Source organism: Bufo gargarizans, chromosome 7, assembly GCF_014858855.1.
Source record: "Bufo gargarizans isolate SCDJY-AF-19 chromosome 7, ASM1485885v1, whole genome shotgun sequence".
Lineage (NCBI taxonomy): Eukaryota > Metazoa > Chordata > Amphibia > Anura > Bufonidae > Bufo > Bufo gargarizans.
The window spans coordinates 2,409,826-2,544,843 of record NC_058086.1 but is presented as its reverse complement, the minus strand read 5'-3'; the positions used below and the strand labels follow the sequence as shown (position 1 = coordinate 2,544,843).

The 135,018-nt window shown below is 44.8% G+C and overlaps 2 protein-coding genes across 3 annotated transcripts; one reads left to right on the top strand and one right to left on the bottom strand.

Moving 5' to 3' along the window:
- Positions 1 to 15,235: 15,235 nt before the first annotated feature.
- DESI1 (desumoylating isopeptidase 1) lies at positions 15,236 to 35,490 on the bottom strand. Its single transcript, XM_044300684.1, has 6 exons — positions 35,251 to 35,490; positions 35,007 to 35,028; positions 31,189 to 31,258; positions 24,098 to 24,207; positions 19,401 to 19,523; positions 15,236 to 15,397 (listed from the first exon to the last, which is right to left on the bottom strand). The coding sequence occupies exons 1-6, from the start codon at positions 35,339 to 35,341 to the stop codon at positions 15,304 to 15,306; spliced, it is 510 nt and encodes a 169-aa protein (XP_044156619.1). The 5' UTR covers positions 35,342 to 35,490; the 3' UTR covers positions 15,236 to 15,303.
- An 87-nt stretch (positions 35,491 to 35,577) lies between these two features.
- Positions 35,578 to 129,975, top strand: XRCC6 (X-ray repair cross complementing 6). 2 transcript variants are annotated; one of them, XM_044300682.1, is made up of 13 exons: positions 35,578 to 35,713; positions 38,116 to 38,209; positions 39,698 to 39,807; positions 44,670 to 44,808; positions 53,952 to 54,206; positions 55,442 to 55,625; positions 71,780 to 71,966; positions 85,320 to 85,488; positions 87,054 to 87,215; positions 111,717 to 111,846; positions 117,765 to 117,865; positions 123,519 to 123,632; positions 129,510 to 129,975. In XM_044300682.1, exons 2-13 carry the CDS (start codon positions 38,128 to 38,130, stop codon positions 129,710 to 129,712), a joined length of 1,836 nt encoding a protein of 611 aa, XP_044156617.1. In that variant the 5' UTR covers positions 35,578 to 35,713; positions 38,116 to 38,127; the 3' UTR covers positions 129,713 to 129,975. The 2 variants fall into 2 exon arrangements, with proteins under 2 accessions (XP_044156617.1, XP_044156618.1); XM_044300683.1 differs by having other exon boundaries at positions 35,620 to 35,713; positions 38,099 to 38,209.
- The last annotated feature ends 5,043 nt before the right edge of the window (positions 129,976 to 135,018 follow it).

Here is a 135,018-nt window from a genome sequence, read left to right as displayed (position 1 = left end):
ATCTTGTATGAGCCTTTTCCTTAATAATAGCAACCTCCTCTGGTAATAACCATAAGTTCAAGTACAGAGTCTTTATTTTTAATTGGCTGGCCGGCTGATGTTAGAAAGTCTCTAGCCCACCATGTGGGTCCATAGTCATGTGCAATGTTTTTATTCATAGAGACAATACCAAAAGCATACCTTTAGTAAGTGTAGATGTTCACCTTCTTCACCTTGGCCAATTTACATGCCTCAGTGATTGCTTTCAGCTCCGCCTCTTGCGCTGACATGTGAGGTAGGAGTGGTTCAGCTATCCCTACCTCATGCTGTAAGACCACTGCATATCCAGTGTTAAACTGGCCATCCTCTCCCATGAACCTGTTTCCATCTACAAAGTACTCAAAATCAGGGTTATCAAGGGGGTTTTCATGTACATGATTAAGTCCTGACGTTTCTTGTTGCATTACTTGTACAGAGTCATGGGGGTTATGTTCCATCATGTCATTTAGGAGGCTGCCTATACCTTCTATGCCCCTCCCCCCATTTCTGAATCTGTGATTGGTAACAAAGTAGCTGGATTCAGAGTAGTACATCTTTTGAAAGAAATGAGGATTGCATATTGGAGTCTGAGTTGCCTGGCCATAGAAATATGCTTAGGTTGAACATGTGTTTTTTTTTATACTCCGCTACACAGTATGTCATGACTAAGCACTGGTATTGTGCGAAAGCCTTCTACAGTAATATATGATCATTTTTAATGCACTATTGTTCTATTTGCTAATGGATAAATAAAGATCATCGTTTGTAGCAGCAAGATCTGGATTTCTTCAAGTGCCATATTGTTCGCTGCAAACTGACCTAAGAGCTGTGCCTGCGATACACTCCTCTATGAGCTATTTTCAGGTGCAGCCCAATAAAAATTGTAGACCATGGTTGCTGCAGGTAAACACTCTGACTGTATGTTGGGAACCAGGAAAAGGAGTGTAGTGTCATGCCCCTCCTACCATCGGCATTATAACTCTTGCATGATCTGCCGCTATAAAAAAAAATAAAGGTACACCCATGCACTACAGAATAACACTTTAGGGAAACAACAGGGGGTGCACCACCAATGAGGCCAGGTGAGGCGATCAACTCAGGCAGCACCAGGTAGGGGCAAGAGGGGGGGCAGCAGAAGGGCAATGAGCGCTTTCATTGTGGAAACGCTCATCTCTACATAAATAGAATTGGGGCACACTCTTTTGAGTAAAGGGATCTTTAATAGTCTATACAATAATACACAGAAAGTTTATAATACAATATTAGATAAGAGAGAAAATAGTGACCCTATAAAAATAAAATAAAATTATATTAAATTACAATGAAACATATATCCCAATAAACGCACTAAAATAATTCATATAATATTCAATAAATGATCAGTGTAAGTTGTGTATTGGCATAAAAAATCTTACACTGATAATTATAAATACATCCGAGGAATAGATAAAAAATCTTGATTAAAACCAGTCTTTTGTGGCTCAATTGGTGACTGAGCAAAGTCTTTCCTGATGTAGATAGTTTGTGTGCAATAAGTTAAAGAAGCTGCAACATTATAACAATACACTTGTGTGTGCTTAATCGAATTCCAAGCAATGTAGCTTTCAACAGTTCAAATAGTAGCGTATAGCTATAAAGACATACAGCGGCGTCCCGCTGTGTTTGGAGAGAGCGATCGCTTGTGTAGAATCAATGCAACCTTACCCGGAGGTCTTTGGACCTGACGATAAGTCCTCGACTCGGTACGGTCAGCTTGTGATGTCCCGGTCTCAAGGGCTGTTACTGAATTGTAGCGTCGGTCAGGTTATGTTCCACGTGGTCTTTAGCGTCTCCGATGACGCAGTAAGTGAGCTCTTACAATTGCTTCTTCTTGTAACATTGTCCAGACCTTTACCGGGGTTGCAGTGTCCTTGCTGTCCTTAAGGGGGATTCACACCAGACGCGTTTCGGGGCTTTAGAGTATTGACCCCTTCCTCAGTGGTTAATATCCCCCTGCTAATGTTCCTCTTTTATAGTGGATAAGGAGTATACAAAAGACTGGTCTGGAGTTTCTATCTTCCAAGGATTGGGATCAATATACATTTTCAAGTATTTAAAATTATAACTTTGTTACAATAAATAAAAAGAAAACTTATATATAGTCAACTGTCATATAAAACGCACCGGTATTGCATGCGATTTTGATGCATTTCCGGTGCGTTTTCTCCAAGAACTTTGTTTTTCAAGGATTTTTTTCTGCAGAATTGATAACATTTTGTCTTAAAATGAATCCAAGTCTTAAAAACTCCAAAAAGTTTAAGATTAATAAAAGCCTTCATAAATGGACACCAATACCGACGGCAACATACAATAGTAGAGGGATCTTTTGTTAATTGGTCAATATATCCCTTAGAGAAATATCATGTAACAAACGCACTAGTATCGCATGCGGTTTTTAGCTGCGTTTCAATGTGTATCTACAAAAATTAGAATTAGAAATTGGCCGCAAACTCTTCAGGGGACCATATTGGCTTACTCAAAACGAATTCTAGGATGCAGAGAGGTACAGGATTAGTCAAACATTAAGAAAAATGGTTTTTCTCAGCTCTTGTAGAACAATAGGATGGAGGCCGAGTGTGGAGGAGAAACTGGACCAAATTAACATATAGTCCAGTTAGTCGTCGACAGACGGCACCCATCCTACAGAAATCCAAACAGTTCAAAGTCTGCATTCAACCCTAACGGTTGTAGAGTGTTTAATTCGTAAATGCGTTTTGTTTCTAGGCGAGACATTTTTTCTACATGGTTCCCGCCCCTCCAGTCCTTCTGTACCTTGTCTATCGCTGTGAATTTCAACCCCGAGGGATCTTGGTTATGTGCTATCTTAAAATGAAATGATAATGAGTGGGTTTCAAAACCTTTTTTTATGTTACTGATATGTTCCGCGATGCGTTTTTTCAGCGTTCTTTTTGTTCGCCCTACATATTGGAGCCCACAAGGGCATTCAATCACGTATATTACATTTTCAGTGCTGCAAGTAAGAAATTCCTTAATTTTGTGACAATACTTATTGGCAGTTGATCTAATCTCTATAGTTTTTTTGGGGAACGAAGTAAGTTTGCAGTTATTGCATTTCCCACAACGGAAAAAGCCCTGAATATTTGCCCAAGATTGAACCGTGGGAACACATATATTCTTTTTCAAAACAGTGGGGGCTATTTTTATATTTAGATTTGGGGCCTTCGTAAATATAATTTTTGGCTTGGATGGTATTATAGAGTTTAATATTTTATCTTTTTTCAACAGATGCCAATGTTTGTGAATGATGGACCGGACTCTCCCAAAGTCTCCATTAAAGGGTAAAATTAAACGTAAATTTGAATTTATGGTCTCAACCCTTGTGTTTTTTTTATCAATAAAAAATTCTTTCCTATCCATAGTTTTTACTTTATTGAGGGCAGCATCTAAAATTTCTCTAGGATATTGTTTGTCAAGAAATTGGTCAGTCATGATTTTGGCTTCTTTTTCAAATTCCTCGTCCTGTGTACAGTTACGTTTTGCTCTCCTCAGCTGTCCTTGTGGAATATTAATTAACCAATTGGGGAGATGACAGCTGTTAAATAAAATGTAACTATTACATGCTGTAGGTTTTACAAAAGTTGTGCATTGTAATTTACCCTCATGATTAAAAATCCTCAAATCCAAAAATTCCAATGTAATTTTACTAATGTTCCCCGTAAAGGTCAAATTCCACTTATTGTTATTGATTTCATTTAAAAATTGCTTCAACGAATCCTCTTCTCCCTGCCATATAAAAAATATATCGTCGATATATCTTTGCCAGAGCACCAGGTTCGTCCCCAGCCTGGGTTGGATGTTTTCACATTCCCATTGTGCCAAGAATAAATTCGCATAGCTGGGGGCGAACCTGGTGCCCATGGCTGTGCCCTGCGTTTGTATATAAAAATCCTCTAAAAAGTTAAAATAGTTGTGTGTTAAAATAAAATCAATAGCTTCCACCACGTATTCAATTTGTGTATGACTTAGAATACCCTCTAATAACAATTGAGATTTAACTGAATTTTTGCCCTGTTCGTGTTGAATTACAGTGTAGAGGGATTGAACGTCCAAGGTTCCCATAATCCAATTTTCCTTAAAATTCATTTATTCTATAATTTTTATCATTTGAGTGGTATCCTTGACATATGAGGGTACTTTTTTTACTCTGGATTGTAATGTCACATCCACGTACTGTGATAGATTTGAAGTCAAGGAACCAATTCCCGATATAATTGGACGGCCGGGTGGATTATTCTTATCCTTGTGGACCTTGGGCAAACAATAAAAAACAGGAATGCGTGGTGAACTATTGATTAAAAAATTATACTTATCTTCATTTAAAATGCCTATTTCTTTACCTCTACTGCAAAAGTCCTTTAATTCTGCTAAAAAAGTTTCTGTAGGGTCATTTAAAAGTTTTTTATATGTATCACTATCTGAAAGCTGGCGTAAACATTCAGAATTATATTTCTCTAGGTCTTGTACCACTATTGCACCACCCTTATCTGCTGGGCAAATTACAATTCTTTCTTCTTTTTGCAACTCTTTTAATGCTTTCACTTCCGCATTTGTTAGATTATTACGTTTATATCTGATTTTTTCTTTTAATTTACGTATATCATGCTCGACACATTCTTTGAAACTGGCCATCTCTTGGCTAGTTTCATTTCTGGGATACTTTTTCGATGGTCTCTTGAGGTCAGTATGTGTAAATTTATCATTTAGCGTTTCCCGATTAATAGGGTTCTTGATAAAATATTTTTTTAGACAAAGGCGTCTCATAAATTTCTCAACACCAATAAATGTTTCAAACTTATTTAGTCTGTTAGTGGGGGCAAATTTAAGCCCTTTATTTAATAAAGTGACTTGTGCATTTGTTAAAACTTTTGTGCTTAGATTTAGGATAGAATCATTAGTGATAACATTATTAATTATCTGTGTCTTTTCCCTCTTCTTTCCCCTTCCTCTACGTATCTTTCCCTTTCCCCTACTATTTGAACTGTTGAAAGCTACATCGCTTGGAATTCGATTAAGCACACACAAGTGTATTGTTATAATGTTGCAGCTTCTCTAACTTATTGCACACAAACTATCTACATCAGGAAAGACTTTGCTCAGTCACCAATTGAGCCACAAAAGACTGGTTTTAATCAAGATTTTTTATCTATTCCTCGGATGTATTTATAATTATCAGTGTAAGATTTTTTTATGCCAATACACAACTTACACTGATCATTTATTGAATATTATATGAATTATTTTAGTGCGTTTATTGGGATATATGTTTCATTGTAATTTAATATAATTTTATTTTTATAGGGTCACTATTTTCTCTCTTATCTAATATTGTATTATAAACTTTCTGTGTATTATTGTATAGACTATTAAAGATCCCTTTACTCAAAAGAGTGTGCCCCACTTCTATTCTATTTATCTACTTCACTTTTTTCAGACTGGGTGTCGTCTGATAGTGGGAGCACCTCTGTTTGGATCCCCACCTCATTCGAGTGCGACATTATCTTATATTTATTGAGCTCATCTCTACATATTCAACTGCATCGCTGTACTCAAGTTACTCCGTGTGCATTCCATTTCCGTTGGTCCACATGGCTGTTCCGCAAAAAAGTAGGGCATGTTCTATTATTGTCCGCAAATCACGATCCGAGGCCCCATTCAAGTCAATGGGTCCACAAAAAAACTGAACACATCCGTGTTTCATCCGTATGATCCATACTGTAGAAATGCTATGTGTTTGGTGATTCATAAGTTACTGTTTCTGTATACGAGCCACAAAAAATGGATTAAATATGGAAACCATATGGATATGTTTTGTGCTATAACGGAACAAAAAAGGACTTCAATCAGAGGGGAAAAAACCTCAGAAACTGAACAACGGACCGCAAAACAACGGTCGTGTGCATGAGCTTTAAGAGAAATAAAAAAAAGCTGTAGGCTGACAATTAATTCCTGTGCACTGCCATCTTCAGGAGGTAAGCCACCACACTGCCCTGCTGACAGATTATAGCTTTTCCAGAACCTGGAATGGCAAGTTGATCTGGCTATATGAAGGGATTTATCACAACATAAGGCCTCTTGCACATGAGCGTATGCCCTCCGAGATATACGGTCTGGGAGAGGGCCATATGTCCCAGAGCTGCATTGATCATGAGGATTCATATGATCTTACAAGTGCAGGACAAGAGCCCTGCGGACGGCCCGACGTGCATAGCATCATTGTAATCTATGATGCAGTGTGCTCCCGTGCGCATATGCTAGTGTGCAAGAGGCCTAACTAGGCAAAATCAGGAAATTCAGCACAAGAACTGGGAAAGCCAGTTCTACTTTACACCAGTTTGATAAATGAACCAATATATCTATAAATACAATATCATGGCGACCATGAGTATATACTATATATATATGTCATTTGATGTCCAGCATCCACATGTTGCCCATTGTTCCAAAGCTGCTGAAAGGCAAAAAACAGCACAATTATACAGCGAATAGAAATCTCTGATGAAACTAGAGTAAATAACAGACACATAGGATTATATTTTGTTGGTTGTTTTTTGTGCTTTTGGATTCTGGGTTTAGTAGCCCTTTAATTGTCTTTTTTTAGGGTATCTTGTAAAGAATCAGTAAGATATTATGATAGTGAAACATATTATATTTATTAAACATTTAAATTCCATCTTTCCAAGAGAAAAATACATAAGGAATGAGTTCATAACAGACAGATACTAAAATAAATCATATTACCAAGAATGTATAAAACGTAATACTACATCATAGAAGATGTAATACATCCACTGTTCTATTGAAGTATATGACACAGAGACATAAATGTATATAAGAAGAAGGGGATCTAATAACATGTACGCTGGTCTAGTACTGTTTAAAAAAAAAAAAAAAAAAAGTTTAATGGCTATGAATACATTTGGTGGTCATTTTTTTTATTTTTATTATAGCATTTTTACTCAGTTTCGGCTAAAATAATTTTGTCATTTGGTCTACACTAAAAGGTTCAGCTTTTCTTGTACTGTTTTTGTGTGCACTTACAGACTAGCAACATCTCCATTCACATGGAACTGCTCTGATCATTCTGAGTGCAGCCCTCATCTCTGAACTTCTGACAGCTCATAAACATTCATTACAGTTAAAGGGGTTTTATTATGTGGATGACCTATCCTCAGGATAGGTCATGGTTATCCGATAGGTGGGGGGGGTCAAATACCTGAGACCCCTGCTGATCAGCTGTTTGAGAAGGCAGTGGTGCTCCTGGGAGTGCTGCATCCTTCTCTCTCAGTTTTTTCTAGGCCAGTGATGTCACGTTTATCGTAGATGTGGCTCAGGAGCAAGTGAATGATGCTGAGCTGCAATACCAAGCACAGCCGCTATACAAAGTATGGCTCTGTTCTTGGTTAGCTGTGAGAAGGCTGCAGGTTCCTTCTCAAAACAGCTGATTATAATCGAGAATCCCAGGCAGAATAAGTCATCAGTAAGAAAATCTCAGAAAACCCCTATAAGTTTGATAAGAATATGGCTTAAATGAGCGTTTATGAGCTGTCAGGAGTTCAGAGATAAGGGCGCAACATGAGTCCTCAGAGCTGCTGGAAAACAGAAAGCAAGCCAGTCTGCAGATGTACTCAAAGTGAAGGCTACAGAACAAAAACTGTTGGAAATGTCTAATAAAGACCAATTACAATTTTTTAAATTATTTTATTATTTTTTTAGACCAAAAAGAGCAAAATGCAATGATACAAAAATCCTCCAAAAGTTGTTCATAGCGTTTGTATTCACAATGATATCAACTTGTCTAAACATTAAGTGGGTAAAAGTGTAGCAGCAATTTTCTAAGGCCTCATGCACACGACCGTCGTTGTGTTCCGTTCCGCAAAATGGGGTTCCGTTGTTCCGTGATCCGTTTTTGTTTCCGTGTGTCTTCCTTTATTTTTGGAGGATTACCAGACATGAAGGAATGTAAAAAAAAGTCTAAGTCAAGTTTGCCATGCAAATGATAGGAAAAAAAACGGACGTGGATGACAATCTTGTGTGCCTCCGCGTTTTTTCACGGACACATTGACTTGAATGGGTCCGCGAACCATTTTCCGTGAAAAAAAAAAATAGGACAGGTTATATTTTTTTAACGGACTGGAACCACGGATCACGGACGACAAACGGTGCATTAGCAGAGTTTTCAACTGAGAAATCACGAAAATCACGAAAACGGAACAACGGACACAGAATGAAACAACGGTCGTGTGCATGAGGCCTTAGGCTGCATTCACATTGGTGTTTCTTTGAGATGTGCAACGTTAGATATTGGGAACGAATGAAATTCCCGTTCACATAGTTTCAGCTGCTGCAGACGGATTTAGACAGTTGTTCCTATAGTTTTTTTACAGCCTAAGGCCTCATGCACACGGCCGTTCCGTGCATTGGGGACCGCAATTTTCACGGGCAACATCCATGCGGCGGCCGGGACGGATCGAGACTCATTCAACTTGAATGGGTCCGTGATCTGTCTGGACCGTTAAAAATATACACTCCATAGTGCTTCCGATCCACCCTTCCATTCCGCACAGAATCTCCCTGATTGCAATGGGTCCGCATCCGTGATGCGGGAAGCACATGGCCTGTGCCCGTGTATTGCGGACCTACTGAGGCCTAATGCACATGGCAAGAAGGCTGTACAATGGCACACACAGTCCCCGTATGGAACCATACAATACTCTTTTCCCTTTCAGATTCATTTAGGATTTAACAGAAAACCCGTCATATAAAATCATAGGCATACAGAATATAGTAAGGCCCCATACACCTTCATTATATACACTTATTATGGCTCAGTTTTGTACAAAGACGGAATACAATAACACCCACACTGCAGCATGCTCTAGATTGGACAGTTTTCCCCAGTGACTGCTATAAAACCGTTAGACGTTATGGACATATCATTGTACTGTAAATATAACTTTAGATTAGAATTATAAATTGCTTCCTTTCTTTGCAATCTAAAACACATTTCAAATGGTTATTTAAGTGCATCACTAAACCTATTCATTCTGCCAATGTAGCTGGGCACCATGGAATAAATATCTATATGAGACTGGGTGATAACCTTCTGCCAGACAGCTCCATCTGCTGATGTATACCAACCATGTCCCATAGACTTTAGTGGCAAAAATATGCTAAAAGGATGTTCTTTTGGCACACATTTGGCCAGTATATTTTGGGCCCAGAAAAAAAAAAAAAAGAATAAGTCACTGGTTTTCTATACAACTGTGTAAAAAATAAATTAAAATGGTATATACTGGTAATCACACAATTGCATATGTTCAGCAGGACTGTGCCAAATGGCTTCACTGAACCTAAATGTGAAAATATAATAAAGCATATAATTCATCAAGAGATGAATTTCGTTTTTAGTGCCACCATCACAGATCCTGTGACAGATAACGGTCTAATCCAAACTCTTACAGAGTACATGACAAGCGTAGCCATGTAACCAGCATACACTAGATGCTTTAATGTAAAGTGACTTGAAGCATACAATGTAACAGTGGTGGCACATGTCACATAAAAAGGTAATACCATAGGTGGCTTAATGCAATATTTGGCACACTCCTGCATCAAAATATCAATAAAACATTGTTGAACAGAAATGCTTACTAGACATCTTCTAATTCCACCTTCAACGTCATTCAGCATTTCTGGAGAAGCTGGGAGACAACAAATATGGAGGCCATTACAGCTTTAACTAGAGAGCGCTAGAGAGTCTAACGCTTGATTTACATGGCCTGATGTCCGGGAACAAACTTTTCTACAAACGCTCGTTCCCAATAATCTGTTTAAAGGTGCCGCAGATCACTCGATGAATGAGCAAAACACTCATGTGGACACCTAAATGATCGTTTCTGAGTAGCAGCCATCACTCGTCCTCGTACAGTGGAGGGGATCACTGCATATAAATGCACCGATTCCCCCCACTAACGAGCACACAATTGCAAGGAAGGAGCGCTTAGTCTGCTCGCTGCCCCTTGTAAATGCAGCTTAAGGCCTCTTTCACACCACCGTATGTATTTTGCAGTCCGCTTTTCATGGATCCGCTGTTCCTTTTTTTGTTTCCGTTACGTATTTCCGCAAAAATATCTCCGTATGGTTTTCGTATGCAATCCTTTTTTGCGGATCGCAAACGGAAACATACAATTTGTAATAATTACTGTAATGTACTGTAATATTTGTAAACATTAAACACATAGGCAAAGTGGGCGTGGATCCGCAAAATACAGATGACAAACGGATGTGTTCCATATGCATTAAGTATTTTTTGCGGACCCATTTACTTGAATTAAGCCACAGAATGTTATTTAGATAACAATTAATAGGACAAGGTCAATCCTCTAGCGAAATGGATATACGGAAACGGAATGTACATTATACTCTATGGGTCAGTGAAAAACACGAACGCAACATGTATGCCATTCATGTTTCACGGAACACAGATGACACATGGAGAATAAAAAAAACAGACACATGGACCAAATGTGGATTCTTAATAGAAATCCTCACGGATGAATCACTGACCATCTTATCACGGATTCCATCACGGACACAGATGTGTGAATAAGGCCTAACCGTTCATTCATCGTATAAAGAACAGATGGCCTGGCTGTAGCACATGACTGAAACCCTACAAAATAATACAGCCACTGGCTACCACATGTGGGCATTGTTTAGGCCACGTCCAGCATCCAGAACATCTGTTCCATACATTTGCGCTTATATATTTGAATAAAGCTGTTTAGAATTACACACTGCGTAAAAAAAAAATTCATCTAATTTGATATAGGAACTATACATCTGCGTTCTTGAACAGATAATGAGGTATCACAAGCAGTGATGGTCAGTTTGCAGTGTTCGCCAGCGGGCAGCCATCTTTAGTAAGGTAGACTCACCCGTCCGGCGATGCACAGGTAAGCCCTTACCTGTGCCTGTGCCGGGAGCCGGTCTGAAATCAAATGCAGTCACCGGGAGCAGGCAGTTCCGAGAACAGACCGATGAAGGCCCCCCCGACGGCTGTTCTCAGAACTGCCTGCTCCCAGTGACTGCATTTGATTTCAGACCGGCTCCAGACACAGGCACAGGTAAGGGCTTACCTGTGCATCGCCGGACGGGTGAGTCTACCTTACTAAAGATGGCCGCCCGCATGTGTTCGCTGGCGAACACTGCGAACTGACCATCACTGATCACAAGTATCTGACACAGTTCATACACTTAGAAACCCAGAAGTCTATTTATGCTAGTTTTCTGGCATAACATTGAACATGTCAGAGAAATGGCTGGGGCTTCACAGCAGCACCAGAACATCGGATTAAGGGCTCATTCACACGAACATATTTAGCGTTCCGTATACGGGCCTTTTCTGCATTCCGCATATGGAGCCATTCACTTCAATTGCTCCATTCCGTGGCCCTGCAAAAATTTGGAGTTCTGTCCCATTCTTGTCCGTTTTGCGCACAAGAATAGGCATTTCTAGAATAGGCCTTCTGTTCCGTTCCGCAAATTAGGCCTCATGCACACAAACTTTTTTTTTCTCCCGTTTACATTCCGTTTTTTGCGTTCCATATACGGAACCATTCATTTCAATGGGTCCGCAAAAAAACAAAAAACGGAATGTACTCTGTATGCATTCAGTTTCTGTTCCGTTCAAAAATAGAACATGTCCTATTATTGTCCGCATAACCGACAAGGCTAGTACTGTTCTATTAGGGGCCAGATGTTCTGTTCCTCAAAAAACGTAAAAAGCAATACGGTAGTGTGCAATAGGCCTAAGGGCTCGTTCACATGAACGTTTTTTTTTTGCGTTCCTTATACGCAAGCATTAATTTCAATGGTTCCGCAAAAAAATATAAAAAAAAATAAACAAAATGTACTCCGTATGCATTTCATTTCCGTATTTCTGTTCAAAGATAGAACATGTCCTATTATTTGCCGTCAAATAACGTTCCGTGGCTCCATTCAAGTCAACGAGTCCGCAAAAAAAAAAGGGAATATGGAATGTATGTCTTCTGTATCCGTTCCGTCTTTTGCTGAACCATCTATTGAAAATGTTATGCCCAGCCCAATTTTTTCTATTTAATTACTGTATATGCCAACGGAAAAACAGAATGGAACCGGAAACACTGCTGAAACAAAAAACAGAAAACCGGATCCGTTAAAAACGGCCCGCAAAACACAGAAAAAGCCATACGGTTGTGTAAACGAGCCCTAAGGGCCCGTTCACACGACTATGTGAAGCCCGTGCAGTGGACCGCAAATTGCGGTCTACACTGCACGGCACCGACCGTGGCCCAGCCGCATTTTCTTGAATGGGTTCGCGATCTGTCTGTTCTGCAAAAAGATATAGCATGTTCTATCTTTTTGCGGTACGGACGCATGGAATGGAACCCCAGGAAGCACTCCGTAGCGCTTCCGTTCCGCAGCTCTGGATTTGCGGACCCATTAAAGTGAATGGGTACACATCCATGATGCGGAATGCGCACGGAACGGTGCCCGTGTACTGCGGATCCGCAAATGTGGGCCGCAATACGGCTACGTGTAGCACACATTCGTATGAACGATCCCTACAATCAAAACTTTCTGACACTTATTCCTGAAAAGAACAAATTCAATGGCAAGTCTGACCCATGGCACTTTTATCAGTAGAGTGTACACTGCATGGAGATACTGGTGCAACATGTGGCAGTATTAATAGGAGGTATTATTAAGGAGATTGTGTAATAAAATGGTTCAAATCCGAAAAATCGGAAGAATGAAAAAAATAAAAATAAATACAACACACAACTTAAAAATTAACTTGGAGAAAAACAACCTCTGTGTAGATGGAGAAAAACACTGACTGGCAATTTTATTGCACTGTTTGCATTCTGTCTTCACTGAACAATAAAGGAGCAAAGTATGAATAGTCAATGTTCAAGAGGAGCTTGGAAAACTAGGGGCTGCTTCTGTCACAGGTCCAGATCTTCTGTTCACACAAGCCGAACCTGCACAGTCTATGACGTGAGGTTTGGGATTTTGCAAACACATTTCATACTGTCCCTCATAAATGCTTAATGGGTAACAGGATTAGAACGTATAATTTGTAATTGGATTTAAAACTGGCTGAAGGACAATGTCCAGAGAGTTGTGGTCAATGATTCCTATACAGAATGGTCCTGGATTATAAGTGGTGTACCCCAAGGTTAAGTGCTGCATCCCCTATTTTACTTATTTATTAAAAGGGATCATCCAACCCCTATAATGTCCCCAAAATGCCCATGCACCTCATACAGGTTATACTTGCCCTGCTCCCTGGCACCCGCATCGCTCCTGATGCCCGCACGGCCGCCGCATCTCTCCCGTGTGCGGATCAAAACATCTGACGACGGAAGGGGGGTGGGGCTTTGACGCTAGTGAGGCTCGTCCCCGACGCGGCCTGCCAATAATGCAGCGGCGCAGGGCATTATCATGATTTATAATGCTAGTGCCTGTTTGACCTTACTTCTACAGGATCATAGTGACAGCTTTATGTCACTACGATTCTGCAGCAGTAACGTCAAGCAGAGGCACATAGCAGTATCAATCATGATAATGCCCTGCGCTCCTGCACGATCACAACAGAGGATCACGATCACATACGGAGCGCGATTCCCACAATGGACTCGCTTGTGTAAAACAGCCCTTCGGTTCCATTAACTAAAGATCAGACCAATTATCAAGAACGAGCATTCATACTGTATGAATGGTCATGCCCAATATTGGTCTGTGTGCTGACACATGTTTAGGCTTTTTGATGCAGTTTTTAAAGCCAAAATAAGATGTGCATCATAACAGGAGAGAAAGCATTAGGGCAAATACTACTTCTCCACTTTTTTTTAAATCAATTTCTGGGTTCGGCTTCAAAAACTGCATTGGCAAAACCTGAACATGTGTCAGCTCCCTAAAGGTGCTGCAGGTCATCTGACAAACGAGCAAAACACTCATTTATTGGGTGATTGCATCTTTCATGCAGCACCTAAAATAATTGTATGTCCAAAGCACATTGCCCTGTGTAAACGGGATATAGTCGATTGGCGCTAGTTACCGGCATGGCACTGGGCCATTGAGGAGTCTTAGTTATGAGGAAAGATAATAAAATAAATAAATAAAACGGAAGGTACTCTGTTTGCATTCCGCTTCCGTATCGCAAAAAAAATAGAACCTGTCCGATAATTGTCCCCATTACGGACAAGGATAGTGCTGTTTTATTAGGGGCTAGCTGTTCCGTTCCGCAAAATACGGAATGCACACGGCAGTCATCCATATATTTTGCTGACCGCAAAATACATATGGTCGTGTGCAAGAGGCCTAAGGCTTCATTGTTTTTATCAGTGAGTTCCATCAGCAATTGTGAGCCAAAACCAGAAGTGCCTACACAGAGATAAAAGTATAAGGCCTCATGCACACGACCGTTGTTTTGGACCGCATCCTTCGATGCGGACCCATTCACTTCAATGGGGCCACAAAAGATGCGGACAGCACTCAGTGTGCTGTCCACATCCGTTGCTCTGTTCTGTGGTCCGCCAAAAAATAAAATAGAACCTGTCCTATTCTTGTCTGTTTTGGATGTCTGCCGTGTTTTGCGGATACGCAATTTGCGGACTCCAAAACAGACAATGGTTGTGTGCATGAGGCCTAATGGAAAGATTTGCCCCTGTTCTGTCTTTTTTTTACCCGCACCTGATTTTGGCTCACAATAACCGAGGGAAATCCCTGACCAAATAACTGAAATATGAAGTTCGCCCAATATGTTTCTCTTTTATTCAAGAGGAGAAAAAAAGAGGTTTCCTTTTGAGGGCAGACTGGTTCATGCCTTATGGTCATTTTTATACCTTACTCCAGATCACTGGGGTAACACATTTCTAATTTACCAACTCTACCTCCCTTCATCAGGTCCTCTCGCAGGACTTGGTTGAACATGGACAGAACAGCCAGGGGACTTTGAAGGAAGCATGCCTTCTGTTATCTCCGACGGTTCTACATCTACTTATTTTAGAGATTAGTTTGCTGATGATGCAACCTACAGACGAACATTCAGAATATATTGTAATGTCCTACTGCAGAAGTTGAATTTAAAAGGAACAATTTAGGTCAGAAAGTAGGTAGTAAAAGTATATTAAGTTAAAAAGCAGGGTACCGCCCGCACTGGAGAGCAGGGCGGCCTGGTTAGCTTGGTCCATTTTGCCTGTTAAAACTGTTTCCCCCAGAAGGCTGAATTTGAACAGAATCCAGAAGAGGACGGATGGCTTGTCCAAAGGGTCTGGTAAAAAAATAAAAATAAATGAAAAATCAATTATTTAGATTTTTATAACAGTCAATTCTTTGCTTGTAAGACAATAAAATGGAAAGTTAAAAAAGCTGTGAGGCCAATCTTAAATCCTCCTTTGAAGGTAAAACAAAGCCACCAGAGGTGCATTCATCCTCTTGACCCGAATAGACACTGGTGCAGAGGTGGCACACTAATGAGAAGATTGTAAGATCATAAGATAAAGGAGACATTAGGAAAAATTCATCAAACTTTGGCCTCTTTCACACAACAGTTTTTATTTAGTTTACACGCTGCTTTTTGCGTTCCGTATACGGAACCATTTTTTTTCAATGGTTCCGCAAAAAAAAAAAAAAATGTACATCCGTATGCATTCCGTATTTCCGTTCTGTTGAAAGATAGAACATGCTCCAATCAAGTCAATGGGTCTGCAAAAAAAAAAAAAAAAAAAAAAAAAAAAAAAAAAATCGGGATACATACGGAAATGCATCCGTATGTCTTCCGTATCCGTTCCGTCTTTGCAGAACCATCTATTGAAAATTTTATGCCAAGTCCAATTTTTTCTATGTAATTACTGTATATGCCATACGGAAAAACGGAACGGAAAAAAAGGAACAGATACACAATGGAAACCCCAAAAAAAAAACCGGAACAACGGATCCGTGAAAATACGGTCGTGTGAAAGAGGCCTTTGTGCAAGTGAAAATTAGAGCAGTAACCCATAAATACCCAGGGCAGCACGGTGGCTCAGTGGTTAGCACTGTTGCCTTGCAGCGCTGGGGTCCTAGGCTCTAATCTGACCAAGGACAACATCTGCATGGAGTTTGTATGTTCTCCCTGTGTTGGCGTGGGTTTCCTCCGGGTACTACAGTTTCCTCTCACACTCCAAAGATATACTGATGGGGAACTTGTGCTAATGTCTGTAAAGTGCTGCGGAATATAGTAGCGCTATATAAGTGCATAAAAAAAAAAATCCTCATAAGGTCTCAGATTTCATTGGTTTAAGTCCTTGGAAATATGTGAGCTGGAATATGATGAACTGCTTCTGGCAACTGCTCTACATTGCCTTTGTGTTAAGTTTTTAACCCCCCCCCCCCTTGCTTGTGTTCATTTAGGCTACAGTCCCACGCAGCGGTGTCGGTGAGGACAAGACCCTCAAACACAGCCCAGTCACTTAGACATAATACAAACTGGTATCTTGTGTGAGGGTGGCACCAGATCCCGTCAGAGTAAAGCATTGGCTATCTTGTGTACATTACAAAAGGAGTCCACGTATTGTATAAAAAGGGGCACGATGTGCCATATGTGGGGACATTTGCAAATGTAGTAAAAGGCGGCCTAGGATATCCTTATGTGTCCCACTCACATAAATTGATTTCTGCAACCGCATCGTAAAAAATAAGCCCAGACATTAGGAAGATTATTTTTCCACCACATAAATAAGTGTCATATCCCTTATTTCAGCCAGAAATGGGGAGGATTAAAGGGACGCTGTCACCTGCATTTCACATCAGTCTCCACAATTTACATAACATACTAGTATTACAGCCCTTTGTCTTTTCATTTGTCTAGAAAATAGCTTTTAATCATATGTTAATTACCTTGATAAGGAGACCAAGGGGCTGTCCCTCCGGCCGTTGGAGCCCCACTGCTAATTTATTCACTACTTATCGCTGATGTAATGTGTTTGTTGCGCCCGAAATCTTGCGCATTCCCAGGTAGAGTGAAGATGGCGCATGGGCACTTTGTTCTATGAGGCCGATGCCAGGACACTATCCACGGCACATGCGTGAGATTTCGGGTGCAACAAACACATTACGGCGGTGATGAGCAGTGAATAAATTAGCAGTGGGGCAGTGCTGGGCTCCAAGATAATGGGCTCGGCTGGGCTCCAATGGCCGGAGGGACAGCCCCTTGGGCTCCTTATCAAGGTAGTTAACATATGATTAAAAGCTATTTTATAGACAAAATGAAAAGAAAAAAGGGACTGTAATACTAGTATATGTTAATGTAAATCGTTGAGACTGATGTGATGTTAATCGCTTAGTAAGTGAAATCCAGGTGACAATTTCCCTTTAACTTTTGTGAATCTGTTACACACCTGCAGCAAATCAGCGATGGAAATTTGAGGATAGAGCTTTGTATTTCTGTCGGATGATACACATTAAAGGGGTTGTCCCATGAAAAATATTCTACAGTTTCAAACCAGCACTTGAGTATGAATACTTTGACTGAATGTAATTAAAAATTTTGTATACCCACTGAGCTATTCAATAAAATGTATCTGTATAGCGCCACCTGCTGTTTGTTCTTGTTTCTCCATCCACCTCACTAAGGTGTTTGCAAGTGGTCACCTGCTTCAACTTCAACCAGCCATATCTTCTGTCAGAAGCTGTGGCAGTTACAGGGGAAGACCCTGAGTTGCAAGCCTGAAATAAATCTAGCAGAACAATAAATGGGGAGATCTGTGGATCCATGTGAGGTACTGATTCTAACTTTGTTATAAAGAGATGTTTATGATCTACTGTATATGATGAACATCGCCTTACACACAATGGGGAGTTCTGTATGAAGCAACCGATGTGGTGGAAGATGTGAGGTCAGAAGGGACATAGGTAGGGCTTTACAAGATTTTCTGTTGCATTGGTCAGAACAAATAAGTCCTGAGACAAGCAGCTACCAGAAGATGAGAAGACCTCAAAAGATGAGGCGTCTGTTTTTGTGTATGTTGAAAGTATGACAAAAACCCACCCTTACGTGCCAGATCCAGCACTTCTGTTATTTTTGTTGCTCTGCATATCTAGCAGAGCAGAACAGAAATAAATAGTGGTGGTGTGAATGTGGCCTGAGAGGTGAGTATTTATGCAGGGAACCATTACTAAATACCATCAGGCAAGTATAGCCAAGTGATAAAGTCCAGTCCAATATAGCGGAATTAACCCTGTACTTCATCAGTTGGCTCTAATAGCCGGCCTGCATTCACTACAAGCATCAGTGTGTGATGTATACATGTGTGTGATGTATGTGGGGCAGTGTGTGATGATCACACACTGCTATTACCTTAATGTCCGGGGATGTTTGTCACCTCTGAGGAGTCCTCTTCATCTCCTCCGCCACCATGTTTCCCGGGGTCCTAGTGCAGCGCACCCTGTTCTCCTAACTGTAGAAACTCCCAGGAGCCGACCCCTCCTCCTTTCAGCTCCTGCCGGCTTCCCCTGCTGAAGGGCGCTGTATCGCTCTGGCGCCCGCCCAAACCATCCAATAGTAAAGCTCCTTACTGTATGAAGCTTTGCACAGGCAGCATCGTTGCGCTGCCTGTGCCGTTCCCTGTTTTGCTGAATGAAGGGAAAAAGTCTAAGGTGCATTGGTACGCCTTAGACTTTTTCCAGGGAGTAAAATGGCCAGAACACGGCCCCTGAAGTGAAGGACAGCACACTGTACATTTGCAGGTCCTCTGCCTTCAGTGCAATACGACTTACGAAAATAGCGAGCAAGCTTGTTCACCTGTCTTCACACGTCCTTAGCAGCGAAATGATGATGGCAGCCCATGCGCTGTGGGTCTATCGTCTACCTATCTGACATTTGTAGCATATCTTCGTGGTAAGCCACAAATGTGGAGAAGGTAAAACCCCATTTAAAAGAGGTTGTCAGCTATTTATTGGGCACGTAATCCCTGCAGGCAAAACATTGCATTATGGCTGCAGCAAGGTGGATAGGAGCAGTGGAGCTGGAATGGAGGGGGTTCAGGACAGTAAGTGTGTAAAGATAATTTTACTTTATTTTTTTATTTTATTCTAATATCATCCATGCCTTTTTTTTAAAGAAATAAAACTTACCGTACTTTAATTCTGAGAATTCCCTTATTGAAAAGGAATGGAAATGTTCTTTACCCAGAAAAGAAACTGAAATGGGTTTGTCTCTTAATCCATCAGGCTGTAAACTATCACTCTGTACATATCAAGTTCTAATAGTCATGGGAAAATAAATATATACTTACGTAGACAAGACCTCGGATGGCAGCTCTGTAATATATGAAGGAATCTTCTTTCCAGTTAGAAATTGAGCAACTTCATTGCTAAATGTATTGCAGTTGTGATCAAATAAATGGTAGGACTCCCCACTGTGGGGAAGAGAGCATATATCAGCAACTCTGAAATCACTGCTTTGTGAAAGAAGCATAACAACTTAACTTAAGAGCAGGAAAAGGCGCACATCTTTTGAAAGCAGATACACATTCAGATCATTACATAGCAGTTTTCTAGTTTTCAGTAGTCTGTGAGGGTCCTGGTTTCCAGTAGTTGGTGGGGCTCCAATATCCAGGACCCCTACTGATCAGCTGTTTAAGAAGGCACCCATGTTAGTCTCGCAGCTCACCAAGCACAGCGATGTACATTGGATAATGGCTGTGCTTGGTATCGCAGCTCCTCCTCGCCTTTCACTTGAACGGGACCGAGCTGCGCCTAGGCCATGTGACAGATAAATGTGTTGTCACTGGCCTGCGGTACTCTGTGAGAAGGCTGCAGCACTCACAGGAGCGATGGTGCCTTCTCAAACAGATGATCAGTGGGGGTCCTGGGTGTCAAAGCCGTACTGACCAGATATAGATGATCTATATAGAGACAGATTGTTAAAAAGTGTCGTAAAACGCCTTAAAGGCCTCAATACATGACCATCATGTCCAATCCACATTTTTTTCAGATCGCGCTCGAAAAAAAAAAAAAAAACACAACGGCACATGGACCACAATCATCTACAGGTGAAACTTGAAAAATGAGAATATCGTGCACAAGTTCATTTATTTCAGTAATGCAAATTAAAAGGAATCGCATTAATGCAGCTTAAAATTAGAATTTTGTGAAAAGGCTCAAAATTCTAGTTTCAAAGTGTCACACTCCAGTCAGCTAATTAATCCATACCCCCTGAGCAAAGGGTACCTGAGATTATGACTTTGGGGTTTCATAAGCTGTAAGCCATAATCATCCAAATTATAACAAATAAAGGCTTGAAATATCTCGCTTTGCATGTAATGAGTCTATCTCATATGTCTTATCTCATATGTTAGTTTCACCTTTTAAGTTGCATTACTGAAATAAATGAACTTTGCACAATATTATACTTTTTTTGAGTTTCCCCTGTACATAGCTGTATAAGGGCTGATTTTTTTTGCAGGGCCATGTTGTAGTTTTTATTGATATCATTCTGAAGTGTGTATGACTTTTTATTCAATATGTTTTAAGAGGTGAAGAGGGAGGGGGAAACAAAACACTGAATCAGCCATTTATTTTCCCCATTACACTATTAACCATATTGGATAAATACGTTTACCGTATTTTTAGTTTTATAAGACGCACTTTTATTCCCTCAAAAGTGGGAGAAAATGGCCGTGCGTCTTATAAAGCGAATACTAGTGAGCTCTTCCATTATGGAAGCGCTCATTAGTATGCTTTAGGTGCCAGGAGTAGGGAGTGAAGCGCTGCAAGTGCTTGTAATACTCACCGTCCCGGTTTTCATTCCTCCCCTGTCTTCTGGCAGGCGCTGCACTGTCCTGACCGCGTACAGCGTACGACTTCTGCCAGTGGTGGAGAGGAACCGCGGCGCAGAACAGGTAAGATATATTTTTTATTTTAATCTGATCTGAGGTCTAATGAGGGTCTCACTATGGGCTGATATAAGGTCTGATGGGGTCTCACTATATGGGCTGATATAAGGTCTGATGGGGTTCTGACATGAAGGGCTGATGTGATGTCCTGATATTTATGGGGGTCTGATCTGATGTCTAATGAAAAATATTTTTTTTTCTTATTTTCCTCCTCTTAAACCTGGGGCGAGAGTCTCATCATCGGGTGAGTCTTAGGCTACTTTCACACTTGCGTTTGGTGTGGATCCATCAGGGATGTGGACAGATGAATCCGTCCAGATAATACAAATGTCTGTATCCATTCAGAACGGATCAGTTTGTATTATCTTTAACATAGCCAAGACAGATCGCTCTTGAACACCATTGAAAGTCAATGTAGGACGGATCCATTTTCTATTATGTCATAGAAAACGGATCCGTCCCCATTGACTTACAGTGTGTGTCAGAATGGATCTGTTTGGCTCAGTTTCGTCAGACGGACACTAAAACACTGCAAGCAGCGTTTTGGTGTCCGCCTCCAAAGCGGAATGGAGTGGGAACGGAGGCAAACTGATGCATTCTGAGTGGATCCTTTTAAATTCAGAATGCATTAGGGCCAAACTGATGTGTTTTGGACCGCTTGTGAGAGCCCTGAATGGATCTCACAAACAGAAAGTCAAAATGCGAGTGTGAAAGTAGCCTTATAAAGCGAAAAAATATCTTTGTTTTTTATAGTTTTTATTTTTAATGGGGAATTTACATTTTTATTGTATATTTTTAACAACTTCTTTTTTCACTTTCATAAAGTACCCCTAGGAGACTTTAACATACGATCATCTGATCACTTTTCCCACAGACTACAATGATTTAACACTGCAGTCTATGGAAGATTTGCTATGTTCCTATGGAGCCCTATCACAGGCAGGGCTCCACAGGAGCATTGCTGTGGAAGGCATGGTAGCCTCTAGCAGGCTTGAGGCTACCACAGTGAACGAATGGCTCCCCTGATCTTTGCATGTGGAAGCCATCAGGTCTCCTGGTGAAAGCCGCTTAGATGCTGTGGTCACAATTGACCATGGCATCTTAGGGGTTAAATATCTGCGACTGGCATAATCGCAGACATTGTTTCTGGGTGTCTGCGGTTTAAAACTCGGGGCTATCTTTAAATAGGACCTGTCACCACTCCTAAAATGCCTGTTTTAATAGCTTCATGCATTCCCCATGTAATAACAATTCTGGAGAATCTATTCTTCTGTCTGTGTGCTGTGCCATTCCTTTATTCTTTCTGCTAGAAGCTATGAATGAATTGCTAGAGGTCTGCAGTAAGGGTACAGAGGGGAGTAACCAGTTGGAGGCGTGTCCTTGCAACGGCTGACAATAGCAGCACTTATTGGATACAGTTAGAATGTGCAGGGACACTCCCCCACTGGTCACCTCCCCTCTGTACCCTTACTGCAGACTGCTAATAATTCACACATAACTTCTAGTAGAAATAATAAAGGAATGGCACAACATAGAGCCATAACAAAAGATGCTCCAGAATTCTTATTACATAGGGAATGCATGTAGCCATTAAAACAGGCATGTCAGGAGTGGTGGAGGTCCTTTTTAAAGACTACCATCGATGTATATAGTCATGCAGCAGTAAAGAAGTGGTTAAGAGCATATAGTTTTTTTTTCTTTTTTATCCCGCATGGTTTAAAGATATTTTAATTATTCTGACTTGGTGATGTTAATTATGTTATATTAGTTTTCTGAACTTTTGATACTAATGTTCTTTTTTCAATCTCTTAAAAATGCATTAAATTTTTTCTTCTTCCGTTTTTACTCCCACTAGGCGGCTGGAACACGCAACTGTCTGAACAAACAGTGCAAGCTTTATTTAACATTATCCTAATGCACCCTGCCTCTAGCTGCCATGATAACCACTGAGCACCCCACAAATAATCTGTGGGTTAATTGGATGACAGGAAGAGTCCACGCCCTCTGTCTAACCGCTTAGATGTCACAGTCACAGAATTAGAGTTATCAGCCACATGGAGCACTCTCAGATACTTCCCTGGGACACACATGTATATCACATGTCTGGAAAGGGTTAAAAAGGAGTATTACTATTGCTAGGATATGCCATCACTTTACGACTGGCGGGGCTACAGGCTACACCCTCTGAAATCACTACAAATCTTGGAAAGAAGGGTCTGCAGAGCTGGTGAAGTTTTCACTGCAAAATGTTGCTCCCAGTCACCCGTCTACGTAGGGAACTGCAGTTAGTTCCATTCACTCGTATAGGGCCATGCTGCAATTCTAGCACAGAAGGTGCTCGGGGCCCCACTGTGCTGAGAGAAACAGTGAAGGGGATGCAGCACTAAACGATCGCTGTGCCTCCTTCATTCTTAGCATCAGTGAGGGTCATTTTTGCCTTCTTGCATTCCACCAGCCATAACTTTTCTTTCATCATGAATAATTGAAATAAATAATTGGAGACCTCATTGGTCTCCATCTCTGTACAGTGCATCATGCACCACATGCACTCCCACAAGTTTTCAGGGCCTTGTGTGAATATATTTTCACTGCCCAGCCTGTCAGTCAAAGCAGTGGGGCGCAACACAGGATACAGGGAGTGGGGCCTCTGGGTGCAATGGCACCTCCCTCATTGCACCAAGGGGCTAATTCACATATTACAAAACAGCTATTTTAAAAACATTATGGCCACCTATAGAGATGGGACCAACTGCATTTCAGCTGACAAGTGCACATCTCACATCAGCTGGATTAATGCTGATATTTGGTGACAGATTCCCTTTAAAGGAGTTGTCCTATCTGGACGTTTATCGCATATCCACAGGATATGCCATAACTGTCCGATAGGTGTGTGTCCCACCTCTGATGCCCACACCTATCTCAAGAACAAGACCATGTTGTGCCCTGCAGTGAATGGAGAGAAGGCTGTGCACGTGGCCATCTCCATTCACTGCTATGGGACTTCCAAAAATAGCCAAGTTGGAGTAGATATGTGTATATAGTAAGTGCATTATCTGCAAGCATATCTTTTTCCTTAATTCATATTTAATGCCCACCTGAAACCAGATTCTCCAAGGGATGACAGGTACTCTAGAAAGATCTCTTCGGTCACTTCAGTTGTACCAAGGTCTATAACATTGTCTGGTTCACCCAGCATTGTACCACCCTAGGGGGGGGGGGGAGAAAAAAATAATAATGTAACTGTGAATAAAAAAAAAAGTGCATATTTTGAACCAATGAGAACGATTCTTAGTTTGATAAGATGACTTAACACTGTATAAGTCTACTACCAAATTGGAAGCCATTTCAACTTTGTTTACCCCCTTCCCGACGCTCTTAACTACTCCCTGCCTTCCAGGAGCCATCATTTTTTTTTTTTTCTGTTCATATAACCAAGTTGTACTTTCTAATGGCAACAACTTAATATTCTATATGATGCAGTGAGAAGCTGGAAATAAATCCTCAATGGGGGTAGAATTTAGCCCCCTCCCCCGAATATAGCCATTGTTTTATGGGTTTCTTTTTATAGTGCCACCGATGCAGTATGGTTACAGCGATACCACATTTCTATTTTGTTTTCTTTTTAATACTTAAAAACAAACAAACAAACTGTGATTTAGACCTTTTTATCAATTACCAAATACTTTTTCAGACATAGCAATACTAAGGGTCTTTATTTATTTGTACTTGTAAAGCATAAATGGTACCATTAAAGTCTATGGAAAATCAGTGCATTCCTATTAAATGGGTTGTCTCCCTTCAGCAAATGGCATTTATCATGTAGTGGAAGTTAATACCAAGCACTTACTAATGTATTGTGATTATCTATATTCCCTGCTTTGCTGGCTTGATTCATTTTTCCATCATATTATACACTGCTCATTTCCAGCGCAGCGCAGATACAAGATGGCCGTGATGGGATCTACCGCGCACGCTCCCATGGTCTCGGCCATGAAAGAGGCTGGTGTTTTTTCCTATTGTGTATAAGCACGACCACCACTGCTAGATTGCAGGATGGTCATAACCATGGAAACGAGCAGTGTATAATGTGATGAATCAAGCCAGCAAAGGAAGCAATATGGATAATAACAGTACATTAGTAAGTGCCTTGTATTAAAGAGTAACTAAGCTTTTGGGTAAAATTTTAACAACATGTCCCTAATGCCCTAATACTTTTTCTAATATACTTTAAGTGATTTTGTATTTTTATTACAGTTTTACCCCTCTAAAGCGCACAATTAGCTGCGAGCTTAAAACTGACATTTCTGTACACCGCTGACTGCTCATCTGTGTACGGAGTAAGGGCTGTAGACACTGTATGAATGGGGCCGCAGCAGCAGCGAGTACGGGCAGGAGCTCATATTGGTGCTCCTGCCTGTGCCCCACAGAGGTTTACTAACCCTGAACCCATGTACTATGCCAGGATTAGCTGAGTAGAGAGGGCTCCTGCTTCACTAAGCTAAGAGCTGACATGCAGGACTCTTATCTTAGCAAAGCAGGAGCCCGCTCCACTCAGCTAATCCTGGCATAGTACATCGGTAAATGGTACCCACGTGCTATGCCAGAACTTAGTAAACCTCCGGGGAGCACTGGCAGGAGCAATACGCACTCCTGCCCGTACTCACTGCTGCTGCGGCCCATTCATGTCCGTACTCAGCGGTGTACAGATATGTCTGTTTTAAGCACACAGGAAATGGTGGTCTGTCAAAGGGGGGGGGGGGGGGGGCTCCTATAATAAAAATACAAAATCCATTAATAAAGTATATTACAAAAACTATTATTAGGGCAATAGGGACATGTTATAAAAATTTTACCCCAATTTTTTGTTGTTATTCTTTAACTTTCTCTACATGATAAATGTCATTTGTTGAAGTGAGACAACCCTTAAAACCTTGTCTGTGACAGGACTTGATAGGAACTTTACTATGGCAGGCCAAAGAGCCTTGAGAATCCCCCGGACTGCCATAGTAACAAAGCGGCTCCCATGATCTCTCTGCAGGGGGACTGTTATATCACTGGGAGTAAGTAACTGCTCAGATGCTGTAGTTGCATTTAACCTTGGCATCTGAAGGGTTAAAAGTTCATGATCGGAGTTGTGCTGTATACTTATGAGCCACTATTTCTCGGCTGATTGAACAAGGAGGATCACACAGCATTCTCTCTTCTTTTGTACAGGTGTTGCTTGTTAACCATGCAGTGTCTGTAACGGCCGCTTTACATAAGCCAATTTTTCAGGAGATTGTGAGGAATCTCAGCAATCACCTGCTCGTCAGCGGAGGAGACCGCTCGTTCCTCGGGTAATCGGAGGCACCTTTACACTGCCAGATAAATCGCTGATGAGCTTTCCCATTAACACTTGTTAGCGATTATCTGGCGGATTCCTAACCTGTGTAAAGGGCCCTTTAGACAACTGGCTGAGAGGAATAAGCTAAATAGTTATGCATTACGCATGAGAGTTTAGAAAATGTTTCGCTGACATGGCACAGTTACGCTCGGGTTTTATAAAACACCCTAATGTAAAGACAGGACTTGTTTCAGAACAGATCCGTTTTAAAGTGTACCCCCAGTTATAAATGAAAGAAACATATGCTACTACTTACTATACATTTCCAGTTCACCATTTAATGGGTTATCCAACGTGTAAAACATGCCCAGGCCCCACATATTATACTCACCCTGCTCCCCAGAACCCGGGGGTGTTCAAGGGGTGATGCTAGGAAGGCTTGTCCCCATCACGGCCTGCAATTAGATGCCCCCCCCCCCCCCCCTCGTATGTTTTGGTCGTTAGCGATTATCTTTAGGACTTTCTATCCAGGTCCTTTACACAACAAACACCCACTTACAAGGTCTGTGACTGGAAACAACTGCACTTAGACATTTAATCACTTGTGACAACGGCATCCGAGTGGTCATTTGGTGGGGGCTCCCTCCGATGACCGATCGTCCTTCCCGACAACGAGACTATGGGAGCCATTTGGTTGCTGTAACAACTGTGAACAACAGCTCCCAGGGCTATTATAGTAAAATTCCTATTAAGCCCTATAGAAGTGATGGCGAACCTTTTAGAGACCTAGTGCCCAAACTGCAACCCAAAATCCACTTATTTATCACAAAGTGCCAACATGGCAATTTAACCAAAATATTTCAGTCCAATATAGTATATCTTCCATGTACTTTATCATTTTGCTATAATAGCCTGCCTACATTCAGTGCGCTACCTGTGCCGTTCATAGTGCGCCCTGTGCTGATGAATGGCAGGAAAAGGCATATTGGTACACCATAGACTTTTTCTAGGATGTGGGTGCCCACAGAGAGGACTCCGAGTGCCGTCTCTGGCACCTGTGCCATAGGTTCGCCACCACAGCCCTATAGCAATTTAGCCATAGACTGGTACAAGCGATCTAATGGATTGCATGTTCACACCACCTAGGGAGACAAAAATTAAGTAAAAAATAAAAAATGATATTATATATATATATAACAAAGAAAATCTGCAGCACTCCTTGAAATATAGAAAATGTGTTCTTTATTCATACATGTCGAATTTTGACAACGTTTCGGTTCTCTCACAGAACCTTTTTCAAGACCTGACTTGAGAAAGGTTCTGTGAGAGAACCGAAACGTTGTCAAAATTCGACATGTGTGAATAAAGAACACATTTTCTATATTTCAAGGAGTGCTGCGGACTTTCTTTGTTGTCTTCCGTCTTGAATCAAGGGACCACCGCGGGCACCTTACAGCTGCATATGAAGGGAGTGCTGCCAGATTTTTTTCTATGGATATATATATATTATATATATATATATATATATAATTATATTTTTTTTTTTAACTCCCCCAAAGAACTTAAAATTCATTCACTCCATTTCTCCATGTAAAAATATCACCCCTACAATCTTTGGTATTATCACATCCTTAAGGGTCTGAACTATTAAAATATAAAAGTATTAATCCCATATGGTGAATACTGTAATGGAAAAAGTCAAAGTGCCCGAATAGTCATATTTTGGTTTCGTCACTTCTCCCCAAAACAAATAAATAAAGAGATCAAAAAGTTAAACACATCCCTATTAGGATCAATAAAAATTACAGATAGGGCCCTTATACAGCATAGATGGGGGGGAATGGGGTTTGGGAGTTCGACTATAGCAATGCAAAGAAAAATTTTCTAAGATTTTTTTCAAACATAAAAACATACATACAAATTATGTATACAAGTATACAAATTTGGTATTACTGTAATCATACTGACCCACAAAATAAAAAGGTAACATGTAATTTTTAGCACACAGGGAACATATTAAAAATAAAACCCGTAAAACAATGGCGCAATTTTGTTTTTCTTCATTTCCATCATTCATAATTTTTCCCCCAACTTCCTAATACATCATATGGAATATTAAATGGTGCCATTACAAAGTACAATTTATTCAGAAAAAAAAAAAAAAAAAAAAGTCCTCATACAGCTATGTTAAATGGTTTCTGTCATCAGAAATTCTGTTTTTTTTTTATTCTTTATTCAAATTTATACGCATAACATAAAGTGTATCGGGAAATTGGATGGAATACATTTCAAATTTCAAAAACATAATACTACAATGAAAGGGTCAACATGATACGCTGAACTTACAGAGTAGAAGGGTTAATGCAGAATACGGTTATATACACCCTTAAAATACAAACATATTTGTCTAACCACGTATACTGCAAGGAAACGCTGATAAGAACGGCAGACCTGCCGCCATTAACGAAAATGACCAGGAAGAACATATTTTCCTAATCCGTATCCATATGGAAAAGTGCAAACAACTGGTACATATGGAAACTAGAATGGAGTACCCGTGGGAGTTGAAGGCAAAAACTATCACATATAACGGATCTCAACTGTAACCTTAGACAAAAACACAACAGTGACGGACAAGGAGCACAGGAGGGAGGGGGGAAAATACGAAAGAGTACAAAGAGTGAGACATCTAGTTTCTCATGACAATAGGCTCTGAAAACCCTGGGAGTCCTGGAATGAAAACCAAGGGGCCCAAGAATCCAGAAAAGCTTTATATTTGGATCGTAGCTGCAAAGCGAGTTCCTCCATTCTCCGGATCTCCTTCACCTTTTGAATCCAGCAGCCAGTTGTTGTGGACGAAGAGGACTTCCACCTCGCAGGGATGCATGCCCTAGCCGCTATCACCAGGGAGCACAGACAAGACTTACGAAGCACGCTCATTGGTAAATCCAATAAAAATAAAAGAAAGAAACCAGGCGTATTCGGGATTGAGAACTGAAAAATTGAGGACTGTGCTTTGTGGATCGACTGCCAGAAGTACAGAGTTTGGGGCAATCCCAAAAAATAAGAAACATCGAACCCAGAGCTGAGTCACAGCGCCAGCAAACTGGGGACGCGGAGGGAAACATTTTCTGTAATCTGACCGGGACATAATACCATCTGGACATTATCTTATACCCCACTTCCTGGAACCTACTCGCAATGGATGACTTGTAGAGCATGCAGAATAGTTTGGGTCAGTGGTCAGGGGGAACGTCCACTCCCAGTTCTTGCGACCACTTCGTCACATATGGGGGCAGAGAGTCCTGTCGAGGAGCCACCAATGACTGATAACACTCAGATAGGGAATGTCTATATGCGCCTGACCCAACACATGCTTTCTAAAAGAAGGTAAGTGACCTGTCATACCCTGCGGAAGCCGGAATTGAGGAAAGGAAATGTGCCAGGGAACAGGGGTCCATCAACTTCAGTAACTCGTCATACGTAAGCCATCTGCCCGAGGTTCTAAAAAAGGGGGTGCGAGATCTACCACCAACACACCATTGCAAAAACGGTCCACCCTGACAACTCACCGGGAAACTGGGGTTTCCTAGTATTGGGAACAACGGGCAGTGAGAGGGTGAGATCAAGGGACTTTCCTTGACCTTATGAAATTGCGCAATGGTGGGGCATATTGTGGGATGATTAGAGAGAGCCGAAGGGAGTTTCAGATCTACCCAGGGCAAGGAGGCCAGAGGAGAGCTCAAGAAAAGTTGTTCGATAGATACCCACTGTTTGTATTTTGAGTGTCGACACCAGTCTACAATCCTTTGAAGCAAGGAGGCAGAGTAGTATTTACGCAAGTCCGGCACGCCCAACCCTCCTTTGTCCCTCGGGATATGTAAGAGGGATCTGGCTAACCTCGGACTGCCCCTCGCCCAGATACATCTGAATAAATCCCTGTGGATCCAGAAATTCTGTTATGTAGCTGACTGACATTAGTGATGTGTTAATGTCAGCAGTACATAACAATGGGCTTTATAACTCCCTGCCTGCCGCCGTTTTCTTAAAAGAAACACTTTTAAAATATGCTAATAAGCCTTTAGGTGTTATGAGGGCGTTGCTTCAGCACCTAGAGTCTCAGTCCACTCACCCTTTGGCACGCCCAGGTAATGTTGATTGACTGGGAAGTTCTCCTCTTCGTCCAGTAAATTCCGCGCCTGCGCCGTACCGTTTACTATTCGTGAAGACGCAGTGAGTGAAGGACGCGCTCATGCTGCCGGCCTCACTCAATGGCAGGCCTGCTTAGTATTCGGCGCAGGCGCAGTGAGTGAAGGACGTGCGTCCTTCACTCACTACGCCGAATACTAAACGGGCTGGCGCCTGCGCAGTGGGCGAAGTCTGCACAGGCACAATGAGTGAGTCTTTTTGACTGATGAGGACAGAGATAAAACCGCAGAATGCTACGGTTTTATCTCCGGCCCAAAAAACTGAACACTTGCCTGAATGCCGGATCCAGCATTTTTTTCCCCATAGGAATGTATTAGGGCCGGATCCGGCATTCAAAATACTGGATGGGTCCTTCTGGTCTGCGCATGGATCACACTGCCACAAGCGTGAAAGTAGCCTAAATCACATATTGTTCTCGCTTGTTGCGCGTTGTTATTGTAACGGAAGCGTTTTTGCAGATCCACGACGGATCTGCAAAAAACGGTAACGTGAAAGTAGCCTTAAAAATATTGATTAGACATAAGTAAGAATTGTATTTTATCTTCCGTTGTGATTTTTGTAATAACAGCAAAACCACATTTATTTTTTATTTTTATAAAAACATTATGCATTATGGTTATGTGCAATTCTAAAAAGATGTCAGTCAGTTCTTACCGGCACACAGCTAGTGATGCCTCCCCCACCGTAGAAAAATTCTTCTTTGAAAACAATAATGGAGGTATGCCTGGAAAACAAACCAAAAACTGATAAGCTTCAAAAGATGTGTCAATTCTGTGTTTTCTAAGTTTTAAACTCTTCAACTATTTGTAACACTTGTTTTTTCCTTGCCATATAAACTTTCTGCATAAGTGTAACAGTATGGCGTCAGGCTGCACAGTTATGATCTGCCTAGTCATCTTACACAGAGAATTGCTCCCCCTGCTGGACTCTGTGCTTACAGCAGACAGTATTGATCATGACAACCCTGCTTAGGCCATAAAATAGTTTTGAAGATAGGAGTTGTTCCTAATTATTTTTCTACCTTTGTATGAAAAATATCTTACGGAGAACCTGTCACCTCTCTATTTTTGGTACACGCTGAAAGAATTTTGTGATCAAAAGATATTGTAGAGAAGCAGGATGGTCATTTCGACTAATTTCCTGCCATCTAGGCTGTTCTGACCTAGCTGTTAGGAGGTGCTGGTAGCAGTGGTTACATGAGGGCACAGCCACACAGTGAACAGGCACCCGACGGCCCAGAAAGACCACCAGTAGAGAGGATCAATGGATCTGATGACAAGCACAAGCAGCTCCCATAGTTTGTTGTCCACCATCCACACATAGGTGGCTCCTTCAGTACACTGGAACTGGAAATGGTCCAGGGAGAAGGACATTTGGGGTCACAGCGCCCATTACAAGTCCTGCCATAGGCAGCCAGCCAGCGTCGTCTTTGTTTGCAGTGGTGTCTTGAATGAGAAACCTGGACTGCTACGGACTGGAACTGTATTGTCTTTACTAACAATCCCGGTTCTGTTAGGGATGCCATGACTGTCGGGTTTGAGTATGAAGGCCTTGTGGTGAGCATTTAAATCCTGCCTTCGCTGTGGAGCGACACACTGCCCCAACTGCTGGTGTGATGATCGTAGGAGCAATGGTATATGACAGTCGGTCGCCCCTAGTAGTGATATGAGGGACACTTAGGCCTCTTTCACACGGGCGTCGCATGTGAGGGCCGGCGGGTGCGTTGTGGGAAAATGCACAATTTTTCTGCGCGAGTGCGAAGCGGTTTAATGTGTTTTGCACGCATGGAAAAAAAAAAAAAATCAGCATGTTTGGTACCCAGACCCGAACTTCTTCACAGAAGTTCGGGTTTGGGATCGGTGTTGCTTGGATTTTATCATTTTCCCTTATAACATGGTTATAAGGGAAAAAAAATTGCATTCTTAATACAGATGGAGGGGTTACATTTTTTTTTATAATAATAATAAAAATAAATAAATAAATAAATTTAACTCACCTCATCCACTTGTTTGTGCAGCCCAGCTTCTATTCTTTGTTCTTCGAGGACCTGGGAGAACAGGACCTTTTTGTGACGTCACTGCGCTCATCACATGGTCCATCACCATAGTGATGGACCATGTGATGAGCGCAGTGACGTCACCAAAGATCTTTTTCCTCCCAGGTCCTCGAAGAAGAAGAAAGAAGACGAGCCGGATGTGGCGAGTTAAATTTTTATTTTTTTTAACCCCTCAATCCCCAATTTACTTAGCATTCTGTATTAAGAATGCTATTTTCCCTTATAACCATGTTATAAGGGAAAATAATAAAATTTACACAACACAGATCCCAAACCCGAACTTCTGTGAAAAAGCCTGGGTACAAAACGTGCCAATTTTTCTCACGTGCGTGCAAAACGCATTAAAACGCTTTGCACTCGCCGTTAAATATCGGGCATTTTCCCGCAACGCCCCCTGTGAAAGAGGCCTATAAGTGTGCCAGATCTACAGGCCCAGCTGCAACAACTGTGGGTAAATGTGCCACGGTATACCATACAAACCTGTATCTCATCTTGCTACAAGTGTCACAATGGGGTACTAGAGCCTCCTTTCAATTGTACAGGTTTCCTCATTAAACTTACCCTTTATTTACCCTTTATTACCCTGATTATAATCACTTCCATACACAGTTACATTCACAAATACAAAGTTTCATTGAATTCTAACAACTCCTTCTCGGCATGATATTTTTTTTTGTCTATGAGTATTTCATGTCCATGCACTGTCTGTTTTAACAACATGGACTCATACAATTCAATAAGGTTATACACACCTAAATCCATAAAAATAATAATAAATAAAATAATTATAATAAGGGGGTCATTTATTATCCAGAAATATGCCTAAATTAGGCGTATTTCTGGAGCAGACGGCGGAGCAAATAACCTTTATGCCGCAGTCTACGATTCTCCCAGCTGACGCAAGGTCTAAAAAAAATAAATAAATTGGGTGTGGTGTGGGGAACGCCAGCAGGCCCACCTTGTTCATAATTTTCTACGTCTGTTTTAGAGTAGAAAATGGTCTAAATGTAAGGCAGCAAGGAAGCTGGCTTACGTGTAGACTGGTGCTAGATGCGCACATGTTATATAGAGGCCGGCGCCTCTTCATGCTTCCATTCTGCATGTCTGCGGACCTATTGAAGTGAACAGCTCTGCATCTGTGTATTGTGGACCAGTCGTATGCGGGCCGCAATACGACCACGGGCACACAATGAGCCCTAAGTGTGTAAAATAGTCCTGTGATGATGGCCTAATTACGGTAAGTCAGTTTTCTGGTATGACTCTATTAAGAAGACTGCACTCAGCATGAAGCCCGCAGACACTTATTCTAGCACCTAAAACATTTTATATGTCAGTGAGTGGACATAACTTTCACTTCACGGGTTATCAGGTTTATCAGACCACTGCCACCATTAATGACCTGCGTCCAGGGCCATGTCAGTGAATAGCTACTGCTTGTTGCAGTGTGTTTATATATTCCTGCTTCTGACTGGGAGACATTGTATGACATATATACCATATAAATATTATACCAGGCAGCTTCCCCGGGATAAGTAGTCAACCATTTCTAACAGTCTTCAGCAGGGAGCTGAACCTCCATGAGGAGACCAGTTCTGCATGGAGACTTACTGGATGTACTCCAGGGTCTGGAGACCTATAGGCCACGTTCGCTGCGACATGATGAACCGGCACAAATGCCGGTTGTCGGCTGAACCAAGTCTGGCCAAAACCCTGCATTTATGCCAGATAGCAGCCGGATCACCACTGTGATCTGTAGAATCCGACAATGCCGGATCCTGCTGGAAACGCTCACTGGAGATGTGAACGTGGCCTTTTTGACAATGAAAGGAAGATAAAAGAGATATTTCCCAAGAAAGAGAACCATCTCGCCAGCGTCACCTATTGGAAGTGGCTCCAGATGAGTCAAGATCCAACTTTCCAACAAGCCTTGGGATCTGACGAAGGAACATAGCCATAGACAGCTGTTTCAGGGTGCTTGCGCCTCATCAGTACGGAGTAGGATTCTGGCTGGCCCAGTTCAATGTCTTGGAAGTCTGTTAGGCAGAAAGCCGAATCTCCTTAAAGAGACCAGTCGTGTATTGAGACTTATTTGAAGTACTTCATGTCTCCATACAGGACTGGTCTTTTTAAGGAGATTCAGCCTAAGCCGCTTCCAAGACATCGCACTGAGCCAGCCAGAATCCTACTCCGTACTGATGAGGGGCAAGCACCCTGAAACTGCTGTCATGATGGACATTCCCTTGTCAGATCCCTGGCTTATTGGAAAGTCGCATCTTGAGTCATAGGGGGCACATCCAGTAGGTGGCGCTGGTGAGAGGGTTCTTAGGAGATACCTCTTAGCCAACAAGAGTCACACAGGAGTCTACACCTAAAAATTCAGGCATGCCAAGGTGCTGAAAACAAGATGGCCACTTACCAGATACCTTCCAGCTGTTTACCTGTAAGAAGGAAAGAAAAAGACGAGGTCAGTAACAGGATGTAACTCCATTACTGAAGAGCTTTCTAGGATTCTCCCACAGCTGTCTGCCGGTGACACTAGGTGGCAGCAACGAGCAAGGATGACACAAGCAGTCAGCTCCCTTACTGCCATGTTCCTCAAGACACTCATTCAGGTGACATTTATACAGGAGCTAAGACATAAGACATAGGGCACAACATACCGAGCATGACGGGGCTGAGCCGGCGGGCGAGGCCCCGAGAGAGGTCATACACGTAGAGCTGCACAAGCTGGGGCCCCTGAGGAGATTCCATGGTGACACTACAATTCCTCACAGTCACCACGGCCTTGAAATACAGTCTGACAGCCCGGCAACGCAAGGCGGGACTACTTTCTAATGGACACGCCCACAGCGGTGAAACCAGCCAATCGACGTGACCGGCAAGAGAGCCACAACGCGCAAGTTAGAGGAAACAAAACAGTGTGGGTAGGACACGCCTATTTGCAATGTCACGACCAATGAGAACGACGATGTGTCAGGAATCAAACGTGCTGATGCATCCTGCCCCGCCCTCTAGCGCTGTCGCTGGGTAATGACGTGCGCCGCCTGAAGTCACTGAAAGTCGGGCCGGGAAAAGGGAGCGCGAGCCTTTGTGGTTGGCGGGAAGTGGGTCTTCCCTCCCGAGGTACATACTGCGCGGTGGTCCGCACCATGAGGCGGGTCTTCTGTCTCTAGCTCTGTGCGAGGACAGTCACACATGCAGGGGGCTCTCAGGATTTTGGAAAGCACCTGCATCCTAATGGAGGCTGTAATTGTGACCTTTCCTGTCATCTCCTGCACTGTATGCCCAGCTCTCTGAGGCGGCATGGGGTAGACACTGACTCGCTGGGGGAGAGTTATCAAAACTGGTGTAAAGTAGAACTGGCTTAGTTGCCCATAGCGACCAATCAGATTCCACCTTTCATTTTCCGAAGGAGCTATGAAAAATAAAAGGTGGAATCTGATTGGTTGCTATGAACAGCTAAGGCAGTTCTACTTTACACCAGTTTTGATAAATCTTCTGTTACAAACATTTTCCAGTTGTGATATTCCCTTCATTATTATGGCGCCCTCTAGTGTTTAATCTGTATAGTAATGTGGACGTCCACCTACTGGGATGTTCCATCCTTCATGGATCCATGTCACCAAAGGGTTATCCTATGACTAACGTAAAAATCTAGTGATGAGCAAAGTGAGGTTTGGATGCTACATCCAAAGTCGCTTTGTTTAAAACTTCGAAATAATATTGTATGGAGATCTGTCTCCTTACGGTATTAGAATGTATGGGCTCCGATGAGCCGACGTTAGCTGACTCAGCTTCGGTTCCGTGGTACTAGTGAACAGGTGGCGCTATACAAATGCATTACCTCAGTGTCTATACACGTTTACATGCACAAGTATTCAGATCCGGGTCTGGGAAAACCCATTAAAAATCTCTGGTGCAGATTAGAGATGAGCCAACTTCATATTTTGACATTCGTTTTCGGTTTGTGTTGTAGGATTCCGTTACCACGGACTATAACGCAGTTCTGTGACGGAATGCACAACAGAATGCCTTTAGAGGCATTCCGTTATTCATTCCGTCATAATAGAAGTCTATGGGCTGCAAAACGGATCTGTCCCATTTCTGTTATGTAGGGGAGTCACCTCCTGCATAACGGAAACAGGACGGATCCGTTTTGCAGCCCATAGAGTTCTATTATGACGGAATGCCTCTAAAGGCATTCCGTCATAGAATTGCGTTATGGTCTGTGGTAACGGAATCCATAACGCAATTCACCTTCTTCCAATAAACGAAGTGTGAACGAATTTCAAAATATAAAGTTGGCTCATCCCTAGTGCAGATATGAGATGTGACCACTGAGGACGGTGATTGGCTGCAGCAGTCAGTTCCGCTATATCAGAATGTACAGTTTGTACAGACAGCGCTGGAGGAGGAGTGATTTTTTATTATCTTACACAACCTCTTTAATAGGGCGGCCAGTGAGGAGTCCCCTGTGAAGGAAGGAGTCCTATGTATTCATCATATGCCTGCATCCTTCATTCACAGCAAACTCCTCTCAGCCTATGCTCAATAAAGTTTAACCCCTTCCTGACCACTGCTGTACATGTACTGTGGAAGTTGGGGCTTAAAAGTTGATGCCCACTCCATAGCGATAACGCCCATTGCAGACATTTAACCCCTCAGATGCTGTGGTCAGTTGAGACAGCCTGAACAGCTCCCTTGCATGGCGATGGGAGGAGCCATTCAATTGTTGTGGTAGCCTCAGTCCCTCTGAAGGATCCAAGGCTAGCCCAGCGATAGTTACTATGGAGCCCTGCCTGAGGAACAGAGAATCTCATAGACTGCAACGGCAATTCATTGAAGTCTATAGGACTAGTGATCTAATGGTCACATGATTAAAGGGGTCGTCTCACTTCAGCAAATGGTATTGATCATGTAGACAAAGTTAATACAAGGCCAGTGCCGGTGCTTCCATATAGGCAAAGGGGGCAATTGACCCCAGGGCCCACCACCCGGCCCCGGCCTGCAACTAACTATATTTTGATGGCGCTGTGGCGGGCGGCTTACAGTGCTAAGCGGATGGACTAATGGAAAGAGGCTGAGCCAGGCGAGCCACGCTGCTGCCGCACAGGCACGTCTTTGCGTCTGTGAAGTTGCCAGCACCGCCCCCCAGAGAAGAAGAAGGAGCGAGCGCCAGCCAGCCACTGCCAGGGGGTCCCAGTGGGAGCAGAGATGTGCTATTGGGAGGGTGGGGGTTAGAATGAGATATGTGCATGTGCTGGAGAAATGTGCCATGGGGGGGGCGGGGGGGGGGCCTTATTGTTTTTCGCCCCAGGGCCCCATTTCACCTAGAACTGGCCCTGTACAACGCACTTACTAATGTATTTTATTGTCCATTTTGCCTCCTTTGCTGACATTTGAATGAGGGATTGTGATCCCTTGTACATCTCACTTATAGACTGCATACTCCATTTTGCACTTAAGTATTTTCAAAGTTTACATTACTGTGTGCGTTTATATTGTTAGATACACATTTGTTGCAGATATCTGAAATAATGGCTGACTGGGGAGCATACTATGTTAAAGACGAGGATGATGAGGATGACGAACAGGAAGATGGAGAAGCAGAACCTGGTGGTAAGGGTCCTTAAAGAAGGACATTCTTGGGTCATCAGTTTCAGATTGGTGGGAACATCGGGCGTCAGATCCCCCCAATCAGCTGTTCCCTACAGCCTTCGGTGCCAAAATGAACGTTTTAAATGTTGAATTTGAAAGTGTAGTAACTTTGCTGGTGTACCCCAGCTCAGCTGCCACGGACTTGTATGGGAGCTGGGATGCAGTAACCACTCACAGCCACTACGCTTTGTATGGACCTGTGCTTCCATTCAAAGTGCTGGAGGCTGCAGGGTACAGCTCACACCTGCCATCCCACAAGGATGGGTCATCAGTATCATTAACCCGGAAAACCCTGCAAAGTTCTGGGCTTCTTTTATGTGGATAATACTTCCCTCCACTTCATCCTCCTGTCTGCTTCTCACCGTCATGAAGTTTAGATTTCACCTTGCTTTCTCTTCAATCATATGATGCCTCAACGCAACATAACATGGGCATCTAGAGCTAGTACCATCTCTACCTATAGAGAGGACAGTGGAATTCTGCTCCACGCTATATTCAATACTAATGGCTCAAATTTAATAATGTGAGTGCACCAAGACCTTGTCGTAAAATGTTAAATTTGGCAAATCTGATTTTACAGAACTCCTCTGCGCCTGGCTCCCCATGGGAACATGGCTTATTGGAAAAGAGGCAGAATCTTAGATCCAGGCCGTCTTTTTAAAAAACAACAAAATGCCACGAAGGCTGTTTAAGAGTGTGGCTATATAGCAGCCCCTGAGCTGGGAGCTAGAAAAGAGACACAATTCCTTCCATCCCATCTGGACCTATCCACAGAATAAATGTCCAATAAGTGTAATATAGTATAAACTTTAGGCCTATTGCCCACTACCGTATGGCTTTTTCAGTGTTTTGCGGTCCGTTTTTCATGGATCCGTTGTTCTGTTTTTTGTTTCCGTTGTGTTTCCGTTTCTGGTCCGTTTTTCCGTTCCGTTTTTCCATATGGCATATACAGTATACAGTAATTACATAGATAAAATTGCGCTGGGCATAACATTTTCAATAGATGGTTCAGGAAAAAACGGAACGGAAACGGAAGACATACGGATGCATTTCCGTATGTGTTCCTTTTTCTTTTTGTGGATCCATTGACTTGAATGGAGCCACGGACCGTGATTTGCGGGCAATAATAGGACATGTTCTATGTTAAAATGGAACGGAAAAACGGAAATGGAATGCATACGGAGTACATTGCGGGTTTTTTGTGGAACCATTGAAATAAATGGTTCCGTATACGGAACGCAAAAAACGGCCAGTAAACGGGGAAGAAAAACGTCCGTCTGCAATAGGCCTTATAGATATAAAATAATACTTCCCATAGTGACACACTCTTATATAAAAATTTTTTTCTCTCTTACATTTTTTGCTTTGAGATAGTAGGTGTTTATGTGTGTATTCAATCTGTCTCTGTGTAAAACCTTCATTTTTTTTGTTTCTTCTATGCTGGAGTAGAGTTTCGCCACGGAGGCAGGGACAGTCTAGTCTTCCTCGTTGATGCCTCTAAAGCAATGTTTAAGAGCATGACTGATGATGATTTAACGCCGTTTGACATCGCTTTACAGGTAATTTATTCTAATGGATTTATACCTTGAGATCTCTTAATTGAATTCTTCCTATTGCTATTACGTCCACATTTTTCAGTGCATCATATGGAGCAAATACCCGTGAGTGTATAAAATCAGCAAATTTTCAAAATTGGAGTATGCATTTCATCCGTTTCTTTAGATTTGTAGGAAAACACGGGAGGTCATAGCCTTAACAAGGACAGAATAGGGACAGATTCCGGCATGAGACTACCCTTGTCGGGGCATTTGTCCTATTCTTCAAAAAGGGCAGAATCAGTTGGTATGATTATTTCTTCTTTCGCTCCCAATTGAACCAAATTTTGTGGATTATAAAGAAAAAAGAACCCATGCTAGTGATGACTGAGTTTATTCAGTATTACTGGTGCTCCATACTTGTATATTCAGACTAAGCATATTGTAACCCCATTTCTCTCTGCAGAATAGTATTTTGGTAGTAGTATGTCACACTCAGCGTCAAAATAGTATGTAGTCGTGATAGCATGGGCCCAGTTGCTGTACCCATGCCGTCACTTGCCGGTGTTTGGCTATGCTATGTTGCAGCCTGCTCTGTCGACCAGAATCAGAGTTAGCGCCGATCCAGTCCTTTAACCCCATAGATGGTGTGGTCAATGCTGACTGCGGCATCTAAGTTGTAAGAGAGGGAGAAGGCTCCCTCACTCACCCCATCGGCCCGCACACTACGCGATAGTGTGGTACAGATGGTTGATCTAGCAGGCAGGGACCTAACAATGGCTCCTATGTCTTCCATTTACGGACGCCTTATGCCAGGCTGAATACGTTTTCTGTTAGTTTTAGGCTCCATTCACACTTCCGCAACGTGTTTTGCGGATCTGCAAAACACGGAAAGCGGCAATGTCTGCGGGATCCATGCTGCCGCTGGTGCACGTGTGCCGCTGGAGGTCCTCTCCAGCCCCATTGACTATAATGGGGGCAGGCCGGAGTTCCGGCGGCAGCACGGCAAACATGCCGAGAGGCAGCCGGAATAAAACTATGACATGTTGTGGTTTTATTCCGACCAGAACAGCCTGCTGGAGAAGCCTGCCGCTAGTGTGAAAGTAGCCGTATTCAATGACATGATTGCATATTTTTTTATTTATTTTTTATATCTTTATTAGAATAATAAAAAATATACAAACCACTCTGTTTTTCGTACAATATTACAATATAATAATATTATTTTACCTTATCCCTAATTGCCCATTTCCCACCCCTTCCTACCCTTGCGATGCGTCCCCAAAACCCTCCATCATTCAAGTACAAAAGACAAGCAAAAAAAGGAAAGCAAGATTGAACGGGAGGCGAGAGAGTTAGTCAATAATTGAGGTCAATTGTGGTCTGTCGGCCCCCTTGTGGTCTGATATTGATGACCTGTCCTGAGGATAGGTCATCAATATAAAAAATGCGCACAACCCCTTTTATTATTAAAGTAGAAGAGAAATGAATGTGTCTGTCAATTCTGTCCCCAGTTCTCCTATTTATACTACATTTGGCCTTATACTAGTCATTACCAATAATGATTAATTTCAGCCACCATTTCCTGTTAGTCTCCCTTTTTATGTGACACGAAAGACTGTGCTAGACACTGGTCACAAGACAGTTCTGTGAAAAATCTGATGTTTTAGTCCTTTTTCTGGTATGGCGTCAGATGCAGTCATAGGTACCGGTAATACACGCAAATTTGTTTATGCCGAACAACAGACTTGCCCGGTCAGTAGAAACCCAGATCACAAATCAAGGCAGAAGCCAGGGTTGTAAGTACATCTTTTATGGTGTTATCATCCTGAATTGCAGCTTTCAGGACCAAATTTGAAAGACAAGTCATTTAGAAAAACATAATCTCTAGTGTATGGCTAGCTTAAATGATTTATGCTACCTTATACAGTGATGGCTTACTGCTAGGTTATGCCATGATCACTTGGGGGATCCGAGGTAATGGAAAGGATGCAGTGCTGGTTTAGATCTGCATCCCTCTCATTGGAGCAGGGAACTGGAGCTGGTACCATGTACTTGGAGGTTTTCACACCTCAATTCCCTATGCAGCGGGTTATCAAAGCACTGCGGTACTAAACCAGTACTGTGTCGTCTTCATTCTCAGAATCTGTGCAGCATACAGGATACGAGCACATTACACAGAAAGGGTGTTCTTGCAGCCCAGTTTTTAACATGTAAATAGTAGTAATAAGATGTTTCATTTGGGCATTAAATATTGCTAATAATTTTTAGTCTTCATCCATTTTAGTGAAGATACAATAGGCACAATGGGCGTGTATGGACTCTTGTACCTTTTATATTTATTAGGTTCTGCTTGCCTCACAAATACATTTTGATGTGTGTGTGTGTGTGTGTGTATATACAGTACAGACCAAAAGTTTGGACACACCTTCTCATTCAAAGAGTTTTATTTTCATGACTATGAAAATTGTAGATTCACACTGAAGGCATCAAAACTATGAATTAACACATGTAGTTATATACATAACAAAAAAGTGTGAAACAACTGAAAATGTCATATTCTAGGTTCTTCAAAGTAGCAACCTTTTTCTTTGATTACTGCTTTGCACACTCTTGGCATTCTCTTGATGAGGTAGTCACCTGAAATGGTCTTCCAACAGTCTTGAAGGAGTTCCCAGAGATGCTTAGCACTTGGTGGCCCTTTTGCCTTCACTCTGCGGTCCAGCTCACCCCAAACCATCTCGATTGGGTTCAGGTCCGGTGACTGTGGAGGCCAGGTCATCTGGCGCAGCACCCCATCACTCTCCTTCATGGTCAAATAGCCCTTACACAGCCTGGAGGTGTGTTTGGGCTCATTGTCCTGTTGAGAAATAAATGATGGTCCAACTAAACGCAAACCGGATGGAATAGCATGCCGCTGCAAGATGCTGTGGTAGCCATGCTGGTTCAGTATGCCTTCAGTTTTGAATACATCCCCAACAGTGTCACCACAAAGCACCATCACACCTCCTCCTCCATGCTTCACGGTGGGAACCAGGCATGTAGAGTCCATCCGTTCACATTTTCTGCGTCACACAAAGACACGGTGGTTGGAACCAAAGATCTCAAATTTGGACTCATCAGACCAAAGCACAAATTTCCACTGGTCTAATGTCCATTCCTTGTGTTCTTTAGCCCAAACAAGTCTCTTCTGCTTGTTGCCTGTCCTTAGCAGTGGTTTCCTAGCAGATATTCTACCATGAAGGCCTGATTCACACAGTCTCCTTTTAACAGTTGTTCTAGAGATGTGTCTGCTGCTAGAACTCTGTGTGGCATTGACCTGGTCTCTAATCTGAGCTGCTGTTAACCTGCGATTTCTGAGGCTGGTGACTCGGATGAACTTATCCTCCGCAGCAGAGGTGACTCTTGGTCTTCCTTTCCTGGGGCGGTCCGCATGTGAGCCAGTTTCTTTTTAGCGCTTGATGGTTTTTGTGACTGCACTTGGGGACACTTTCAAAGTTTTCCCAATTTTTCGGACTGACTGACCTTCATTTCTTAAAGTAATGATGGCCACTCGTTTTTCTTTACTTAGCTGCTTTTTTCTTGCCATAATACAAATTCTAACAGTCTATTCAGTAGGACTATCAGCTGTGTATCCACGTGACTTCTCCACAACGCAACTGATGGTCCCAAACCCATTTATAAGGCAATAAATCCCACTTATTAAACCTGACAGGGCACACCTGTGATATGAAAACCATTTCAGGTGACTACCTCTTGAAGCTCATGAAGAGAATGCCAAGAGTGTGCAAAGCAGTAATCAAAGGAAAAGGTGGCTACTTTGAAGAACCTAGAATATGAAATATTTTCAGTTGTTTCACACTTTTTTGTTAAGTATATAATTCCACATGTGTTAATTCATAGTTTTGATGCCTTCAGTGTGAATCTACAATTTTCATAGTCATGAAAATAAAGAAAACTCTTTGAATGAGAAGGTGTGTCCAAACTTTTGGTCTGTACTATATATATATATATATATATATATATAATTTTTTTTTTAATGTTACACTTTGACTTAGTGTAGGCATCTTCATACTATTTTAGGTACTAGGCTTCTGCTTTGAGTAAATGGGTATAGGTGTATTGTATGGTTTTATTTTATTTATTTTATCATTCAGGTTTGTCAACAGTGTGAATATTGGGCTAGTAGAGAAAGTGTTAAAGGGGTATTTCAGCTGCAGCAAGTGATGGCATATCCGTAGGGTACGCGGTTACTTGCTGATCGACGGTGGTCCGAAGGGGCTGAGGCACCCGCAACTGTGAGTAGCAGGTCCTGCACTTCCATATCCTGAATGACCATGGTGTGTGTATAGATATAATAATTCAGAAGGACCCGCAGTTAGCCTCAACCTTCACTGTAGCAATCAGTTGGGGTACCAGTGATATGTTGTCACTTGCTATGACTCGAATACCCCTTTACCCCCTTAAAGGGGCTCTTTGCCTTTTTCTTACTGATGATCTATCCTATCAGCAGTTTGAGAAGGCAGCTGCACTAGGTGTAGCGCATGGCCTTTTCACAGCTTCCCTTATGCCAGTAACATTACGACAATGTGACGTGACCTAGGTGCAGCTCAGCCCCATTGACGTAAATGGGGTTAACGGTGACGTCACTGGCCTGCAGGGAGCGGGCCATGGCACTAATGTGAGTGCCTTCTCAAACAGCTGATCGGCAGGGGCCCCGGGTGTCGGACCTCCACCAATCAGATGTTGATGACCTATCCAAAGGATACATCATCAGTAAGAAAAAGGTAAAGAACCCCTTCAATTACAGCTACAATTAGATGGCATATTCTTCTATTTCATTGCTGTTATGTGTTATGATTTTTCTTTTTTTTTTTTTATCTTAGTGTATTCGCAGTGTCTACACCAGCAAGATCATCAGCAGTGACCGTGACCTCCTATCTGTGGTGTTCTTCGGTACTAGGGAAAGCAAAAACTCTGATAATTTCAAACACATTTATACTCTTCATGATTTGGATACACCAGGTAAAAGTTTTGTTTGAAGAAGTAATAGGTTTTAACAGAATGTCCTTCATTCTTTTTCATCACCATTGCATTCTTTCCATCATTCCCCTTTTATATTGTAAAATAATATGATTGCTAGTAGCTTGATTCTGGCCTGTTTGTCCTGTATTATTCATTTTATTGAGTTACTCTCTCGTGTAATACTTTACAATGTTAGTGGAGAACAGTATGGTATATTTGAAAGTGAAAACATTAACAATAAGCACTTAGTTAAAATAACTGGTGCCCTCCTGTCCCCTACCTTTTTAGAGTGGTTCTTTCAGTTCCTAGTCACTTTTCATTTCTGTAAAATGGCCACCAGTGTCCCAAACTACCCTATGCACACTGTGCTCTTGGTTGGACCAGCAGAGGGCAGGGGTTATGTCTCACCCGGCCTGCTAGTGCATGGAGTGGTCTGAGCAGGTGGGCAGTTTACAGAACTAAAGAAGGGACTGGGAATTGGAGGAACTGTTCTGGAAAGTGCCTTATAAATATAGTTGGAGCCTTAAGTGCCTTTTAACCACTTAATAGTGTAACTAATTTTAGCTTTTGGCGTGGCCTGACCGGGCATGTAAGCAGACCCATGGTGTGGAGCTCCTGGCTAAGTCTCCTGTATATTCTCAGTTTACCTGCTATTTTAGTGGACAACTTACAACTAGCCTGTGTTGAACTGACCCCCCAGTGTCCCAGTACCTGTCAGCAGCAACATGACGCGCCAAAATACCAGAGAAAAAGGAGAGGAATGTGGCCTTGCTACACCGGCCAAACAACATGGCGCCACACAAGCCGCGAAGATGTTGGAAGTGGCTGCACGGCTAGAAAAGTTTGTCCGCTTCTCGATACTATCAGCAAGCATCTCAGATCTGGAGGTGGATAAGGCACCTGAACTTACAGACGCCACTGGGATTGCCCTTGCCCCATACCACTCACAGAGACGGAGGTTGGTACAGTACTGGACATGGGAGCTGCTCCTGAGATAGAACCCACCATTAAGGATGTCTTTGCGGCGGTGGCACAGTGCAACATGGCGCTAACCTCATTGAATACACATATGGGGGTCTCAAAGGGGACATTCTACTTATCGGACAAGACATGAGGCAAGTGAAAGAGCGGATTGGTGAGATAGAGGGCAGACTACGTGCAGTGGAAGATCAGGTACCCCCTGTAAAAAGATACCTTCAGCGTGTTCTATATAAAGTCTCCCTGCTTATATCTAAATCTGATGATCTTGAGAATAGACTGAGACGTAATAATGTCCGAATAATTTGTGTGCCTGAACATGCTGTTACTTTTATGGAGAAATAGCTTGCTGATGAAATAGGAAGAGAGACGATCTGCCCTAGTTGCTATTGAGCGTGCTCACAGTGTACCATTTCGCCCTCCACCACCAGGGGCGCTGCTGAGACCTCTTCTGATTAAAGTTCTGCATTTTAGAGATCGGGGTGCGATCTTAAGAGACGTATGGGACTGTGCAGATCTTACTATAAATGGCAATCGTGTATCCTTGTTTCCTGACTTTTCTGCAGAGGTACAAGAAAGAAAACACTTCCTAGATGTCAAAAGAGCTCTACAGCTACTCTATTCCATGATCTACCCCGCCAGACTGCATGTGGTGGCAGGAGATACGAAGCATATGTTTGATAATCCAGCAGCAGCGTGCCAGTGGCTTAGAAGCATCTACGCGGCAACACTTGAGGACAGTGTGGACTCTATGTGGTATTTGCGTTGCGTCCAATACTTTGCGGGTTAGCTGGTTACATACCAGGTCCTGGCAGGACTATATGTTAGATAAATGTTGCACAGGGCAGGGTAAGTTTTACTATTACTATCTTTTTAGCCCTTAGTTTTTGCTAGCTTCTATTATTCTGTCCCGCAGCAGGTTACAGCATTGTGCTGTGCCAGGTCCCAATGCCGTAATTGCACTGTTAGAAAGGATACTATGTTATTTCTGTTAGTCTTTATCTACTTTCAGGGATCAGGAATCTCTTTTTTCCCAGCTTGGAGAAATATCTATTTTGTTAGTGTTTTTTTTTTTGGTGAGAAGGGTGGTTATTCGGGGCAGACAAGACCTTATACAGTTGTGTTCAAAATAATAGCAGTGTGTTTAAAAAATCCTTCTAATAGCTTTTATTTCCATACACACAAATGCATTGGGAACACTATACATTCTATTCCAAATTAAAACAAGAAAAATATATAAAATTTGTGCTGTTCCTCTAAGAACATTTAGAAAAAGTGAATATTAGACTGTTCAAAAATATAGCAGTGTTTGTATTCTTCTTTACAAACTCAAACATTCACTATATAAACTGAAAAATGTTTGAAGATTTTGCTTTCCTTTGAATCAGGATTGAGTCAACCAACTTCTGGCCCCTGTGAACAGGTATTCCAGCCCAGGATGATTGGACTACATTCCACAGTTCTTCTTTATTTCTTGGTTTTGCCTCAGAAACTGCATTTTTATGTCGCCCCACAAGTATTCTATTGGATTAAAATCCGGGGATTGGGCTGACCACTCCATAACGTCAATCTTGTTGGTCTGGAACCAAGATGTTGCACGTTTACTGGTGTGTTTGTTTTTTTTGTCTTGTTGGAACACCCATTTCAAGGGCATTTCCTCTTCAGCATAATGCAGTATTTGGATGTATTCAAACTGATCCATGATCCCTGGTATGCGATAAATAGGCCCAACACCATAGTATGAGAAACATCCCCATATTATGATGCTTGCGCCACCATGCTTCACGGTCTTCACAGTGTACTGTGGCTTGAATTCAGTGTTTTGGGGTCGTCTGACTAACTCTCTCCGGCCACTAGACCCAAAACAACAGTCTTACTTTCATCAGTCCACAAAATGTCTCTTTAGGCCAGTCAATGTGCTCTTTGGCAAATTGTAACCTTTTAAGCACATGTCTTTTTTTCAACAGTGGGACTTTGCGGGGGCTTCTTACAGATAGCTTGGCTTCACATAGGCGTCTTCTAATTGTAACAGTACTCACAGGTAACTTTAGACCTTCTTTGATCTTCCTGGAGCCGATTGTTGGCTGAGTCCTTGCCATTTTGGCTATTCTTCTATCCATTCGAATGGTAGTCTTTCGCTTTCTTACACTTCTTTCAGGTTTTGGTTGCCATTTTAAAGAATTTGAGATCATTTTATCTGAGCAGCCTATCATTTTCTGCACTTCTTTATATGTTTTCCCCTCTCCAATCAACTTTTTAATCAAGGTACGCTGTTCTTCTGAACAATCTCTGGAACGACCCAATTTCCTCAGAATTTCAGAGAGAAATTTGTTGCCTTCCTTCCTTAAATAAGGGCAATAATTGCCACCTGTTTTTCAAAGGATGAATGACCTCACTAATTGAACTCCACACTGCTATTATTTTGAACATGCCCCTTTCAATAAGTGATTAAATTACAGAGAATTAGCAGCATGCATGTCATGACTGTTGGGTCTGTTGGGTTTCTATTACTCTACTACACCTGCTAGTAAATTATTTGCCATGTAGAAATATCATTTCTACAAAAATCAGTGCTTGATCAGGTTAGTGATACCTGACTGCTATTATTTTGAACACAACTGTATATGTTTTACTCTGCGCTGTGCAATGGCTCTCGGGGTGAGCAGCATTAGGCTAGTTCTTTTCTGGAGATGGGTTCCCTTAAGATTATTGCTTGGAATGTGCGGGGATTAGGTCAGACCTCTAAACAACATGCTGTCTTTCACGCTTTGCAAATATACCAGGAGGTCACCTACCTTCTCCGCAGCATGTCTGACCATTTCCCGGTTCTGATACAACTACACCTAAGGAATTTGGGACAAGGTCCAAGGCCCATATGCCGTCTGAACCCGTTCGGGCTCCATTTAGTGGACACGGTTACTGCAATTTCTAGTGCCATTGTAGACTTTTTCAGTCATGATATAGGGTCTGCATCTGGTTCCATGGTATGGGATGCAATGAAGATGTATGTCAGAGGATTGTATATCAAAAGTATTAGTGTGCACAAGACCAAAAGCAAGGCTCTGACAGTGGAGCTCTCTAATAGGGTTTTGTCCACGGAATGTAAATGTATTGAATGTGCGTCACCGGAAAATGCCACTAGCTGGACGGAAGCCCAGGGCTTGTTGAAAGAACATTTGCAAGTTAAAGCCGGAGATAAGGAAATTTTCAAGACCCAGAGATTTTTCAATGAGGGGGAGAGTGCAGGTCACTTACTGGCTACTGTCATCAAAGCACAATCTGGCCCCTCCTGGGTGACCTCCATTAGGAATGTCAAAGGGCAATTGGTTACTGGAGATGCTGATATCTTTGGAGTGTTCCAGGCTCATGTCAAGGATGTATATAGGCTAGTTAACTCGGCAGACAGAGATGATTATTTATCAGCCATATCCATGCCTACTCTCTCTGTCGAGCATAGACAGCTGCTTGATGGGGAAATGTTGTTGGATGAACTTGATAGCATTGAGGTTCTTCCGTGATGAGAAGGCGCCTGTTGGGGACGGCTTGCTGGGACAATTTAATAAGAAACACCAAGAGGTTTTACTTCCACATCTCCTTGATGTATTCAATGACTCTCTTCAGACTGGTATCCTTCCCAGCTCGATGAGAGAGGCAATTGTGGTGATCCCAAAACCTGGTAAGGATCCTACACAGTGGACTCTTATCAGCCCATTTCCTTGTTAACAGAGGACATTAAAGTACTGGGCAATGTCCTAGCTAATAGGTTATTGAATGTCATTAATACTGTTATTCATTTATGCCTGGGAAATCCACCTCAAATCTCCGACGTCCGTTTCTTAAACTTCAGTTGGGGGGTGAAGGAGATGGGTGTAGTGCCGTACTCTCACTCGATGCGGCCAAGGCTTTTGATAGCGTCGAGTGCCCCAAAATAGGGTTTGGCCCAATTTTCCTTAAGTGGGTGAAATTGCTTTATAATGAGCAAAGAGCTAGAATCCGGGTCAATAGGGGCGTGTCCCCGGCGCTGGCCTTAGAGATGGGGACAAGGCAAGGCTGTCCTCTGTCCCCTGTTCTTTTTGCCATTGCCATAGAGCCCCTGGCGTGTCTACTCAGAATTACACCACTAATAGATGGCTTTAAAAGGGGAGGCATGGAGGAGCGTATCTCATACGCAGACGATATACTTATATATGTAGGAGATTTGGCCTCATCAATAGACCCGATCATATCTTTGATTTTATGAATTTGGCAAGAAAACGGGATTGCTTATTAATTGGAGTAAGTCAGTGATACTGCTGTTGTCCCCACCTCCACAGAGTCTCTGTCTTCGGCTACTTTCACACTGGTGTTTCGGGCAGATCCATCATGAATCTGCAAAAATGGATCCGTTACAATAATACAACCGCATGCATCCATCATGAACTGATCCGTTTGTATTATCTGTAACAAAGCCAAGACGGATCCGTCATGAACTCTATTGAAAGTCAATGGGAGACGGATCCGTTTTCTATTGTGCTAGATTGTGTCAGAGATCCGTCCCCATTGACTTACATTGTGTGCCAGGACAGATCCGTTTGGCTCAGTTTCGTGAAGCAGACAGCAAAACGCTGCAGGCAGCATATTGGTGTCCGCCTCCAGAGGGGAATAGAGACTGATCGGAGGCAAACTGATGCATTCTGAGCGGATCTTTTTCCATTCGGAATTCATTAGGGCAAAACTGATCAGTTTTGGACCACTTGTGAGAGCTCTGAACGGATCTCACAAACGGAAAGCCAAAATGAGAGTGTGAAAGTAGCCTTATTCATACCAATCTTTAAGTTGTGCCATCCTTTAAATATCTGAGTGTTGAAGTATCTACTAATCCACATAGATACATACAAGACAACGTAGTGCCGGTACTGGCTAAGTTTAAGCTTAAAGCCGCTTACTGGCGTAAGTTGTCAGTGTCTCTAATAGGCAGGGGAAATTTTATCAAAACTAATTTTAGCTTTAAAGAGGTTGTCCAAGTTTTATATACTGATGGCCTATTCTCAGGATAGTCAGTAAAGGGGTTGTGTCACAAAGGATAGTCTAAATTTTTCAAACCAGCACTGAATACTTTTGTAATTGCATGTACCGTATTTTCCGGCGTATAAGACGACCCCCAACTTTTCCAGTTAAAATATAGGGTTTGGGCTATACTCTCCATACAAGACTACCCCTCCTCCAATGCTATTTACTTTCAGCAGGTAATTGTTGTGCAATTTTCGTCTTTTGCCTCAGTACCACATTATGCCTTTCCAAGAATCTAGTACACCAGGATACAGTGGCCTTAAATCTGTTGCTGTGATCTGGGTTAGATTTGGCCCACTGAAGTGCAAATGTATTTTATTTTGTGTCACTACATTACCGGTTTGGCGATGCTCATTCACCATGTCCGCTACATGTTTTTCCAGTTCTGGCCAATGTGGGGTGTCTCTTCTTAATGCACATTCAGCATACTCTTTAATGCTTTTTCATTTGCTTTCCAGTCCCAAACCATCTTTTCTGTTACTCAATAACTGCGCTGCTGCAAGACAATATGATGTCCCATGGAACAGTTTACAACTTGAAGTTTTAAACTGGCTTCATATTTCTTTCTTCTTGCTGGTAGAGCCATGATGGGGTCTTGACTGTTAGCCATTTGTATACTGTACTGTATGTACTAGTGCTGTACTGTATAAACTGGTACAGATACTGGTGCTGTACTGTATGTACAGATACTGGTGCTTTACTGTATTCACCACCACATGTATCTGCTCCCCAGATAGACTCTGTTTTTTCACCTCAAATAAGATGCACACCAAACTTCATTAGAGATCCGCCGTTCCAATGGATGCTCCTGCTTCCCCCCGCCTTCCCTCAGAATCGCCAATCCAACCCAGTATACAACAACCAGCCAATCCCAGCAAGCGATGTACCGGTATTTTCTGTGCACACTGCATACAAAGCCTGCTTGGATTTGGTGGGTCAGCTCTCCCTGCCTGCCCAGCCCTCCCTGTCTTCAAGACAATCTGAGCGGTAGCACGCAATGTGATACTGTCGGCATGAGAAAACCAGGTAGAGGGGGCTGCTTCAGGAGCAGCTGGCCGGGATGCAGCGCATGGTGGCCTCAGCTAGAGGGCGCCTGTCCCTAAAGCTGGAGAAGGACAGCTTTACCAGTCCGGCTAAGAAGTAAGTTTCAGCACGCCGTATACCAGTATATAAGACGACCCCAGACTTTCGAAAAGATTTTCATGTGTCAAAAAGTAGTTTTATGCGCAGGAAAATACAGTAATTAAAATTTTGTATATCCATGCGCTATTCAATAAAATATCTGTATAATGGCACCTGCTGTTTTTTCTTTTCATTATTTCTTGTCCTCCTCACTGAGCTGGTCGAGCGTGCTCAGTTTAAATCTTCAAACAGAATTATATAGATACCATGGCACTCTAATAATTGTGTTGCTTATTATAAATTTATTTTATCCATCCAAGTAAATACATGGACAATGGCCAACGTTTCTGTCCAACCTGAACCTTGTTCACGGCTGTGACGTTCTGGTGCGGATTTAATGGAGGATGGAGTGCTACCCAGATTTTTTACCACTGAGCACCACCTTATCTTCTTGGAGCGCCAACCAGCTTCTTATCCAGTTTAAATCTTCACTGCCAACAGCCATATGTTCTGTAAAAAGCTGTGGCAGTTACAGGGAGAAGGGGCATATCCCGTGAGCTGCCATGCTAAAGATAATCCAGTAGAGCAATAAGAGCAGTGAATGGGGAGATCTCTGGATCCACGTGAGGTACAGGGCTGGTTCTAGCTTTGTTAGAAAGGTATTGTCATGTACTATATGATGTCTGATTTTCATTTTTGACATAAATTATGGCATAACCCTTTTAATATCTGATTGGTGGGGATCCTAAACCTGGTACCCCCACAAAACAGCTGTTTGAAGAGGCCGCTGCATTCACGGTCTCTTCCCACGTCAGTGATGTCACATGGCTTAGCCGTAGCTCAGTGCCACTTAAATGACTGTGCCTGAGCTGCAGTACCGAACTCAGTCACTATCCAATGGACAGCACTGTGCTTGGGGACATTTGTGTATATGGGGAGCAGACACCATGATTCAAATGCTTGTAAACTTTTGGGTCGTGGCGTCAATAAATGGCCTAATTGGGCACAGAGGGATGATGAGGAAATGCTCATCTTTGTGTTCCTTTTCAGAAAATAAAATAAAATTTGCATACTTGCAGCTAGAATGTGCCTCCAATGTCTGATAGGTGCAGGTCCCACCTCTGTGGGCTCTGTTCTGAGTATAGGTGTGGGTCCCAAAGTCCTGGAGAGTGCACTGCACATGTGTGGCAACCTGCAATTTATTCCTATGAGAGTGTGCACAGGTATTTCAGTTAGCCCCATAGAAGTGAATGGAGCTGTGGCCGCGCTTGCGCAATGTGCATCCAATTCATATCAATGGGACTTCCGGAAATAGCAGAGCATGTTGCTCGGCTAGTTTCGGCACTCCGATATCTGACATTGGGGGCATATCCGATATGCCCCCAATGTCAGAGATGGGAGTAAGCCTGTGAGGCAGCATGTTACAGGGCTGAAAAAGCTCAGCAGATTGATATATTATCTTGTGGAAATAAATTCTGTAAAACTTGTCAGTTTATTTTTTTGCTGAGTTAATTTGTACACAGAGGCTGTCTAATCAGTAACTGACAACTATCTCATCATACATACATACACAGAGAATGCTATCAATCACTGATGATATCCAAACAGGCTGTCCTGAGCTCAGAAAGAGCAGAGATTTACATGTATAAAAAACATGTTTTATTGAATCATTTATCACAAAACTGAATATCAATCTGTTAAGCCCCTTCTGCTGTATGACATGCTGCCTGCAGATTGTGCTGCATTTTGTGGCGACGTTCTCTTTTAACGTCATAATATCCGAGTAATATATTGTTTTGTTGTGGCTTAGCGACTACAGCGGAAATGTAGCATTTTGGGATGGTCATCTGAATGTATGGCCTCCCAGTAACATACAGATGAGTTGGGTCAACTGTGCCTCATAATTGGGAACCGCTGTCTTGATGTCCGTGTGTTAATATGAGATGTGTCTTTGCTTGTAAGATTACAAACCTTGTCTGCCATTGTGTGTATAGGTGCCAAGCGGGTTTTGGACTTGGATAAATACAGAGAAGAGAGAGGACGGTTGTACTTCTCTGAAACTATTGGGCATTCATTGGCCTTCTCTCTGGGCGATGCCCTCTGGCACTGTGGAAATCTCTTCAGCAACGTTAAGATGAAGCTGAGTCACAAGCGTATAATGTTGTTCACTAATGAAGATAACCCACATTCCAATGAGTCTGCCAAAACCACACAGGCAGTAACCAAGGCAAAGGACTTACGTGAAGTGGGTAAGGAAGAGCTAGAACTCTTATTTTTGCATGGTTTAAAGGGAACCTGTCACCGGGATTTGATGTATAGAGCTGAGGACATGGGTTGCTAGATGGCCGCTAGCACATCCGCAATACCCAGTCCCCATAGCTCTGTGCGCTTTTATTGTGTCAAAAAAACTATTTGATACATATGCAAATTAACCTGAGATGAGTCCTGTCCCTGACTCATCTCACATACAGGACTCATCTCAGGGTAATTTGCATATGTTTTTAAATCGTTTTTTTTTACACAATAAAAGCACACAGAGCTATGGGGACTGGGTATTGTGGATGTGCTAGCGGCCATCTAGCAACCCATGTCCTCAGCTCTATACATCAAATCCTGGTGACAGGTTCCCTTTAATAACTTTGGATAAGTGTTTCTTTTCTGCCAACAGCCTGTATATGAGGAGCAAAATAGCCGCTTTAAGATGCCATTATTTGACTGATAACATTTAGTTCTAGATACAGGTAGTTGTTTCCAGAACATCAGATCAGTTAGTTTATTCAAGATTGATTCTCAGATCAAACCCCTATAATGACCCCCCCCCCCCCCAAATGCCAGGGCACCTCATATGGATTATACTTGGCCCACTCTCCGACACCCGTGTCATACTCGATCCCCGCACGGCCACCTCCGCATCACCCGCGATGCTAGAGAGGCTTGTTCCCGTTGCGGCTTGCTATTGGCTGCTCCCCTCATCGCTGGACGGCCGTACGGGGATTAAGAGCGACTCGGGGAGTGTGGTAAGTATAATCTATATGAGGTCATTTATGGTTAACCCCTTTAAGGCTTTTTCATATTAAATAATATAGCTTCATACAAGAAATGTGTGTTTTCTTCCAAGTACACAGGATGGCGTTTTGTTCTGAAAGCATCAGATCCCGGGCTTTGTACACAACACATATTTCCTTATACCAGGCATCCTTAAACTGCGGCCCTCCAGTGGTTGCAAAACTACAACTCCCAGCATGCCCAAACAGCCTACAGGTAGCCTACAGCAGGGCATTGTGGGAGTTGTAGTTTTATAACTGGAGGGCCGCAGTTTGAGGATGCCTGCCTTAGACATTGAATGTAAGCTGCAGTCACTTTATTTGTGACTTAATAGATCAGAGAGAAAAAGCAGCCAAATGCACAGGTTTATGTGGTTGAAATCCATGGAGGTGGCCAGCTTGTTAAGTCAGCTTAACATATGTTTTGGGTGTATTTTCAGGGATTTTCTTGGATCTCATGCATCTTGAAAAAGAAGATGGTTTTGACATCTCTCTATTCTATCGTGATATTGTGAATACTGATGATGATGAAGACCTTGGTGTGCAATCTAAAGCTTCCAGAAAGCTAGATGATCTCATGAGAAAAGTTCGGGCCAAGGAGAACAAAAAGAGATCTTTGTGCAGGTAGAGGACCACATCCTTCATGAGTTAACCTGGCCTTACATGTTACAGTAATTTGTTTATTGGTCTTCTTTTCAATAATTTAATCCTTGAACTTTGAAGCAGGCAGCTCCAAGCCATAAAAAGGGTCTCCAGGTTAGAGGGATTCTGTCACCAGGATTAACGATATGTAGATATTTATATGTGCCCATTAGTCTTCATGTATTGTTTACAATGATCCCTCTGTTTATGCTCTGTGTGCCTTATATTCTTATAAAAAGCGATCTTATTCATATGTAAATCACCTCTGTCAGGAGCCCAAGGGGTTGTCCCACGATCTTCTGGAGCCCAGCGCGCCCATCGATCCAGAGCCCAGCACCGCCTACTACTTAGTTTATTCACTGCACTATCCTGACGTCAGGGCCGGCTCTATCATAAGGCAGCCCAAGCGGCTGCTTGAGGGCGCAGTGAAGGGGGACGGCGCCAGAGCGGAAAACAATTAACTTGCTATCTTACACTTGCCCCGCTGAGCCTGTCTCTTTTATATATATATATATATATATATATATATATATATATATAAAAATGAGTTTCTGTCTGTCTGTCTAGACGTTCTTTATGTGTGACCAAACGACTGGACCGATCGTTACCAAATTTCGCACAGGTACATCAAGTGTCCGGGAAGGCTATACCCCCTGACTCCACCAGGAGAAGCTCAGTCTTTGCTTAGTGTCTGGTGAAGGAGGTTGACACTCTCTGATTCTACTCCTTTTTGTTATTTTTTTTCTAGATGGGGACTCAGGTCGGCATGGCGCCTTCCTGGTCCCCCGTGGAGTGCCCGCCACCGTCTTTGGGACGTTGCCTGGGCTGCCTCCATTTCCCCCCAAGAAGATAAGTGGACCCGGGCTCGACCTGTTAGCTCCGGCATCCCACCAGCTCCTGGGTCACCTGCTGCTGCCCTCCATCCAGAGCACTGCACTCCTGGAGTCAGACGTCTGAAGAGGTGAACCCTGCTGGTCCTGAACAGAGGGAGAAGACTGCAGGAGCAGATCGCACTCTGCTCCCCCCCCCCCCCCCCCCCCCCCCCCCCTATGTCTATGGCCATCTGGGTGAACTGAGGGTGTTATCTCTGTCCGGGGGTTCTATGGCATTGAGGCACTATTCTGGCTAATCTCCCTGCTGGGACTTTCGGCTCTCTCTTTTTTATTTTTTATTCATGAGGCATGACTTTTCCCTGCTGGAGCTGCTTCTATAACTTGCAGCAGCACCCACCAACCACTCGCCCCGTCAGAGACCTCGGACAGAACGAGGATTTTGGGCTGCAACTGCAGGCGTGCGTGCGTGCCTTGTTAACCCCCGCTTCGCTGTGTTTGGCACTGGGGGACATGTTTTCAGGAAGCACAAGGAGTGGAGCACGCAATTTTTTCCCCCGCGCTTCTATCGGCCGGGGGCGGAGCCTGACGCTTTGCTCCGGCATCATCCTCCGTCTGCTACAAAGGTTCCCACGCTCCTGACTGCTCCCCTGCTGAACAGCAACACAGAGTAATGGCATCTTAACCCTATTCAATCTGCTTCTCTCTGGACAGCTGTCTAGTTGTGTATGTGTGTGTGTATAAATGCCTTGCTTCTGATGTGAACGATCTCTAGTTCGATTCCCAGAAGACACTGTTTCTTTTTTCTAACTACAACTGTAGATTTCTTGCATAGTTGTTATCATGCCTAAGCCTAGTTACCTTCTCAGGCTCCAATGGGTTCTGTTAGACCACTGGTTTTTGTGCCTCCTGCCCTGGCCCTGGACAGGATCTCCTTCCTGCCCAACCCAGCTCCTAAGGCAAGCTGGTAGCTCAGTGATAAGGCTGTTGCCCCAGTCCAGACTTTCTGAGTTCAAACCACTTTAAGCCTTTTCTTTTAAAAAAAAAAAGGGGGGGAAAAATGTTTATTTCTGTCCCGGCGGTACCCGCTTGGGCATCTGCCAGGTCCTGCGCGGCCGCTAATTTGTCCTGAGTCGCCAAGGCAGCCATGTCCTTTTTGGACCGTATGGCAGTTGCCAATCCAGTGGCCCCATAAGAGGCAGCGTGAGTGGTAGCATCCATCCTTGGATAACTCAGTTTTCCCCCCTCGTCTAGAGATGTGTTCAGACGACTCCCCCCCCACGTTTGGCGGACTTAGTAGCGGCTGTCCGTGACAATTGTAATCTCCAAGGGGATTCTCCTCTACGCGGGCGTTCCCCCCTTTTTTGTTTTCCGTCCAAGAAGCCATAGGTTGCCGCGTTTTTTCCTATCCATGAGGGATTTCCGCGGTCATACCCAGAACCTGGGACAGGATCATCCTTTTACGACTGAGCAGTGGGGAGGGCTGGTCTTCTCCCCTAGGGTGGATCCCCCAGTGTCCAGGATCACTGCCTTCCCTGTCCTTACTGGCTCCTCTCTGCAGGACGTTCTGGACAGGCGCCTAGATTCTCTCTCAAGAGCCATTTATTTCTGGCGGGCACGTTAGGCCAGTGTTCTCCCCAGGTGTGGTTGCAGCGCCACCACCTGAACCTGGCGGAACATGATGCGTCTACTGACACACCAGATTTGGTTCTCCAGGTGTCTGTCTTCCAAATTCCTTTGCGAGGCTTCCATGGACATTGATTCCCTAGTTACCCGCATTGTAGCCCTCTCGTCATTCTGCACAGAGAGGTCGGGTTGATAGTGTGGGACGCTGACGCTTCTCAAAGTGTCCCCTTACTAGCCTCCCCTTTGAGTGTTCCAGGTTTTTTAGGGCTCAGCTGGACGAGTTTTCTGGGGGCAAGAACTCTAACATTCCACACCTACGTCCTAACGTCCCTTTCGAACCGGGTCCTCCGGTTCCAGTACAAGTCCTTTCGCTGCCCCCCCCCCTTCAAGCCCCAGCCGTTATGGTTTCCAAGGGCGCAGTCAGCCTCCCTGCTACTTCCACAGGTTTGGAGGGCTCATGTTCAGGACGCCTGGGCTCTAAGAATTGTAACGTCGGGTTACAAGGTAGAGTTTACATCCAGCGTTCCGGGGGATCCGTTCCGTGCCTCGGATATCTGGATGGCAGTTTCTTCCCTTCTGGACCAGGGGGGTTATTACCCCGGTTTCTCCAGAGGAACAGGGCACGGGTTTCTTTTTAGACCTGTTAATCGTTCCAAGGAAGGAGGGGTCGGTGCGTCCGACCCTTGATCCAGAGCTGCTTAAAATTTTTTCCTCCGGATAAGGAGGTTTAGATTCGTATCCTTCCGCTCCGTTATTGTTTCTCTTCTCCAGGGTAATTCCTCGGGTCCGTAGACTTCCAGGACGCCTGTCCGCATGGCCCGATCGCAGAATCTCACAACGATTTCGGCGCTTGCTATGGGTGACCGACTCTATGTATTTTTGTCGCCCTCCCTTTCCAGTTAGCGTCTGCCCCTAGGGTCTTTACCATGATCCTAGCGCCTTTTATGGCTCTTCTTCGCACCAAGGACATTTCTTGGCGGCCTTACCTGGATCAGCGTCCGGATCACTGTTCAAATGAAACAGCTCGGATGGTTGATCGACTTCCACGATCCTTCTCCCGTCCCTGAAGCTCCTTCTGGGGATATTTTTGGATGCCTTGACCGAGAGATTTTTTTTTCTTTCAGACTACTAGGTCTTCTGGATCCAAACGGCGGTGTCGCACCTTCTGCGCTCCCCGTGTCTCTCCTTTCAGGAGTACCTGCAGGTCCTGGGTTTTGTGGTGTCCTCTTTCGAGGCTGTACCATATGCCCAGTTTTTTCTCACACTCTGTCGCTGCGACAGGAGATCTTTCCCTCTGGGACGAGACCTCTCGTGGTCTGTACGCTTACATCTGCAGGTGACGCGTTCTGTTTTATATTTTCTACAGGTTCAGGAAGCTTTTTTTGTGGTGTGGGCTCCCTATGAACCTGACGGCGGGAAGATCGTTACTCCCGTTCTTTTCCTGGAACACTGATGCCTGCCTCTGGCTGGGGCGGCGTTCTCCGGTCCCACTCGATCCTGGGGGTTTGGTCGGCAACGGAATAGTTTCCCTATCAACATCCTTGATCTGAGAGTGACTTACTTCAGCCATCAAGGTGGGACCGCAGCCGGACAGTGATGCGGGAAGTAAAAAAAAAAAAAAAAAAAAAAAAAACATTTATATATATATAAAATAATTATTCTGCTGTGGGCGGAGTCACACGTTCTGGTTAGCTGTATTCCTTCCGGGAATAGGCATCTGGGCTGCGGACTTTCTAAGTCGAAACAATGTGGATCTGATGTCGTCATAGGTTCAACAACAAGCTCCCAGGTCTCCGGCTCGCGCCCGAGGTCCGAAGGCATATGGGGTGGATGCGCTGGTGTCTCCATGGCTTCTTCCCGACAGGGAGGTTCTACTGTCTCGGGGTCCTCTCTTCCTCCGGAATCTACGGTCTCTTTGTTTAACGGCGTGGCTGTTGAAACCGCCATCCTGAAGATGAGGGGATTCTCGGATTCGGTGGTTAGAATCATGATCAGGGGAAGCCGGCTTCCTCACAGATTACTATCGTACCTAGTAGGCCTTCATGACTTTTTGTGAGAACTCTGGGTTCCCTCCCCTTCGCTTCTCCATCCCGATGGTGCTGTCTTTTCTTCAGTCTGAACTTGAGATGGGACTGTCGCTGAGTTCCCTGAATGGTCAGGTTTCGGCGCTGCCTTCCTTTTTCAAGGGTCCCTTGCTCTTATGGGTCCTGTGAAGGTTTTTCTTCAGAGGGTGGCACATTTGGTTCCCGTATGTTCCCCTTTTGCCTCCATGAGATCTCAATTTGGTCCTGCGCGCTCTGCAGACTGCCCCCTTCGAACCCCTGAGAGAGGTCTCCCTGACCTTTCTCACCTGGAGAGTGGTTTTCCTTGTAGCCGCATCTCCCATCAGATGGGTGTCGGAGCTCGCCGCTCTTTCCCGCCAGGAGCCCCTTTCTGTTTTTTTCTCCAGGATACGGTTGTGTTCTGTCCGGTTCCCTCCTTTTTACCCAAGGTGGTCTTTCCTTTCCACCTTTAGCAAGGATCTTGTCCTGCCCTCCTTTTACCCTTCTCTGTCAAACTCCAAGGAACGCGCTCTACACTCCCTGGCTGTCGTCCGGGCCTTGGAAGTGTATCTAACGGCTACCGCTTACGTTCGCAGTTCTGATTCCTCCTTGTGGTTCCCGAGGCACCTCGTAGGGGTCTGGCGGCCTCCAAGGTCACTGTGGCACGATGGATCCGCTCGGCTGTTATCGCGCTCGTGGTAGGGTTCCCCGGCTCGAATTGCCGCTCACGCCACTAGGGTGGTGTAGGCTTCCTGGGCAAGGCGCAATCGTGCCTCTGCGGCCACCTGGTCGTTCTTACGGTCCTTTACGAAGTTTTATCAGCTGCATCCCTGGCTTCGGCTGATGCTGTCTTTTGCCGCAGGGTTTTACAGGCTGTGGTTCCTGTTTGACCGTTGGACGTTCCTCCTGGCGGTGCTGATGTTTTTCCCACCCCATGGACTGCTTTAGGACGTCCCATGGTCTGTGTCTCCCAATGGAAAAAAGTACGAGAAAAGGAGATTTTTGAGAAACTCACCTGTAAATTCTTTTTCTCGACTTTTCCATTGGGGGACACAGCTCCCACCCATTCTGCCTGTTGCAGGAGGGGTTTTTCAGTTTATTTGTGGTTGGGCCTTTTAGGCTTGGTCCGATGGCTTCCGTTATTTTTTCTTGTCTCCTTCTCCTACTGCTTTGCAACGCCTGAGCTTCTCCTGGTGGAGTCAGGGGGTATAGCCCGAGGAGGAGGAGCTCTTTTGTATTTACATAATGTCCCTCCTACTAATACCTCTAAGCTATACCCATGGTCTGTGTCCCCCAATGGAAAAGTCGAGAAAAAGATTTTACAGGTGAGTTTCACAAAAATCTCCTTTTTACTCCAGGTTTCCATAACAACCCAGCCATTTTTCTTTACTGCTTAAAGGAGCGGACACTGTGGAGGTCGCTGTTATTAACACCTTAAGGACTTATGACGTACCGGTACGGCATGGTTCCCGAGTCCTTAAGGACCCATGATGTACCGGTACGTCATGTGCATTTCCGATCACCGGCGCCTGCTCAAATCATTGAGCAGGCACCTTGGCTAAATGCGCAGGAGGGTCCCGTGTGGCGGTGTCCGATGGCATGGAAGGCAGCGCGATGCCTTACGGAAGGCATTGCGCTGCCTTACGGTGACAAGCCTGTGAGATCCAGCCCCCTGGATCTCACAGGCCGGAAGCGGTATGAGTAATACACATAGTATTACTCATACAGCCAATGCATTCCAATATAGAAGTATTGAAAAATGCATTGTAAAGGATTAGACCCCCAAAAGTTCAATTACCAAAGTGGGACAAAAAAATAAAGTGAAAAAATAAAGTCTTCCCCCCAAAAAATTAAAAGTTTCAAGTAAAAATAAACAAAAACATCATTTTCCCCAAATAAAGTTAAAAAAAATTGGTAAAAAATAGGGGGGGGGGGGGAGTATACATATTAGGTATCGCTGCATCTGTATCGACTGGCTCTATAAACATATCACAGGACCTAACCCCTCAGATGAACACCGTAAAAAATAAAAACTGTGGTAAATAAACAATTTTTTGTCACCTTACATCACAAAAAGTACAGCAGCAAGCGATCAAAAAGGCGTTTGCCCACCAAAATAGTACCAATCTAACCGTCACCTCATCCCACAAAAAATGAGCCCCTACCTGAGACAATCGCCAAAAAAAAAAAAAAATATATGGTTTAGAATATGGAGACACTAAAACATAATTTTTTTTGTTTGGTTTTAAAAAAGCTGTTATTGTGTAAAACTTACATAAATAAAAACAATGTATACATATTTGGTATCGCCGCGTTCGTATCGACCGGCTCTATAAAAATATCACATGACCTAACCCCTCAGCTGAACACCGTAAAAAATAAACTGTGCTAAATAAACAATTTTTTGTCACCTTACATCAAAAAAAGTGTAATAGCAAGCGATCAAAAAGTCATATGCATCTTTCACAGAATCTTTAGGTCAGGTTCATATGTTTTAATATCTCTCGATGTTTTCTTCCCATCCACCCCCCTACTTCCTTATGTCTCTTGTTTCCCCCCCATGTCATTGTTGTTCTAAAGGGTGATAATTCCCAGCGAGTTGTCCGTTTAGCCGCAAGAATATTCTGAAAGTGCTATGTGGTTCCATAGGCCACAATGCTTTATGGAAAGTGTTAACATGGATGCAATGTTACAAAATGAGTCTATATCTGTAATCATTTTTTGATGATTATATACATTCTTTGTATTTGTTGTATTGATAACAATTTACTCATTGTTACTTTATACGCTGGACACTAACGGTTCTAATTTAATACTCTATGTATCAAATTTCACTAGCCATTTTTGATTTTGGTTTCTCCTAATAAAAAGAGAGTAAACACAAAAAGTCATATGCACCCCAAAATAGTGCCAATCAAACCGTCAGCTCATCCTGCAAAAAATTTGACCCTACCTAAGATAATCGCCCAAAAACTGAAAAAGCTATGGCTCTCAGAATATGGAGACACTAAAACATGATTTTCTTTCTTTCAAAAATGATATTATTGTGTAAAACTTACATAAATAAAAAAAGTATACATATTAGGTATCGCCGCATCCGTGACAACCTGGTCTATAGAAATATCACATGATCTAACCTGTCAGATGAATGTTGTAAATAACAAAAAAAATAAAAACGGGGCCAAAACAGCTATTTCTTGTTATCTTGCCTCACAAAAAGTGTAATATATGTACCCTAAACTAGTACCAACAATACTCCCACCCTATCTCGTACTTTCTAAAATGGGGCCACATTTTTGGAGTTTCTACTCTAGGGGTGCATCAGGGGGGCTTAAAATGGGACATGGTGTAAAAAAAAACTGTCCAGCAAAATCTTTCTTCCAAAAACCGTATGGCATTCCTTTTTATCTGCGCCCTGCCGTGTGCCCGTAACAGGAAAAAAAATTATTAAAATGGAAAATCTGCCCAAAAAAAAGGTGAATTTTTGAAATTGTATCTCTATTTTCCATTAATTCTTTTGGAACACCAAAAGGGTTAACAAAGTTTGTAAAATCAGTTTTGAATACCTTAAGGGGTGTAGTTTATAGAATGGGGTCATTTTTGTGTGGTTTCCATTATGTAAGCCTCGCAAAGTAACTTCAGACCTGAACTGGTCCCTAAAAATTTCAGAAAAATGTCAAGATTTGCTTCTAAACTTCTAACCCTTGTAACATCCCCAAAAAATAAAATATCATTCCCAAAATGATTCAAACATGACGTAGACATATGGCGAATGTAAAGGTACAATGAAGGTCCCTGTTAAATGGGCGGTCACTGTGAAAGTCACTGTTAAAGGGGCGGTCACTGTGAAGGTCACTGTGAAAGGGGTGGTCACTGTTAATGGGGCGGTCAATGTGAAAGTCACTGATAAAGGAGAGGTCACTGTTAAAGGGGTGGTCACTGTGAAAGTCACTGTTAGGGCTCTTTCACACCTGCATTCTTGTCTTCCGGCATAGAGTTCCGTCGTCGGGGCTCTATGCCGGAAGAATCCTGATCAGGATTATCCCCATGCATTCTGAATGGAGTGAAATCCGTTCAGGATGCATCAGGATGTCTTCAGTTCCGGAACGGAACGTTTTTTGGCCGGAGAAAATACCGCAGCATGCTGCGCTTTTTGCTCCGGCCAAAAACCCTGAAGACTTGCCGCAAGGCCGGATCCGGACTGAATGCCCATTGAAAGGCTTTGATCCGGATCTGGCCTTAAGCTAAACGTCGTTTCAGCGCATTACCGGATCCGACGTTTAGCTTTTTTAGAGTGGTTACCATGGCTGCTGGGACGCTAAAGTCCTGGCAGCCATGGTAAAGTGTAGCGGGGAGCAGCATACTTACCGTCCGTGCAGCTCCCGGGGCGCTCCAGAGTGACGTCAGGGCGCCCCACGCACATGGATGACGTGATCGCATGGCACGTCATCCATGCACATGGGGCGCTCTGACGTCACTCTGGAGCGCCCCGGGAGCCGCGCGGACTGTAAGTATACCGCTCCCCCGCTCCTACTATGGCAACCAGGACTTTAATAGCGTCCTGGGTGCCATAGTAACACTGAAAGCATTTTGAAGACGGATCCGTCTTCAAATGCTTTCAGTACACTTGCGTTTTTCCGGCATGTAATTCCGGCAAGTGGAGTACACGCCGGATCCGGACAACGCAAGTGTGAAAGAGGCCTTAAATGGATGGTCACTGTTAATGGGGCGGTCAATGTGAAAGTCAATGATAAAGGAGAGGTCACTGTTAAAGGGGCGGGAACTGTGGAGGTCAATATTAAAGGGGTGGGAACTGTGGAGGTCAATATTAAAGGGGCGGCCACTGTGGAGGTCAATGTTAAAGGGGCAGCCACTGTGGAGGTCATTGTTAGAGGCAGGTACTGTAGAGGTCACTGTTATCGGGGAAACTGTCGATATCTTTCTGCTAGTGTGTGTGTGTGTGTGTGTATATATGTATATATATATATGTGTGTGTATATATATATATATATATATATATATACAGGTCCTTCTAAAAAAAATTGCATATTGTGATAAAGTTCATTATTTTCTGTAATGTACTGATTAGACTTTCATATATTTTAGATTCATTACACACCAACTGAAGTAGTTCAAGCCTTTTATTGTTTTAATATTGATGATTTTGGCATACAGCTCATGAAAACCCAAAATTCCTATCTAAAAAAATTAGCATATCATGAAAAGGTTCTCTAAACGAGCTATTAACCTAATCATCTGAATCAACTAATTAACTCTAAACACCTGCAAAAGATTCCTGAGGCTTTTAAAAACTCCCAGCCTGGTTCATTACTCAAAACCGCAATCATGGGTAAGACTGCCGACCTGACTGCTGTTCAGAAGGCCATCATTGACACCCTCAAGCAAGAGGGTAAGACACAGAAAGAAATTTCTGAACGAATAGGCTGTTCCCAGAGTGCTGTATCAAGGCACCTCAGTGGGAAGTCTGTGGGAAGGAAAAAGTGTGGCAGAAAACGCTGCACAACGAGAAGAGGTGACCGGACCCTGAGGAAGATTGTGGAGAAGGACCGATTCCTGACCTTGGGGGACCTGCGGAAGCAGTGGACTGAGTCTGGAGTAGAAACATCCAGAGCCACCGTGTACAGGCGTGTGCAGGAAATGGGCTACAGGTGCCGCATTCCCCAGGTCAAGCCACTTTTGAACCAGAAACAGCGGCAGAAGCGCCTGACCTGGGCTACAGAGAAGCAGCACTGGACTGTTGCTCAGTGGTCCAAAGTACTTTTTTCGGATGAAAGCAAATTTTGCATGTCATTCGGAAATCAAGGTGCCAGAGTCTGGAGGAAGACCGGGGAGAGGGAAATGCCAGTCCAGTGTCAAGTACCCACAGTCAGTGATGGTCTGGGGTGCCATGTCAGCTGCTGGTGTTGGTCCACTGTGTTTTATCAAGGGCAGGGTCAATGCAGCTAGCTATCAGGAGATTTTGGAGCACTTCATGCTGCCATCTGCTGAAAAGCTTTATGGAGATGAAGATTTCATTTTCTCGCCCAGTTTCCTTGGGGGACACAGAAGACCTTGGGTATAGCTCATCTCCATAGGAGGCGTGACACTAAGTGAAGACTGTTAAGCCCCTCCTCCACAGCTATACCCTCAGCCTGGAGAGAGAGACTGCCAGTTTTTGCTTTGGTTTTTTTCCGACCCTTGTGCCGTGTACTGGTCTGCGCCTGATCACATTGGGTTTTCTCCCGCTTGCCAGGCGATTCCTGCGAGCGCGCTAGTGTTCGCTCCCGACTGTGCTTCGTCCAGGTTCGGTTGTCGGACTTAGGGTTCTTGCCTGGGTTTTGTGGTAAGCGGGGCATTCCCCCACTCTGCTTTTCTCTCCCTTGGTTCTGTCTTTCTCTAGTCCGGCCTGACCCTGGGACTGGGACTCTGTTACTTGAAGTGTCAAGTGTCGGCGCTGTCCTTCCCCTTCCAGCGTTTTCTGGCCCTCCTGGGCCTGTCATGACCTTCTTCCACAGAGTGGCTCTTTGGTTCCTCTGTACCGTTTCCTGGTACCGACCTGGGAACTACACACTGAGCTCTTGGCGCTCCACTCTTTCCCTTGGTGCCGTTGTAGAAGTTCTCCCTACTCCTTCTGTCCTGTACGGTTGTGTTTTCTGTTGCCATCATGTCTGACGGTTGCCTGATCGGTGGCCCTTCGTTCTCTGTGCCTTCTGTCCTTTTCCAGGACAGGGCTGTTTCTCCATCCCGTCCCTTCCTTCTGAGGGTGGTATCTGCCTTCTTATCTACGAGGCTTTGGTCATCCCCTTCCCGTCTCCGGGAACGGGCGCTTCACCGCTTGGAGATTGTTTGGGTTTGCAGTTGTTACTGGGAGATCTCCGACTCTTGTCGGCGTTCGGTCTGTTGTGTTTCCAGGATGTCCGCGCAAAGGGTTGACGGCCTCCAGGGTGGTTTTCCTTCGCTCTCTGAATGTCTCTTGCTGTGGTTACCGCACCAAGGGCAGGGTTCTGCTTTTGGTGTCACCGTTCATTTAACCAGAGCGGTCGGTGCCTCCTGGGCCGGAGGCATAAGGCTTCGGCCATGCATTTGTGCAAGGCGGTCACTGGTCTTCCTTGCACACCTTACCGAGTTCTACAGGGTGCGCACTGGGGCTTCGGCGTATGCTGCCTTGGGCCGCCTGGTCTGCAGGCGCCAGGTTCTTGATGCCTTCGGGTGCTTTGCCTTGGTGCTGTGGTCCCTCCCCTCTTGGACTGCTATTGAACGTCCCAAGGTCTTCTGTGTCCCCCAAGGAAATTGGGCGAGAAAACGAGATTTTTGTATAACTTACCAGTAAAATCTCTTTCTCGCTCTTTCCTTGGGGGACACAGCACCCACCCATTCTTTGTTTTTCTCTACACGGTTTCCGAGTTTGTTTTACCCGTTGGGTAGTTGGCTTGTTGGTTCCACTTTTGGACTTTGCCTTTTCTCACTACTTGGACACGCAACTGGCAGTCTCTCTCTCCAGGCTGAGGGTATAGCTGTGGAGGAGGGGCTTAACAGTTCTCACTTAGTGTCACGCCTCCTATGGAGATGAGCTATACCCAAGGTCTTCTGTGTCCCCCAAGGAAAGAGCGAGAAAGAGATTTTACTGGTAAGTTATACAAAAATCTTGTTTTTCAGCACGACCTGGCACCTGCTCACCGTGCCAAAACCACTGGTAAATGGTTTACTGACCATGGTATTACTGTGCTCAATTGGCCTACCAACTCTCCTGACCTGAACCCCATAGAGAATCTGTGGGATATTGGGAAGAGAAAGTTGAGATACGCAAGACCCAACACTCTGGATGAGCTTAAGGCCGCTATCGAAGCATCCTGGGCCTCCATAACACCTCAGCAGTGCCACAGGCTGATTGCCTCCATGCCACGCCGCATTGAAGCAGTCATTTCTGCAAAAGGATTCCCGACCAAGTATTGAGTGCATAACTGAACATAATTATTTGAAGGTTGACTTTTTTTGTATTAAAAACACTTTTCTTTTATTGGTCGGATGAAATATGCTTATTTTTTGAGATAGGAAATTTGGGTTTCTCGCCCAGTTTCCTTGGGGGACACAGAAGACCTTGGGTATAGCTCATCTCCATAGGAGGCGTGACACTAAGTGAAAACTGTTAAGCCCCTCCTCCACAGCTATACCCTCAGCCTGGAGAGAGAGACTGCCAGTTTTTGCTTAGTGTCCAAGGAGGCAAGACACTCCCTGCTACTGCAGGGCTGTTTTCTCCTTTGTTGTTTTAAAATTTTTGATTTTTACTTTTTCTTTTCTTTTTGTTCCAGAATACGGGACAACAGAGACGCACTAGACCTCTCTGTTTCTCCCGGGGTTGAGCTGCGCCAGTGCCGGTCATCCGCACTGCTGCCTCCCCCACAGAAGGCAAGGTGGACCAGGGCAGCCCAGCTCCCCTGCATCCCGCCAGCGCAAGGGTCGCCCGCACGCCAAGCCCCTCTTCCAGCGTCCTGCCACTACGGTGCCAGTAGCTGAAGGGGCGACCCTGCTGGAACGGACCGAGGGTGAAGACATCTGTGGTGAGAGAGTGGCTTCTCCAGCCCTACGTCCCCTCCCTCCCCGGTCTCCTGCGTGACTGACCCCCATACTGGTAGACAAGGCAAGCTGGTAGCTCAGTGGTAATGCTGCTGCCCCATATGCCTTCTCCTCCCATAGGTGGGTTGGCCTTCTCACTGCTTACGGGGCTACTCGTCCGTATGCCCCCCTTTATCCTGAGATGTACTTTTTTCTCTTGGGATATGGTGCTTCCAGCAAGCCTTGCACTATTCTCTAAAGAGCTCATTCGGTCCAACTGTGTGGGCCTGAGGTGGTGTCCAACAAACAGCAGATGAATGCCCAATGTATTCAAGGTATATACCTTTTTTATAAGTAGACGGGCTCTACTTGTTCGCTACTGCACCTAGCTGGGTGGTACTCATTCCTTTCGTGGCCCTTCCGCCCGGGGAGTGTTCGTGGTCCCTAGATACGTACCCATTCGTCCTCCCGCGGCATTGTTCCCCTGCGCTAGTGGTCACATGCTCGAGAGTGCTGTTGTCTGCAGCGCCTCTCGAATTCTTCGTTGGCTCGTGCAGGACTGCGATTCCCTTGCCTGCTGCAATTTCCTCCTCTTCGGATGCAGTGTGGTATGAGTCCTTCCTCTTGGCGCCTCTGCGCTTCTGTCTGATCTGCTGCCAGGTTCGGGCTGCTATTCTCTGGAAGGTCACCCAACTTCTCTTGGGTGCTCGATTACCCAGGTCCGGAGGACCTCCGCCTTGGGTTCTCCCAGGTATTCGCCTTCTGCGAGGCGGTGGACCGGGCGTCTCTCAGTGTAGCGGGTTCTGCTTTTCAGCTGGCCTATGGCTTCCCTGTTGCCCACCCCTCCTCCTTTCGGTTGGAGGGTGTTATGCCGGCCTCTGTCTCCACTGCCTTATCTCGCCGGCTTTGTTTGGCTCCCGCTCGGTACGGATCACTCCGATGTGGCTTCCCGCCGGACTTCAGAGGCTGTTCTTTCACTGTCCTCCCCTCTGGGGAGAGCATGGTTGTTCATGTGGATGGTTCCGGTGTTCCTTTTGGCCTCGTGCTGTCTCCCTGGTTCACACTGGCTGTATTAGCTGTGTGCCTATTTACCGAGTCTACCGCGTGCTGTCCTCCCGCTGAGTGCAGATTGCATGGTCCTGCTGTAGACTTGCCTTCTTGATAACTTGGGGGGACTACCTTTTTCGATCCAGATTGTCCTTTGATCTCCCACACCGGGGCTGTACAACGTGGTTACATCAGCATGGACTTTTGCCTGTCTTCTCCTGGTATCTGGCGGATCCTTTGGGTTCTTTCCATCTGTCCTCTGCTCCCCCACTCGGGTGGATACGGGACAACGTTGTTCGAGGGCCAACGGGGCTAGTTTTGTCGACCCTTCTGCCCGTGTTACTGGTCTGCGCCTGATCACATTGGGTTTTCGCCCGCTTGCCAGGCGACTCCAGCGGGTTCGCTACTGTCCACTCCTGGCTGTGTTTCGTCCAGGATCTGTCGTAAGGCTTAGGGTTTTTTGTATGGGGTTCTGTGGGAAGCTGTGCATTCCCCACTCTGAATTTCTCTCCCCATGGTTCTGTCGTTTACTTGGGGTGTCAAGTGTCGGCGCTGTTCTTCCTCTTCCAGCGTTCCCGGCCCTCTGGGCCTGCCAAGACCTTCTTCCTAGGAGTGGCTCTTTGGTTCCTCTGTACTGTCCTTCGGTACCGCCCTGGGACTATATACTGAGCTCTCGGCGCTCCAATCTTGTCCTTGGGGCCGTTACAGAGGTTCTCTCTACCCCTTCTGTCCGGTACGGTTGTGTTCTGTATCAGTCGTGTCTCTGACGGGTGCCGGAATGGCCCTTTTTTTGTTACGAGCCTTCTGTCTTTTCCAGGACAGGGCTGTTCTACATCCCGTTTTTCTTCGTTCCTTCCTTCCTTCCTTCCGAAGGTGGTGTTTGCCTTTCGCTTCAACACCTCACCTATTTGGACGTTGTTTGGGCCTTGCCGTTTTTTTACTTGGAGATCTCCGACTCTTGTAGATGTTCGGCCTCTTGGGTTTCCAGGAGGTCTGTGCATAGGGTTGACGGACTCCAGGGTGGTTGTCCTCCGCTTGCTCAGATTGGCTATTGCTGAGGTTTCCGCACCTAGGGCAGGATTCTGTCTTGGTGTCACCGTTCATTTCACCAGAGCGGTCGGTGCCTCCTGGGCCGGAGGCATTGGGCTTCGGCCATGCATTTGGGCAAGGCGGCCACAGGTCTACCTTGCACGCCTTGACAAGTTCTACAGGGTGCATACTCTGACTTTGGCAGATGCTGCCTGCCCCGCCTGGGTTTGCGGGCGGCGGTTCATTGATGCCTTTCGGGTGCTTCACCTTGGTGCTGTGGTCCCTCCCCCTTTTGGACTGCTTTTGAACGTCCCAAGGTCTTCTGTGTCCCCCAAGGAAACTGGGCGAGAAAACGAGATTTTTGTATAACTTACCAGTAAAATCTCTTTCTCGCTCTTTCCTTGGGGGACACAGCACCCACCCATTGATTGTTTTTCTCTGTACAGTTTCCGAGTTTTTGTTACCCGTTGGGTATTTGGCTTGTTGGTTCCTTGTTGGACTTTGCCTTTTCTCACTGCTTGGACACGCAACTGGCAGTCTCTCTCTCCAGGCTGAGGGTATAGCTGTGGAGGAGGGGCTTAACAGTTTTCACTTAGTGTCACGCCTCCTATGGAGATGAGCTATACCCAAGGTCTTCTGTGTCCCCCAAGGAAAGAGCGAGAAAGAGATTTTACTGGTAAGTTATACAAAAATCTCGTTTTTCATGAGCTGTATGCCAAAATCATCAATATTAAAACAATAAAAGGTTTGAACTACTTCAGTTGGTGTGTAATGAATCTAAAATATATGAAAGTCTAATGTTTATCAGTACATTACAGAAAATAATGAACTTTATCACAATATGCAAATTTTTTTAGAAGGACCTGTATATATATCTCTACACACTTGTTTTTTCTTGTTTTTTTCTGTGTTGTGCGAAATAGTGCAGTTTTCTAAGCTATTTCATATTGTTTTGGTTAACAGGCGATCATGGATTTTAATGCTTTCTTTTTTTGTTTTCTCAATGCAGAATCCCTCTGAAGCTGGATGACGACCTCCACCTTACAGTGGGAGTGTATAACTTAATCCATAAAGCTAACAAACCACCTCCTGTAAAGTTGTACCGTGAGAGCAACGAGCCTGTAAAAACTAAGACAAGAACATTCAACAAGGACACAGGAAGTCTCCTACTTCCCAGTGACACAAAGAAAGCTCAGGTACCGTGGATACCACCAACAGTTCAGTGAACTCTAAATTGTCACTTGATAAAATTCCAGAATACAAGCAGAATCTACCGTATTTTTTGCTTTATAAGACGCACCCCCCCCCCCCCTTCCCCAACAGTAAGGGGAAAATGGAAGTGCGTCTTATAAAGCAAATACTTCACTGGCCGCTATGCTGCACAGCGTGGCCAGCGAAGTATCAGTGTGGAGGGAGGAGGCGGGGACACTCATGGCGGGGCCCGGTGCAGTGACTCTACTCTAATACACCGGGCCCCGCAACTGTTAAACATTCAATCTGATCTACGGTATATCTAATTGTATATGCTCTGTACGGTACTTACTGTAGTACCGTAAGTATAGCATTAAGACGGCGCAGACCGGCATCTCCCTCTGTCATGCGCCGCCTGCCCCAGCTCCCTTTGTCATGCGCCGCCTGCCCCAGCTCCCTCTGTCATGCGCCGCCTGCCCCAGCTCCCTCTGTCATGCGCCGCCTGCCTGCTTATCTCAGTTTATATATGAACAGGCAGGCGGCGCATGACGGAGGGAGCCAATGACGGAGGGAACTTCATTGAAGTTGGGGATGGCTATACTTACCAAGCAGCTCTTGAGACTTGATTCCTTTGCTCCAATCTGCTGGGAACATTTTATGCCCAATTTCATCTCAGTCAGCATCCTTTCTTTGGCAGATCGCCGGACACTCGTCGACCATCAGAATGAGCCTCTTCACATCCACATTCATGGCATGCTGCTGCAAGCCTCAGATTCCTCTTCAGCTTCTCTTAGGGATGTGATCTGGTTGTACAAGTTTTGTGGAGCCACATCAGGCTGCACCTGATCGCCTGCCCCAGCTCCCTCCGTCATGCGCCGCCGGGAGCTGGGGCAGGCGGCGCATGGGGAGGGAGCTGGGGCAGGCGGCGCATGAGGAGGGAGCTGGGGCAGGCGGCGCATGACCGAGGGAGATGCCGGTCTGCGCTGTCTTAATGCTATACTTACGGTAGTACAATAAGTACCGTACAGAGCATATACAATTAGATATACCATAGATCAGATTGAATGTTTAACAGTTGCGGGGCCCGGTGTATTATGGTAGAGTTACTGCACCGGGCCCCGCCATGAGTGTCCCCTCCTCCTCCCTCCACACTGATGCATCTGATGGGGGATCTGTAGATGACACTTATGGGGATCTATGGATGACATAAGTGTCATCCACAGATCCCCCCTCAGTGTCATCCACAGATCCCCCCACAGATCCACAGATTCCCCCCATAACAGTGCGTCATCCACAGATTCCCCCCATAACAGTGCGTCATCCACAGATTCCCCCCATAACAGTGCGTCATCCACAGATCCCCCCCCATAACAGTGCGTCATCCACAGATCCCCCCATAACAGTGCGTCATCCACAGATCCCCCCCATAACAGTGCGTCATCCACAGATCCCCCCCATAACAGTGCGTCATCCACAGATCCCCCCCATAACAGTGCGTCATCCACAGATCCCCCCATAACAGTGCGTCATCCACAGATCCCCCCCCATAACAGTGCGTCATCCACAGATCCCCCCCCCATAACAGTGCGTCATCCACAGATCCCCCCCCATAACAGTGCGTCATCCACAGATCCCCCCCCATAACAGTGCGTCATCCACAGATCCCCCCCATAACAGTGCGTCATCCACAGATCCCCCCCCCATAACAGTGCGTCATCCACAGATCCCCCCCCATAACAGTGCGTCATCCACAGATCCCCCCCCCATAACAGTGCGTCATCCACAGATCCCCCCCATAACAGTGCGTCATCCACAGATCCCCCCCCCATAACAGTGCGTCATCCACAGATCCCCCCCCCCATAACAGTGCGTCATCCACAGATCCCCCCCCCATAACAGTGCGTCATCCACAGATCTCCCCCCCCCCCCAAATAAGGCTACTTTCACACTTGCGTTCAGGTGTCCGCTTGTGAGCTCCGTTTGAAGGGGCTCACAAGCGGCCCCGACCGCATCCGTCCACGGTGCGCCATATTAGGTATCGCCGCGTCCGTAACGACCTGATCTATAAAACGGTCATGTTACCTTCCCCGCACGGTGAACGCCATAAAAATAAAAAAATAAAAACTATGAGAAAATTGAAATTTTGCCCACCTTACTTCCCAAAAAAGGTAATAAAAGTGATTTAAAAAAGTTGCATGTACGCCAAAATAGTACCAATCAAACCGTCATCTCATCCCGCAAAAAATGAGACCCTACTCAAGATAATCGCCCAAAAACTGAAAAAACTATGGCTCTTAGACTATGGTAACACTAAAACATGATTTTTTTTTGTTTAAAAAATAAAATCATTGTGTAAAACTTACATAAATAAAGTATGCATATTAGGTATCGCTGTGTCCGTATTGACCGGCTCTATAAAAATATCACATGACCTAACCCCTCAGGTGACCACCGTAAAAAAAAAAACTGTAAAAAAAACAATTTTTTGCCATCTTACGTCACAAAAAGTGTAATAGCAACCGATCAAAAAGTCATATGCACCCTAAAATAGTGCCAATCAAACCGTCGTCTCATCCCGCAAAAAATTAGACCCTACTCAAGATAATCGCCCAAAAACTGGAAAAACTATGGCTCTTAGACTATGGAGACACTAAACAATTTTTGGGTTTTAAAAATGAAGTTATTGTATAAAACTTACATAAAAAAAATTGTATACATATTAGGTATCGCCGTGTCCGTGACAACCTGCTCTATAAAATTACCACATGATCTAACCTGTCAGATGAATGTTGTAAATAACAAAAAAAAAACAATGCCAAAAAAGCTATTTCTTGTTACCTTGCCGCACAAAAAGTGTAATATAGAGCAACCAAAAATCATATGTACCCTAAACTAGTACCAACAATACTGCCACCCTATTCCGTACTTTCTAAAATGGGGTAACTTTTTTGGAGTTTCTACTCTAGGGGTGCATCAGGGGGGGCTTCAAATGGGACATGGTGTCAAAAAAACTGTCCAGCAAAATCTGCCTTCCAAAAACCGTATGGCGTTCCTTTCCTTCTGCGCCCTGCCATGTGCCTGTACAGCAGTTTACGACCACATATGGGGTGTTTCTGTAAACTACAGAATCAGGGCCATAAATAATGAGTTTTGTTTGGCTGTTAACCCTTGCTTTGTAACTGGAAAAAAATATATTAAAATGGAAAATCTGCCAAAAAAGTGAAATTTTGAAATTGTATCTCTATTTTCCATTAAATATTGTGCAACACCTAAAGGGTTAACAAAGTTTGTAAAATCAGTTTTGAATACCTTGAGGGGTGTAGTTTCTTAGATGGGGTCACTTTTATGGAGTTTCTACTCTAGGGGTGCATCAGGGGGGCTTCAAATGGGACATGGTGTCAAAAAAACTGTCCAGCAAAATCTGACTTCCAAAAACCATACGGCGCACCTTTCACTCTACGCCCCGCTGTGTGTCCGTACAGTAGTTTACGGCCACATATGGGGTGTTTCTGTAAACAGCAGAGTCAGGGCAATAAAGATACAGTCTTGTTTGGCTGTTAACCCTTGCTTTGTTAGTGGAAAAATGGGTTAAAATGGAAAATTAGGCAAAAAAATGAAATTCTCAAATTTCATCCCCAATTGCCAATAACTCTTGTGTAACTGAAGTAGAGAAACTGAAACTTTGAAATTTACTAATTTTTCCAAATTTTTGGTAAATTAGGTATTGTATTATGCAAAAAAATAATTTTTTTTGACTTTATTTTACCAGTGTCATGAAGTACAATATGTGACGAAAAATCAATCTCAGAATGGCCTGGATAAGTCAGTGTTTTAAAGTTATCAGCACTTAAAGTGACACTGGTCAGATTTGCAAAAAATGGCCTGGTCCTTAACCACCTCCCGACCGCCTAAAGCGCCGACGCGTCCGGGAGGTGGTTGATTTGTTCCTCCTGGACGCATCGGCGCGTCATCTCGCGATACCCGAGATTTCCTGTGAACGCGCGCGCGCTCACAGGAACAGAAGGTAAGCGAGTGGATCTCCAGCCTGCCAGCGGCGATCGCTCGCTGGCAGGCTGGAGATGTGATTTTTTTTAACCCCTAACAGGTATACTAGACGCTGTTTTGATAACAGCGTCTAATATACCTACTACCTGGTTCTCTGGTGGTCCCTTTTGTTAGGATCGACCACCAGAGGACACAGGTAGGTCAGTAAAGTCGCACCAAACACCACACTACACCCCCCCCCCCCCCTGTCACTTATAAACCCCTGATCACCCCATATAAACTCCCTGATCACCCCCCCTGTCATTGATCACCCCCCTGTCAGGCTCCGTTCAGACGTCCGTATGATTTTTACGGATCCACAGATACATGGATCGGATCCGCAAAACACATACGGACGTCTGAATGGAGCCTTACAGGGGGGTGATCAATGACAGGCAGGTGATCACCCATATAGATTCCCTGATCACCCCCTGTCATTGATCACCCCCCTGTCATTGATCACCCCCCTGTAAGGCTCCATTCAGACGTCCGTATGATTTTTACGGATACATGGATCGGATACACAAAACACATGCGGACGTCTGAATGGAGCCTTACAGGGGGGTGATCAATGACAGGCGGGTGATCACCCATATAGATTCCCTGATCACCCCCTGTCATTGATCACCCCCCTGTAAGACTCCATTCAGACGTCCGTATGATTTTTACGGATCCATGGATGCATGGATCGGATCCGCAAAACACATGCGGACGTCTGAATGGAGCCTTACAGGGGGGTGATCATCCCATATACACTCCCTGATCACCCCCTGTCATTGATCACCCCCCTGTAAGGCTCCATTCAGACGTCCGCATGTGTTTTGCGGATCCGATCCATGTATCAGTGGATCCGTAAAAATCATACGGACGTCTGAATAGAGCCTTACAGGGGGGTGATCAATGACAGGAGGGTGATCACCCATATACACTCCCTGATCACCCCCTGTCATTGATCACCCCCCTGTAAGGCTCCATTCAGACGTCCGCATGTGTTTTGCGGATCCGATCCATGGATCTGTAAAAATCATACGGACGTCTGAATGGAGCCTTACCAGGGGGGTGATCAGGGAGTCTATATGGGTGATCACCCCCCTGTCATTGATCACCCCCCTGTCATTGATCAACCCCCCTGTAAGGCTCCATTCAGACATTTTTTTGGCCCAAGTTAGCGGAAATATATATATTTTTTGTTTGTTTTTTCTTACAAAGTCTCATATTCCACTAACTTGTGTCATAAAATAAAATCTCACATGAACTCACCGTACCCCTCACGGAATCCAAATGCGTAAACATTTTTAGACATTTATATTCCAGACTTCTTCTCACACTTTCGGGCCCCTAAAAAGCCAGGGCAGTATAAATACCCCACATGTGACCCCATTTCGGAAAGAAGACACCCCAAGGTATTCCGTGTGAGAAGTCTGGGATCCAAATGTCTAAAAATGCCCTCCTAAAAGGAATTTGGGCACCTTTGCGCATCTAGGCTGCAAAAAAGTGTCACACATCTGGTATCTCCGTACTCAGGAGAAATTGGGCAATGTGTTTTGCGGTGTCATTTTACATATACCCATGCTGGGTGAGAAAAATATCTTGGTCAAATGCCAACTTTGTATAAAAAAAATGGGAAAAGTTGTCTTTTGCCAAGATATTTCTCTCACCCAGCATGGGTATATGTAAAATGACACCCCAAAACACATTCCCCAACTTCTCCTGAGTACGGCGATACCAGATGTGTGACACTTTTTTGCTGCCAAGGTGGGCAAAGGGGCACACATTCCAAAGTGCACCTTTCGGATTTCACAGGCCATTTTTTACAGATTTTGATTGCAAAGTACTTCTCACACATTTGGGCCCCTAAATTGCCAGGGCAGTATAACTACACCACAAGTGACCCCATTTTGGAAAGAAGACACCCCAAGGTATTCTGTGAGGGGCACGGCGAGTTCCTAGAATTTTTTATTTTTTGTCACAAGTTAGCGGAAAATTATGATTTTTCTTTTTTTTCCTTTTTTCCTTACAAAGTCTCATATTCGACTAACTTGCGACAAAAAATAAAAAATTCTAGGAACTCTCCATGCCCCTCACGGAATACCTTGGGGTGTCTTCTTTCCAAAATGGGGTCACTTGTGGGGTAGTTATACTGCCCTGGCAATTTAGGGGCCCAAATGTGTGAGAAGTACTTTGCAATCAAAATGTGTAAAAAATGGCCTGCGAAATCCGAAAGGTGCACTTTGGAATATGTGCCCCTTTGCCCACCTTGGCTGCAAAAAAGTGTCACACATCTGGTATCGCCGTATTCGGGAGAAGTTGGGGAATGTGTTTTGGGGTGTCATTTTACATATACCCATGCTGGGTGAGAAAAATATCTTGGTCAAATGCCAACTTTGTATAAAAAAATTGGAAAAGTTGTCTTTTGCCAAGATATTTCCCTCACCCAGCATGGGTATATGTAAAATGACACCCCAAAACACATTCCCCCAACTTCTCCTGAGTACGGCGATACCAGATGTGTGACACTTTTTTGCAGCCAAGGTGGGCAAAGGGACCCACATTCCAAAGAGCACCTTTCGGATTTCGCAGGCCATTTTTTACACATTTTGATTGCAAAGTACTTCTCACACATTTGGGCCCCTAAATTACCAGGGCAGTATAACTACCCCACAAGTGACCCCATTTTGGAAAGAAGACACCCCAAGGTATTCTGTGAGGGGCATGGCGAGTTCCTAGAATTTTTTATTTTTTGTCGCAAGTTAGTGGAATATGAGACTTTGTAAGAAAAAAAAAAATATATCATCATTTTCCGCTAACTTGTGACAAAAAATAAAAAGTTCTATGAACTCACTATGCCCATCAATGAATACCTTAGGGTGTCTACTTTCCAAAATGGGGTCATTTGTGGGGGTTTTCTACTGTTTGGGCATTGTAGAACCTCAGGAATCATGACAGGTGCTCAGAAAGTCAGAGCTGCTTCAAAAAGCGGAAATTCACATTTCTCGTACATTCCATTGGGGGACACAGACCATGGGTATAGCTTAGAGGTATTACTAGGAGGGACACTATGCAAAAACGAAGCTCCTCCTCCTCGGGCTATACCCCCAGACACCTCCAGGAGGACTCCAGTCTTTGCTTAGTGTCTGTCCAAGGAGGTGACGCTTACTCTTCTCCTGTTTGTTATTTTTTTCTGTTTTCAGATGGGGACGCAGGTCAGCATTGCGCTTTCCTGGCCCCCGTGGAGTGTCTGCCACCGTCTTTCGACGTGTCCTGGCTACCGCCCATCCCCCCACAGAAGAAAAGTGGATCCAGGCTCAACATGTCAGCTCTGGCATCCCACCAGCTGCTGGGACGCCTGCTGCCTACCCTCCTCCAGAGCACTGTTCTCCTGGATTGGAGTCAGAAGTCTGAAGAGGCGCATCCCTGCTGGTCTGGACATCGAGGGAGCATGCTGAGCAGATAAGTATTGCCCAGTCCCTCCCCCTCCCTCTGTGTCTGTTTGTCTGTGGCTACCTGGGTGAGCTTGAAGAAGGATCCTGAACTGGAGTACTGGCACTCTTCCCCCTTAAACTGTGGGCTTCAGCTTCTCTCGTCGGGCCTTGGCTGCTGCGCTCTCTCAGCGCCCGCCGGCAGACCGCTCCTCCATGGCCGCGTTAACCCCTGCTGCACCACGTGTTTGTTTAAATCGCGCGCGCGCATATTTTTGCGCGCGCGCTTATTTTCGCGCATATTTTCGCGCGCGCGCTTATTTTCGCGCGCGCGCTTGTTTCGCGCGCTTTTTTCGCGCCATAGTGACGCGTTCGGGGGGGGCGGAGCCTCGGCATGCCGCTCTGACTCTCCTTACACCGGAGACTCTGTTTGCTCACGGCCGTGCAGCTCCTCATCTCTCTACACCGGAGACTTCTGCTAGCGTTGCCTGGGTGGTAGGAGAACAGCTTGCTCTGCTCCTGATCTTTGCAGCAACTGGTAGGAGATCTTTTACTGTGGGGTTCCATCATGCCAAAGCCTGGGGCACTTAAATCTGCCAAGGCCTCCTCTCAGGCTCTTTTGGGGTCATGCAAGGTGTGCCTTATGCCTTTTTCTACCTCTGGCACCTGTGACTCGTGCCCTGCTCCTGGACAGGATCAGCCTCCTTCTCCTGCTCAGCCCAGTCCTCCCTCTGCCCCTGCGGAACCGGCGGTACCCGCCTGGGCTTCCGCCATGTCTAGTGCGGCAGCGGATCTGGCCCTAGTTGCCAAGGCAGCCATGTCCTTCATGGAGCGTATGGCAGCTACTACTCCAGTGGCGTCCACCGCTCCATCTCCTCTCAGTGATTCTCACAGGGGGCGTCTGACGTCTAAGAGGCAGCGTGAGCGGCAGCATTCCTCATCGGATGACTCCGCTTCTCCCCCACGCCTTGAGGCATGTCCGGTTGACTCTCCCTCTCGTGGGGAGCGCAAATCCGAAGGGGAATTGTCCGGATCGGACGAGGCCACGGAGCGGGAACCCCTGCCTAAGCTTTCCACCATGGTATCCGAATTGGTGGAGGCTGTCCGTGACACTTTTAATATCCACGGAGATTCCACTCCCTCCACTAGTCGGGAGTTCTCCCTCTTTCCGCCCAAAAGGCCCGAATCCGCGGTGTTCCCCGTTCATGAGGAATTCACAGCGGTCATATCAAAGGCTTGGGACCGACCCAATCAAAAATTTTCGGCCACCAAGCGCATGGATACGCTTTACCCTTTCCCCTCTGACTCGGTGGAAAAGTGGACTTCTTCCCCTAAGGTAGATCCTCCGGTGGCCAGGTTGGCCAAGAACACGGCCCTTCCTGTCCTAGACGGTTCCTCCCTGCAGGATGCGGTGGACAGACGCCTGGATTCACTTTCCAAGTCCATCTTCTCTCTGGCGGGCACTTCCCTGCGACCGTCTTTTGCGTCGGCTTGGGTTGCCAGAGCCCTTACGGCGTGGTTGCGGCGCCACCACCAGGATCTGACGGAACAGGGCGCCCCTGCAGACACTTTGGAATTTATTCTCCAAATGTCTCAGGCTTCTAAATATCTCTGTGAGGCTTCAATGGATATCGGTTCCCTATTTGCCCGTATTTCGGCCCTCTCGGTCATTCAGCGTAGAGAGGTTTGGTTGAAGGTGTGGGATGCTGATGCTTCTTCCAAGCGTTCCCTCGCTAACCTTCCCTTTGAAGGATCTAGACTCTTTGGAGCCCAGTTGGACGAATTCATTTCTGCCGCAACGGGGGGCAAGAGTACTCATCTGCCTCAACCCAGATCCAAACGGCCCTTTCGATCTCGGGCTTCAGGGTTCCGGGGCCAGTCCTTTCGTCGCTTCTCCACAGCCAGGACGTCTTCGTCCTCGTCGGCTGGGGGATCCCAGGAATCCCGCAAGAAGCCTTTCTTCAAACCCCAGCCCTCTTGGCGACCACGGGCACAGTCAACCCGTCCCCCTGCTCCCAAGCAGCCCTCCGCATGAAGGGGTGCCCCCACCCCTCGTGGTGGGGGGCCGTTTGCTCTCCTTTCAGCAGGTCTGGAGGGCTCACATTCAGGACGCCTGGGCTCTGGAGATTGTGACGTCCGGTTACAAATTGGAGTTCGCGTCCAGCCCGCCGGAACGCTTTTTCCCGTCTCGCGTTCCGGGGGATCCAGCCAGGGCCTCGGACCTCCTTTTGGCGGTCTCCTCTCTTCTGGACCGGGGTGTCATTTTTCCCGTTCCCCCGGAGGAACAGGGAACAGGTTTTTACTCAAACCTGTTCGTCGTTCCGAAGAAGGAGGGGTCGGTGCGCCCGATACTGGATCTGAAGCTTCTGAACAAGTTTCTAAGGGTGCGGAAGTTTCGCATGGAGTCCCTTCGCTCCGTTATTGCTTCTCTGCTTCCGGGGGAGTTTCTCGCGTCTGTGGACATTCAAGATGCCTACTTACACGTCCCGATTGCGAAGTCTCACCATCGCTTTCTGCGTTTTGCCATCTGGGGTCGTCATTACCAGTTCGTCGCCCTGCCTTTCGGGTTGGCGACCGCCCCTCGCGTTTTCACCAAGGTTTTGGCGCCTCTCATGGCGCTTCTTCGCACCAGGGGCATCTCGTTGTTGCCCTACCTGGACGACATCTTGATAAAGGCCCCGTCTCTTCCACAGGCCGAGGACAGCGTCCGAATTACCGTTCAATCTCTAGAACGGTTCGGGTGGTTGATCAATCTACCAAAATCCTCTCTGCACCCTTCCCAGAGACTCTCCTTCCTGGGGATGATTTTGGACACCTCGAGTTCTCGGGTGTTTCTTCCGGATTCCAAGTCCTCTCAGATTCGGAGGGCGGTGTCGCTCCTTCTACAAGCTCCTCGTCTCACCATTCGGGAGTGCATGCGGGTTCTGGGCCTTATGGTCGCCTTCTTCGAGGCGATTCCGTATGCCCAGTTCCACACTCGACCGTTACAACAGTGGATTCTTGCCCTATGGGACAAGACCTCTCGTGGTCTGGACGCTCCCGTCCGCCTGTCCCGGCACGTTCGGTTGTCTCTCCCCTGGTGGCAGGCCTCCCCGAATCTCTCATCAGGGAGGTCCTTCCTTCCGTTCTCCTGGACGATAGTCACCACCGATGCCAGCCTCATCGGTTGGGGAGGCGTTCTCCGGAACCTCACAGTTCAGGGGGTCTGGTCGACGGAGGAATCCCGTCTTCCGATAAACGTTTTGGAACTAAGGGCGATCTTCAACTCCCTCTCCCACTGGACTTACCTCCTTGCGGCTCGGCCGGTGCGTGTTCAGTCGGACAATGCCACGGCTGTGGCCTACGTCAATCATCAGGGCGGAACGCGCAGTCGGGCAGTGATGCAGGAGGTGGCGAGGATCCTCCTATGGGCGGAGTCTCATGTTCCAGTGTTGTCGGCGGTGTACATTCCGGGCGTCGACAACTGGACGGCAGATTTTCTGAGCCGCACCAAGGTGGATCCGGGAGAGTGGTCCCTACATCCGGAGGTGTTCGAGGACATCTGCCGCCGATGGGGCCGTCCGGACGTGGATTTAATGGCGTCCCGGCTAAACAACAAGGTGCCGGTGTTCCTGGCCCGCGCTCGGGACCCAAGGGCGTGCGGAGTGGATGCGCTGGTGTCTCCTTGGCAGCAATTCGACCTCCTCTATGTCTTCCCTCCACTGCCTCTGTTGCCGAAGGTGCTGCGCAAGATCGAGGCGGAGGGGATACTAACCATTCTTATCGCTCCGGATTGGCCTCGCCGCGCCTGGTTCTCCAACGTCGTCCGAATGTTAGCGGACGTTCCGTGGCCTCTTCCCGACAGAGAGGATCTTCTATCTCAGGGACCGCTCTTCCACCAGAATTCACGTCAGTTGCGTTTAACGGCGTGGCTATTGAGACCTACATTCTGAGGAAGAGAGGCTTCTCTGATGCAGTGGTGAGAACCATGATCAGAGCTCGGAAGCCGGCTTCTTCGCGGATCTATTATCGCACCTGGAGGGCCTATCTAACCTTTTGTGAGAAGTCGGGTTTTCCGCCGCTTCGTTTCTCTGTTCCGGTGGTGCTGGCCTTTCTACAGTCCGGCGTTGAGGTGGGGCTGTCGCTCAGTTCTTTGAAGGGTCAGGTTTCGGCCTTGGCGGTCTTTTTTCAACGGTCTATTGCCTTTTTGGGGCCGGTGAGAACCTTCCTGCAGGGGGTGGCGCATTCGGTTCCTCCGTATGTTCCTCCCTTACCCCCCTGGGATCTTAACCTGGTCCTGCGCGCCCTTCAGGATGCGCCTTTTGAGCCTCTGAGGGAGGTCTCCCTAGTCTTCCTCACCTGGAAGGTGGTTTTTCTGGTGGCCATTACCTCCATCAGGAGGGTTTCGGAGCTGGCCGCGCTTTCCTGTAGGGAGCCTTTTCTGGTCTTCCACCAGGATAAGGTGGTGCTACGGCCGGTTCCTTCTTTTTTGCCCAAGGTGGTTTCCCCGTTCCACCTTAACGAGGATCTTGTCCTGCCCTCTTTTTGTCCTTCTCCGGCGAACCCCAAGGAACGTGCTCTCCACTCCCTGGACGTCGTCAGGGCCCTGAAGATGTATCTGGGGGCCACCGCCTCCTTTCGTCGTTCGGACTCCCTCTTTGTGGTTCCCGAGGGGTCTCGTAAGGGTCTGGCGGCTTCCAAGGTTACTGTGGCGCGGTGGATCCGTTCCGCTATTGCTGCGGCCTATCGCGCTCGTGGTCAGGTTCCCCCGTCGCGGATTACCGCTCACTCCACAAGGGCTGTGGGAGCTTCCTGGGCCAGACGCAATCGCGCCTCCGCCTCCCAGTTGTGTAAGGCTGCCACTTGGTCGTCCTTGCATACGTTCACTAAGTTTTATCAGTTGCACTCGCTGGCTTCGGCTGATGCTGTCCTCGGGCGCAGGGTATTGCAGGCCGTGGTGCCCGTTTAACGGTTGGACGTTCTTTCTCCTGGCGGTGTTGGTTTTTCCCACCCCATGGACTGCTTTTGGACGTCCCATGGTCTGTGTCCCCCAATGGAATGTACGAGAAAAGGAGATTTTTGTGAAACTCACCTGTAAAATCTTTTTCTCGTCTTTTCCATTGGGGGACACAGCTCCCGCCCGCTTTTTTTGTTTAGTTGGCATGTTGGTTTCCATTGTGGTTTTTTTCAGTTCTCCTTCTCCTACTGCTTTTGCAACGACTGAAGTCCTCCTGGAGGTGTCTGGGGGTATAGCCCGAGGAGGAGGAGCTTCGTTTTTGCATAGTGTCCCTCCTAGTAATACCTCTAAGCTATACCCATGGTCTGTGTCCCCCAATGGAAAAGACGAGAAAAAGATTTTACAGGTGAGTTTCACAAAAATCTCCTTTTTTGTACCATAGTTTGTAAACGCTATAACTTTTACCCAAACCATTTTTTTTTTTTTTTGCCCAAACATTTTTTTTTTAATCAAAGACATGTAGAACTATACATTTAGCGAAAAATGTATATATGGATGTCGTTTTTTTTGCAAAATTTTACAGCTGAAAGTGAAAAATGTCATTTATTTGCAAAAAAATCGTTACATTTTGATTAATAACAAAAAAAGTAAAAATGTCAGCAGCAATAAAATACCACCAAATGAAAGCTCTATTAGTGAGAAGAAAAGGAGGTAAAATTCATTTGGGTGGTAAGTTGCATGACCGAGCGATAAACGGTGAAAGTAGTGTAGTGCAGAAGTGTAAAAAGTGGCCTGGTCATGAAGGGGGTTTCAGCTAGCGGGGCTGAAGTGGTTAAGGTGAAGGGCCGTGTCCTTAAGGGGTTAAAAGATTGTCAGAATTGTTTTTGCATTTGGAGCTGATCTGTGTGTCTGATGCTTACATTACCCATCAGTGCACTCTTTAATCTCTCATATGTCAGACTTACGGTAACCGTCAGATTGTCCTGGAGAAGGAGGAGACTGAACAAGTGAAGAAGTTTGATGATCCTAGCCTTGTGCTGATTGGGTTTAAGCCAATCAGTTTGCTGAAGAAGCACTATTTCATCCGGCCTGCACAGTTTATTTATCCTGAGGAGTCTCTTGTTAGTGGTAAGTCCAGTTGTGGAAATGGAGAAATAGAACTCTATATTTTTTACTTATTACATGGCAGCATTGCTTACTGACATTAAAGCTTTGCAACACATCTGTGTACAAACTGGTGTGATGCTATGTGCCTGCGACATGCACTGTAGCCCTGCTTTAATGCTTTATGCATTGATCTTTTCCTGTCATTCTGTCAGGTTGCCTACATGAAAAGAGATGTTGCCATGTAGCTTTATCCACTATCTCTATATCAAGGCTGTATCTGTTTCCTGATTAGCACTAAAAGACAGCACGTAAAGGTGCAATCTGAAAGTATCCTAAAATAAATTTCACATCTGCGTTGTGCTGTCCAGTGTTGAGACCCTGCATCGGCTCTGAAAACAGCAGCACAACACTTCAGTTTTGTCTCAATTCATTGTTAATGGGGACAAAACTAAACAAAACTGAACAAACCAGAACGGAGTGTGCAAGAATGCATTCTGTTTCAGTTTGTTGCGTTTTCATGCCGGACACAAAACCGCTGCAAGCAGTGTTTTTGTATGCAACGTGGGAAACTGAAGAAGCCGGATCCAGCACCAAAAATCATGTTAGTCAATGGTGCTGGATATGTTTTTTTCGGACATGTAAAAAAAAAAAAACAATCTGGCGCCCATTGTCTTGCAATGGTCTTACTGCCGGATCTAGTTTCTTCATTTTCGATATAATATAACTGGATCTGTTCAGAGCGCATGCAGCTGGTTGTATTATAATAACGGAAGCGATTTGCTGTGACTTTGAGACACCCTGCCAGATCTCAAAACCTGACAGCAAAAGTGCAGATGTGAAAGTAACCTTAGGCTACTTTCACACTGGCGTTTCTATTTTCTGGTATTGAGATCAGTCATAGGGTCTCCATACCTGACAAAAAATGCTTCCATTTTGTCCCCATTCATTGTCAATGGGGACAAAACATAACCGAACGGAATGCCACAAAACCGCAAGCTGCGGTTTTCTTTTCGTCATGGGATGCGGAGCAAAGCGGATCCGTCATGACCCACAATGCAACTCAATAGGGACAGATCAGTTTAACTTTGACACAATCTGACACAATAGAAAATGGATCTGTCCCCCATTGACTTTCAATGGAGTTCATGACGGATCCATCTTGTCTATGTTAAAGATAATACAACCGGATCCGTTAAGAACAGATGCAGATGGTTGTATTATCAGTAACAAAAGCATTTTTGCTGAACCTTGCCAGATCCAGCAAAAACGCTAGAGTGAAAGTAGGGAAGGGTAGGGAAATAAGCAATATGGATAATAACAGTACATTAGAAAATGATTTGTATTCACTTTCTCTACATGATAAATAACATTTGCTTAATTGAGACAACCCCTTTAAGATAGCTGTTGTACCAAGGCCCGTTCATTGATTATTCTTACACCTTACTTCACCATATCCATGCATGTTCAGCTCCTTTTTTTGCCATGTATTTATTTTAATTGACCTGAATTTCAAATGTGTACCTTTTTAAAATTGATTATAGTTGTGTACTAGCTTGTACATGAAGTAGAATTTTCTCTCTCTTTAGGTAGCAGCACACTATTTCAGGCTCTGCTCATCAAGTGCCTGGAACGACAAGTGATGGCCATTTGTAGGTATACCCCCCGCAGAAATACACCGCCTCGTTTTGTTGCGTTGGTCCCACAGGAGGAAAAACTGGATAATGAAAATGTGCAGATTAAACCTCCAGGTGAGCGCAGTTCAAAAACTCACCTTTTGAAATGGTGTATTCTAAATATTGTTCCTTTAATATAAAGAAGAAAAAAATACTAAGTCTAGAAATAAAAGTAGACATGTTTAACACTTGCCCCTAAGGTTCGTCAGTCTGCAGCATGTTCTGCATGTTCCTAAAACAGTCTTCCAGAGAAAAATGGGGTTTATTTCCTTTTAAACTCTTCCATTTTCAGTTGTTAAATGGCTGAAAAGATGGGCCTTAGCCATTTGTGCTCTGTTGCAGACAAAGCAGTGGACTAAAGCTGGCCACGCACACAAGATAATTATTTGCCGCATTGTGACCGCTTAGTTGTACATTGGATTGCTGGACGTGTTATCTGGCATGGCTTTTCAGGTGTTACATTCACTAGACACCTACATTTCTCTCTTACATACAGTACATAGAGTAATTATTCTACCCTACACACTGTATTGGACATGACCCCACAGTATTTACATGCTCCATGAAACCACTTTATTCTCTTACATAGAGTATTTGTGGTATTCGCAGGATGCTGTATATGATTTGGGTGTGCTGTTATTGTATGCACCTGTCAGCCTCACCCTCTACTTCCATAAGTAGTATAATTGTGCCGTGGCTGTTCTGGTACTTGCATGTCTATGTACATGCCGCAGGCACAAGCCGACTGTATTCTTAGTAGCATCCTGTTGCTGTAAGTGGTGTAACTAACTATCTCCTCTTCTATGGTGGAGAATATGCTATTGTAAAATCCTCCCTTGCTAGACTGCTTTCTTGACCTTTACTTTATGTTGGCACTTAATGGCTAGGCACAACCCTTTCTTGGGTTGACTCTGGGACAGTACTTGCTCTCATTGTGGTTGGTTCTGACAAATTCACCCTACATGCCAAGCTTTAAAGCTGCCACCCAGGCACCCAAAAATCTCGTTTGAGTCTTTGGGCACATCCTGGGTCTTTGGCTGTGTCTGTCTTGGGTCCCCCATTCCAGGGTGTCTTTGGCTGGCTAACTGACCAATTTTATCCAAGCAGAGTGCCCACAACTCACAGACCCTCTTGGCTACATTAGTGTCCAGAGATGCCCGGTCTGGCTCTTCTTACCTCCCGGGTCCCCTTTCATTAACTTCACTCAGTGGGGTTCTGAGGTGTTTCCCATTTCTTTAGGGTGAGGTCTTGCTATTGATGAGAGACTCCTTGCTTAAGTATCTGGATTCAGGTGCTGTTCTGTAAGATGGCCTTATGTCGCAATCCGGTAGTTGCTCCTCCTTAGGTTGCCTAGACATTGTCTTCTCTTCAATTGGAAGTGCCCACATGAGTTTTAATTCACTTCTATCCCTGGGGTCTGAGACTTGACAGGTTATTCCTGAGGCCTTTAGTGGCAAGGATTTGCTCTTGCCTCAGAATTAACAGGGATGTCCTGTTCCAGGTCTTTGGGGTCACCAGGGAGGGGGGGAGCTTATCAAGTTTCTGGGTACTCCAGGCTTTTGGTCACCACTTAGGCTCAAGCCTTTCATCCTCCAACTCTGGTTTTATAGGATTCTCCATTCCATGAATCCTCCTGTTCTACCCTATGGGATTGCCTTCACATTGTCTTGATAGGTATTCCTTATAGGGTCTTCCCTAAGCCCTTCCTCCAGAAAGGTTGGTCAATCCTGCTGGGTTATATTACCACTATTGTCTAATTTTTAGATCTTTTTTATTTTGTAGATGCCCTTTTTCAAGGTGTCCAGTTCTATCCAGGCTGACAAGCTCATCCTCTGCTCCCCAGCATTATCCATGACTCCATTTGCATGCAGCCTGTCAATAGTGACAAATTTGCAAATTGTTTCTTCAGGATTCTGGTCCCATTCAGAGCCCCCATCTCCCTTGAATCTCTAGTAGTCACTTGGTCTTCTGTGAGTTTGGTTCAACCATGTTCATCTTCTCCTTCCGTTACATCTTTATCTTCTGCTTCTTGCCCTGAGATTTTCAGGCTGTTTTGGCACTGTGCAAGTTATGGCAAATGCCGATGTGGATCCTTTTCTTAAGTAGGCCTTGTTTTTTCTGACACTGATGTAGGTTTTCTTGTCCACAGGACGTCATTTTTCCTTCAAACATTAAAAGGGTTATCTGATCCGATACCCCCTCCATTCAGCTGTTTTAGAAGTCATTGGCATTATGAGTGCTGTGGCCTTCTCTCAGCTCACCAAGCACATTACTATACAAAGTATAGTGGCTGTGCTTGGTATTGTAGCTCATCCCCGTTTACTTCCATGTGGCTGAGCTGCTCCTAGGCCATGTGACAGATGAACTAGCCTTGGCTAAGCTGCTAGAAGGCCATGGCACCCACAGGAGAGTCAATGTCTTCTCCAACAGCTGATCGGCGGGGTTCCAGGGTCTTAGACACACACCGATCAGATACTGATGACCTACTCTTCCCACCACCTGGGACTTCTTTAGGACATCTCACAATGCAGTGTCGCCCACTGATATTAAAGAGAAAACTGGATTTTTGTACTTAATGTGAAATCCCTTTCTTGTTGAACTCATTGGGGAACGAAGATGCTGTGCCCTCTTCCCTTTCTAGCATTCCTGTTCCTAGGATGTTGTTCTTAGTTCTCTTCCAGGTTAAGGACATGTTGGTTCTTGTTGCATACGTTTTATTTCCTGTCTCCTCCTGATTAGCTAGTGCATGTGGAGAGGTTATAGCCCTCCTGGGTAGGGCCTATACCTGTCACGCTTCGGTGTGGGAGGAACACCCACACCGAACGTAGGAGGGAAAGGGGTAAGGAGAAAAGGCCTGGAAAGTAGAGAAAGGAGCAGGTCAACCTATAGAAACCATAATCAAATTCCTGACTGACTACCAGTATGAACTGACCCCAGAGGTAGGTGAATTCATACACAGAAACCTAAAGTCCTAGCTCACCCTGTAGGACCCTGGTACTAATGTCAGGACTAGAGACAACCTGTTCATCCAAACGTTAGGACGAACGTGAGTCTCCCTCAGGCCTAAACACAAATGACAGGAAAAGAGCAACACAAGAAAAGCCCAAACAATAAACAAAAGGGGAAGAAGACACTTAACCCCTTAAGGAACGGGGTCATTTTCACCTTAAGGACCAGGCAATTTTTTGCAAATCTACTTTATGTGGTGATAACTTTAAAACGCTTTGACTTATCCAGGCCATTCTGAGATTGCTTTTTTGTCACATATTGTACTTCATGACACTGGTAAAATGGAGTCAAAATAATTGATTTTTATTTATAAAAAAAATACCAAAAATTTTTAAGTTTCAATTTCTCTACTTCTATAATACATAGTAATACCTCCCAAAATAGTTATTACTTTACATTCCCCATATGTCGACTTCATGTTTGGATCATTTTGGAAATGAGATTTTATTTTTTGCGGATGTTACAAGGCTTAGAAGTTTAGAAGTAAATCTTGAAATTTCTCAGAAATTTTTAAGGACCAGTTCAGGTCTGAAGTCACTTTGTGAAGCTTACATGATAGAAACCACCCAAAAATGACCCCATTCTAGAAACTACACCCCTCAAGGTATTCAAAACTGATTTTACAAACTTTGTTAACCCTTTAGGTGTTCCACAAGAATTAATGGAAAATAGAGATACAATTTCAAAATTTCACTTTTTTGGCAGATTTTCCATTTTAATATTTTTTTTCCAATTACAAAGTAAGGGTTAACAGCCAAACAAAACTCATTATTTGGCCCTGATTATGTAGTTTACAGAAACACCCCATATGTGGTTGTAAACTGCTGTACTGGAACACGGCAGGGCGCAGAAGGAAAGGAATGCCATACGGTTTTTGGAAGGCAGATTTTGCTAGACTGGTTTTTTGGACACCATGTCCCATTTGAAGCCCCCCTGATGCACCCCTAGAGTAGAAACTCCCAAAAAGTTACCCCATTTTAGAAACTACGGAATAGGGTGGAAGTTGTGTTGGTACTAGTTTAGGGTACATAGGATTTTTGGTTGCTTTATATTACACTTTTTGTGAGGCAAGGTAACAAGAAATAGCTTTTTTCGGCACCGTTTTTTTTTGTTTGTTATGTACAACATTCATCTGACAGGTTAGATCATGTGGTATTTTTATAGAGTAGGTTGTCACAGACGCGGTGATACCTAATATGTATACATTTTTTTTATTTATGTAAGTTTTGCACAATGATTTAATTTTTGAAAAAAAACAACAACATGTTTTAGTGTCTCCATAGTCTGAGAGCCATAGTTTTTTCAGTTTTTGGGCGATTATCTTAGGTAGGGTATCATTTTTTGCGGGATGAGATGACTGTTTGATTGGCACTATTTTGGGGTGCATATGACTTTTTGATCACTTGCTATTACACTTTTTGTTATGTAAGGTGACCAAAAATGGTTTATTTAGCACAGTTTTTATTTTTTACGGTGTTCATCTGATGGGTTAGGTCGTGTGATATTTTTATAGAGCAGGTCGATATGGACGCGATGATACCTAATATGTATACTTTTTTTTTATTTATGTAAGTTTTACACAATAATATCATTTTTGAAACAAAAAAAAAATCTTGTTTTAGTGTCTCCATATTATGAGAGCCATAGTTTTTTTTTTTGGGCGATTTTCTCAAGAAGGGGCTCATTTTTTGAGGGATGAGGTGACGGTTAAATTGGTGGGCATACACCTTTTTGATCGCTTGCTTATTTCGCCTGGTGTGAATCTGGCGAGGTTCATCTTCTCCTTTTTTTATCGTCCCTAGGATCCTGGCTTTTCTTCAGGCTGTCTTTGAGAAAGGTCTTCGTCTTGCCTCTCTGAAAGGTCAGATCTCATCTCGGCCTTGTCTGTTCTTTTCCAAAAGTCCCTGGCTTCCCGTTTCTAGGTGAAAACCTTCCTCCAGGCGATATGCCCCCATTGTCTAAGATGGGATAACCCCTTTAACGTTGCCTTTCTTATATATTTTTTTTTAAAGTAAATATTTTATTTTCATCAGTAATAATTGCAAAACTTTTAAACAAAGCGGGGAAAAAGAACACAAAAAAAAATACTTATACACATATTAAACAGATATTACTATCGTACCCATCCACATACTCCACCCAACAAACCAACATAATCAGTCCACCTCACTTCTACAAGCCAGATGAATATCACGTGCCTCGCCTTCTCCGCCGCTCAACCTCCTCATAAAGCTTTATTTGGGACATAATCCGTCTCCACTCCTCAAATGCGAGAGAAATGGGGGAACCCCATCTCTTGACTATCAAAACTTTTGCTATCAAGCAGCCCCTCAGCCAGATTAATTGATGTACGGAAGAATTAGGGTTTTCTGGTATATAGGAACCCAAAATCGCGGAAGTCATATATGGTGCACAAGATTGGGGGAAATCCCCCTGCAGTGCTGTAAATACCTGTTCCAAAAACCGCTTTATCACACAACATTTCCATAAAAGATTAATATATCCAACATTGGGACTGCTACACTTTTGACAAAAAAATTCACGACCTCTGCGGTGTATAGTATAACCTGTGCAAAATCTTAAACTGAATCAATCTATAACTGGTTGCAGATACTACCTTTTTTTATATTTTTGAAAATCTGTGGCCAGGGGAGGGGGGAAGTTTTCAGCTCCTGTTCCCATTTATGTATACTTTTAAAAGAAATTACCGTGGACAGTGAGTCTCGCATTTTCAAATAAATCTGTGCCATTTTAATCTTTTTCCCTAAGTGAAAAAAACTATAGTCAGAAAATGAATGTTGTTGAGTAATCATATATGTTTTATTGAGTGTTGCTTCGTATGCATGTTTTAAACGTGCATACATAAATCGGTCTAAGAACGAAGTCCCCTAAGACTTTAAAGCGATCTGCAACAAACAAATGTGCCACTCTAGTGATACCCATACAGCTCCAATAAGTGTGATCAGTTATTTTCAAAAATTCCGATAAATTCCGATTCTCCCACAACGGGGTAAAATGAAAAACATGTGACACCTGCAAAGTCGTTTTCAATATATCCCAGACCCTCTGCAGAGTTCTCGGGATTAAACATCTAGTGTCCAAAGCTCCAAACTGCTGTTTCTAAGTGCATAAAAATATTATCAAGTGACCTACCTGTTACCCTAATTAGATACTGCCCAAGTGCATTCTCTTTAAAATTACAGCATCTTTGTAACTGCGCAGAAAAAAAATACCCTTGAAAAAAAGGAAGTGATAGTCCCCCTTCAGACTCAGCCAGCCACAGATACCTCTGCTTTATACGGATCCTCTTCCTCCCCCAAATTAGGTCATTTATTAAAGCTTCCAATCTATAAAAAAAAAAAGCATCCTCTATCCAGATGGGGTAGGCACAGATCGGATACAAGACCAGAGGTAGTATGATCATTTTTACTAATGCCAATCGATCGGATTGCGATATTAACAATTTTTGCCAGGCTCTAATTTTCCCCTTTACTTTGTCCATTACCGGGGAAAGATTTAACTTGTAAAATCTACCTATAAGAACACCTATCTTTATCCCCAGATAGTCCAGAGAATCATCCAAAGACAATATCCGGACCTGGGAGCCACCCTCGGGGGGCATTTCGATTTAGCGGGAGGAGTGAGGCCTTAGTCCAGTTGATTAAATAACCAGACAGTAGACTAAACCTCTATCACCTGCATAAAATAGGGGACAGCTTTCCAGCCCTGATCCAAAAAGAGCATAACATCATCTGCGTAAAGCCTAATTTCTCGTGCGTGGCATTGGGGGACACAGCACCATGGGTATATGCCCAGCTGCCACTAGGAGGCTGACACTAGAAACAAAAAAAGTGTTGGCTCCACCCAAGTGGGCTATACCCCTCTGCTAGAGCCAGAATAACTCAGTCTAGTTCTAGTGTCCGTAGGAGGCAGACCTGACCTGCTAGCAGGTCACTCTGCTAATTTTATTTTTTATTTATTTTATTTTCTCCCTTTTTTTCTCTACAGGTGGCAGGGGTGGCTCCATCGTGTTCCACCTTAGTTGCCCCCCTGCGGGCGCGTACCTAGGTACCCGGCAGCCACCCAGTCCCCACGTGACCTGCTTCCACAGTGGATTCCGGCGGACCCACGGTTTCCGTGTTGAGTCCGCCGAGGGGGTGGTCATGCTGCGCCTGAAAACATCGGAGGGTGAGTATGGCGTCACCCTCTCGGTTCTCCCCCTACTCTTTTTCCCCCTTAGGAGTCTTCCTGTCAGTCTCCTGTTGCCTGGCCCTTCCTTGGGCTTCTGTTCTTTTTATGGAGCCTGCACCTTTAAGACCGCCGCTTCCGGCGTCCTCACTCCCTACCTCATGGCGCTGTGTCCCCTCCTCTTCTGCCGGAGCGGTCCGCGGCGCCGCGATCGCAGTCTCCCGCTTCCGGCAGCGTTCCTCTACTTCAGGCCCCGGCTTTGCTTCGGCCTAGGCCGCGACTGCATGGGCGGGGCTTCGTCTTCGCCTCCGCCTCCCAGGCTTCCCGGGTTTTTTCCCCTGCGTCCCTCCCCTTGTGGGTGGCGGTCTGGGAGGTCCTTTTTTTCTCGCCCAATCCAGCGCCAGCGCGGGCTGCTGGGGGGGGGGGCGTTTCTTTTGAACGGCGTTTCTTAGCCCTGCTCCTGTCTCTGCTCGTCGCCATCCTGCTCTCCTGCGACCGGCTTCCTGGGACACAGCACCATTGGTAGTGGTAGGCAGCCTCTGGCTGACTCTTTTTCTTTACAGGCTCCACCCTCCGCCCTCATGTCTTCCTCTGGTCAGGCCCCCACTCCCTCCGCCGCCATTTCCACTCATTACGCCTGCTCTGTGTGTAATAGGAAGTTCCCATGCGGCCAACCTACATCCCTCTGTGTGCAGTGCCTCAACCCCAGGCCCGCCCAGTCCGCTCCTGCGGCCTCCACTTTGTCGGTTCTCCCGGAATGGGCTGCTACCCTGTCCCAGGCCATAGGTAGCCTTGCTAGCCTCTCCCAATCCCTGGCACAGTCCCTGGACAGTCTCCCTGCCCAGATTGCGGCCGCCTCTGGCAGGGCCCCTACCGCTGGTGATACGCCTGGCGTCAGTTCCCGTCCTGGCTCCGGCACTCGGTCCCGCAAGCGACCACGTACGGTCTCGGCTGGGTCCCACTCCTCCTCCGCTACCCCGGATCGCTCCCCGGTTAGGTCTGAGTCGGGCGAGATTTCTTCTTCAGCCGCTTCCGCCGCTCCTGGGGACTCCTCCGCTTCAGTTTCTGAATCTGAGCGGTGCTCGGCGATGTCGGCAGCCGTACAGGATCTCATCAGGGCCGTTCGGGACGCGCTCCATGTACAGGACGTTCCTTCGTCCTCCTCCCTGGAGGCGGTGTCCTTCCGCCGTTCTAAGCGGTCCACTGTGTTTTTCCCGAATCACGAGGATCTGGACGCGCTCCTTGCCAAGGAGTGGCGCCACCCTGACCGGCGCCTTCATCTCACCAAGGCCTCTGATGTCCCTTACCCCTTCTCAGAGGATTCGGTCAATCTCTGGACGATTCCCCCTCTGGTGGATCCTCAGGTCGCTCGCCTGGCGAAAGCTACTACGCTTCCCCTGGCTGATGCGGCTTCCTTGTCGGATCCCGCTGACAAACGGGTCGAATCCTTAGCCAAGTCCTTTTTTATCGCAGCGGGCGCCGCCATCCGCCCTGCGTTTGCCGCCTCCTGGGTGGCCAAGGCATGCGCTATCTGGGCAAAGCAACTTCTCCGTGCCTTACCTTCTGACTCTGACCAGGGGGACCTGGCAGTGCTTGCCTCCCAGATCTATCAGGCTTCCAAGTTTCTTTGTGACGCCTCTATGGAATCGGCTCGCCGCTCCGGGCGTGCGGCCGCCAACTCTGTGGCTATCCGCCGCACCATCTGGCTTCGTTCCTGGGCGGCGGACTCCGCCTCCAAGAAGGCTCTGATCTCTCTTCCCTTTCTTGGTGGAAAGCTTTTTGGGAAACGCTTGGAGGAGCTCATCTCTGAGGCCACCGGAGGTAAGAGTTCTCTTCTTCCTCAGAATCAGCCTCGCCGCCGTCGTTTCCCCGGGTCGTCCTCCCGGACGCAGTCCTTTCGGGCCCCTCCCGCCCGATCTGATAAGAAGCCTTCCAGACCTTCCTTTAAGTCCAGGCCCTCTTGGCATGCCAAGCCCAAGCCCGCTCGCCCCCAGTCCACTAAGCCTCCTTCCGCATGACTCGATCCCCGTCACGGTGGGGGGGCGCCTGCTCGTCTTTCGGGATGTTTGGCAGGCAAACGTAGAAGACGCTTGGGTTCTCGAGGTGGTCTCTTCGGGGTACAGAATCGAATTCACCGACCTTCCACCCGGTCGGTTCTTCTTGACGTCCCCCCCCGTGTCTCCCGCCTGGGCAGACGGTTTTTTTCAGGCCATTCGTTCCCTGCGTGCTCTGGGGGTCATTGTTCCGGTTCCAGAGTCAGAACGCTTTCGGGGTTTCTACTCGAACCTATTCTACTCTTCATTTCCAATTTGTAGCCCTGCCCTTCGGTCTGGCCTCCGCGCCAAGGGTTTTCACCAAGGTGTTAGCTCCCCTCGTGGCCCTTCTTCGTGCCAGGGGGGTCGCCTTGGTGCCTTACCTGGACGACCTTCTGGTTCGGGCCCCGTCTCCGGAGGACAATCTGTCCAGCCTGAGCATCACCCTCTCGGCTCTTGCTCAGTTCGGGTGGCTTGTCAACCACTCCAAGTCCTCCCTTGTCCCACGCCAGAGGATGCTTTTTCTGGGCATGCTTTTCGACACTCGCCTCGGGCGGGTGTTTCTTCCCCCGGAGAAGGTCTCTTCTCTTCAGGCGGGGGTGCATCTTCTCCGCGGGCCGTCCTCTCTGACCATCAGGACGTGTATGCGCGTCCTGGGGAGGATGGTGGCCTCATTCGAAGCCATTCCCTATTCCCAATTTCACTCCCGGGACCTTCAGTTGTTCATCCTATCCAGGTGGGACAAGTCCCCGGAGGGTCTCGATCGCCTTGTCCGTCTCCCCCCTCAGATTCGCTTGGATCTGTCCTGGTGGTTGCTTCCCCGGACGGTGTCCCTGGGCCGGTCCTTCCTCCCTCCCAGTTGGCGGGTGATCACGACCGATGCCAGTCTCTCGGGATGGGGAGCGGTGTTCGAGTCCCTCACGGTTCAGGGTCTGTGGTCTGTTCAGGAGTCCTCCCTGCAGATCAACGTTCTCGAACTCAGGGCAATTTTCTTAACGCTGTCGCACTGGACCTCTCGTCTGCGCGGCCTCCCAATCCGGATTCAGACGGACAATTCCACCGCCGTGGCTTATCTGAATCATCAGGGGGGCACCAGGAGCGTGATGGCCCTGCTAGAGGCCTCTCAGATCCTGCGTTGGGCGGAGGAACACGTTCCCGTTCTCTCCGCCGTCCACATTCCCGGGGTCGACAACTGGGCGGCAGACTTTCTCAGTCGTCAGCTCGTCGACCCGGGCGAATGGTCTCTCCACCCGGAGGTATTTCTTCAACTGTGTCTCCGATGGGGAACTCCGGACGTGGATCTCTTCGCGTCTCGCCTAAATCACAGGCTTCCACGCTATGCCGCGCGGTCCAGGGATCCGCAAGCTCTAGCGGTCGATGCCCTAGTTCTGCCTTGGTCCCAGTTCGACCTTCTATATCTCTTTACGCCCATCCCTCTTCTGCCTCGAGTGCTCAAGCGTCTCAAGGCAGCCCGGGTGCCGGCGATTCTGGTGGCTCCGGACTGGCCCCGCAGGGCGTGGTACGCAGATCTTGTGTTTCTGCTCGCCGACGTCCCGTGGCGTCTCCCTCTGCGCCGCGATCTCCTTTCGCAGGGCCCTCTGTTCCACCCGAATTTACCGCAGCTTCGTTTGACGGCGTGGCTGTTGAGACCGCGGTCCTGAAGGCCCGTGGTCTCTCGGACTCTGTCATTCAGACGATGCTTCGCGCTCGGAAGCCTCAGTCAGCCCGTATTTACTACCGGACCTGGAGGGCGTACTTTGCTTGGTGCGAGTCCGGACGTTTTCGTCCCCTCCTTTTTTCGGTCCCTAATATTCTGGCCTTCCTTCAGGCTGGTTTTGAAAAGGGGCTTCGCCTGGCTTCTCTCAGGGGGCAGATTTCTGCCCTTTCGGTCCTTTTTCAGCGCCCTGTGGCCGCGCGGGCTCAGGTTAGGACTTTTCTACAGGGTGTCGCTCGCCGAGCCCCTCCCTTTCGCCTTCCGGTGGAGCCGTGGGACCTGAATCTTGTCCTCGATGCTCTTCAGTCCTCTCCGTTTGAGCCCTTGGCAGACATCTCTCTGTCGTTTGTATCGTTTAAGGTTGCCTTCCTTGTGGCGATCACCTCTATCCGCCGGGTCTCCGAACTGGCGGCGCTTTCCTGCCGGTCGCCTTTCCTGGTGTTCCATCAGGACAAGGTGGTTTTGCGCCCCGTTCCTTCCTTTCTTCCTAAGGTTGTCTCCTCGTTTCATATCAATGAGGAGATTGTCCTTCCTTCCTTCTGCCCTAATCCTTCTCACCCTCGGGAGAAGTCTCTCCATTGCCTGGATGTTGTTCGGGCTCTCCGCTGGTACCTTCGCCTCACGGAACCCTTCCGTCGTTCGGACTCTCTTTTCCTGGTTCCGGCGGGTCCTCGTAAAGGTTTGCCTGCCTCCAAGGCCACCATCTCTCGCTGGGTTCGGTCGGCTGTCAAGGAGGCGTACGCCGCAAAGGGCCGTGCTCCCCCTTCCAGGTTGACCGCTCATTCGACTAGGGCAGTTGGGGCTTCCTGGGCGGTGCGTCATCAGGCTTCGGCTGCCCAGCTTTGCCGGGCCGCCACCTGGGCGTCAGTTCACACTTTTTCTAAATTCTACCATATTCATTCCCTGGCTTCTGCTGACGCCAGCCTGGGGCGTAAGGTTCTGCAGGCAGCGGTGCTTTAGGTTGCCGTCTTGGCATTCTTCTTCCCTCCCTCAGGGACTGCTTTGGGACGTCCCATGGTGCTGTGTCCCCCAATGCCACGCACGAGAAAAATGGATTTTTTGTACTCACCGTAAAATCCTTTTCTCGTAGTAGGCATTGGGGGACACAGATCCCACCCTTTCCTTTGGAGCATTTATTCTTGTTTGTGGCTCCGGCATTTATTGTGGTTGTTGGGTCCTCCAGTTCAAGACTTGTCGGCGTTCAGTCTCATTTTAGGTTAGGTGTGGCGTTCCTACTGCTTTTGTACTGACTGAGTTATTCTGGCTCTAGCAGAGGGGTATAGCCCACCTGGGTGGAGCCAACACTTTTTTTGTTTCTAGTGTCAGCCTCCTAGTGGCAGCTGGGCATATACCCATGGTGCTGTGTCCCCCAATGCCTACTACGAGAAAAGGATTTTACGGTGAGTACAAAAAATCCATTTTTTGTCACTCTCTCCCGCTACCCCGAACCCCCGAATCTGACCACTCAAACGAATCCTACAAGCCAACGGCTCCATAAATAGCGCAAATAAAAGGGGAGAGAGGGGACAACCCTGTCTGGTGCCGCGTTGAAGCTCAATAATAGAGGAATTAACCCCATCAATATTAACTCGGGCTATTAGTTGAGTATATAACAGTTGAGTCATTGCGATAAAGGCATTCCCCAATCGAAAATGTGCCATAGTCCGCCACAGGAAGGACCACTCCACCCTGTCGAAAGCTTTGGCAGCATCCAGAGACAGGATGGAGTGGTCCGGTCCCCCCTCCTACCGACAGGTTCAGATACACCCCATACAGATTCGCCTTAATCTGTCTCCCAGGTATAAATCCTGTTTGATTAGAATGAACCAGGGCGGCAATTACCCGTTTAAGACGGTTTGCTAAAGATTTTGCAAAGATCTTATAGTCTGTATTAAGGAGTTATATGAGCCTGTAAGACCCAACCTCACTACTGTCCTTATCCTTTTTTCTTTTATTTTTTTTATTTTTTTTTATTAAAATGATAATTGCCTCCCTAAAAGATGGGGGAAGAGCTCCATATCTAAATGATTCATTTAAAACCTGCAGCAGAATAGGGACAAGTACCTTAACGTGGTATCTATAAAGTTCATATGGCAAACCATCCGCCCCGGGGGAAAAGTTATATTTAACCGAACGAAGGGCATCCTCCAACTCTGCCTGTCATATAGGGTGATCAAACAAAAACTTTAGTTATATAAACATTAGACATTCACCCTAATTAGGGTGAGTAAGTGATATAAACACCACTAAAACGTACCTATAATTAGTAGGTGCAAATAGTCACAAAGAATAGCCGAATAAAAAAGCCGTATGACTGTATGTTAAAATAGCCAAGGATAATAATTATTATTAACTCACTTCAGCTGGATAAACTCAAGACACCAGCATGAACCATAAACCCCCCAGCCAGGAGCGCCCGTAGAGTCTTCAAAACTGATGGTTGCCCAATAGGATGGAAAGAAGGGAACTTCACCTCAGTGTTGTAGTTTAAGGCTTTGGCTTCTTTATTGATGCATAAAAGGCTCAACGCGTTTCGGGGTATGCAAACCCCTTCTTCAGGAGCAGGTACAAATAAAAAAATATATACTTGTGATAACAATAGTGGTATTTACCTGATAGCCCTATATAGGGTTGTGGACATGCCAATAGGGTGTATTTTGGCGCCAAGGAGGAGCGCATGGGACACCGAGAACACGGGACCGCCCCCTCAAAAGCCCGCTCTCGGCGGCTTCTACCAGTAAAAGAGTAGACTGAGACCCAGCTTCCGGTCTACCATGCGCTTCACCCTGGAACGCATCCAGGACTTCCGGTTCAACATGTGCTCCAACCTGGAGCGCATCAGGAACCTCCGATTCCTCCCACAGGATGCGTGGACTTCCGGCTCCCCTCATGTGTCCCACGCTGGACTGCACATGTGGAGAAACTTCCGGTCCGGCGGTGAGACCTCTGGGTGATAAAGAATTTGGTAGAGAAGGGAATCAATGTAAAAATCACATAAGAGGGGGACGGATATGGATGTATAGTGGAAAGAACAAGGCGATATGTCATAATGTGAAGAAACACATAACGGTCGTGTGTATTAACACCTACATCTAAAGTATAATTGGATAAAAGACATATAAATATATAAAAACATATATAGATGTATAAAATATATATAAAATGTATCAAAAAAGGGGAGGGGGGGGGAATAGTAAATGGGAGAGGGGTTGGCCACATTATTATGATAAGAAGTACATCTTATATAAAAGTGTGATTATGTAGAAGAGTGGGATAGGGTTATAAAATTATAAAACAATATGGTAGGTTTGTAAATATATTATATTACTGTAATACTGGATACCTAAAAAAAACGTATAATAGTAAAATAGTCTATCTGGAGAGAAGGGGGGGGGGGGGGGAGGTGGAGAACTCCCATCAATAATTTACATATTCGAGTGCCTCATTAAGGCCAAAGGGTGTTAGTGTATTAAGGTGATATATCCAAAACATCTCTTTTAGACTAAGTTGCTGGAAAGAGGAAGATACATGTTCTAGAGGGATAATTTTTAGCATACTCGAATGTCCCTCGTGTCTAAGAGCAAAATGGCGTGATACACTGTGGGTTCCGATTTTTCTATTAATGTTGGAGCGGTGCTCATTCATGCGCTCCCTTAGAGTTTGGGTAGTACGGCCTACATAATGGAGACCACAGGGGCACATCAGTAAATATATGACGTTCGTTGTGCCGCAGTTCATGTGGTGTTTGAAGGTAATTTTATTGTTGGAGGATGGTAGTTGGAATTCACCTATCGCACATTGTAACATAGCACAACACTTACATCTTCGTACTCCACATTTGAATACGCCTTTGGTAGTTTCTAATCTGTGGTCGTGGCATGTTGGGATGGTCTTCTCGCCAGTTAGCTTAGGACAAGAGGGGGCTACTATGTTCTTAAGTGTTTTAGCTCTGCGGTAGATTAGGTTTGGTTGTGGAGGGATGTGTTTCCCTAAAATGGGGTCTTTTTGCAAGATTGGCCAAGATTGAACATTCTATAATAGTAATACCCAATACACCAAACCACCCCCAATCAGACAAGCACTTCAATACCCGGCCTCTAGCACCTTTGGTTGGACCAACAACATTTCAATCCTCTAGATGCCCGATCATTGCCAAACCTCCTGATAGTATGCATTGTGAGAAGATTTTTATCACTACCCAGTCCAAATCTCTCATCGTCAAGCCCATACCATTACAACTCCTTGGCTCCGTAGTCACTCCTAATGCAACCACTGATACAAATTTCTCTATTTATGCTACACTATTATCCTCCAGAAAACCGAAAAAGACTCATTGAGGGACAGAGGGATTTTTTATCAGTTAGAACCATATGAGATTGAATTACTCAGCAAAGGTCTTTCCTTCTGCCCCTCAACAGAGCCAGACGTCTTTGAACTCTTGATCGACTTAAACAAATTTGTTCGTAAACTTACCCTTCAACGCCATTTTTCTATTAAAAATTAATGCACCCCCAATATAATGATACCGTTAGAAAAGCAATCATCACACCTTTTTCCGTCAGTTTATCCAGTACCCCAACCAGAGGGTCTAGATATCACTAGTATCCCCCCCCCTTCCTTAAATCATCCTTGAAAAGGAAATCATCTTTCTACCCCCTGGACAGTAGGGGCCCTCACATTGAGAGTTTCTATAATATAGTCATGGAGGAATTTAAAGACACTTTCTCCCAATTAGGTCCATCCAGTCAGCTAACTACTACTAGTAAAACCAAAAAGAAGGGGTCCGCCCCATTAGTCCAAGGACCCAACAATCTAAACCGAAATCTCCAACTAGCTCTCAAGAATCTTAAACAGAATCGGGACATAGTTTTAAAAAGTGCAGATAAGGGGGGATCAATAGTCATTATGGATACTACATATTATGAAGCCGAGTCGGCCAGAATTCTGTCAGATACAGAGTACTATAAGGAACTCAGCCATGACCCTACCAAGGAATATATCCTGATACGAAATGGATTGATCGATAAAGGACATCAAAACGGCGTGATTGATAAGAAGGAAAAAGCATACCTTAAAACTCTACATCCTTCACTGGCACGTTTTTATTTTCTGCCTAAGGTACATAAGTCCCTACAGAACCCCCCGGGACGGCCGATTATTTCAGGGATTAACTCACTCACGTCCAATTTGTCAGAGTATGTCGATGACCTACTCCAAAAATATGTAATTTCCCTGCCCTCCTATCTTAGAGACTCTGCCCAACTAATTTGCACTTTAGAGATGAATACAGGTGGGCAACCCTTGATGTTGCAGCACTTTATAGCAATATTGTACACTCATTAGGCATAAGATCTGTTAAGGAATTTATTGATGCAGATATTCTTATGCCACAGACACAAAGAGATTTTGTTTTACAATGTATTGATTTTATTTTACATCATAACTATTTTATTCATAAAAACACTTTTTACTTGCAACAAAAAGGTACAGCTATGGGGACTAAATTTGCCCGATCATACGTCAATCTCCTGATGGGGGGCCTTTGAAAAACAAATCGGCTTCCTTTGTCACCCCAACATCGTTTTTTATAAACGATACATAGACGACATCATCCTAATTTGGAATGGCGATGTTGAAGACCTGAAGTCTTTCATAAATAAGGTCAATACCAATGATTGGAATCTTAATCTTACATTAGAACACCATCCGAAGGAAGCTGTTTTCCTTGACTTACATTTGAATAGTGTTAATAATAGAATTTTGACAAAAACTTTTTTTTTAAATGTAGACACAAATAGTTATTTAGATTTTTAATAGTTGTCACCACCATAAATGGAAGAGTAATATACCTTTTAGCCAAATGAGACGTATTAGGCGAAACTGCACTGACGATAGGGTGATGAAGGAACAATTAGACCTGTTGGGTGAGAGATTTAAGACCAAGGGTTACCCACTACAACTTATTGAAGAATCCAAAAATAGAGTCCTCAAGGAGACACAAAGGACTAGTCTTAAACCAAAAATCAAGAATTTGACCAACTCTTACGTATATAAACCGAGCCTTATTACAAGATATAACTCTAAACATAAAACCATAAGACAGATTCTCACTAAATATTGGCCAATCTTGCAAAAAGACCCCATTTTAGGGAAACACATCCCTCCACAACCAAACCTAATCTACCGCAGAGCTAAAACACTTAAGAACATAGTAGCCCCCTCTTGTCCTAAGCTAACTGGCGAGAAGACCATCCCAACATGCCACGACCACAGATTAGAAACTACCAAAGGCGTATTCAAATGTGGAGTACGAAGATGTAAGTGTTGTGCTATGTTACAATGTGCGATAGGTGAATTCCATCCTCCAACAATAAAATTACCTTCAAACACCACATGAACTGCGGCACAACGAACGTCATATATTTACTGATGTGCCCCTGTGGTCTCCATTATGTAGGCCGTACTACCCAAACTCTAAGGGAGCGCATGAATGAGCACCGCTCCAACATTAATAGAAAAATCGGAACCCACAGTGTATCACGCCATTTTGCTCTTAGACACGAGGGACATTCGAGTATGCTAAAAATTATCCCTCTAGAACATGTATCTTCCTCTTTCCAGCAACTTAGTCTAAAAGAGATGTTTTGGATATATCACCTTAATACACTAACACCCTTTGGCCTTAATGAGGCACTCGAATATGTAAATTATTGATGGGAGTTCTCCACCTCCCCCCCCCCCCCTTCTCTCCAGATAGACTATTTTACTATTATACGTTTTTTTAGGTATCCAGTATTACAGTAATATAATATGTTTACAACCCTACCTTATTGTTTTATAATTTTATAACCCTATCCCACTCTTCTACATAATCACACTTTTATATAAGATGTACTTCCTATCATAATAATGTGGCCAACCCCTCTCCCATTTACTATTCCCCCCCCTCCCCTTTTTGATACATTTTATATATATTTTATACATCTATATATGTTTTTATATATTTATGTCTTTTATCCAATTATACTTTAGATGTAGGTGTTAATACACACGACCGTTATGTGTTTCTTCACATTATGACATATATCGCCTTGTTCTTTCCACTATACATCCATATCCGTCCCCCTCTTATGTGAGTTTTACATTGATTCCCTTATCTACCAAATTCTTTATCACCCAGCGGTCTCACCGCCGGACCAGAAGTTTCTCCACATGTGCGGTCCAGCGTGGGACACACGAGGGGAACCGGAAGTCCACGCATCCTGTGGGAGGAATTGGAGGTTCCTGGTGCACTCCAGGTTGGAGCACATGTTGAACCGGAAGTCCTGGGTGCGTTCCAGGGTGAAGCGCATGGTAGACCGGAAGCTGGGTCTCCGTCTACTCTTTTACTGGTAGAAGCCGAGAGCGGGCTTTTGAGGGGGGCGGTCCCGTGTTCTCGGCGTCCCATGCGCTCCTCCTTTGCGCCAAAATACACCCTATTGGCATGTCCACAACCCTATATAGGGCTATCAGGTAAATACCACTATTGTTATCACAAGTATATGTATTTGTACCTGCTCCTGATGAAGGGGTTTGCATACCCCGAAACGCGTTGAGTCTTTTATGCATCAATAAAGAAGCCAAAGCCTACAACACTGAGGTGAATTTCCCTTCTTTCCATCCTATTGGGCAACCATCAGTTTTGAAGACTCTACGGGCGCTCCTGGCTGGGGGGTTTATGGTTCATGCTGGTGTCTTGAGTTTATCCAGCTGGCCACCCCCCCGTTAAGTGAGTTAATAATAATTATTATCCTTGGCTATTTTAACATACCGTCATACGGCTTTTTTATGTGGCTATTCTTTGTGACTATTTGCACCTACTAATTATAGGTACGTTTTAGTGGTGTTTATATCACTTACTCACCACTCTACCTCTTAGTCACCCTAATTAGGGTGAATGTCTAATGTTTATATAACTAACGTTCTCTCTACATTTTGGGTTTTGGCGCTTCTCATAGGGGTGTAATTTTCTCGGACTTGATAAGTCTTTTTGTTTACTCCCTACACACACTGAATTCTTTCAGTGTTGACACCCCTTTCAGCTGCCTACCCTGATACACTGGTTCTCTCTCACCACTACTTTTTTTCCTGTTCTCCATCCACTGGCGCCTCTAGTTATATCCTATCTTTTTGGTATCCTCCATTAGATTGGATTTACCCTCGCATTTTTTTTTCTCTCTCTCTCTATACCTATATAGGGTGATCAAGCATTCTGGTTTCCTGAGGCGAGAGAAAAGGCATTTCTAATTGGTCCAAATAGTCATCAATTTTAGAACGATTACATACCGTTTCAGATCTATATATAGTAGAATAATACTTGGCGAATTCCTGTCTAATCTGCTCTGGATCCTTAACTATCTGGCCCCGAGTATTTCTAATATACCTGATTTTAGTCCCACCCCTTTGATTGGCGACCAATGCAGCTAACAGTTTACCTGTTTTCCCCTCCTCACAAAAATGTTTGTGTGGGGCCTTATTTACCATAAAAGTCCTATATTGTTAATTAGCTTCTTTCAGTTGTATGCGAAGTGAGTCTGTACCATATTTAGTCAAAGCCCCCTGCAACCTCCTAACTGTCTCCTTCATTGCATTTTCGTGCTTATGGAACTCCACTCGTCTTTTTATTTTACTGCAATAAAGCCCTCTAATATAGGCCTTCAAAGCGTCCCATACAAATTGGATATGGGTGGAGCCCTCATTCCGATGCCAAAATTCAAGAATCTCCGCATTGATTAAATCCCGCTCACCAATGACCTCCAACCAATAAGGGTTCAGTCTAAAGGCTCTATTGGGGCCCGCGTTTACCCCCACTCCCCTGAGCAGAAGCAGAACCGGAGAATGGTCAGAGATTCCGTGCAGTTCATATTTCATCTTCACAACTTGATCAGACATGGCCCCATTTGCAAACGCCAAGTCGATTCTTGACAAAGCATGAATACGCTCTTTTTTTCTCTATACAAATGACGCCAAACATTGACCCATGCAAGCTCCTGGGTAATGCTACACAGGAGAGACCGAGTATGCCTCTACTCAGAGGAGAGAGATATCCTAGTCTCGGATCCAAAACCGAATTAAAATCACCTACCAGTAACAACAGGCAGGGGGGTTTACTGTAAATAAACATAGACAACAAAGATAGAACAGTGGATGCAAAAGGGGGAGGCACGTAGACAAAAGCTAAAATAGTCTCCTGTCCACTCCACTGACCGTGGAGAAAAGCAAATCGACCCTCCCTATCCACCCTAACATCCAACGGCTGAAAATCAACCCTGGATATACACACTCGCACCTCTCGAATATGATGAGAGGTATGATTGGTATTCCAGTTTCGCCCATCGCCTCTTTAACTGGGCGAGCTTATCAACCGTTGCATGAGTCTCCAATAAAGCCACTATTGCCGGGAGGTGCCGAGCCATAACATCAAACACCACTGTCCTTTTAATTCTATCCCCCAGCCCTTGCACATTCCAACACAAGACCCTACGCGTCATTCTAAGCTATCAAAAGACAAAAAAATCCGCAGACCGGCAGGAGGGGGGAGAGAGGTCCACTAGGCCCAGCGACAACAGCCAACCCCCCACCCCCTCCCATTCCTTAATACCCACCCATAACCGCTACCCCAACCCACCATTTGGCTCACAGAGGATATTATCCCCATCAACCTCTTCCACTTTGCCAAACCCGCTCCCAATCAAACTCCACTCCTCACTCCACACCACCATATAGACACCATCAAAAATAACAACCCTGAGTTTAGCCGGATACAACATCGCATACTTTGTGTGCAGAAATGAATCTTTTTTTAACGTCATAAAAAGAACACCTTTTATTTTGTGTCTCACTGCAAAAATCAGAGTATATTTGAATGTCGTTCCCATCAAAACCAATTTTGAGGAGTTCTCTTTTACGTCTGAGTACCCAATCACGGTCCTTGGAACAAAACAATCTAGCTAATAAAGCTCTAGGGGGCGCACCTGGGGGGGGGGGGCTTCCTCAAAGGGATTCTATGAGCTCGCTCTACACAAAACGTAGAGATTATAATCCGATCCCAATGTTTGTACCAGCCACTTTTGCACAAAGTCCGCTGGGTTCTCTTGTTCCACCCCCTCAGGGAACCCCACCAGTCTTATATTGTTCCTCTGAGATCTATCAATTTGTTTTTTAACCCAAGACATTCATGCTCCACCCCTTCAAGGCGTTTTTTGGTTAAACCTAACTCCTTTTCCACAACCACTGTCTCCAACTCCAAATCTTTCACCTTTACTCTGTTTTGTGATTCCATCCCTAATTATGGTGATATCGCCCTGTAACGCAGCCATTGTGGTTGTTAATTGGGATACGGTGCTATTAGTCATATTCATTGCCCCCAAAATTTCAGCTAATTTATTATTAATACTATCCAAGCCTTCCCTATCAACCTCCTTAGCATCCGTGGAAACCAACATTGTAGCGGTAGGCTTATTTCCTCCCAATTCAAGGTGGCCTCCTGCTTTTTGGGATGTTATTGTAACAGAGATATGAACACTCCACTCAGTCCAAGTTAATCAAAATTAGTCTGTTAGTGCATATGATATATTTTAAATTAGATAGGGGTCATACATCCAACACTAAAGCAGGGTGACCCCTGCAGATCTCACCAATCTTCAGCCCTTTTCTCTCGGTTTTCAACGCAGGGACAGCATGGGAACTGCCAAACGGCAGCCCTCTAGCCTCCTATACCCTGGATGCATCTTCTCCAAGGGCCCCCCTCTGATCGGTAATGTCTCCCTTGACAGAGGTTGCTCATCATCACTATTAGAACCTAACAGGTTATATATACTACATAGGAGCTAAGTATCATTTTATGTTATCTGTCCATTTTTGTTGTCCCCTACGTTCACATCACCCCCTGATGAGCTGCTATCTGCAGCTGAAACGCGTTGGGGTTATTTTTTAATGTCTACACATGATTTCATCCATATACGTGTGTCTTTTTTGTTTTTTTGTTACCTTTTTTCTCCCTGGATCTATTTGCTTTCAATCCAGGTCTTCCAGTAGGGCCTCTTTAGGGCAATAAAGAGACTTAGGTACGGGGACAGGGTGTCTCCACCATCAGGGGACAACCCTGGGCACAGGATCTTAGACCTTGAGGGTCATCTAGGGAAAGAATATTTTCCCATCCATCTACCCACCACCCCCATTCTCTCTCTTTTTTACCAAGTCGGCACTTTATTGACCATATGTCAGAATCTATTCCCTCTCTATAAGAGGAGTCTTTGTCCCAATGTATGTATCATAGTCGGGATATCACTTGGAGCAAATCTCTTTTTGCTCTATAACCCAGTTGAATAATAAAGGTATCGTTTTAAATTTAAGCACGTTAAATTCTATATTCTTTAAAACTTGAACTGCCAAACGGGCCTGAAAAGTTTGAACAATGTAATTCAGTGCAATTCAATGCAGTGCAAGAAAACACAGGCAAGGGCAATAAGCGTGAAGGTCTCTCTCTCTCTCTCTCTCTCTCATGGATCCAATCTTCATCCCCATCTGGGGTAGTGCAGAGAAAAAGTTGGCGTATTAATTACACAGCCAAAACAGTACCGGGGGTGAATAAGAGGCCGGACTAGGGGCACTCTTACTCTCACCAAGTGCGCCCTTCAGCCCAGGACACCAACCACCTCAGGGCTAATAAGGACCCCTACTCCCCACACCTGCACCACACACCAATGCTGATAGAAACGAACCAAGACTGCCCAATGTCTATGTCCTCAAATCACCGCATGTTAGCGCCATCCGAGAGCATAGGAGAGCTGTGTCTAAGTCCAGCTATATGCCCGCATCTGTATCCGGATCACCACAAGCACTCAGATCAGATCACACCAGCGCGCAGGCCCTATAAACCGGCCCCACATGCCTCCAAGAATGCTTCTAATCAGATGCCTGCGAGTCCACCAATGTTTCCAGCTCAACCTCATGGGACAGCTTACGGCAGCAGAAGATAAGGGGATGCTAAAGGCGCCGGAGAGAGAGCACACAACCGCAGACCAAGCTTCCCCCAGCCATCCCTCAGAAGGCTCGCGGGCGGTGGAGCTGCAAGCAGCGAGTTGTCTCCTGGTCATCATCAAGCTGCAATGGGAGTTGAGGCGGACCGATAAACCCGCCAAAGAGGGAGGCTAGCGGTGGAGCGACAGAGCAAGCAGTAAGGGGGCGGGGTGAAGCCTGTCCTACGTCGTGCCGCTACGCTACGCGATGTTAAAAAAAAAAATTGCCCGCGCCGCCATCTTCCTGTCCAACGTTCAAAAAGAACGTTGCCTTTCTGGTGGCGATTACCTCCATTCGAGTCTCAGAGTTGGCGGCTCTCTCTTCTTGATCCCCCCCTTTTTGGTGTTTCACCAGGACAAGGTGGTCTTATGACCAGTTCCCTCTTTTCTTCCCAAGATGGTTTCTTCATTCCACATTAACGAGGAGATAGTTCTGCCCTCTTTCTACCCCAACCCCTTCCAGAGAGCGGTCCCTCCATCGCCTGGATGTTGTTCGGGCACTTCGGCTATATATTCAGTTGACAGAGTCCTTCCGTCATTCTGACTCCCTCTTTGTGGTTCCCGAGGGCCCCCGTAAGGGTTTACAATCCTCCAAAGCCACCATCTCCTGCTGGATTTAGTCGGCTGTCAAGGAAGCCTATGTGGCGAAGGGTCGTGTTCCCCCTTTTTGCTTGACCACTGACTTCACTAGTATGGCCGGGGCTTCTTGGGCGGTCCAGCATCAGGCCTCGGCTTCCTAGGCCTGCAAGGCCGCCACCTGGGCATCAGGTCACACATTTTCAAAGTTTTATCACATCTATTCCCTGGCCTCTGCTGATGCCATTCTGTGTCGCAAGTTTCTGCAAGCAGCTGTCTGTCAGGTGCTCCACATGATTGTTTCTTCCCTCCCTCAGGGTCTGCTTTGGAACATCAGATGGTGCTGTGTCCCCCAATGCTATTCCCGAGAAAAATTGATTTTTGTAGTTAACATAAAATTATTTTTTCGTTGGATGCATTGGGGGACACAGATCCCACCCTAGTTTCATTCTTAGTTCAGGTTTTACGGTTTTCCCGGGATTTTTTGTTAATGGTCCTCTCTGATTTAGTACACGTTGGCTTCTTTCGTTGTTCTGGTTTTAGGTACTACTACTGCTTTCGTCCCAACTGGTTAGTCTAGTGCCTGTGCAGAAGGTATAGCCCACCTGGGTGGAGCCAACACTTTTTCTTTCTAGTGTTAGCCTCCTAGTGGCAACTGGGCATATACCATGGTGCTATGTTCCCCAATGCATCCAACGAGAAAACGATTTTACGGGAAGTACAAGTCTCTGCGGCGGTACAATTAAGATAATGACATATTTATATGTTCTACTTCTTCCACAACAGGAAAAAAAAATTAATCATTTATTTTTGTAGCGTCACATTCCAAGACCCATGACATTTTTATTATTCCGGTTTACACCTTATTCCCTTGAATTATCATCTACAAAGTTGTTCTTTTTGAGATTACCCTGCTCGCAGATCTGAAGGGGTGTTATTGTTGATGGTAAATAACAGCACAGTAACTTTAATATTCCTGATTGTCTTTTGAATTTAGGTTTCAATCTAATTTTCATCCCATTTGCTGATGATATTCGTAAAATTGACTACCCAGAGATGGTTCCAGCTAATGAGGAACAGGTGGATAAGATGAAAGAAATTGTCCATAAGCTGAGATTTAAATACAGGTATGACTTGGATGAATTATAGTATAAGAATATTATTATGTTTTTAAAGTGTAACTGCCATTTACATTTTTTTTTAGAGGCAGTGATAATGACCATTTCTGTAATATATTTTAGTTACTGAAATTATACATTTCTATAAGAAAAATAGCTCTGAAGTGGCACAGAAGATGGGAAGCTCAAATTGGGCCACTTCATATAATAATGGCAATGTACATGTTCAGTTACGGAAATGTACAATTTCAGTAACTAAAGTATGTTACAAAAAATATTAGGGCTGCAACGATTAATCGACGAGATCGATAATATTCGATAACGGGATTCGTTGTCAACGAATCCCGTTATCGAATAATCGGCCGATTCGTTGCTGAGCGGGTGGTCAGGGTCCTTGAACTTTAGATTACCGCATCTTTATTACCTTACAATGAAGCTCCAGTAACAGGCAGAGAGGGCGGCGGCGTAACGTCACTTACGTGACGCGCAAGCTCCGCCTGCTTTATTCATAAAGTAGGTGGAGCAGGCGCGTCACGTGAGTAAGTGACTTTACGCCGCCGCCCGCTCTGCCTGTTACTGGAGCTTCATTGTAAGGTAAAAGAAGATGCGCTGATTTAAAGTAAAAGTTACTGCCGGTTAAGGAATACTGCTGTGAGCGGCGGGGCCAGGGCTGTTATGGGGAGGGGGATCTGTGGATGGCACTGTTATGGGGAGGGGGATCTGTGGATGACACTGCTATGGGGGAGATCTGTGGATGACACATATAGCATAAGATGCCATCCACAGGTCCCCCCCCCCCATAACAGTGCCATCCACAGATCCCCTCCGTAAGTGCCATCCACAGATCCCCTCCGTAAGTGCCATCCACAGATCCCCTCTCCGTAAATGCCATCCAAAGATCCCCTCCGTAAGTGCCATCCACAGATCCCCTCCGTAAGTGCCATCCACAGATCCCCTCCGTAAGTGCCATCCACAGATCCCCTCCATAACGGTGCCATCCACAGATCCCCTCCATAACGGAGCCATCCACAGATCCCCTCCATAACGGTGCCATCCACAGATCCCCTCCATAACGGTGCCATCCACAGATCCCCTCCATAACTGTGCCATCCACAGATCCCCTCCATAACGGTGCCATCCACAGATCCCCTCCATAACGGTGCCATCCACAGATCCCCTCCATAACGGTGCCATCCACAGATCCCCTCCATAACGGTGCCATCCACAGATCCCCTCCATAACGGTGCCATCCACAGATCCCCTCCATAACGGTGCCATCCACAGATCCCCTCCATAACGGTGCCATCCACAGATCCCCTCCATAACGGTGCCATCCACAGATCCCCTCCATAACGGTGCCATCCACAGATCCCCTCCATAACGGTGCCATCCACAGATCCCCTCCATAACGGTGCCATCCACAGATCCCCTCCATAACGGTGCCATCCACAGATCCCCTCCATAACGGTGCCATCCACAGATCCCCTCTATAACGGTGCCATCCACAATTTTTTTTAATATGGCCTTTGAACATAATTTTTCAAGTAAAATCATATAAACCCCTTATTTTTTGTCATTTTGGTGTTTTTTTCACGATTAATCGATGAAATTATCGACAACTAATCGATTATTAAAATAATTGTTAGCTGCAGCCCTAAAAAACTATTAATGTCAGCAAATTAATAAAATAAAAAAATGTCCCATTAAATAGATATCCTGTCCTCTCCACCCAGGATTCCCTTCCTTGTATATCCACAGTTGACCATGGTTATGGCTGCTGCTGCACTCCAGCAGTGGTGGCTGTACTTGCGCAATTCAATCTAGTAATTTCACATTGAGGATCCATTCACACGTTCGTATAATGGGTCCGCATCCATTCCGCAAATTGCGGAACAGGTGCAGACACATTCATTCTCTATGGGGATAGAATGGATGCGGAGAGCACACCGATCTTCCGGTTCCGCGGCTCAAAATAGAACATGTCCTATTCTTGTCCGTTTTGTCGTACATTGACGCCTCCATGTTCGGACTGGGAGCCACACTAAGTCAAGTTAGCGACGACGGGAAGGAGCACCCGGTGGCGTATCTCAGCCGCAAGTTGTTACCCCGTGAAGTTGGATATGCTGCCATGGAAAAAGAATGTTTGGCTTTAGTCTGGGCTTTAAAGAAATTGCAGCCCTACGTGTATGGGCGCTCTTTTACCGTCATGACGGACCACAATCCCTTGATATGGCTAGACCGGGTTGCAGGAGAGAATGGCCGATTACTAAGGTGGAGCCTGGCTTTGCAACCTTACAATTTCACCATACAATATCGTCAAGGGCCTCAAAACGGGAATGCGGATGGATTATCCCGGCAGACGGACCTGGAATCTTAAGACTACCTTTCCAACATCCTCAAGTTGACCCGGTGAGGGTCCCACTGTGGCTGTTGGACTGTTTCCCGGGAGAGGGGGTAATGTCATGGTTTGAATCTCTCTGTGACAATGGCCACACCCATCTGCCTCCCAGCCAAGCTCTTGAACTAATCCCTGCTTACCTCATTTGCATAGCCAATCAGAGGGGGTTTACAATTTACCAATTGAAAGAGGTGTTCCAACTGTCAATATAAATATATGTTATGCATTCAATAAAGAATTTTGTCAGTTTGAACTCACATACAGCCTGACTGGTGTTAGTTCTGTGAGAATTAAAACGACACGAGCAGTCGTTTGAGGCTGGATCATCAACGGCGGAGCCAGCAGATATTGTGGTCACATCAGGGAGTGCCATGAGAGCAGAATAGAGCGAACAGGGGCTTGTTACAAATACCCTGAAGTCGATTGTCTCGCCTTGCAAATAATACCAATCTAAAACACTGCTGTGTCTTCTGTCATTTGTTGCCGAGAAGGCATTTGACAGGGTGAATTGGCAGTTTATTTCTAGAACGTTAGAGCACATAGGATTGGGATCTAAGATGATAGGTAGGATTATGGCGCTTTATGCCCCCCCGTCGGCCCAGGTACGGGTCAACAGAATGGTCTCTAGCCCCTTCGAGATACGGAATGGGACACGTCAGGGCTGCCCTCTCTACCCCTTTCTGTACATTCTGTGTATGGAATCCCTGGCTAATGCCCTACGATACAACCAGTCCATCAAAGGCATACAAGTGGGACGTACCGAACACAAGCTGTCTGTTTGCGGATGACCTCCTACTGTACTCCTGTCTTCCCCGAGAGTGGGTCTACCCTAGGTCCTCCGAGAATTTGAAACATTCGGTCGCCTTAGTAACTTCAAGGTGAACGTGCAAAAATCCGAAATCCTGAATGTTACTCTGCCACAGCGGGAGGTTGTCCTCATCAGAGATACCTTTTCGTTTCGGTGGGCTACCCTCTCCATCAAACACCTAGGGATTTGAGTACCGGCCAATCCAGCACACCTATTCAAACTCAGTTATAAGCCTATCATCAGCTCTATTACAACCAGTCTGCAGAAGTGGTCCCCTCTCCATATCTCGTGGTTTGGGAGGATTAACGGTCTTAAGATGGATATCCTTCCTAAGCTATTATACCTGTTTCAGACGGTCCCATGCGTCCTCCCGCAAATGTTTTTGGGTCAGATCTGCAGACTAGCCTCACAATTTATATGGGCTCGGTCCAGAGCCAGGCTTAGTTACGCTATCTTATCTCGCCCCAAATCCTTGGGAGGAGCAGGCTTGCCCTATTTTAGCTCTTACTATAGAGCGGCAATAGCAAACTGTGTCCTAGATCTTTTCCATAACTGGGAAAGGAAATTGTGGTTAGAGATGGTTCACGAACTAGATCCTTCCCTAGCGACCAGTATTTTTTGGTTGCCACAAACATGCCAGAGACAATTACTCGATCCTAAACATCCATCCCTCTTTCATATGCTCGCTAAATCCTGGGGTAAGTTTGCATCCAAACTCAAATTGGTCACGGCCTATGGCCCTTTTTTAACGGTCCTTAACGATTGTCCTAATCTGCCGGTGGCTATCGGGCGCCTATTGTCCTTCCATGCCACATCTTCACCCTTGATCAGAGTGCGAGACCTTCTCGGTGACTCTTGTGTACGCACTGTGGATGACCTATCACACATGCTGCCAAGATCCCCAGGGATTTCCAACTCCGCAACTTCCTCCGCTCTCTGGCCCCCGGATCGCAGTTGTCGGCTCACTTGACTGACTTTGAGAACCTCTGCCTAGCAGACTCTTGTCCGGGGCATGCTATCTCTCTTGTATGCGGCTTGTTGGGCACTGGGGAGATTGGGGATGAGCCAATCAAGACTCAAATTGCAAGCGCAAAGTTTGCGCCTGATTGGGAGAAGGAATTGAACACTTCACTAACTGATGATCAGTGGAACAGAGCACTCCTGTTCACGCATACGTCCATTGTGTCTTGACTACAGGAACTTAACTATAAGATACTTATGAGATGGTATTGAACCCCAGTGAAGGTCCACCGATTTTATCCATCGGCCCCTGATGCATGCTGGCGATGTAGCTCAGCAGTGGGCACCATGCTTCATATATGGTGGGAGTGCCCAGGAGTTTCTTCTTTATCGTCAGACGTTTTTGCCCTATACAAAGCTTTATACCATTCTAATGTTACACCCTCACCATTGATTGCCCTACTGTCCATCTATCTGGGACACCCCCAACAGATAAAAAGAGGGGAGCTTAGAATCTTTGTACAGGCCATGAGGCAAATTTTTCCCTGTAGATGGAGATCCATGGACAGCTTGCAGAGAATAACTTGGCTCTCAGCCCTGGACACCCTAGTTCGTATGGGGGAACTCGGGTCAGAATCTCTTAATCGGGTACAGATTTTCTCACTCTCTTGGGAGCCATGGTTCCAATTTCGGAACTTATCCCGTTTTGCAAACTGGTTAGGTTAGATACTGGTAGTATTGAGACCCCTAGCTCCTGAGCTGTGATACTTTGGTTACTTGGTAGTATGGAACATCTTCAGCTTCCTCATCTACTGTTCTCTGGCACTATGCATGTTTCTTTGGAATGTATTTGCCTCTCCTATTTCTTGATTGAAACGAACATGCTTGTCATTCTGCTCTTTTTTTCTACAAAAAATTGATTGAACCATAAAAATCAACTACCGAAGGTATTCAATGAAGTCACACGCGACTTCTAATACTGTACAGAGAAGAATGAAGCATCTGAAGCTCGCTTCACTCAGCACTACACCACAAGCTGATGGCATGGGGGGCAGCAGATTGCACGGGGGGCTGATGAGTTTTTATAAAGGAAAACATTATTTTAATTAGTTTTTTGTTATTAGAGTACTCGATTAATTGTTGGATTAATCAATAGAATACTCGATTACAAAAATAGTAGATAGCTGCAGCCCTAGTGTGCGCTTATGTGCAACCATGTCCTGACTATGTGTCAGGAGGGCGGAGCGGGCCGGCAAGGGACCACGGAGTGTTGAGTAATAGCAAGCACTTAACTCACGCTCCATAGTCACATGACACAAATGAATCCTTGATGCAAAAAATTTGCATTTAGGATTTTTTTTGTCCAGTTACGCGATTCAATCGAGTAATCGTTTCAGCCCTACGTGACAATGTTACATGTTCGCCTATAGGAAATTATTGAAGTCAGAAAGAATGGTAAAGGTTAGTAAATTGACCGAATATGATTAAAATAACGTAACCCCCAAAAAACACTTGAAGAAAACATGAATTTCTGGGCAAAAAAAAGCCAAAAAAGGGATGATTTATTATTCCCCCCACACAATCTTGCAAGTGATGTTTCTCGTCCTAAATTTGGTGCGTCCCCCAGCAGGATATCATAGACCTAAATGTGTTTTAATGTTGGCATTTATGTTCCTTTTGTCAACAGAACTGGAAATGTGACCAATGTTTTAATGTGCTATTGTGCTCCATAATTAACCAGAACTGTTCTTAACTCTCTAGGAGTGAGTCATTTGAGAACCCTGTACTACAACAGCACTTTCGTAACTTGGAAGCCCTTGCTCTTGATTTGATGGAGCCGGAACCAATTGAAGATCTCACATGTAAGATTTCCTGAGCTCCCCCCTAATTTCTTCTTAACAGAGTAACAACATGTATAGAAGATTGAACAAGTAAAAATGCAGCACAACAGATTTAGGTGAAGAAGTGAGAACATGTCCTCTAAGAGTTTTTATTGATACCTTTTTGGGGTTGATATGACTTTTTGATACATTTCTATGCAGTTTTTTTCAGGTCAAATGTGACCACAGCATCTGGATTCCCTAAAACCCAGCAGCGCGCACTTCTGGGTGTGCTCCGGCTCCCCCTGGTCGGGATTGGGGGAACCGGAGCATGTATGCGACAGCCCCTGTGTGACAGCATATTAGTTTCTATTGAGCCCCTGCGTAGTAAAATTCTCATCGACTCCAATGCTAATGCATTGGAGTCTATGAGACAAGCAATGTGATGATTAAAAAAGGTTTTTAAAAATTCTAATTGTTTCCTTTTCCCCAAAATGTAAATAAAAATATGTAAACAATAAAAAAAGACACTTCATGAGCGTGCGAATACTATAAAAATATTTTAAAAGATTCGCAAATGGCAAAACGGAAAAAAAGTAAAAATAAAAAGTGATCAAAGTCGTACACAACCCTAAATGGTATAATTGAAAAGTACAGACCACCCCGCAAAAATGAGCCTTCTCGCAGCTCTGTAAATAGAACTACAAAAAAGGTAGAGGGGTCAGAATATGACAATGAAAAGAAAATCTTTTTTTTTTTTTCAAAGTTTTTAATTTTTTTTTCCATTATTATTAAAACAAAAGGAAAACTATATATATATATAGGGTATCACCATAATCGTATTGACCTGGAGAATAAAAGTAACATCAATGTTACTGCATATAAATAAATAAAAATGGTGTAAAAAAAATTATAAACTATAAAACTGCAGTGGAATGGTGTTTGTTTTTTGTATAAACTTTTTATTTTTCAATAAAGAACAAGGAGTAATAGGGTTACAGGTACAGGCACGCAGGCCATAAAGTACATACAGAAAATTCAAATACGTATAAGTATATGGCGCAATTAGGCATGGAAATCAAAGCAAGCCAAATAAACCAGTATTTCGTTAGTGAAAATGATGGCCTATGGATTAAGGACAGGTCAGAAAAGAGGAGGTGGTAGGGGTGTGTCCCACGTAGGCGAGGAGTAGCTGGTCTCTAAATGTTGAGCAAGTGGTGTGGGGGGACTTGTGTAAGAGGTCCTTATTGGAATTAGAGGGGGTGGCAAAAGCCACCATGGTGGTCTCTATGAAGGAGTTAGGACGACTGAGTCAGTGGCTTGAAGAATCTTATCCAAGGGTCGGGGATGTTGGGCTCAAGGGGGTGACCCTACTGGGGGATCTATAAACCGACCACGGAAGCCATTTTTTAAGAAATGTAGTATGTGTGCGTGCTTCCCATGATGACATTTCTTCAAACCTATGTAGTTGATCCACTTTAAGTATCAACTTTTCCGTGGAGGGAATCTGGGTTTGCAGCCAGTAACAAGGAAGTATGAGGCGGGCAGCCAATAACAATTGGGAGAAAACGAACGGGAGATGTGGAGGATTCGTTCCTGAATATATTGATAGTAAGGCAAGTTGGGGCAAGAGTTGAATAGAGGTGCCACAAATGTTGTTAGCTAAAGAGAAAACGTCGGACCACCATTTGGATATGGATGGGCACGACCACCAAACATGGAGGAAGTCACCCTTTTCCTTTAAGCATCTCCAACAAACGTTTGTAGCAGTGGGGGAATAAAGAGCCGTCCTATCAGGAGTACGATACCATCTTGTGAGGATCTTGTATCCGTTCTCCTGGATACGGACACAGCGGGAAGTCTTATGGGGAGATCCCAGAAGTTTGGGGAGGGACGCGAAGGGGATAATTATGTTAAGGTCTGTTTCCCATTGTTTCACAAAAGCTGGTTTAGCTAACATTGGTGCCGAGCGTAGCCTACTGTAAATTTGTGATACTGGTTTCTTGGGGGTAAGGGGCAGGGAGATCACCGACTCAAGCCAGACAATGGGACGTTGGAGGGTACCCAGGTGGATGTGTTGGTTTAGGTAGGCTCTAAGATAAAGTACTGAGAACATATCGCTCGGGCTAGGATTAAGGAGGCTTTTCAAGAATGGTGTTTTTTTTATTCGCCCTATTTGGAATGTTTTTTCCTCCTGCTTCCCACAAAATGTTATGCAACTATACACTCACCTGAAGAATTATTAGGAACACCTGTTACATTTCTCATTAATGCGATTATCTAGTCACCCAATCACATGGCAGTTGCTTCAATGCATGTAGGGTTGTGGTACTGGTCAAGACAATCTCCTGAACTCCAAACTGAATGTCAGAATGGGAAAGAAAGGTGATTTAAGCAATTTTGAGCGTGGCATGGTTGTTGGTGCCAGACGGGCCGGTCTGAGTATTTCACAATCTGCTCAGTTACTGGGATTTTCACGCACAACCATTTCTAGGGTTTACAAAGAATGGTGTGAAAAGGGAAAAACATCCAGTATGCGGAAGTCCTGTGGGCGAAAATGCCTTGTTGATGCTAGAGGTCAGAGGAGAATAGGCCGACTGATTCAAGCTGATAGAAGAGCAACGTTGACTGAAATAGCCACTTGTTACAACCGAGGTATGCAACAAAGCATTTGTGAAGCCACACACAACCTTGAGGCGGATGGGCTACAACAGCAGAAGACCCCACCGGGTACCACTCATCTCTACTACAAATAGGAAAAAGAGACTACAATTTGCACAAGCTCACCAAAATTGGACTGTTGAAGACTGGAAAAATGTTGCCTGGTCTGATGAGTCTCGATTTCTGTTGAAACATTCAAATGGTAGAGTCCGAATTTGGCGTAAACAGAATGAGAACATGAATCCATCATGCCTTATTACCACTGTGCAGGCTGGTGGTGGTGGTGTAATGGTGTGGGGGATGTTTTCTGGGCACACTTTAGGCCCCTTAGTGCCAATTGGCCATCGTTTAAATGGCACGGGCTACCTGAGCATTGTTTCTGACCATGTCCATCCCTTCATGACCACCATGTATCCATCCTCTGATGGCTACTTCCAGCAGGATAATGCACCATTTCAAATTGGTTTCTTGAACATGACAATGAGTTCACTGTATTAAAATGGCCCCCACAGTCACCAGATCTTAACCCAATAGAGCATCTTTGGGATGTGGTGGAACGGGAGCTTCGTGCCCTGGATGTGCATCCCTCAATCAATATGGGCCAACATTTCTAAAGAATGCTATTAGCACCTTGTTGAATCAATGCCACATAGAATTAAGGCAGTTCTGAAGGCAAAGGGGGTCCAACACCGTATTAGTATGGTGTTCCTAATGATTCTTTAGGTGAGTGTATATGGTGCCATTACAAAGTGCATCTTCTCCCACAAAAAGCAGGCACTCATACGGCTATGTGAATGAAAAAATAGTTATGGCTTTGGGAGGGCTGGAAGTAAAATAAAACGAAAAAAATGGAAAATGTTGCGCTTGTTGCTGAACAGGTGCCACAAGTCCCAAACTATTAAAATATAAATGTATTTATCCTGTATGGTGAACACCATAACAAAAAAAAATATCTAAATAGCTGACTTGCAGCCATTGTTTTTTTTTCAGTGCATCACCTGCCCAAAAAAATTATAAAAAGTTATCAAAAAGTCACACACTTAAAAATGGTATCAATAAATACTACTGATCACCTTATAAAAAATAAAAATAAAAGTTCACACTGCCTTGTAGATGTAATGGTGGTCAGAATATGGCAACGCAAAGTTTTTATAGTTTTTTTTAAGTATTAAAACACTTGAAAAATTATATAAATGTGGTATTGCTGACCCGGAGAATGAAGGGAACTGGTCAGTATTACCACATAGTGAATGATGTAAAAACTAAACTCAAAACTTTGGCATAATTGTGTTTCTTTCCCAATTCCACTCCATTTTGAATTTTTCCCCCCCAGCTTTTCACAACATTGTATGCAATATTAAATGGTGACATTTGTCCTTCAAAAAACAAGCCCTTATATGGCTATGTGAACAGAAAATACAGTTATGGCTCAGGGAAGGAAGGGAGTATAAAACGAAAAAATAAAATCCAAACAAACTGAAAATCGCCATGTCCTCAAAGGGTTAAAATGAGACGTACCTGGCAGAATTTTCAGTATGGATTTGGCACCACAAATGTGTGGCATCTTGTGGTAGAATACATATACCCTACACAGAAACATGAGTGCTGGGGATTTCTAACTGCAGCATGCTCATTATGTTGTATGAACCTGTGGATTTCACAATGCTTGGGGTGAAATCCACACCGAAGTTCACATTTCAGCAAAATCTGCAGTAAAGTTTATCTGCTGTGTCTGGACTCGACCTAAGGATTTGTGAGTAACCTGTACACTGGCTGCTTTGCACCATTCTACCCACAAATGTGATTTTGTGTGCTGCAATATTTGTTTCGTGGATTATACAAAACCATTACTGGCGCTTGCTTTCTAGAAACTACCGTATATTTATATGAATATCTTTGATTTCATCAGGGGCATTTACACCACCATAGTAGCGTAAATAAGTACCAAATTATGGCATATGTGCACCATAATTTGTGACTTTTTAAGCTTCTCAGCACTTTTCTGAATTGTCTAGAAAAGGGGTGATGCTCATTGGAAGGGGCTTCGCACCGCACGCCGCATTTACTATAACTTTTGCCAGAGAGTGCCGAAAGTTACAGCTGAAGTATATTCCAGCCTATAGCTGGCTTACTCTTCAGCATCTGGTGCACGGCAGGGCAGAGGTGCACATTGCTATGGCGAAATACAGATACAAACTCAAAAACACAAATGCAATTGCACTCTGCAAACCAGCACTCTGCCCTGCATTTATGCTGAATGTAAGGCATTAGTGTACATTTTGGCCAAATGGCTTATTGCGCTTTGGCCAAGATGTACACCAATGCCTTATTCAACATCCAGCATAAAGGCAGGGCAGAGTGCTGGTTTGCAGAGTGCGATTGCATTTGTGTTTTTGCATTTACTTCTTTTATATAACCTAGACTTTTGGAGGGGTCCTGAGTGGGGACCTCTTTCATGCTTGTAAATATTCATTCAGAGCTCTGATCTTGTCCAGCTTACTTAGTAAACATATAGAAGCTTCCTTTATATACAGACAGGTCTGTTATGTGACTTCACATACACAGCTGAGCAACAGTGAATGTGAAGTGGACAAGTCCTCGCTGAGCCTTCAGACTTATTACTCATTCAGAAGAACACTAATTTTACATGGTCTGTCAGGCTAGGGCTACGTGGTTACACTGGTGTCGCGGGCAGGGGCACGGAGTAGCATTGATGCCATAGAAATTAATCGCAAGAAATCCAGCCATGTTGGATCGCCACTACTCAGCAATCCTGGCCGTTACAGCCGTCGCCGTTTAGCCCTAGCCGTAATCACGCCGAGAGCGGCCTCTGTTTTGCATTTTGCACATGGAAGCTCGAATGTTCCCATGATAAAATCTTGGTAACTTTGTGAAGCAGGGACCTGCCCTTTTATGTTTTGTGCACTTTTATGTGATTCTTTTTTTAAGATGACTTCAAATGAACAGTGGTGAATTGGCGGTTGTATTTATAATATGACATTGATGACGCCTTTACTTGTTTTTTCCATTCTAGTACCAAAAACAGATATGATGGATAATCGATTAGGCTCTCTGACTGAAGAATTTAAAGAACTAGTTTATCCTCCTGGGTATAACCCAGAAAGCAAAGCTGTGAAACGGAAGCAAGGTAAGATAATCCACACGCATGGTTTAATGGTTGATTGATATCACATTTCGGGTTAACACAGCAAATAATCAGATAGCGCTTAACTGCCTGAAAGAACGTTAAAGGTAAACCAAAGAATGTTTGTAGCAACAAACAAGATTTAAACCACATAGGCTGCATGCCCCGTACTAACGTGAAACAGGCTCTCATAATGGAGGCAGATCCATTGGGATAGAGCAAATAATCCTGTTCCACCTACAAACACAAAGCTCCACCCAGGGCTCCAGATGGCGACCAAAATGGTCGCCAATGCGACTTAGAATTTACAAATGGCCACAAGACTTTTTAGTCTTGTCGCCATTTGCGACTAGACCCTCCGCGGCAGCTCTGCAGTAGAACAGCAGCTGGCACAGGAGCTGATAGTTCTCTGCCCCGCCGCCGCCGATGTTCTTCTCAGTCAGCTCGGTCACAGCACACAGAGACGCTGGCAGCTGGGAGGAGTGTAATCTGATCCTAGAGTGGAGGCTGCTTCTGCCAGCCCCTCCCCTCCCCGCCCACCAACCAATCAGAGCTGAGGCAAGGCGAGCACTAGCAGCTCTGAGTCACTGACACAAGTACAGGGAGAAAGAATCGAATGAGTCACAGGTGAAAAGAACTAAAGATCCGACTTAGTTAGTGACACATTCGATTCTTTCTTAGACTCCCTGTACAGTGCCCCCCCCCCAACACCCCAGTATCAGAAACATTGGTGGCACAGTGTGCCCCCCCCCCCCCAACACCCCAGTATAAGAAACATTGGTGGCACAGTGTGCCCCCCCCCCCCCCCCCCAACACCACAGTATAAGAAACATTGGTGGCACAGTGGGAAGTGCCAATGAGGGTTAAAGAAGAATTTAAAAAAATTAACTCACCTCCTCCAGTTGATCGAGTAGCTGCCGGTCTCCTGTTCTTGCTTCAGGACCTGTGGTGATGTCACTGAGCTCATCACATGGTCCATTACCATGGTGATGTATCATGTGATGAGCACAGTGATGTCACCACAGGTCCTTTGACAGGTCATGAAGAAAGAACAGGAGACGATCAATTGGAGGAGGTGAGTTAATTTTTATTTTATTTTTTTAACCCTCATTGGCACTGCCGACTGCGCCACCAATGTTTATTATATTGAGGGGGGGGGCACACTGCACCACCAATGTTTATTATACTGGGGGGGGGGGGTGCGCACTGCGCCACCAATGTTTATTATATTGAGGGGGGCACACTGCGCCACCAATGTTTATTATACTGGGGTGTCGGGGGGGGGGGTGCGCACTGCGCCACCAATGTTTCTTATATTGGGGGGGGGCGCACTGCGCCACCAATGTTTATCAAACTGGGGTGTGGGGGGGGGCGCACTACGCCACCAATGTTTATTATATTGGGGGGCGCACACTGCGCCACCAATGTTTATCATACTGGGGTGATGGGGGGGCGCACTGCGCCACCAATGTTTATTATATTGACCTTCTACTAAGCATTCTGTATTAAAGAATGCTATTATTTTCCCTTAGAACCATGTTATAAGGGAAAATAATACAGTAAATAGACTTTCATCCTAGCAACCATGAGTGAAAATCGCACCGCATCCGCACTTGCTTGCGATTTTCACGCAGCCCCATTAGCTTCTATGGGGCCTGCGTTGCGTGAAAAACGCACAACATAGAACATGCTGCGATTTTCAGTGATGTGTGAAAATCACTGCTCATGTGCACAGCCCCATAGAAGTGAATGGGTCCGGATTTAGTGCGGGTGCATTCCGGTATTTTGAATGCCAGATCCGGCACTGATACATTCCTATGGGAAAAAATGCTGGATCCGGCATTCAGGCAAATATTCAGTTTTTTTTCACCGGAGATATAATCGTAGCATGCTGCAGTTTTCTCTTTTGCCTGATCAGTCAAAATGACTGAACTGAAGACATCCTGATGCATCCTGAACGGATTACTCTCCATTAAGAATGCACCGGGATATGCCTGATCAGTTCTTTTCTGGTATAGAGCCCCTAGGACGGAACTCTATGCCGGAAAAGAAAAACACTAGTGTGAAAGTACCCTAAAATATTAAGTTTAAATCCCCCCTTTCCCAATTTTACATATAAAATATATAAAGAATAAATAAACATATTACACAGTGCTGTCCAAACTATTAAATTATTAAAAAATATCTCCTATGCGGTGAGCATTCGCCATTTTTTAGTCACCTTGTCACCCCAAAAATAGGATAGGACTGCTCTATTATGGGCCGAACATTTCATAATATGCAAAATGCACGCGGCTTTTTTTTTTTTTTTTCGCGGTATTGAGTATCGCAATACTTTATGGTGACGAAAGCGAATCAAAATTTTGGGATCAAAACAACCCTATGCCGATCTGATCAGAGTAGCGTTGTCACGATACCAAAATTTTGATTCGGTTTCGATTTGGCGACTAAAAATTAGATTTGGCTCCTAAATTTTTCAGTTCAGGAGCCAATGGCTACCAGGTATTTTTTTTAGTCTGGAGCACTGCCACACTAATCCCCCCCAAATGTGGACGACTGGAAACCAGGATTGCTGCTTAAATGTCACAGCGATAAACAGAGTCCCTGTCACTATAGGAATGCTCCTGACTATTATGCTCAATGTATTTCTGTGTCTGTGCATGCTCATATGAGTGCTGGAGGCTTTGCTAGCCAGTGTTACTCACCACTGATGCATGTTTGCAATCCCTCTCACTCCTGATGATGTGCCCTCACACAGGCACAGAAACGCGTAGAGCAAGGTAGGCGAGTGTTTGCAGCTGTGACATTTGTGCAACGATCCAGATTGCCATTCTCCCACATTGTGTTCACCAGTTCTCCTGCAGTGGGTGAATTAGTGCAGAGCTTAGAGTTTGGAGGTGGAACAGGGAACAGGGCTATTCACGCTATCCCGATGGGTTCACCTCTGTTATAAGTCTCTGCTTGAGAGCCTGTTTCACATTAGTACAGGGCATATTGCCCATGTGTTTTAAATCTTGTTTGATATAATAAATATTCTTTATCCTTTTAACATTCTTTCTGGCAGATAATTGATAGCAATTAATATTTTTTTTAACAATGGACAGAAATCGATTTATGGACTATTCCAGCCAAGGCAAGTGATTGTATATAGATAGGATATGGCATTACTTACTAAGGGCTCATGTACACGACCGTTGGATGTTTTGCAGTCCGCAAAACAGGGATACTGTGTGCATTCCACATTTCACGTATTAGCCGGCCCCTAATAGAACAGTCCTATCCTTGCCCATAATGTGGACAATAATAGGACATGAAGCATGACCGCCTATACAAAATCAGGCCGGTCATCGATCACTTTGGAGCCAAATTTTTGGAGGCCTATGTACCTGGAAGGGAGATTGTGGTTGATGAGTCTCTTATTGCTTTCAAGGGGAGACTCATTTTCCGACAGTATGTTCCCTCTAAGCGGGCAAGGTATGGCGTGAAGCTGTACAAACTTTGTGAGAGTACCTGTGGGTACACTTACAAGTTTCGTGTGTACGAGGGGTGAGATTCCCGTATTGAACCCCCAGAATGTCCCCCCACTCTGGGTGTTAGCGGGAAACTTGTGTTGGACCTTATGCACCCACTGCTAGATAAGGGTTACCACCTGTACGTGGATAACTTGTATACTAGTATCCCCTTGTTCCAGTCCCCCGCCACCAGATCCACGGCCACTTGTGAAACCGTGCAGAAAAATCAGAGCGGCCACTCTCCCCACCCCCTCCAGGTACCTATCCCCAGGGGTTAGACCCGTGCCCTTACCAGTGGAAACCTATTGCTGGTCAGATATAAGAACAAGAGGGATGTCCTTGTACTGTCCACAATTCACGGTAACGGCATCTGCCCTGTACCTGTGTGAGGGACCGTGGCAACGGTCCTCAAGCCCGATTGTATCGTCGACTACAATCGGTATATGGGAGGAGTTGATCTCTCTGATCAAGTCCTCAAGCCATATAATGCCATGCGCAAAACTCGGGCATGCTACAGAAAAGTTGCGGTCTACTTGGTACAGGTTGCCTTATACAACTCTTTTGTGCTGTCCCGGAGCGCTGGCAACACAGGGAAGTTCTATCATGAGGCAGTCCTCAAGGACCTGATCTTTTCTGACCGGAAAAGAGCAGGCCGGAGTACCTCGGGAACTGGAGGCGCCCGGATCGTCCCTGGCCAACACTCTCCAGGTGTGCTCTCCATACTGGAAAGAAGGGACGAACCCAAAAAAGGTGCAGAGTGTGTCACAGGAGGAGGATACGGAAGGACACCACCACTCAGTATGACACATGCCCTGATCATCCGGGCCTCTGCATTATTGGTTGCTTCAGGGAGTACCACACTTCCATGGAGTACTAAATTTATATTCCCCTTCCCCAATTTAGACACTGGCAATCGGAAAAAAAAACTATGGTTCTCAGACTTGAGAGACTAAAACCCCCCCCCAAAAAATTTTTTGCCAAAAATATTATTTAACTAAAAATATTATTTAACTAAAATAAAAAAAAGTAGACATATTAGGTAAAGCCGCGTCCGTAAGAATCTGCTCTATAAAAATACCCCATGACCTAACCCCTCAGATGAACACGGTCAAAAAAATAAAATAGAAACTGTGCCAATACAGCTATTTTTTGGCAAATTTTCAATTTTAAACAGTTTTTTCCAGTATCAACGCAAGGTTTAACAGCCAAACAACTTAATATTTATTACCCTGATTCTGGAGTTTACAGAAACACCCCATATGTGGCCGTAAACTGCTGTATGACCAAATGGCAGGGCGCAGAAGGAAAGGAACGCCGTATGGTTTCTGGAAGGCAGATTTTGATGGCCGTTTTTTTCTTTTTTTTGGCACCATGTCCCATTTGAAGAACCCCTGATGCACCCCTAGAGTAGAAACTCCATAAAAGTGACCCCATCTAAGAAACGACACCCCTCAATGTATTCAAAACTGATTTTACAAACTTAATTAACCCTTTAGGTGTTCCTCAACAGTTTATGGCAAATGGAGAAGAAATTTCCAAATTTCTATTTTTGGTAACCTTGCCTCACAAAAATGTAATATAAAGCAACCAAAAATCATATGTACCCTAAAAATAGTCCCAATAGAACTGCAAAATGGGGTCACTTTTATGAAGTTTCTACTCTTGGGGTGCATCAGGGGGGCTTCAAATGGGATATGGTGTAAATAAACCAGTCCAGCAAAATCTGCCTTCCAAAAACCACACGGCGCACCTTTCCCTCTACGCCCTACCGTGTGCCGTACAGTAGTTTACGGCCACATATGGGGTGTTTCTGCAAACTACAGAATCAGGGCAATAAATATTGAGTTTTGTTTGACTGTTAACCCTTGCTTTGTTACTGGAAAAAATTGATCAAAATAGAAAATTAGCCAAAAAAATGAAATTCTTAAATTTCATCTCCATTCACCAATACCTCTTGTGGAACACCTAAAGGGCTAACGACGTTTGTAATATCAGTTTTGAATCCCTTAAGGGGTATAGTTTCTAGAATTGGGTCGTTTTTGGGTGGTTTCTATTATGTAAGCCTCACAAAGTGACTTCAGACTTGATTTGCTTCTAAAGTCTTGTAACATCCCCAAAAAATAAAATGTCATTCCCAAAATGATCCAAACATGAAAACTATTTTTGGAGGTATTACTATGTATTATAGAAGTAGAGAAATTGAAACTTAAAAATTTGCTCATTTTCGGTAAATTTTGTATTTTTTTACTAAATAAAAATGAATTATTTTTTTTACTCCGTTTTACCAGTATCTATTTTTATGTTGGCTAACAATTTTTCTGGTAAAGCCCATACCCAGGTCATAGATAAACTGTTTATCTTTTTGTAGGTGATGGTAATAGCCAAGCTGGAAAGAAGGCCAAGACAGAAACATCCATTTCTGAAGCAGAGCTTAGAGCCTACGTGAAGAATGGAACACTGGGAAAACTAACTGTGCCGGTGTTGAAGGAGTCATGTCGTAATTATGGGTTGAAGGGAGGGAAAAAGCAGGAACTTGTAGATGCACTTGTAGATTACTTTAATAAAAACTGAACCTTAATTCCTCTTGATGGAAAATGTCTAATATTTCTTATGAAATTGTTTATGCTCTTGATCTACAAATTGACCATAGAAGGAGCTCCATGTAACATGTTCCCGACCTAGGATGAGAATGCGTGTCTTAACTGGCCGATACTTAACGCCTTAGGACTAGCATTCTCAATGCCCTTAGAAGCACTGCTGCCACCAGCAGAATAAATATATCATTTTTTTCCACACGTTGTTCACTGCAATAATAAAATCATAAATAGCTGTGACAGAATCACTCTTTTGTTTATCCTGCTTCCCAAAAAGCTAAATAAAAAGTGGTCAAATAGAACCAATGATGATGATAACTCATCCCAAAAAATAAAAGCTCTCACACACAAAACTAAAAGAAGGTATGGTGCACAGAAAATGGCTGTACTAGTATCCCGGAGATTGTTTAATAGCAACATGGCGCCAGTAAACAAATCCATCAAAATCTGCACTGCAAAAGCCAATTGGCGTTCTTTCTCTTCTGAACCCTGCAGTGTACATCCACATTTATGGCATTTCCGTACCCAGTAGAACCTGTATAACATTTTAAAGGGAACGGTGGTACACGCTGGGCACTGAAATGTGATATCTGTGGAGGACTTACAATTTTCACTTTGTACTATGTGTGGGATTCAAATTCTCACTCCACTTCTCAATAAATACATTGAGGGTTGTAGTTTCCAAAATGGGGTCACTTCTCGGGGGTATAATTTATTATTTCGCCCCAGAGCCTCTATAGTTCTCAGCACAAGATGCGTAAATTATGACAATGAACCTCAAGTGCGCTATGGTATGTCCAGGCAGAAGATTAGAGCCACATGCAAGATGTTTATAAAGCCAGAAACACGGCATAATTATAAGAGGGTGTGCATTTTACACTGGCACACGCTGGGCACAACATATTGGCACTGAAATGACATATCTGTGTGAAAATTGCAATTTTTGCAGAACATTTGTGGTGTCAAAATGGTCACTACACCCCTTGGTACATACTGGGAGAGGTGCGGTTTCCATAATGGGGTCACTTCTTGGGGATTTTTTTTTTTTATTTCACCTTAGAGCCTCTGGAGTTATCAGCCAATGCCAATCACAAATCAAGGTCACAAATGCACTTGGCGCTCTTTCTCTTCTGAGCCCTCACATGTTCGTATACAGCAATTTATGACCACATATGGGGTGTTGCCACATTCACGAAGAACTGAGTAACAAATTGTGGGGTCCTTTTTCTCTTGTAACCCTTTACAAATGAAAAATCTGAGCCTAAAGCAAAATTTTCTTGTCAAATAAATTTTATATTTTACTTTCACCGCCAAGTGTTTTTGAAATCTATGAAACGCCTAGTAGGTCAAAGTGCTCACTATTTTCCCTTGAAAAATTCATTGGGGGTGTAGTCTCCAAAACGGAGTCAGTTTCTGATGGTTTCCTATGTAGAGGTCCCTCAGATTCTGTACAAATGCGACACACTGCCCTCCAAAGGCATATTGCGCTTTTCCTTCTGAGTCCTGCTGTGTGCCCATACAGCAGTTTATGACCACATATGGCAGGCATGGCCAACCTGCGGCTCTCCAGCTGTTGTAAAACTACAACTCCCACCATGCCCTGCTGTAGGCTCATACCTGTAGGCATGTCTCGGCATGCTGGGAGTTGTAGTTTTGCAACAGCTGGAGAGCCTCAGGTTGGCCACCCCTGACATATGGTATGCTCCAGTATTCTGTAGAAATTGTGTAACAAATTGTGGTGCCTTTTTTCTCCTAATACCTCTTATGAAAATGAAAAATGTAGGGCTAAAGCAACTTTTTATTGGGAAAAAATGAGTTTTCTTTTTAACAGCCTAGTGTTTCTAAATTCTGTTGAACGTCTGTGGCGTCAAAGCTGTCAGTACACCCTTCAATAAATTCCTTGAGGGGTGTAGTTTTCAAGATGGGGGTCACTTTTTGTGGGTTTTCACTGTACTCTGGTACCTCGGGGTCTCTTTGAAGGGGACATGGCACCTGAAAACCATTCCAGTAAAATCTGCCCTCCAAAAACCATATGGTGTTCTATCCCTTCCGTGTGCCCAAACGGCAGTTTACAACCACACATGGGGTGTTGCCGTGTTCAGGAGAAAATGCTTAACAAAATTTGGGGTGATTCACCTCTTGTGAAAAAAAAAAAAATGGGGGGCTTATGCAACATTTTAGTAGAGGAAATTTATTTTTTTATTTTTACAGTGTTTCAAAATTTTGTTAAGCACCTATGGGGTCAAAGTCATCAGTACACCCTTCAATAAATTATTTGAGGGATATAGTTTCCAACATTGAGTCACTTTTTGTGAGTTGCCACTCTTTGGGCAGCTCAGGGTCTCTTCAAAGGTGACATGGTGACTGAAAACCATTTCAGCAAAATCTGCCCTCCAAAAACCATATGGCGCTTCTTTCCTTCTGTGTGACCAAACAGCAATTTACGACCACATATGAGGTGGTTCTGTAAATCCATTGCTGCCTTACAGGAAAAGTGAGTTTACACTTACTGGTAAACTGTTTTCTTTGAGCCTATGACAGCACCCATGGAGAGACCGCCTCCTACTCCTCAGGAAACAGAAACTGCTTTAAAAGAGGGACTACCTTCTCCACCTCAGTCCTTTTCCAAGAACTAAGACACATAAGACATAATTTATTTTTTAGATCATAATCCTTTTTTGGGGGGGGAAGGGAATTAGCCGGGTGCTGTCATAGAGAAAACAGATTACCGGTAAGTGTAATCTCACTTTTCACCTTCGCCTATGACAACACCCATAGAGATTTAAACAAGATTTATTTATGGTGGGACAACAGCCTGACACACCTTATGGACAAAACTTAGGCCTTCATTAGAAGGTAGCTGAAGTCTATAGTGCGTGAAAAAAGTATGCAGGGAACTCCAAGTGGCAGCCCTACAAATATGCTCTATAGAAGTGGAGGCCCTCTGCCCAGGAAGTAGAGACTGATCTAGTAGAGTGAGCCCCGAACCCCGATGGTGTTACCGCTCCCTTGGATGAGTATGCTAAGTAAATGGCTTGCCTGATTTATCTAGCGATAGTCCAGGAAGATGCAGCAGAGCCCTTCTTAGTACCCTAAAGGAAATCAACAAACAGGAGGAAGACCTCCAGAGCTGCATGACCTGCAGATACTGAATTAAACATCTACCGTACTCACGTCTAACCAATGGAACTCCAATTCTTTCTCATTTTTTGAAGAAGCACAGAAGGAGGGAAGAACTATCTCTTGGGAACGGTGAAAAGAGGAAGACACCTTTGGCAAAAAAAAGATCAGGAGAAATAACTACCCGATCCTCCAAGATTTTTAAGTCTGCTCAAAAAGACCTGACGTCAGGGCTTAAAGAACTAACTTTAAATCCCAAGGAGGGATCGAATTTTGCAAACTGGGGATAACTTAGAAACTGCAGTGATTAATCTCTTCAACCAGGGATGCCTGCCAATTTAAATAAAAATATGGCACTCACTTAAGGCTGAGATCTGCACCTTAAATTTTTTTCCTCCAAACTTCCTGCAAGAAATCTAACACCAGAGGAATATCTGGAGCCTCAAGAACATATACTGGTCTATTGGCAAATCTGCAGAAAGCCCTCAAAATTCTCAAATAAATCTCAGAAGTGACCTCCATACAACTCGCCAACAGAGTAGTGATAACCTCATCAGAGAGACCTCTTCTTTTTAAAATTTCCCTCTCAATAGCCAGGCAGTCAGATGAAGACTCCACTTCTGGGTGAAGGATTAGTCCCTGAGCTAGAAGTCCCCGTAATATTGGAAGAACCCAGGGGGTGGCAATTGACATTCTGCAGAGCTCTGAAAACCACTATCACTATAACCGTAGCACAATCCTCCCTGATCTTTTTGAGGACTCTTGGCAACAGCTACAGATGTAGGAAGGCATAAAGAATCCCCCACCCCTACACACACACACACCTACCTTTCTGTTTGACCTGGTGGCGAAGAGGTCTATTTCTGGGACACCCCATAAGGCTGAAATTTTGTTGAAAACCTCCTGATCTAGGGACCATTCACTCTGGCATAGATGATGATGGCTGAGGAAATCTGCTTCTACGTTGTCTACCCCTTTTAGATGAACAACAGAAAGAGATGAGAGAATCTTCCGCTAGTCCGAAAATCTGGTGGCTTAGGGCCATCAGACTCGGAGCTCTGGTTCCACCGTTTGTTGATATGGGCAACTGCTATCATGTTGTCTGAATAGATCCTGACATTTCCGCCCTTGATCATCGGAAGACTCTGAGTCAATGCTAATCTGATAGCATTCAGTTCTCTGAAATGTTGAGACTGGGCATGGGAACCGAAGTCCCAGGTCCCCAGCAATAGCAGAGACTCTACATGGGCTCCCCACCCCAAGGGGCTGGCATCCGTGGTCAAAGAGAGGACTGTATCTCTGTGCCAGGGAACACCCTTCTATAGATTTTGCCGATTCATCCACCACTCCAGAGAAAACAACATCTGGGATGATAGCTGAAACTCCCAATCTAGAGAGAAAGAGATTGTGTCCCAAACTTCCAGAATCTGAAGCTGTAGGGAGGGGCCTTGAGTGGTACTGGGCCCATTCCACTCCCGGAATTGCGGCAGTCATGAGCCCCAGCACAGACATGGCCCCCCTCAGGGAAACTACCTGCCGAGAAAGTTTGTCCAGAACCTCTCTTAACCAGGTAATCTGTTCTTCCAAGATGTGACCTCACTGGGCGAGGAGAAGAAAATCAACTAGATAAGGGATAATCACAAAGTCCTTTTCCCTCACATGAGCCATCATCTCCACAATGATCTTCATAAAAACCCTTGGGGCCAGAGACAGTCCAAAGGGAAGGGCCTGAAATTGAATATGCAGAATCTCGTTCTCTACTCTCCAAAACTTTTGGTGGTGGGGATGGATAGAAACATGATAATATGCATCTCTGAGATCCACTGTGGCCATGTAACAATCTGGAAAGTGATCGTTCACTGCTGACTTGATGGATTCCATCCGAAAAAATTTCGCACACCAAATAATGGTTATGACACCAAGTTTATTATTGTACGAAAAGAACCATTCAGCTTTTTTTTTTTTTTTTTTTTTTTTTTTTTTTTTTTTACAAGAATCCACTTCTGCCCCAAAAATCCACTTCTATTAACATACATAGAGTCTTCACCAGTCTGCAGTTTGGGATGGACAATAGGGGAGATAGGGCAATCCTAACACTTCGACAGTGTGGAATGGAGATATTTGTGGTGTACGTTACGCGCAATGGGCTTTGGTCAGTATTTT

Bases quoted from the DNA above. Each gene is read 5' to 3' on its own strand.
- DESI1 (XM_044300684.1), bottom strand. From the start codon at position 35,341: ATGGAATCTCCTCAGGGGCCCCAGCTTGTGCAGCTCTACGTGTATGAC. The intron at 35,029-35,250 runs GTATGTTGTGCC...TCCTTCTTACAG, and splicing joins GCTCAGCCCCGTCATGCTCG to GTAAACAGCTGGAAGGTATC. The intron at 15,398-19,400 runs GTAAGTATATAT...TTTTTTTACCAG, and splicing joins CCATCCGAGGTCTTGTCTAC to ACCCTTTGGACAAGCCATCC.
- XRCC6 (XM_044300682.1), top strand. From the start codon at position 38,128: ATGGCTGACTGGGGAGCATACTATGTTAAAGACGAGGATGATGAGGAT. The intron at 39,808-44,669 runs GTAATTTATTCT...TTTTTATCTTAG, and splicing joins CGTTTGACATCGCTTTACAG to TGTATTCGCAGTGTCTACAC. The intron at 85,489-87,053 runs GTAAGTCCAGTT...CTCTCTCTTTAG, and splicing joins TGAGGAGTCTCTTGTTAGTG to GTAGCAGCACACTATTTCAG.